General features: G+C 42.6%; 2 protein-coding genes across 12 annotated transcripts; one reads left to right on the top strand and one right to left on the bottom strand.

Annotated features, from left to right (window-relative positions):
- Positions 1-47,812: 47,812 nt before the first annotated feature.
- On the bottom strand, positions 47,813-132,773 carry VRK1 (VRK serine/threonine kinase 1). 11 transcript variants are annotated; one of them, XM_070357925.1, is made up of 14 exons: positions 129,125-129,248; positions 125,892-126,000; positions 98,504-98,668; positions 93,758-93,813; positions 85,705-85,774; positions 84,733-84,820; positions 80,609-80,717; positions 80,397-80,489; positions 77,915-78,047; positions 77,006-77,126; positions 76,650-76,708; positions 72,827-73,005; positions 56,775-56,862; positions 47,813-52,146 (listed from the first exon to the last, which is right to left on the bottom strand). In XM_070357925.1, the coding sequence occupies exons 2-14, from the start codon at positions 125,944-125,946 to the stop codon at positions 52,115-52,117; spliced, it is 1,248 nt and encodes a 415-aa protein (XP_070214026.1). In that variant the 5' UTR covers positions 125,947-126,000; positions 129,125-129,248; the 3' UTR covers positions 47,813-52,114. The 11 variants fall into 11 exon arrangements, with proteins under 11 accessions (XP_070214026.1, XP_070214035.1, XP_070214025.1 ...); XM_070357924.1 differs by lacking the exon at positions 125,892-126,000 and adding an exon at positions 132,684-132,773 and having other exon boundaries at positions 47,814-52,146; positions 56,775-56,865; XM_070357923.1 differs by having other exon boundaries at positions 47,814-52,146; positions 56,775-56,865.
- On the top strand, positions 131,914-132,887 carry LOC138984374 (serine/arginine repetitive matrix protein 1-like). Its single transcript, XM_070358219.1, has 3 exons — positions 131,914-132,006; positions 132,075-132,201; positions 132,340-132,887. Exons 1-3 carry the CDS (start codon positions 131,914-131,916, stop codon positions 132,885-132,887), a joined length of 768 nt encoding a protein of 255 aa, XP_070214320.1.
- The last annotated feature ends 11,292 nt before the right edge of the window (positions 132,888-144,179 follow it).

Here is a 144,179-nt window from a genome sequence, read left to right as displayed (position 1 = left end):
GGCACAGGGACCCAGAAACAAGAAGGATGGAGCAGGGTGGTCAGACGATGTGGTGGTTGCCAGTGGGCCCCATGGGCTTCTATCTTCAAGGTGGGTGTCAGGGGAGATGGAGAGAAAATGACCCCAGGCTCTGGGCATGTGGACAGTACTGGGGAGAGGTTTACCCACCCAGCACACGTCTTCTGAGCCTTTGGTCTCTTCAGGGCCCAGTGCTCATGTTTGGGGCACAATGATAAATAACATTGAGCCCCTGCCAGGTGCATTGTCATAATATAAAGCAATAGGCAATTTAAGCGAAACTTGCAAGGAGCTTAGGACAGAATGATCAGCTCTTCCTGGACGCAGGGAGAGCTTCCTGGGGAGATTCAGCCAGCCTTGAAGGAGGAATTAGCGTGGCTGGAGCACAAGAGAATCATTTCAGCTGGGAGTCAAGATAAGGACTCCAATCCACTCTGTACAGTATGTGAGTGACCCCATAAAACATTTCCCCTTAATTCCTGGAGAGTAAGAAGAAAACAAAAACTGGCTTGGCAACTGCAGTGTTCTCTGCCTCACAATTCTTTATGGCTGGGCCACTCCCACAGCCTCTGTCTGTCTGTCTCCCTGTCCTAACATTCTCACTCACCACTTCCCCACCAGGCCAGAAATCCCTGGGGAAGTGAGGTCAAGAGTCATCAACACCAAAGCTTCCATAGTGGCTCGGAGGTAAAGAATCCACCTGACAAGGCAGGAAAAATGAGTTCAATCCCTGGTCCTAGAAGATCCCACATGCCACAGAGCAACTGAGCCCATTCACACCACAACTAGAGAAAAGCCCAAGCAGCAATGAAGACCCAGCATAACCAAAAAAAAAAAAAATTATTTTATAAAGAAGAGTCATCAGCACTAAGAGAGAAGTAATGGCCGGTGATTGTCAGGACCATGGACAGAGACATGGCTTCCGTCCTGGGCCCCAGGAGGTCATCCTTGATGCCCACTTGGGCTTCTGTAAACTGTCTTCCTTATTCACGGATAGAGGATGTTCAGCATCACTCTCTCCTCTTACGACATTTTGCAACACTATTAGCAAATGAAAGTCAAAGTTGCTCAGTCATGTGTGACTCTTTGTGACCCCATGGACTATAGTCCATGCAATTCTCCAGGCCAGAATACTGGCATGGGTAGCCTTTCCCTTCTCCAGGGGATCTTCCTAACCCAGGGATCGAACCCAGGTTTCCCACATTGCAGAGGTTTCTTCACCAGCTGAGCTATCAGGGAAGCCCCAGGTGCCAAGTTTTGCTGGAATCCATTCAGATTTACAAGACTACACTTGGAGACTTTTTCCAGGTGCCACTTTGATCCAAGTTGGCAGAAGCACTGCAGATTAAAGGGTATTGTGACATGCTCTGCGAGTGTGGGAGTAGGTGAAACCCACAAGATTCTGATCCTGGGATCGAGGGAAGAAGAGGGCAGATGTTTAATTGAAGGCAAGGATCTCGGGGCTCCCCCGGGCATTGAGTCTTAGGGTGACACTATGCATAATCCCCCCATTATGGGACAGAAGCCCAAGGGGCTTTCCTCAGGGGGCTCTGCCCCTTCTTTGCCCCTGGAGAGTCACCTCTCCCACAGGAAGGTAGAAGGGGCTGCAAAGAAAGTCTTGAGCAAGGGCCATGCTTAAGGTTAATTCCTTGGGAGAGTTCGATTTCACTGCTGAAAACTCAGGGTCAGTCTGAGGAAGTGAAGGCATGAGGCGACACCCTGACACACCAAATCCACCGTGCCTGGGTCACAGGGAGGGCCAAGGGAACAGATGAGGACTGAGGGCTGGTTGGGTCTGAGCAGGTCAGCAGGATGGTGGCTCCACCACATCAGATCCCACTTACTGTGCAGTTTCCTGGAATCTACAGGGAATGAGCTTGGGAATCTCTGACCAGATCATAACACACGATTTGGATGCAGAATTAGATCTCTGGAGAGACTTGCAAGTTCGGGAAGAGACAGGAAGGGGGTGAGAGGCTAAAGATGGATCACCGTTATCCTTGTTCACTGGACAGTATCCGAAGGCATGGGCTCTGCGGGGAGGGACAGTACCATCAGTGCCATGAATGGAGAGGAAAGATGGACTTGGGAGGGAGAAACTGGAGGCCTAAGTCCTCCTGGGGTGCTGCTGCACTGCAGGCATAAAGAAATGACAGCTTAAATCAGGACAAAGGCAGCGATGATGGAGAGAGAGGAATGGAATTAAGAAATATGGAGTGGAATTGACAGGACTTGACAACTGATTGCATGGGGGAGAGGGGGGTAAAGATGACTTATTCAAGTCATGGTGTTGATGACTTTGGTGTTTTTAATATAAAATAAAGATAAAACATGCACGATCTTATATTCTTGAATACTTATCTGATTTGAAGAAATGGCCCCCTATCTCTCAGCTCCCAAAGACTTACAATGGCTCAAGACAATATTAATAATGATGTATTTCATAGTATATGAACTTTGCCATCTGCGGTGCAGGCATCAAAAAGTCAATATGAGTAAATTGACAAGCTTGTCAATGAATGAAATTAATTTTCTTTTTCTGCTGCATCACTAAACATAATTTCATGTCATGGTAATATTCAGTGTCCATTATCATGGCCATGCGACGGAAAGACGGCAGAGTTAAAATACGGAAAGGAATGGCTCTATGGTAACATCTGATGCGCTGGGGCACATGAGCTGGCTTAACCAGGCATTTGTTCTGGTGGACACACAGCCCCGAGGATCTTCTCTCAGAATCTGTCACGTTTGCAGCTGAGAGACCTCTACCCCCCAAGCGTGAGAAGATGGATTTTAACACGTTGCCCAGTTTTAACCTAAACCCAAGTGTTCTCCAACAGAACAGATGGTCAGGCCTCAGAGGAGACCATAGAGATCACAAAGTCCAGCCTTTTTATTCAAAAAACAGGAGAAAGAGGCTTGCTAAAGATGGGTGGGACCCCACCCAACCAAGCCAAAACTGGAACCCAGAGCCTCCGGCTCTGGAATGAGCCATAGACAGGGGGCCCTGCTGGGGGTGGGGGGTGGTGATGGGAGGGGGTCCTTAGAGCAGCAGCAGACACAGGTCTTGAGACACAGGCCACTGTTCTCTGGAGAGGCAGGGTCGGTCAAGAATGTGCAGAAAGGTCAGCAGCCCATTCGCTCATGCAGCTGGTGGACAAGCCACCACTGAGCAGTGGCTGTGGGCAAACTCCATTGTCTGCCCAGGGACCCAGCAGAGCATGGCTCCACAGCCCAGGAGGAAGATGCCAAATGGAAAACAGGGTGAGCAGGGCGAGCAGGGCGAAGGCAGCGGGGGAACCTCCCTAAAGGTGCTTCTCCCAGCGTCCAGTCCATTGAGCCATTCTCTCCAAATCAATGAAGAGAAAACAGCCACTGTTTCCTGCTTCTGAGTTCCTGTTACTAAACAGGAGCTTGTTTAGAGCTTACCCAACCTAAAGGGGTGGGTCCCGCTGTCCCCAGTGGGCTCACAGAGGAGCTGAGACTGTCCACGTGGGTCCAGGGTCCACCCCCTGTCTGCTTGAACTTCCGTCTTCAGCCCTGCCTCGCTTAGCCAGTTTTGTTGAGTTCACATCTCTCGGGGCTATGCTCTCCTCCCAACCCTCGACTTCCCAGAATACGAGCTTGCTACAATGCCACGTGTCAGGGTTATCTCCCGAGGTTTTAGGACTCATCAGAACCAACATGAGCTTCAGGACTTGGCAAAAGCCAGCATCATGGCCTCATGATGGGAGGGTCCAGGCTTCACTTAACCAGTGCCCCTGACTGGACCTCACTTCCTTCACCTTTAAAATGGTGAGAATAATTCACACTGCCCACAGCATGGGCTCTTGGGACAAATGAATGGGTGAAAAAGTGTAGTAAAAGTGTCAGCGTACCCATTGCCTTGACCATGGCTGGCTCCCACGTGTGTGCGTGTTAAGTGTCTTCAAGGGCACTCTGTGGGCGTGCTTAGTTGCTCAATCATGTCTGACTCTTTGCAACACCATGGATTATAGCCCACCAGGCTCCTCTGTCCTTGGAGTTTCTTCCAGCAAGATTACCAGAGTGGTTTGCCATGCTCTCCTCCGGGAGCTCTTCCCCGACCCAGGAATCTAAGCTGCGTCTCCTGCATCTCCTGCATTGGCAGGTGGGTTCTTTACCACTGAACCACTTGGGGAGCCCACCAGGCACCATAAGAATCCCCATTCTGAAGAGGGGCACCTGGAGGCTCAGAATGCTTCACTAACTTGTCTGCACTACAGAGAAAAGATAAAATCAGGTCTTGGCAAAGTCAAGACTCAGGTCCAACTTCCCTAGGGAGAAATATCACCTTCCTTGGCTGGGCAAGCATCCTGCATGCCATCCCTGCCGGGGCTGGTGGGAAGAGTCACAGGCCTGCCCCAGGTGCCAGCGGGGGGCTCCCCGGGGGTGTTCAGACAGAACCAAGAGCAGGAGCTGCTGACGAGTAGATGACGTGCCTCATTCCAAACCTGGGATTCTTCTAGCTTCCCACGCCAGACAAAGAGACGCCCTGTGCCGAGCCCCGCCCATGGGCTTTCTCTTCCCTTGTTGAGAGAAGAAATGGCCCCGTGAAAGCAAATAGGCCTTTCTCATTTTCTCTAAATGGTTGGAAGGGTTTTGCTTTTTTGTTTTGCCTTCCGGTTGATGATGCAGATGACAAAGGTGGATTTTCGGAGCAAGTATTTGCGTTGTTTGTGACCACGTCGGCCCAGCGGGAGGCGGGCAGCTGGACAATGGTGCCCCTTCGGGAGAGGGGCTGAGGGCCGTGTTTTCTGCACCACGGTCCTCTTGGGCCGAGCCACTAATTGGAACTTACTGTCCCATTAATGAGTTCTCTCTCCAGAGATTCATATGACCATTTCAACTCTAAAGGCCCTGCCTAATGGACTATTGAACGACAGAGAACCCGCACAGCTTTGTCTCAGAGGCTCCTTATTAAATATACAGCAGTCCCCAATTAACCCCAGGCTTAAAAAAACAGAGTGGCAAAGCGACTCTCAGGCCAGCTCTTGGAAGGAGAGCTAAATTGGTATGAGGTAATTGCTCTGTCTCCCTGGAAAAGGCCAGCATGGCCACCATCTGAGCAGTGGACACCTGGCCCCTCTGTGGCCAGAAATCAATTTTTGTCCTCAAGATCCCGCCTGTCCATTCCGATCATGCGGGCCCTGACTGTGACCCTGGAGGGCCAGGCTCACAGAACCAGAGTCTTCACACAGGTCCCTGGCAACCTGGAGGATGGATCCAGGACAAACATGGAGCCACACAGGAAAGGTCAGCCCTGAGGGATGGCCAAGGAGGAGGCAAATGAATGAGCTCCTCCCGGCTGGGTGGGGATAAGGATTTCTTCTCCAGAGCCTCCTGTCTGACTCTGAGTACAGGCATGGGACTTCCCTGGGGGTCCAGTGATTAAGAATCCATCCTCCAAGGCAGGGGACGCATGTTCGATCCTTGGTCCGGGAACTAGGATCCCACATGTGTGTGCATGGGTGCCTAGTCGTGTCTGACTCTGTGCGACCCTTTGGATGGTAGCCCACCAGGCTCCTCTGCCCATGGGATTCTCCAGGCAAGAACACTGGAGTGGGTTTCCTCCTCCAGGGAATCTTCCCGACCCGGGAATCACACAAGCATCTCCTGCACTGGCAGGCGGATTCCTTACTGCTGAGACATCGGAGGAGCTAAAATCCCACATGCCATGGTGCAACTAAGCCCATGCTCCACAACTGGGGAGAAGCCCACACACCGCAATAAAGAGCCCACACACCGTGACAAAGACCCTGGGTGCCACAGCTAAGACCCGATGAAATATTTTCTTTTAAAAATTCACAAAACCTTGCAGTCTAAAGAAAACGTGTATCTGGTCACAGCCCTTCCCTGCTCACGATCCTTCGACGGCTCCCTATGGCCCTCCACCTAGAACACAAGCTCCACTGGATGTAACACAAGGCCTCAGTCTGCACCTCCAGGCTCACCTCCCACCACAGACCTCCTCAAACTCTATCTCGGGAAATACAAGTCACTGTGGTCCTCTTACGCCCTGGCCCGGTTATGCCTCCATGCCTTGCTAGAGACCTCCCAAGGGCAGAATGGCTCGTATCTGCGCACCAATGAGCAGAAATAGACACGCCTGGGTAAGACCCTGGCCACCCTCCTCCCCAACTCAGTGTGTCCCCAAGCTAGCTGCTTCCTGTCCCGGGCCTCAGTTTCCCCATCTGTGAAATGGGATGATGGTTTACAGGTTTCATGCACAGCTCCTGAGATTTACTGCAATGGCTGATGCTGGTCATCAGTACTTATTGCTCTGCCACCTGACTTTCTGCCATCCTTTAAATACATAGAAAATTTCGTGTTGGATTCAGAGTCCAACCTAACCCTCACTGAGCCCTGTCAGGTACCACTTAGCTCTCATCACTGTCATCACCGTTCTACAGATAAGGAAACAGAGGCCCCAGCATCAGCTGACTCAGCCAGGATCTGTGAACTTACCTGTTGGAACTGGGGTTGGAACCCCATGTGTTGGCTCCAAGGTTGTTAGTACCTCTTTCATCCCCATAACTTGGCAAATCCTCCCCAACTCCCATCCCACCACTTCAAGTGACCCCTGTCCACCCCCAGGGCTTAGTTTCATGTCCGTTCCTCCAGGACTTTGGGCCCACAGCACCTGTTTCTCATTAAGGCATCACCGCTCATCCCCACCAAGCTGTAGATCCAGGTGAGTTAGTGACTGCATGTCCACCACTTTGTCAAGTCCCTGGCACAGCGATGGCATTGGCTCTATGTTGAATGAGTGAATGAATAACAAAGAATGGGTCAGAAAGTGAGCTTATAGCAGTGAACTCCAACCAGGAGCATGGTGGCCAGCCGGCCAGGGAGAGGCTCCTCAGCTCCTGAATGGTCTTTCTGTGCAGGTGTCTGCAACTTCTAAAGACACGATCTCTTTATAACAAATTCAATGCCCCATGTACAGTGGAGATGGTCATAGATAGGTGATCGCAGAGCCTGCAGTATTTAGAAGCAAGGCTCAAGTCCCTTGATATCCAGTCCAGCAGAGGCCGAGGCAGCCAGAGGCCTGACAGTGGTCAGCTCCATGGGCAAGGTCATCCTAGAGCCCATCAGGTCAGTGGATGTGGAGCAGAGACACCCCAATGGCTGGTCCCTCTGATTCCTCCAGCTCCTCCACTACCTCGTGGACTCTGAGCACCAATCCTGGCCTCCTACTGTTCCAGCTTCCTCCTACACGGCCAGGATTCTTAAACACCTGTGTGCTCCTCCCCAGGCCTTCTACCTCTGCCTCGAGGCCGCCTCCCAGAAAGGCCAACCTTCCTCTCTGCTGTGACCAGGCTCCCATTCTGTCTTTGCATTTTCCTGGCATCAGTCACCCACATCTGCACCACTTATCATGACCGTCAGCTCCTCACAGTCCTCAGCCCCTTCACTGCAGAATCCCCGCACAGCACAGGCCCTCAGTAAAGACACAGCTATGATGATTGAATGAGTGCATTTTGCACAGGAGCACACGTTGAGCTGGCATGGCCTGATGCCACTGGACGTTGAATTTCTGTAAATCTCTCGTTTGGTTCCCCGAGCACCAAGCAACCCTCCAGTAATGACCCCACATCTCTGCCCAGGAAGCAAGAACATCTTGGTCATCATCCAAGAATTCCAACCCACTCATTTCTCATCCTCACTGTAAACTAGCACATTGGATTCTGGCTTCCTAAAAACAGAACCAAGTACCGAGTGACTGCCGTGCAGGGAATCTCCATGTTTGTCTGCTACCATCCTGTCTCCCAGGACCAGTACTGAAATGGTTCTCCCTTTGTCTCCTCCCATCCCCTAGGAAGGCAGGCAAGGTGGGAAGAGGAGGAAATTTACACTAACCTCCCATCTCATTCTCATCTCTTAGCGAAAGGAAAGCTGTGTTTACTGGAAAATACTATACAAAAGAAACTCTTCCCACAGGAAAAAAAAAAATGTAATCATCTCTTCAGGGGAAAAAAAATAAATACAGGTCCTTAAAAACCCCAGTCATACTCCACATATGGTCTGTTTAAATGCATTTTATTAAGATTGATAGCATTTAATGATGGCTTAAAGAACTGCTACGTAAACAATACTATTTTAGTGTAAGAGGGATGGAATATTTCTAATTCAAGCCAGTGAAAACTCACTCCTCAGTGATTTAGGGAACTTGAGTACATTGACGCGGCAGCATTCAATTAATGTCAGGCCGTATGGATTTCAATCTGGCTTGAAATATATTTAAACAAATGAAGTAGATACAAATGTTAGCTCTTTGGCCAGCCAGAGCTGAAAAAATCCATTTTCTATCCCATTTATAATAAGAACTAATTTGAATGTCATTTATCTAAAGCACAATGTTTCCTAATTTTTACATGCAACCATTACTTATAGTTTAAGTAATAGTTATATCCGCGGATCTTAGTGCACTTAATTGAAAATGCATGTTATTAAAACGCAAGACTTAATCCTTCAAAAATAAAAGCATGATCCTAAAGAATAATTGAATACTCAGACACAGAGCAAGAGAGAGGGCGGTGGGGGGAGCTTTAGGAAAAAAAAAAAACCTTTAAATACAGCACTTCTCTCTTTTTACGTGGTATTAGAATTATGTCAGGGTGAAATTAGCCACCCTCGACCCGTTATTTCAATTCAGATTACGACTGCCTCTCATCCGGGTGTCAGACTTGGCATCGGAGTCAAATCCGTCTGCCGAGGAGTGACATGTCAAGGGTGACAATGACAAATTGTCACTAAGTGAGGAATAACACGTGACAGGGCATGTGTCCGTAATGAGGCATGTGCGTGCCAGGACGCCTCGGGACGCGCGGGGCTGCGGGCAGAACGCTGGGAGCGCTCCTGGTACTGCGTTCTCATTAGGGCTCCGCGCCTCCTCGGATGGGGGCTTCCATCATTACAATAAATAAATAATAAATAAGCTCCTAAATGAACAACGCATGGACAAAGCTCTTTCTGTTTGTTTGTTTTGTTTTTTTTAAAAAGGAAATCCAAATGTTTGTGATTTTTTTTTTTTTGAGGGCTTAAAATAAAAAGACCTTTCTTTGTGACCTTTTCTTCCACATTCATGATTGGTTTCTTTGTTTCTTCCTTTAACTCCACCAAGATCAAGGAAATCCACACTCCAGAATGAAATGATTCTACCTCTGTGTGTCGGTGCAAATGTTTCTGTGAGCACGTTGAGAGTCCATTTTCCCAAGCAGAGGCCAACACACAGACGTTTCACAGAAGCACCAAAACAGCAGATCTCCTCTTGGTCTCCAGTGCAAATGACTGTCTTTTGACCCCAAGCAAAATGCAAACTGTGAGAGGGAGAGAGGGAGAGAGCAAGCAAGCAGGTAAGAGGTATCATTATGAAAATTAGATCAAGAGGCCGCAAAAATAGGAAGCAGTAAGAAAGGGAGATAGAGTCCCCTATTGTTTCGTTTCTTTTTGTTGTCTCTAATTTCCCATACGATATCTCTGGAACTGTTTGTCCTAATGCACAATGATGTTTATATACCCAAGTCACAGGGATACATAAAGAGGTACTCTTGGGTTTTATTGGGTGATAGATAGAGGAATGAATGGATGGATGGATGGGTAGATTGGAAAATGGGTGAATAGATGGACAGTGAATGGATGGTTAGGTGGATGGACGGATGGGTGGGCACAGAGGTAAGATAGGAAGTGATGAATTCACAGGTATGACTGGGACAGCTCCTTGAGGGAGTCAGATGTCATGTAACAGCATGGCTGTCCAAGGCTGTGAATAACTAGTGAAGGCTCTCAAGTTGGGAGTGACACGGCCAGATCTACGTGGTGGAAAGATCACACTGGCTTCAGTGTATGTAATCAGTGTGGGTGGATGAGAGTGGAGACAGGGTGACCGGGGAGGAGGCTGCAGAAATCTTCCAGGTATGAGATAGTAAACCCTGAGATAAAGTGCTGGAAGAGATCAGAAGTGGACAGATATATGGGGCATTAGAGAGAAATAATCAGCAGAAGCTGGTTAACTGGTTGAATTTACAAAATGGAGATAGAAATTTTAGACTTCTCCAAGGTTTCTGGTAGCACGGTGGAGCCGGTTGCCAACAGCAGCACAGAGAAAGAGCAAGTTGTAGCAACATTTTATAAATGTTGAAATCTCAGCAAAAAACAACCAAAAAAGTGGATTTGGGAGCCTTCAGCACATTAGTGGGAATTGAAGTTGCAAGAGTGGAAGAGATTCCTGTAATCAAAGACTATATTTCTGCAAATTGGAAAGGACCCAAGGGGAGTGACACGTGTACATTTCTGTAGTACACTTTCTCTACATACAGATCTCCATTTTTTTCAGTGGGATCATATTCTGTAATCTGCTTTATCTTTCTCAGCAAAAATATCATAAACATTTTCCTTTATCCTTTTTCTTTAATCCCATTGGCAATGGCTGTTTCAATTCATGTCATGAATAACTGAATATATCCCCTTGTGTTGGGCATTTAGGTTATTTCTCGGTTTTCAAGATTATAAACAGCCTCCTGTAAATTTTGACTCTAATGTATTGATCTTCTTAGCAAAGTTTCCTCAGAGCTCCAGTGTGATTAAAAAAAAAAAGAGGGGTGGGAGAGGAGAGGCATGGAGAGCTGCAGAAAGCCCAGATGCTCTTTATGAGAGTCTAGTGGTGGGAGGTGATTTGGGGATCATACACCATCTGGGCTGCGGGAAAGATGCAGATCCCTCAGGGGTTCTCCGAACAATTTCTGTCTGCATCTATAGCTCCACCAGTTTCAGGGAGCCTCTCCAGGAAACTTCTTGGTCAACCATTCATTTAGAAGTCCCTTACAATAATTCAAAAAGACACAGGCACCCCAGTGTTTATTGCAGCACTCTCTACAATAGCCAAGACATGGAAGCACCCTAAATGTCCACCGACAGAGGAATGGATAAAGAAGATGTGGTGCATACACACAACGGAGTATTACTCAGCCACTGAAAGGGATGAAATTGGGTTATTTGGAGAGACATGAATGGACCTAGAGTCTGTCATATAGAGTGAAGTAAGAAAGAGAAAAACAAATGTTGCATGTTACACTTGATCTTAGCCAAAAGGCCGAGAAGCAATCAAATATTGTATATTAACACATATATGTGGAATCTAGAAAAACAGTACAGATTAGTCTATTTGTAGGGCAGGAACAGAGACACAGACGTAGAGAACAAACGTGTGGACACAGGGTAGAGAAAAGGAGAGTGGGATGAATTGAGAGAGTAGGATTTACATATACACACTTACACGTGTAAAACAGACAGCTAGTGGAAATCTGCTGTATGACCCACGGAGCTCAGCTCAGTGCTCCGTGATGACCTAAAGGGGTAGGATGGGGGGAGGGGGAGGGAGGTGACATGTGTATACTCGTAGCAGATTCATTTCATTGTACAGCAGAAGAGAACACAATACTGTAAATCAACTATGCTGTTGTTGTTCAGTCGCTCAGTCGTATCTGACTCTTTGTGACCCCATGGGCTGCAGCACACCAGGCTTCCATGTCCTTCACTATCTCCCAGAGCTTGCTCATGCCCATGGAGTCGATGACGCCATCCAACCATCTCATCCTCTGTCACCCGCTTCTCCTCCTACCTTCAATCTTTCCCAGCATCAGAATCTTCTCCAATGAGTTGGTTCTTCACATTAGGTGGGAAAAGTATTGGAATTTCAGCTTCAGCATCAGTCCTTCCAATGAATATTTAGGATTGATTTCCTTTAGGATTGACCGGTTGGATCTCCTTGTGGTCCAAGGGAGTCTCAGGAGTCTTCTCCAGCACCACAATCTGAAGGCACCAATTCTTCAATGCTCAGCCTTCTTTATGAAGGCTCAGTCCACTTCAATTGTACTTCAATTTAAAAAGTCACTTATGAAATTCAATACCCAAATATTGGTGCATTGATTCTCACTGTGACTCACGGAAGTCAGCCAAAGTAAACAACCTAACTGCCTCGTGACTGAATGCAACCAAGTTTCCTTTTTGATCATGCAAAATACCCTCATGTCCATCGTGGGTCTGTAGGGGACTCTGCTCCATACAGTGCTTCAGGGACCCAGGCTGACAAAGGCACTACCATCCTGGAGCTTCAGTATCTGGAACATTCTGCCAAGTCAGTCACTACAGTGAAGAGAGAGAGATTAGAGGATCCCGCGTGGGCTTTCCCCAGTGGGAAGATGCACATACTGTGGCTGTTCTCAGTCCCTGGGATAGAAAACTCAGGTGACTATGCCTAACTGCAAGGGGGTTGGGACATGTGGAAAGAGAACTGGACTATCAGAGGCTTTACCACCTCTGCCGCAGCCTACCCTGCTACAACAGACTATGTCACTGTTCCGTGAAACGCCCACTGTATCACAGCAAAAAGGATTTGAGACAGCCTCAGTGTCCTTTACTAGGAAACTGGTCAAATGAATCTTACAATCATCCAGGTTGTCACAGAGCACCAGCTTTGGGTTCCCTGCATCACACATCACACTCCCACTGGCTATCTATTTTACATATGGTAATGTATATGCTTCAATCCTATTCTCTCAAATCATCCCATCTACAAAAAGAATATATATATTTTTTAAATTTTTTTTTTTTTTTTATTAAGCTGTGCCAGGTCTTGGGTGCAGCGCTCGGGATCTTCAATCTTTGTTGCCGCATGTGCGATCTAGTTCTTTGACCAGGGATTGAACCCTGGGCTCCCTGCATTGGGAGCAGAGTCTTAGGCACTGGACCAGCAGGGAAGTCCCCAGAGAATATATTTTAATCAGAAAAAAAAGAAAAGAAAACACGCTTGCATCAGTAGGAAATAATCTCAAAATATATTATGAAGTAAAGAAATGAAAATGAAGAATGGAAGGTATGGAGCCATGCCATTTGGTAGAAGGGGGATATACATACAGCTAACTATAGATGGATAAAGAGTCTGACAAAAAAAAAGCTGGTAACATTGGCTGTCCTTAGGAAGAGGGTGAATGGCTGAGAAACTGGCAGGTCGGACCATGTTCCCGGCTTCCCTTTCCCACCTTTGGAGCATTGAGCCATGTGAATGCATGACCTATTAGCAAGATTTCTAAATCATTTTGTAAAAACCTTTACTGAAATTTGACTTCCAGCCTCCCCTACCCCTGCAAGAACTTGGACACACACACACCCGTGAGCCCAGCCGGTGCTATGAGAAGGTCCAGGCTGCTCTCTCACATCTCTACGGATCTCCTGTGCAGCCACCAGGTCTCAGCTGTGGCCGCCCACAGCACTAAGCAGGCCGCTTTCCTCTGAGCCGACCCCTTCCCATGGTCATCGCTCACCCATCCTGCCCTCTGGCCTCAGAGGCAGGCTGCTGCCTTTTCCATCTGACATCCCTGATTCAAGGCTTTCGGCTGTTTCAAGGCATCAAGGAAGCCTGGGGCGAAACAGAGAGAATAGAGCATCTGCTTCTGGACACGCAGGTCCCTGGGGACCACAGACCCTGCCGGACGCTGCTCCCACCTCCACGCCAGGGGCGCTCAGCCCACACCACGGGAGCACGCCCTGCGCCGCTGCACTTCCAAGCCCAGGAAGCCCAGAGTCGACTCTCCTCCGTGGAACGCCCACCTGTCCAGCCGTCATTTAGTTCCCAAGGTGGGCCTCTCTGCAGGATGACTGACAGCGGAGTCAGCCACTCCCACCGGGGGCGTGGCCTCGCCCTCTGGTCCCAGCAGGTCAAGAGCCCGGGAACCATCTCACAGCTGTGTCTGGCAGGTGTGCAAACGCAGAAAGATTCACCTAGGAGGTTCTCCCCGACGTGGCAAAAGTGTGGCAAGCAGCGTGGGCAGATGCATGACAGACCAGGGCGGCGGGAGAAAGCCTGGGACTCTTGCAGTAGGCTTGCCAAACCCAGCCCTGGCAGGGGTGAGTTTCCCAACGAGAGAGAGGCTCTCGAAGGCTTTGGTCCACCTAATTAATTTCAAGTGTTTGGGGAAATCAGAGGAAATATGCTGAAGACGAATCCCAGAGCTCCCATTGGGCAACTGCTCGCCCTCCTCATTTCCCCCTTAAGTCTAGTTCTGATGCAAATGCATTCCCTGCCAGCCCCTCTCCTCCTCTCAGGGGCCCCCCTTCAGCTCCCCCCACCCACCCTGAGCTCAGTCTCCCTTCCCTGCCAGGAGCATCCCCTGGGGGAGGTCTCCCCTGCCAGACCTCAGACCACAAAAACCGTGGCGGCCTCAGGCTGCCACCTTCCTGCGGGCAACAAGTTAGTCCCTGTGTTTCAGTGGCGTAACCCAGTGGGGGGGAGGGTCTACCTGCCCTGCGTGACTGCGAGGGTCCCAGCTCTGGGGGAGGCAAATCCTGACCACGTGCTGGGCGCCATTCTGGGCACTGGGGAAGGGGCAGTGAATAGGACAAAAGACTCCCTTGTCATGGGGCTGGCAGAGGAGACGCACCACAGTAAACAAGCAAACATGAAGACTGATGAACGTCGAGAACTGTAACAGACTGTGACACACTGAATCTGGAGTCCCTGGGATGGGGGTGAGGGGTCAGCAATGGAGGTGATGAGCCGGTTAGGGCAGTGTGAGCGCAGGCATGTTCCCAGGAGGAGATGACCCGAGGGCAGAGAGAGGGGAGCATGTACACAGACCAAACATGAATGTAAGCTGGAACATTCCAGAAACTGGGGGAAAAACAAAACAAAACACAATGCCTGGGGCAGCCTGAGCCAGGAGACAGGAGCCCAAGAGGCAGAGAGGTGGGGGTGGGGAGGGGGGCTGTGCGGGGATTTTAGCCCAAGGACAGCTGGGTCATGGGAACATGTGTGAGACGCAAGAGCTCAAACTGCACTCGAATTTAAAATTTTCGGTCATCAAAGAGCAGAAAGACAAACCACGGATACCCGCCGTTCACATAAGCAGCCAAGTCAACAAATCAGAACGTATATGAAGAAGGTCTACAAATCAGTAAAAACAAACAAAAAGGGAGGCACCGGGCAGGGACAAGTGAAAGGAAAGACTCTGAACAGAGTTTTCACAGACGGAGAAACACCAAGAGACCACAGGCGGGCACTGAGATGGTCCGCCTGGCAAACAGCTGGGAGGTGCCAACTCGCTGCCCGTGGGTTTCAGTTGTGCAGGGCCCATAGCGAGCACACACTCCATCAGGAATCGACTGGGCTTCCTGGTGGCTCAGCGGTAGAGAATCTGCCTGCAACGCGGGAGACCCAGTTTTGATCCCTGGGTCGGGAAGAGCCCCTGGAGAAGGGAATGGCAACCCACTGCAGTATTTTTGCCTGGGAAACCCCATGGACAGAGGAGCTAGTGGGCTACAGTCCATGGGGTTCCAAAGAGTTGGACATGACCAAGCAACTAACTTGACTTTGACTTTGTGTGGTTGTTTAAGAATAAAATCAGAACATACTTTTTCAATTTGTATTTATTATTTCCTTCAGATGGCTACTGAGACGTTGTTGTTGAGTCACTAATTTGTGTTCTTTCGCAATACCCCCAAAAACATATGTCCAAGTGCTAACTTCCAGAACTTGTGAATGGGCACCTACTTAGGGTTAGGAGTCTTCATGGGACTTCCCTGGTGGTCCAGTGATTAAGACATCGCCTTCCAGTGCAGCGGATGTGGGTTCAGTGCCTGGTTGGGGAGTGAAGATCCCACATGCCTCATAGCCAAAAAACCAAAACATAAAGCAGAAGCAATTTTATAGCAAATTCAATAAAGGCTTTTTTAAAAAAATGGTTCACATAATACTTTTTAAACATTACTAAAAATAAGTTAGGAGCTTTCACAGATGGAATTATGTTGAGAATCTCCATACAAGAGCATCCTGGGGTTAGGGTGGGCACTACTTCCATGACTGGTGTCCTTATAACAGGAAATCATAAGGAGACTGAAGGCCCAGAGAGGCCTGGGGAAGATGGGTGATGTGCAGACAGAGACTGGAGAGGTCCTGCCACAAGCCGAGGATCCCCAGGAGCCCCATTCACTGGAAGAGACGAGGAAGATGATCCCCGATGACACCTTCATTTAGGACTTCTGGCCCCCAGACCCGGTAGGAAACAAAGTCCCATTGTTTTAACCCACCTAGCTGGTAGCCCCAGGAAATGAGGTTCAGTTGACATGGGATCTACCACCAGCCAACAGTGGGGATTGGGCTTTATTCAGAATTCAGGATGGGGCTGGCACATTGTAACTCCCAGCAAACCCACCACCTAGGTCCAGACGTGTTTCGTGTAGCATTAGCAACTCTGGCCTTGGCATGGTGGCCTCCCCATGTGGGCTCACTTTTCCTTCTGCTGCTTCTTCTGCACAGCATTCCTAGGCAGAAGGAGACAAATAGCTGCAGGTGGGGAGCCCTTTGCTGGTTCTCATCCCACATCCACCATTCAGTACTGTGTGGTCATGGATCTGCCGTGTCCCTCCCTGGGCACCTGTTGGCCCATCTGCAGATGGCCTTGCAGAGAAATGAGTCAGCAATTAGACCTTTAAAATCCACCTGCAAAGGACTCTATCACGGGTCTGTTAGCCACAGACCACCCTGAGTTGTCATGTCACCATGGTAATAGCATCTAATCCCTGGGGGGAGGTGAGGTGGTTTCTGCATGTATCCGTCATCTAACGCTGCCATAACAAAGTACCACTCTGGAGCTACCAGCTGGGTGGGTTAAGTGAACTGAGATGCATTGTCTCCCAGCTCTGAAGGCTGGAATTCTGAGATCAAAGTGTCAGCAGTGTTCGTTCCTGCTGAGGAAAAGTGAAAATGAAAGTCGCTCGGTTGTGTCTGGCTCTTTGAGAGCCCGTGGACTATACAGTCCATGGAATTCTCCAGGACAGAATACTGCAGTGGGTAGCCTTTCCCTTCTCCAGAGGATCTTCCCAACCCAGGGACTGAACCCAGGTCTCCCACATTACAGGCAGATTCTTTACCAGCTGAGCCACCAAGGAAGCCTTATGAGGAAGTGAGAGGAAATCTGTTCCTGTGTCTCTCCCAGCTTGGAATCCCCAAGCGTTCTTTGGCTTGTAGACAGTTTTCTCCTGGGTCTTCCCACTGGTCTTCTTCTGTGGGTATCTCCGTGTCCAGATTTCCCCTTTATGTCAGGATGTGAGGACTTCATTTTAACTCAACTGCCTCTATAAATGACTGATTCCAATGAAGGTCACAGTCTGGGATACTGGAGGTTAGGACTTCAACATGTCTTATGAGAGGGACACAATTCAATCTGTAACCTTGGAACAGCAGCAACAACAACAACAAAATGGGTTGATTTAGCTCCTCTTCACATCTAGCCGGCTAGAGGGTGCAGATCCTTCCAGAAGTCAGTCCACCACTTGTCACAGGGGAGGTGGGAAGGGAGAAAAGAGCAATCAAAGGTGGTATTTGTCAGTCATGTGCCTGGCCATGCTCTGGGCTTGAATCCCCAGCTTCATCTTTCACTAACTTGGTGAACACAGGCAGTTTTCCTAAACCTTATAAGCCTCAGTTCCTTCTTCTGCTACATGAGAACCAAAGTCAGGGTCCCCGTCCTGCTGGGTGACTCTGAGAGTCTGTAAGATGTTCTAAGCACCTAGAGCAGGACAGGCACATGGGGTGCCCCAGATGAACCATAACTGTTACTGTTGCTTGTGTCCCCAGTTTCTTGCATCTTGTGGGGGTTCCCTTCGCGCGTGGGGAGTCCGTGTAAGAATTCAGAGAATATATAAATGTAAACCAATACGCTGGCATAATTTTTACAGGCGTAGAAATGACCACTCACCTTCCTCGCTGATGCAAATGACACATGTGCCTGTGGGCTGGAAAGATTGCCAGTTGCCGGCGCGTGTTTCCACCAGGGGCGACTTCCATGGGAGATGGCAGCCCCACGGCTTCTCCCACTGTAGAGACTGGTAAATGTTTTATACTTATTTACAAGGCAGAGCAATTATGTGTAATTATTCCATAATGCAAACACATTATGAATACTTACAGCACCACTTTCCCCTCCTCCTCCTGAGGAATCTGGCTGAACCGTGCGTGAAAGATATTTTGTGTAATTGAAATTTGGAACAGGTGTAAGAAGGGAAAAAGGAGCCTTCTTGATGGAGGTGAAGAGAACTGCAATCAGGTCTCCTGTTAAAAATCAGAAACGAGGGACTTCCCGGCCGTTCAGTGGCTACGACTCTGTGAACCCAATGCAGGGGGCCGGGGTTCGATCCCTGGTCAGGGAACTAGATCCCACATGCCACAACGAAGATCTGGTGTCCCACAACTGAGACCCGGTGCAGCCAAATAAATATCTTTTTAAAAAATTGGAAAGCTAGCCTAGGAAGGACTGGGGAGGGGCTCTGTTATGGAGGAATCCTGCATATGAGAGAGCATCAGACTCAATAGGCAGGGAAATCGAGACCTCAGAGGAAGAGGTCCCAGACACAGCGAGGCCACCCCTGAAAGAATCTTCATTTGATCCCTTGCCCGCCTCCCGCATGGGGGGTCTTGTTCACTGGTGTGTCCTTGTAGCCACAGCACCCCAGAAAGGTCTGGGCACACAGTAGGCACTCAATAAATGCCTGTTAAATAAGCAAGCAAAGCAATGAACACTCTCTGGAGGGAAGCCGAAGGGAGGAGGAATTAGTATTAAATGAGCGCTTACTATGCAGGACAGTCACGTGCTTACGTTCACTCTCACAAACACTCTTGGGTCTGAGGTTTGACCCCAGTGTACAGGGGAGAAGCCTGGGATTCAGAAACACTAAGATCACAGAGGTACCGAGCTACAGAGATCAGAGTCTCGCTCAGGACTGGGCTCTGTCCGCCGCACCCCTGACCTGTCTCCCACATCTAATATCAGCACCCTGATAAAAGAGGCATGCTGTCTGGGTGCCCAGAACATCTTAAGTCCCGCAACTGAACAGCACTTCCAAGATCAAAAGAGCCGTCAGACACAAACGCTGTTTTCAGAAAAGAAAAGGGAATCTGAGTAGCTGGGGGAGGCCGTTCATCAGGGGAGCTCATTTTCCCGACAGCTGCATGGAAACTTGAACTACAGCCTCTCAACCTGAACTTCGACTTGGCCTCATTCTATATCGAGTGGCGACAGTTTGCCATCTGTCCTGGGTCTGGCCTGAAGAGGACCTCAAAGGGCAGATCTCATCTCTTCTTGCTTGGCCTTGACATTCCAATCCGTCTGTTCTTACTTAGGAAACAATACTGGCATTTATGCCCTGACCCCTCACAGATGGCCGGTCAGCCGCCTGCTCCCTCTGTCCCTCCATCTGAGAGAGCTGGGAAGGGACAGTCACTTTCAATCTCGGGTGGAGCCGATAAAAGCCCTCATAGCTGGAATTAGACGGGGCATGACAGACGACTCCCATGCACCTTTGCCCTAAGTGTCAGCTGGAGACGCCCCATGGAGACAACGTGGACTTGGGAATCAGACTGTCATCAGACCCTGGCTTCCTCCATGCTAACTGTGTGAACTTGGACAAGATCATTTACTTCTCTGTTCAGCTGTCTTTAGCTTCAAAGATCGCCCCTTCCCCACTGGATTACTGAAGATTTAATATAATGGGATAATGTCTGTAAATCACCCTGGCTCTGACACGGAAGGAGCTTCTTAAATAGTAGGTATTACTGTTAATAATACCTAGCGAGACAGCGAGTGCATCTTAAGCTAGAGAAGTCTCCAGGAACACAGCTGCAAATCTTTTCCTTTGTTGCACTAAGCTCTTCCCAGGACTCATCCAGAAAGTCAGTTCATCATAGAGCCATGAGAGATCTTAGAAGCAATTTGATCAGCCCACTTTACAGATGAGGACACCAAAGACCAGAGGAAAAGGATGCCAGAGCCACCCAGTGAGACAGTGGCAGAGCCAGGAGTGGAACCCCAGGTCCCCGAGTTCTCCATCTTCACTTCCCCAAGCTCTGTATGCTCTGTATCAGTTACTCTTGCTGCATAACAAATATCTCCCAAATTTAGTGACTTTAAACAACAACCACCTATTCTTATCTGTATTCATTTGCTGGGCTGCCAGAGTCAAATAATACAGACTGAGTGGCTCAAACAACACATCTTTTTTTTCTTCTTCTCATAGTTCAAGTCCAAGATCAAAGTGTCAGCAAGTTTGGTTTCTCCTGAGGCCTCTCTCCTTGGCTTGCAAATGGCCACCTTCTCGCTGGGACCCCTCTTGGCCTTTTCTCTGTGCACCCACATCCCTGGTGTCTCTTCCTCTTCTTAAAGGAGACCAGTCATATTGGAATTAGAGCCTCACCCTTATGAACTCAGTGAACCTTAATTGCCTCTTTAAAGACCTGATCCCCAAACATAGTCACATTCTTAGGTACAGGTTAGGACTACAGCATGTAAATTTGGAGGAGAGAGACATGATTCAGCTCATGGCAACATCTCTCACTGTTTCTGCAGGTTAGGGGGTTCGGAGGCAGTTCTGCTCCCAGTGGGCAGTTCTGCTAACGGTTTCTCCGGCTGTAGCAGTCAGATGGTGGCTGAAATGGAACCACGGGGGCTGGGGCACATGAGGACTCTCCACACAGTCTCAGGGCTCCACCAGGGGTCTCTCCACGAGGACTAGCTTGGGTTTCCCCTGGAGGTGGGATGGCTTACCTGGCAGCACAGGCTCTGACCCAGGTGATCAGCCAATGAGCTGTCAGGCATGCGGTCAGGCAGGGCATCACTTTCGCCCCTTCTGTGGGTCACACGTTACGCGCTGTACCGGGTAGGAGACTGCACACCCAGAATCCATGTACACCCAGAACCTCGACATGTCACTTTATTCGGACACGGGGTCTTTGCGGATGTGATTAGTTAAAATGAGGTCCTAGACTTCCCTGGTGGTCCAGTGGTTAAGAACCTGCCTGCCAATGCAGGGACACTGGTTTGATCCCTGGTCTGAGAAGATCCCAAATGCCATGGAGCAACTAAGTCCACACGCCACACCTACTGAAGCCCATGCACCTAGAGCCCGTGCTCTGCAACAAGAGCGGCCACTGCAGTGAGAAGCCTGTGCACTTCAACCCCACTCGCGGCAACTAGAGAAAGCCTGTGCACTGTGATGAAGACCCAGCACAGCCAAAAATAAATACATTAAAATTTATTTTAAAAAATGAGATCCTACTGGAATAGAGTGGGCCCTCAGTCCAATATGACAGGGTGTCCTAATAAGGAGAGGGGGATTCACATCCAGAGACATGGAGGAGACACAGAGGGGAGGGGGGTGAAGACAGAGGCAGAGACTGGAGGGCTGCAGCCCCGAGAATCACCAAGGATGGCCGGCTGCCACCAGAAACCAGGAAGAGGCAAACAAAGAGTCTCGCCTAGAGCCTTCGGAGGGAGCGTGGCCCAGCCAACACCGAGAGCCCTTGATGCTCCTGAATAAACATCAAGAGAGTAAATTCCTGTTGCTTTATCCAGTTTCGATAATTTGTTACCCAGCCTCAGTGAACCAAGACACAAGCCCACCCAGATTCAAGGGGAAGGGAATTAGACTCCAGCTCTGGAGGGAAGAGGTGAAGGTCTCGAAGAGCACAGGAGATCTTCTTGCAGGGGCCACCTGTCACCAGTGCCATCTGCCCCAGACTCTGAGTCAATTAGACAACTGTGACTTAAGTCACAGGCCTCCAGACCCTCCCGAGCCAATCCTAGCTCTCAAGGGTGGACCACCCCCAGCCTGGGGAGCTCTGGAACCATTAAGATAGTGGTTGGACCTGGGGCCAGAATGAAGGCTGGCTCAGGTGGGCAGAGAAGCTGGGGAGGAATGGCCTCTGGACTAGCATGAAGCAAGTCCCCTTGAAGCCTGAATAGGGATGTTGACAAGGCAATGCCAAGAGTCTGTCTGAGCTTAAGGGAGATCTCATCTTTCCAGGGCCAGCTGGGGCTAAAGCGGAGGACCCTTCTGATTCTGGAGATGCTCTGCTGCTGCTCCTGGCTGCTCTCCTGCTCTCTTACCACCTCACCCTCCACTGGGGCCAGAAGGAACTGCATCGCAGGTTTTTGCATCACAAGTGCCAACCTTGATTCAGAGTGTTAGGGGTCAGGGCTGGGGGCCAGGGAGACCTACATGCTAAGACCAGTGCCCAGAGGTCTCAGCAGGAGATCCTAATCATTCCATCAATCGGGATGCTGTGTGTGTGTGTGTGTGTGTGTGTGTGTGTGTTAGTCACTTAGTCATGTCCAATTCTTTGCAACCCCATGGACTGTAGCCTGCCAGGCTCTTTTGTCCATGGGATTCTCCAGGCAAGAACACTGGAGTGGATTGTCATTTCCTTCTCCAATCGGGATGCTAAGAGCTGCCATAAATCAAAGCTCTACCTCGATCTCAAAGGAAATGTTTCACTGCCTAAAAGTGTCAGACCAGGGGTGGGGCAAACTCCAGGCACACCGTATTCATGAAGGAAACCCTAGTGTACGCAAAAGCAAAGTCACAAGTGATTAATGCCACCAAGTACAATAGAGGTTTATTTCTCTTTATTCTCTTTATTTCTCTTTATTCATGTAAAGCCCAAAGCAGGGTTCTGACCAGCAGGTGCCTCTTCTCCTAGGTGTGATTCAGGGACCCAGGCTCCTTCCATTCTGTGGCTGCTGTATCGCCACATTCAACTGCATCACTTACAGAAATGATAAGCTCAGGGTAGAGGGTTGCTTACTTCCTGTCTCCCCGACAAGAATGCAGGGGCCGTGCGGGCAGAAAGTTGAGTCTGTTTTATGCTCTAACGTATCACCAAATGCCAAGCAGTGCTTGGAACATTGCAGACCCTCAATAAGTCTGTGTTGGATGAATGAATAAAAGGGTTGCTAGGGCAATCAGGGCTGTGTGCCTCCTGATTCACACCAAGCAGGGCAAGGACAGGGGGTTTAAAAACTAATATTCCTCCAGCTATGAAATGCAGACTCCCTTTCCTAGCTTTTGAATCTGACCAGGCCAGTTTAGGAGGCATGCTACCCCAAGACTAGGATCCGCCACCCTCACTGACTTGGCTCTTTTTATCAAGCTTCCCCCTCGTGGTTGCAAGATAGCTGCTATAGCCCCAAGCATTACATCTTCACGCTGTAGTATCCAAAGAAAAAAAGGGAACTCCAGCAAAAAGGAGATCCCCGTAGACACCGCTCTTGTCGGAAAGGAAACTTTTTCTCAGAAGCCTTCCTGAGCAACTCATACTCCAAAATAGGAAGACAAGACTTGCCCTAGCTGTAAGAGAGCTGAGCAAAGGAACTACCAGGATTTTTGAGCCTCCAGCATGGAATGTGAACAAGGGTGAGGGGTAGGCAGCCAGTAATGTTTAGCACACAGCCTCATTCATGACCAGCTCAAGGTGGAGCACTGTAGAGGCTGCAGGGAGGAAGAATCCGAGGAATCCAGGCCACCCTGAGAGAGAGCCAGGATGAGCCACACACAGCTCCTAGTCAACTAACCGGAGCAGAGATGGGTTTCAAGCCCGACTCTCCACAGCCCAGCCAGCATCGTCCCCCAAGCTCCAGGAAACCCCACTCCATGGGGCATGAGCAAGAAGATCCTGGGAACCACCCATGAGCCACCTGGGCGGCTTCCCAGGTGGCTCAGCAGTAAAGAATCTGCCTGCCAATGCTGGAGACCCAGGTTAATCCTTGGGTTGGGAAGATCCCTGGAGGAGGAAATGGCAACCCACTCCAGTATTCTTGCCTGGGAAATCCCAGGACAGAGGAGCCTGGCGGGCTACACAGTCCATGGGGTGGCAAAGAGTCAGACACGACTGAAGCAACTGAGCATGCGTGCACGCAGCTTCAGAGGCGCCCACCTCCCGCAAGAAGGAGCAGCTTCAGAGGTGCCCACCTCCCGTAAGAAGGAGCACAGGATGGAGACAAAGCACTGCACTGCTTTCGATCAGTCCCTGCATTTCTGTCATGGCTCCCCTCACACTGACCAAGGAAGAAACCGGCACAATCACTGTTCACCCACCTCACGATACCCGTGCATCCTCCTGAAGCGGTTTTCCTCCTATTTAATTTCCTCCTCTTTGAGCCACTGTAATATACAGTACAATATATATATTTTCCCGGAAAGAACAGCTATTTTATCAGCATTACCAAACACCTTCAATTTGAACTCAACTTGTAACCACAGCTGAGGACTACTTCACGTTTAGTCACCATTATGTTGGAATGTTATTCATTACTTTTTCCTATTTTCAGCAATATGTTTTCCATCAATGTGTATCTTTTGTGACTTTTTTCTTTTAACACGATTGAATTCTTCTCTACCACACTATTACTTGAGGAGAACACGTGTGCTGAACTCCAGCGTGTCTTTGACTTCTTGGAAAGGAAAAGCAAGATGGAACTGAATTGAGGCTCTTTTCCCTGAGCCTGTCCTCAGCACCTGCGTGACCCCACTTCCTCCACCCTCCACCTGCCAAATGAGAACCGGGCTCCGTGGGGACACGGCAGGGTTGGTCTTCCTGGTTGTCCCAAACTTTGGGGCTCGGTGGGTCATGCAAGCCCACAAGTCTAAGTTGGAGAGGAGGTGGGTGGCCCTGGAGACACCCCCAACAGAGGGGATAGCCCGCTCTGGCCAAGGGAGCAGTTACAAGTGATGACAAGGGGAAGCAGCCTCGGCACATAGGAGATTCAGGCTGGGAGCAGAGCCTCAGAGTCGGTCTCCACAAAGTGGGCTCATCCCCTTGGGCAGGGGGAGGGTCACAGTCTCTCCCGGTCACCGTGTGTGGCCATCTCTAAAAGTCAGGGCTCTCTACCTGGGAGTCTTGGCTGCTCTTCAGAAAAAGCAGAACCCAGCAACAGGGGTTGGGGACCTGACAGTTTGGGAAGGAAGAAAAGCAGGAAATGCCTCCTAACTTCAAGGTCTGTCCAATGCCACCTCTGCCAGGAAGCCTTCCTGATTCCTCCACCTTCATCCCTGTTGCTCCTCGCACAATATTCACTTGGGTTCTGCGTGTTTCTGCCACACCCGAACTTCTCTCACTCATCAGTGGAAGCCCAGAGCCTACTTTCTTCTTTTTTTTTAAGATTTTTTTGATGTCGGCCATTTTTAAAGTCTTTATTGAACTTGATGCAATATGGCTTCTGTTTTATGCTTTGGGTTTGGGGACCCCGAGGCATGTGGGATCTCAGCTCCCTGACTAAGGATTGAATCTGCATCCCCTGCATTAGAAAGCAAAGTCTTAACCACTGAACCACCAGGGAAGTCCTGCAGAGCCTAATTTCTACTCAACACTCAGAAAATACTAGCTGACTTGCTTGATGAGCTCAGGCATGTTCAGGGTGGTATGGCGCAGACAAAGCTGACTTGACTGAGACAGTCAGGGGTGCTGCTGCTGGGTGCAGACACAGGTAAAGCTGAATAGCGCCAGCCTCTGCAGCGAGTCCTCTGAGCTCAGGGTGAGGGCGCTCTCGAAACACAGCTCCTTGAAGAACTGACTTAGAGAAAGGCAAGGCGCATCCAAGGGCCAGGTCGTGGCCAAGTGGTCCTTTGGAAAGGTGAATCCCATCATTTCCGCATCACCTGGAGAGCCTGTAATTAACCAGCTCCTGGCAGGTGTGTTGCCATTTACAAAGAGCTCTGGAGGACGGGAAGAAAAAAATTTTGAAATGCCTAGGCTAGTGTTGGGTTAGTTAGTATCTAGAATGGGCATGCTGCTGCTGCTGCTAAGTCGTTTCAGTTGCGTCCGACTCTTTTTAACCTCATGGACTGCACAGTCCATGGAATTCTCCAGGCTGGAATACTGGAGGGGGTAGCTTTTCCCTTCTCCGGGGGATCTTCCCAACCCAGGGATCGGATCTAGGTTTCCAGTGTTGCAGGCAGATTCTTTACCAACGGAGCTATCAGGGAAGCCCATGAGCTTAAGAGACCACTGATTTCAGAGAGGTTAAAATAATTAAAAACACGCATATAAGAATCCCTGAAACTTGGTAATTTGCGGACTTGGAGGTCATCTGGGACTGATGGAGGAGAGGAGATTGAGATTAGGCAGTGGCTAGAAGCACTGGTCAGGAAACACACCCACGACTGGGTAAATCAAAACAATAACTCTTACTAAACTTATTACGGTGGGTGTCTACGTGGAGGGAAAGATAAAGAGGGGCATGGGGAGAAAGTGGAAGAACTAACTAAGTAATGAGCAATAAAAATGGTGACAAAAGCGAGAAAGGGATCTTGAAAATATTAAAGGTCACCCATTCAGCTCATTTAATCCTCACAACTCTGACAACCTCCAGCTGGTAAAACTGAAGCTCTGCAAGAGTGGGATGGAGACCCAGGTCCAGGAAGGGGAAAACTCTTTATTTATTGAGCACCTATTGTATGCCAGGTGCTTGTTTAGCCTCCTAACAATCTGCTCAGGCAGGCACGATTGTCCACATTCTATAGATGCAGAAACTGAGGCTCAGAGAGAGAAGCTTTCTTGCCTGAGGACACACAGCTCAAAAGGACCAGGCTGAGATTTGAGCGTGGGGATGAGGCTCCACAATTTGCCTGTTTCGCTGGGTGCCCTTTAAAGGCTCAGGCCAGGAGAGAGAGGGAGAAGAAAGTCTGAGGAACTGGAGCCTAAGGCCATGTCTGCAGGAAGTTAAAGGGCTGTGAACCCTGGAAGACAGTGGGAATGGGGAGCTCCAGCCAGTGGAGGAGCCAATCCCCTCTCACACTACGAAACTATAAGCTCAGACGACTTCACCCACAGGGCTCAACATGCGGGAGGAGACGTGTGGCCCAGGATGGCTACGACCACAGGGCAGGCTTGGTAGACAAACCCCTGTGGGTGTCTTTGCTGCATCCACACTCTGCCCAGACCTCCAGGCAAGTTTCAGAGCATCTGAGTCCTGTGCATCCTTCCTTCCAGCTGCCTACAAACACTTCTGTGCCCAGCTTTGGAGGCCGGACAGGAGGCTGATACCCAAGGGACAGTTCGGAAACAATGGGGTTAGTAGTAAATTATGGGCCAGTTGAAACTCAGGAGGGCTTCTTGGAAGAAGTGATCTTTTGAGCTGGTGGGAAGGATGGATGACAGCAGCTCACCAAGAGGCGCGGATAGAGAGTGAACACCAAACCCCCAGGGCTGTGACAGCGCTGTCCTTGCAGGGCCACCCTGTGCACTGAAAAGGTGTGGCCTGTGTTGCCCTGATGAGAGATCTGAGTCCCAGAGAGACATGAGGGCTCACTTGGGTCTGTCTACCTCCAAACCCTGCACCCTTCTTGCAGTATCCCAAAGCCCAGCAGATGTTCAAAGTAACAAAACCACTGGGGCACAGGCGCCCTTCAAAAGGGAAGCAAGCTGGGGTGGGGGGAGACCTCGAACAGCCCCCTGTAATCGGAACTGTAGTCAGCGGGCAGAGAGTAGTCATGAGACAGGTGGGAGGGGGAGGCTTTGTTCAGAATTCTGACAAGTCTACCCTGACACCCCCTACCCCACACGTAACATGCAGCCCCCACCCCCATCCCAGCGTCCTTATCCCAATTCCAGCGGTTGCTGCTCTGTCACTCAGTCGTGTCTGTCTCTTTGTGACCCCATGGACTGCAGCACACCAGGCTTCCCTGTCCTTCACTATCTCCCAGAGCTTGCTCAAACTCACATCCATTAAGTCAGTGATGCCATTGAACCATCTCATCGTCTGCCATCCCCTTCTCCACCTGCCTTCAATCCTTGCCAGCATCAGGGTCTTTGCCAATGAGTTGGCTCTTTGCATCAAAGGGCCAAAGTATTGGAGCTTCAGCTTCCCAGCGGGGAGCGGGGGTAAATCCCAGCTCACACCGTCAAATCACAAGCCAACCAAGCAGCTTCACTGGCCTTTGGCCTTTGTGTCCTTCCCACGTATTAGTTACTTTATGTATTTAGCTGTTCTGTTTCCCTCCCAGGAGACTGCAGCCCACATGAGGGCAGGATCTGCTTTCTTCTCTGCTGCATCCTCTGATCTAGAACAATGTCTGCAAACAGGCAGCCTCAATCAAAGCTTTGTTGAATGGATGAACTCATGTCCGTATTCCACACTGTAGCAGCACTACGGCACCACGGTCCTGAGGTACTGGAGCGGCCACTATCTAGTCTGAGCCAAGTTGGGACATGCTCAGATGTGCAGGAGTGGATAATGGTTAGGAGCCAGGTTGCCAGTGTGTGATTCCTGATCCTACCTCAGGCCAGGTAGTTTTTCTGTAGTTTTGTGGTTTTGTGCAGGTCACTGAATCATACCTCATGTGCAAAGCAGGAATGAAAATAGTACGTCCTTCATGGTGTTTTGTGAGCAGGAAATGAGTTAACACACATCGTGTTCAGAACAGCGCCTGGCACTTATGAAAGGCCCAAGAATTGATGCTTTCAAACTGTGGTGCTGGAGAAGAGCCTTGAGAGTCCCTTGGACTGCAAGATCAAACCAGTCAATCCTAAAGGAAATCGGTCCTGAATATTCTTTGGAAGTACTGATGCTGAAGCTCCAATACTTTGGCCACCTGATGAGAAGAGCCAACTCATTGGAAAAGCCCCTGATGCTGGGAGATTGAGGGCAGGTGGAGAAGCAGATGACAGAGGATGAGGTGGTTGGATGGCATCATCGACTCAATGGACGGAGCAAACCTCGGGAGACAGTGAAGTGCAGGGAAGCCGCGTGTGCTGCAGGCCATGGTATGAGACGTGACGTAGCGACTGAAGAACAGTGGGAGTGTCAGTCGTGTATCTGTTAGTGTTTACTGTGTAATAAGCTACCAAAAGTAGCGACTTAAAATGGCAATCCTTTACTTAAGGCATGATTCTGCCCTTTGGCAATTTCGATGGACGTCGACTATGAGGTTCTTCTGCTCGGCCGGGCTGGACTCGTTGGTGCGTGTGCTGGCAATCAGAGATCACGCTCACATGTTTACAGGGAGACCTGGGTGTGTGTCTCTCTCATCTTCCAGCAGGCCCTCTCAGGCTTTGCTATGTGGAGGCAGGCGTAGTTCCCGAGAGCAGAAAGAGAAAGCAAGCCCCCACGTGGAGGCACTTCCCAAGCCCTGGTTGCCTCATTTTGCTAATATCCTACTCACTAAAATAGAGCCACCCCAGCTTCAAGGAACAGAGAGAGACAGACCATACTTCTTGATGGGAGGGGAAGAATTTGTGGCTGTTTTGCAACTTACTGCTGCCTTTACTTTTTCAGGAAGGCCAGAGGCAGCTAAAGGGAACTCAGAAAGCCTTTGCCAATGGCCAGATTAGCTAGAAGACTGGGAGCCCTCTGGGGTGTGAGGAATGGGAAAATCCACCCATCTCCCCCCGCCCCCTCGTTAACATTACTTCCCTTTTTTTGACATAAAAACCAGTTATTTTGCGAGGTTGATTTCTGCTTTGTCTCAAATGGTCCTTAAACTTCAGGGGTTGGGGTGCTGGCTCAGAGCAGACCCTCTTTCAGGGGGTGGTCCCCCTATGCCTGACGCATCCTTCTGGGGTGGGGGGTGGTGTTCTCATCCTCAGTCCACACCATCCAGGCTGTAAAAGCCGTCTCACTCAACGCCTGCTCAAACAATAATTTGAAATCAACGAATCCTGCTCTAACATCCTCCGCCCCCATGATTACTGAGCCCTAGACACAGGGAAACAGACATTCTCCACTGAGCCCTCGATCCGTGATTACCGTTATTGCATAATTGAGGACATCAGGAGCAACCGAGGGCCTCGAGCTGCCAGGCCCCAGCTCCCGCTCAAATGGCACCCTGAGTTCAGCTGCTGGGAGACGGGAAAATGTTGGGTAATTGAGACTAAAGACTGTTCTGTGCAGCTTTCTAATTTTCTACAGTTAGTTCCTTTTCATTCTGCAGCGGGGTCCTTTTGGTAATTGACTTTCAAAAACTACTTGTTACATATCGCACTTAAGCGGGAGTGTTCATGGCAGGGCTGAGCTACACAACGGGTCTAGAAGTGGATGTCATTAGGGGAGCCAGCTCTGCAGATCTGGGCTACCCCCAACCGTGCCTGCCACATGCAAGTGCTCAAGAAACATGAGCCAAGAGGCACACTCGCACAGTTATCAGTGGACAGAAATCATGGCAAGATCCACGTGGCGACCACAGACAGGATCCCCACATCCTTCCTCTCACATCACAGCATCTGGTAAAAAGCTCAGAAGGACCAGTGATAAATAAGGAAACTGAGATATAAATTTGGATCAGTCCTTCCCCCATGTAGTTTATCACCTACTCTAAGCCAAGCTGGAAATACTGACACGACTAAGGTATGATGTTCACAACCCTGATGGGGACACGGGTCAGGAGAGAGAACAAGAAAACAAATCATAGTAAAGCAGCAGGAACGTCTACACAATAAGGACTGATACAAATGCAAGATGGAGCTGAAAGGAGAGGAACTCTCTGTGGGCACTAAGGAGGTAAAAATCCAGTGGGGTCTTAAAAGGTGAGCAGGAATCAACCTGGTGGAGAGAGGGGTAAGGCACCCCAGTTAAGGCAGCAAAAAAATGTGCTGTCTATTGTAGGGAAAGGAAGAAATTCCCCAGGACCCATGTGCCAAGGGCATGCAGAATGGCCTGACCTCAAGCCCCTGGCCTGGGCAGCACCCACAGTTTTGTGGGCACATGCTATCAGACTGTTTTGCAGATAAGTTGTCCGTTTCTGCTAGCGTGGGCCCTCACGCAAGGCTCCCATGACATCCTCTGGGGAAGCCACATGCACTCCAATCTTGTTTGGAGTCTTGTTTTCAAATTGCCACTGGAGTCCATTTGTAAGCCATATAACAGTTTTGTTTTTATAGCAATATAATGTTTTTGATCCCAAGAGCTATATTCCTCAGCATAACTATCCATTTTGTTGCTAGATTTGGATAACTCCAAAGAATTTGGGACTCTCTCCAAACATTAAATTTAGCCTCAGAGATTGATGATGATCTCTGCACTGTACATTTTCAAAGAAATGGGCAGGGGACCTGGTGCCCAAACGCTGATGACCCTGAGTATCCATCAGTGGCTCTTGTCTTTCATTCAGTGGGATTATTAAGCTGGTCCTGTCCTCATCCCCACCGTGGGAGTTAGCCAATTTATTCAGTCTGGCCTAAACAGGTCACTTTCATTTGCAATTCTTGTGACTCAAGGTCAGTCAGAGGAGCTTAGGACCCCAAGATTTGGATTGGGGTTCAGAAAGCTCTAAGAGGTTCTGCTTACTTTGACAGACAACATACTTACTGAGATACAGACAACACAGGATGTTTGTTATCAAAAGTCTGATGAGTGTTTAAAAGCCACAGTTTGTATGCAGACAATGATGGGAAGAGTAGCAAAGCATTTTCCATTAAAAAAATGTTGACAAAATCTTTTTCGAGGGAACACGAACCCAGATAGATAGATAGATGAACCCAGAGCCCACTTGTAGGCCACTGAGTGAGTCACAAGATTCCCCTCCTGTTGTAAAGCATGGGGGTGCCCCCTGCACCAGGCTGATGTGTGAGCTGCTAGCCTGGAACCCCACCACCACCACCCGGAGGATACTGCTGTTCTAGGATGCCAGCTCTGGCTCTCGGAATTACAGGCTGTGAACTACTGAAACTAAAACCCCAGGACCACAGAGGGTAGCAGACAGAAGGACTGGCATTTCCAGCCTGGGAATTCCAGATTGAGGTCCCTGGGTGGGGGCTATGGTCCCTCCTCGCTCCCGAGGGCAACCGGGTGGGTGGCTGCCCCGCTTTCCCCTGGCGCCGACGAGCAGGGTGACACCGTCATTCACCAGGAAAAGTTCACTTCCCAAAATACCACACGCTGCAGGTAAACGGAAGAAAGGTCAGAATGATGTAGGCGTGCATGTTATAAACCATCTCGTACATAAAAATTGCCTAATTACTGGAAGATGTGGAAGAGCACATATTACTCTGAGCAGCAGACCCTCAGGGCTGTGCAGGAGTGAGGGGGCGCATCTCGGGATGCTGAGAACTTCATGCTTCCTCTAGCTGCAGAAAATGCCAAAATTCTTCATACCCCCATCCCCACCACGTTATTATATATAAAGCAACCTCTGTACCAACAGAAGGGAACATCACGCCTATGCGAATCTTCTGTCTTCATTTCACACTTAAGTGATGTGACCGATCATTGTTTTTGACTCTTTGCTCTTGGGTTTTCATTATGAAGATTCAAAAGGTGTAAATTTCACCCATTAGGTTTGGGAGCACACATCGCATGTTATTTGAATGAATTACATTTTGTTGACTTGTGTCTATTTCAGTCAGATTTCGAAATAAGATGGGTATACATCAGATCAGATCAGTCACTCAGTCGTGTCCGACTCTTTGCGACCCCATGAATCGCAGCACGCCAGGCCTCCCTATCCATCACCAACTCCCAGAGTTCACTCAGACTCACATCCATCGAGTCAGTGATGCCATCCAGCCGTCTCATCCTCTGTCGTCCCCTTCTCCTCCTGCCCACAATCCCTCCCAGCATCAGAGTCTTTTCCAATGAGTCAACTCTTTGCATGAGGTGGCCAAAGTACTGGAGTTTCAACTTTAGCAGCATTCCTTCCAAAGAAATCCCAGGGCTGATCTCCTTCAGAATGGACTGGTTGGATCTCCTTGCAGTCCAAGGGACTCTCAAGAGTCTTCTCCAACACCACACTTCAAAAGCATCAATTCTTCGACGCTCAGCCTTCTTCACAGTCCAACTCTCACATCCATACATGACAACTGGAAAAACCATAGCCTTGACTAGACGAACCTTTGTTGGCAAAGTAATGTCTCTGCTTTTGAATATGCTATCTAGGTTGGTCATAACTTTCCTTCCAAGGAGTAAGCGTCTTTTAATTTCATGGCTGCAGTCACCATCTGTAGTGATTTTGGAGCCCAGAAAAATAAAGTCTGACACTATTTCCACTGTTTCCCCATCTATTTCCCATGAAGTGGTGGGACCGGATGCCATGATCTTCGTATACATGGTATGCCCCAATCTCCTTTTATTTTGCTGGGTACCCAGTCTCTCTGTGGCCCAATTCAGCAAATAGAGGCTCTTTACCATTCAAACACAGTCTCTTCTGCAGCAATACCATTCTGTTTTTTTTAAAAAAACTTCCTAATTCAATTATCCCACCCAAAATCATTTATTAAATGTCTCTTATGTTGTAGACCTTGGGCATTGCTCCCGTATTTCTGTGAACTTTTTGGGAAAAAACCACATAGCAGATATGTAATTATAAAACTAGCTGTTCATAAATGTAAAACAGGGAGCAAATAGGAGATTGATGGGATCTAAGCCAGGATGATGGGATCAGGGAGGGTTTCCTGGAGGAAGTGAAGCCAGACCTTTAAAGAATTAGTAAGAATTAGTTCATTGCAAAAGAGAAGAAAGGGCTTTGGGGGCAGCGAGAGTGTCCTGAGCAAAGACACGGAGGCTGACGGAGCAGCTCATTTGAATAACTGCCAGCCATTTAAGATGCATGACACTGTCAAGAATTGTGAGTGGCAAACCCTTTATTTCCAATTAGTTTTTCTGTGCAGTAAATAGAGCTCCTTCTTGAGTCTTCCTTCTTCTTCCCTTCAGGGTATGATGGTGACATCAGTGTTAAAGTCGATACCATTTTTTCTAGGAAACAGCCACTATTAGAATACAGAAGCCAGGATAACAGAGATTTCTAGCGAGATGGACAGGAGTTGGAAGAAAGAGCAAACAGCGAAGCTTTTGGAAGAACCAGTGAGGGGCTTCTCTGGTGGTCCAATGGTTAGGAGTCTGTCTTCCAATGTGAGGGACACAGGTTCGATCCCTGGTCAGGGAACTGGGATCCCATATGCTCTGGGCAGCTAAGCCTGCATGCTGCAACTAAGACCCTCAGATCAGATCAGATCAGATCAGTTGCTCAGTCGTGTCCGACTCTTTGCGATCCCATGAATCGCAGCACGCCAGGCCTCCCTGTCCATCACCAACTCCCAGAGTTCACTCAGACTCACATCCATCGAGTCAGTGATGCCATCCAGACATCTCAGCCTCTGTCGTCCCCTTCTCCCCTTGCCCCCAATCCCTCCCAGCATCAGAGTCTTTTCTAATGGGTCAACTCTTCGCATGAGGAGGCCAAAGTACTAGAGTTTCAGCTTTAGCATCATTCCTTCCAAAGAAATCCCAGGGCTGATCTCCTTCAGAATGGACTGGTTGGATCTCCTTGCAGTCCAAGGGACTCTCAAGAGTCTTCTCCAACACCACACTTCAAAAGCATCAATTCTTTGGCACTCAGCCTTCTTCACAGTCCAACTCTCACATCCATACATGACCACAGGAAAAATCATAGCCTTGACTAGACGAACCTTTGTTGGCAAATGTCTCTGCTTTTGAATATGCTATCTAGGTTGGTCATAACTTTCCTTCCAAGGAGTAAGCATCTTTTAATTTCATGGCTGCAATCACCATCTGCAGTGACTTTGGAGCCCCCCAAAATAAAGTCTGACACTGTTTCCCCATCTATTTCCCATGAAGTGATGGGACCGGATGCCATGATCTTCGTTTTCTGAGTGTTGAGCTTGAAGCCAACTTTTTCACTCTCCTCTTTCACTTTCATCAAGAGGCTTTTTAGTTCCTCTTCCCTTTCTGCCATAAGGGTGGTGTCATCTGCATTATCTGAGGTTATTGATATGTCTCCTGGCAATCTTGATTCCAGCTTGTGCTTCTTCCAGTCCAGCATTTCTCATGATGTACTCTGCATACAAGTCAAATAAACAGGGTGACAATATACAGCCTTGACGTACTCCTTTTCCTATTTGGAACCAGTCTGTTGTTCCATGTCCAGTTCCAACTGTTGCTTCCTGACCTGCATACAAATTTCTCAAGAGGCAGATCAGGTGTTCTGGTATTCCCATCTCTTTCAGAATTTTCCACAGTTTATTGTGATCCACACAGTCAAAGGCTTTGGCATAGTCAATAAAGCAGAAATAGATGTTTTTCTGGAACTCTCTTGCTTTTTTGATGATCCAGCGGATGTTGGCAATTTGATCTCTGGTTCCTCTGCCTTTTCTAAAACCAGCTTGCACATCAGGAAGTTCACGGTTCACATATTGCTGAAGCCTGGCTTGGAGAATTTTGAGCATTACTTTACTAGCATGTGAGATGAGTGCAATTGTGCAGTAGTTTGAGCATTCTTTGGCATTGCCTTTCTTTGGGATTGGAATGAAAACTGACATTTTCCAGTCCTGTGGCCACTGCTGAGTTTTCCAAATTTGCTGGCATATTGAGTGCAGCACTTTCACAGCATCATCTTTCAGGATTTGGAATAGCTCAACTGGAATTCTATCACCTCCACCAGCTTTGTTCATAGTGATGCTTTCAGTGGCCGACTTGACTTCACATTCCAGGATGTCTGGCTCTAGGTCAGTGGTCACACCATCGTGATTATCTGGGTCGTGAAGATCTTTTTTGTACAGTTCTTCTGTGTATTCTTGCCATCTCTTCTTAATATCTTCTGCTTCTGTTAGGTCCATACCATTTCTGTCCTTTATCGAGCCCATCTTTGCAAAAAATGTTCCTTTGGTATCTCTGATTTTCTTGAAGAGATCTCTAGTCTTTCCCATTCTGTTGTTTTCCTCTATTTCTTTGTATTGATCGCTGAAGAAGGCTTTCTTATCTCCTTCTTGCTATTCTTTGGAACTCTGCATTCAGATGTTTATATCTTTCCTTTTCTCCTTTGCTTTTCACTTCTCTTCTTTTCACAGCTATTTGTAAGGCCTCCCCAGACAGCCATTTTGCTTTTTTGCATTTCTTTTCCATGGGGATTGTCTTGATCTCTGTCTCCTGTACAATGTCACGAACCTCATTCCATAGTTCATCAGGCACTCTATCTATCCTAGATGGCCAAATAATTTTTTTTTTTTAAAGAAGGGCTGATGAAACAATCCAGGGGCCATGGGAAGCAACTCTCTGACCATCACAGGAGAAATGGCAGGTGCTAGTTTCTGCAATTCCATTCCCATTTCCGCATGTGTGAACACACACACCTAAGGGTCATCTGGGGTGACTCTTGGGTCATTTAGGTGAAGGGTTGAATAGATTCATACAATAGATGAAGAGAAGGTCCCTCATGTCAGACAAGGAACAAGACATGGCTCAAAGCTCCTTCCTCTGTAGTTAGCAGGACACACAGTCAGAGTAGATTCTTCTTGGGGAGTCCTGCCCTGGACCAGCTGTCCTCTGTGGACGGGGCACATAGGAGCAGGATAAAATATCTGAGGAAGGAGTTCATGATCTTGATATTTCTAAGACTCTTCAGATAGCTACTTTCCATTAGTGATGTAGCATGGTGTAGTGGTAAAGAATCCACCTGCTGGTGCAGGGGACACAAGAGATGTGGGTTTGATCCCTGAGTCAGGGAGATCCCTTGGAGGAAGAAATGGCAACCCACTCCAGTATTCTTGCCTGGAGAATCCCATGGACAGAGGAGCCTGGCGGCCTGCAGTCCGTGGGGTTGCAAAGAGTTGGACACAACTGAGCGTACACACATATTAATGATGCGCATTGGGCAGCTGATACTTCCTGTCTTTCTAAAGTGGATCTTTCTAAAGGACTAAATTAATTTAAAAACTGAAAGAAAAAAAATGCAGCCAAGAGCCTGAAATGTGAGCTGGACTGGGGCTGTGGTCCCCAGACCTTTACTGAACACACATTCCATTACTGGTTCATCCACCGCTTCATGGTCTGATGTTTGTCAAGCACCTTCTAGATGCCAAGAGTCATGGGAGACGCAAGGGCGAACCAAGAAGTGCTTCCTGCCGGTGAGGAGCAGACAGTGAGAAGACATGACCACGCTGTAGGAAGGGGGCTTGGGAGGGCCGCACCCCCACGCTGTGGAAGCAGAGGGAAGGCAGCCCCCGTCCAAAGACAGGGTGATCCAGGGAAGGGCACACAGGGGAGCACAAAGGTTTGGGCCCCCTCCTCCTGGGGGAGGAGCCGGGGCCTGCCTGTGACCACAGCGTGGTCTAACCTCGCCCTCTGTCTCATCTGGCTTTTCCTTCACTTCCCACGGGTGCTGACATACGACCCTGGGCACCTCTTCCCAAGTCTGCCTCCTGTCACATCAGCAGCTAGAAATCAGCCATGGGGGGACTTTTACCCCAGGGAAACTGTCAAACTATAGATCAAGACTCCTCCCCGCCAGGAAGTGGTTGTTAAAGCAATACCTACATGCATGCCCCACTGTCGGTCTCGACACTCAGCGAGCTTCCTGCCTCAAGACCCTGTCCCTGCTCAGGGTCCCTTTCCTGGAGATCCGGTTAAAGACACCAGGTGACTCAGGTAGGTACACACTAGCCCCACCTTGACACGGGGACTTTGGCCACTTCACCTGATCACAGTGAGCCTTCTGTTTCTCAAATGCTTTCTGGGTTGTGTTACATGGAATGTGGGATGCCCAGGGCATCTGCAAGGTGGTGGAGAGGACACCTCATCCATGCGCAGCCTGGGACCTAAGCCCCAGGGTCCCCATCTAGTAAATGGGGATGTGTCCCTCAGGTTCTTATAAGGAATGGAGACCAGTCCCAGCCCAGTGCATCTCTCTGTATGAGTGAAAGGCTCTCAGACGGTGGTCCCTGAGAACGGGATTCTTTACTCCCCCAGAACCCAGTGGCTCAAAAACATGCCAAGTGATTAGACAGAGTAGACCACAGCAAAGAAAGAAACAGGTAACCAGCCAATCCAAACACAAGACTTTCACTCCCATTTTTTTGTTGCCACCGTAAACAGAAGACAGAGAATTCTAGGAGAAGTATTCAATGGCCACAGAGTTCAAATCAACCAACCACCTCTTTAGGACCGCTCCGCTTTGCTTCCACTGTCAGACTACCGGCTGGTAGGTGGAAAGGTCTGCCTTGGCTTTCGGCATCACGCTCTTGTCGCAGAGAGCGGATTAGATTTACCCTCGCCTATCTGCATCCAGCTACAGTTGAGGGTTAACTGTTACCCCGGAGTGGGCACACAGCTGTAGGTCTCTCCTTGTGGAGCCTAATCAAGAGGATTCCTAGTAACCCAAGATCGGTATCAGGCCTTTCTTGGAAGCAGATGAAAGCCATTTGTCTTTAGCATTCCATCGTGCACCTCACTGATCCCCAAATGATGTGTTCGGGAAGACAGTCTGAGACACTGCTTCCGCATGGCTGTTTGGCAGGGTGCTTTCCCAAGCTCTGTCTCACATCATTTGAAAATTAGCAGCAGGTACAGTTCAGGCGGGGTTTAGCAAGTAGAAACACAGGACACCCAGTTACATGGGTGTAACTTCAAATAAATAATGAATCGTTGTTTTTAGAAAAAGTATGTCCCAGGCAATACTGGGGAGACATTTATACGAAAAAGTTACATGTTCATCTGAAATTCAAAAATAACTAGGTATCCTATATTTGGGGGCTTCCCTGGTAGCTCAGCTGGTAAAGAATCCAACTGCAACGCAGGAGACCTGGGTTCGATCCCTGGGTTAGGAAGATCCCCTGGAGGAGGGCATGGCAACCCACTCCAGTATTCTTGTCTGAAGAATCCCCATGGACAGAGAAGCCTGGCCGGCTGCAGTCCACAGGGGTCACAGAGTCGGACTCAACTCAGTGACAAACACTTTCTTAGCCACCTGGAACGTCTTCTAAGTGATCTCAGCTACTGCCCCGTGACAAGTCCTGCCGCTTTGTCCATCATGTCCATGTTCTTCTGGAAACAGAGGGGAGCTTTGAGTTAAGAACCTCTGCCTTTTCTAAGTTGGTTTATTTCTGGTTTGGTGCTTGATTTCCAAACAGGGGAGAGTACCACATTCTATCTGAAAAGTTGGTGGAGGGTGGGGAGAGGAGAGAGTAGAGGGTAGAGGAGACTGAGAGCCAGAGCTAGAAAGACACAGAGAGACAGGGAGAGATATCTGAAACTGTGTGTAGCACAGGGCTTGCCCTCAGCCAGAGAAAATGCTTGGATTCTCACCTGCATTCCTGGACCAAATAAAATAAAGAGGTGGGGTGGGGGCAGGGGCAGGAGTCTAAAAGCTTCTGCACTTCCATTGACTACATGATCAGTGCTATCATGGCTCACCTTTGGCCACCAAGACTTGCACTCAAGGGAGTTAACGACTGAGGCTGTCCTCGCAGTCTATTGGTAATTATAAAACAAGATTGTCTTCCATAAGCTACAAGGAAACTCAGCTCTCATTACTTAATACTGCTACATCATGATCTGATTCAAGTAACTTGTTATTTCAACCCCTTCCTGCTTAGGAATGAACTCCACTCAAGTTGCTGGCCAAGTATTCCCAGTTCTTCTTCCCCGGGCAGGCTGGGTCGTGGAGTCTCCAAGGACTCATATTGTTCGTTCACAAGACAGATTTTCAGCTCTTTGCCGACACTGACTTTCTCCACCACACTCCCTGAGACCACTTCTGTCCTCTTCTCCAAACGAAATTATCCATTTTTTCCACTGTTTCCTGGTGTAGCATGGTTTCTTAACCATCCTCTATCCTTCCCACCCTCTTTGGAAGCACGTCCCTTCGTCTGGGTCCATGCGAATGGGGCACCAAGATGTGGTCTGTTGGCTGCAGAGCATATCAGTCAAGCAGCCTCTGGCTGGTCACCACCCTTCCACTGACCTGGCCCAGGGGACGGTCAGCAGCTTACGTCTCCTTCCCTTTCCTATGATTTGCTGCTGGGCCATGCCTTCTTCATCCCGCTCTTGGTAAGTAAATGTTAGTCCCTCAGTCGTGTCCGACTCTTTGTGACTCCAGAGGTAGCCCGCCAGGCTCCTCTGTCCATGGGATTCTCCAGGCAAGAATACTGGAGTGGGTTGCCATTTCCTTCTCCAGAGGATCTTCCCAACCCAGGGACTGAACCGAGGTCTCCTGCATCACAGGCAGATTCTTTTCCACTAGTGCCACCCGGGAGGCTGATACTCTTGGGTAACCAAAACTTTTTCCCTGAACATTAATGCTTGGCAGATTAATTTCATTTCCCAGTTTTCCTCAACTTCCAGCCAGTCATTCATTCATTCAGCAAATAGTTATCCCCCGTCAATGATGTGCCAGATGCTGTGCTGAGAACCGAGGCTACAAAGACCAAGACAAGAGGCTCAAGGACTGCTGAGGGAGAAGAACTGATAATCAGAAAGACTGTCCAGACTCTTCTGACTCCTGATATCATCCAAAGTATAAGCTGCTGTTGCTAGTAACTTTTTCATCTGTAGACATGACGTTTTTTGGGGCTCCAAAAAAAAAAAAAAAAGTGTCATGTCTACAGAAAAATGACAGCAAGGAGATCAAACCAATCCATCCTAAAGGAAATCAACCCTGAATTTTCATTAGAAGGACTGATACTGAAGGTGAAGCTCTAGTACTTTGACCACCTGATGCAAAGCGCCAACTCACTGGATAAGACTCTGATGCTGGGAAAGACTTAGGGCAAAATGAGAAGGGGGTGGCAGAGAATGAGATGCTTGGATGGCATGACCAACTTAATTGGTATGAGTTTGCACAAACTCTGAGAGATAGTGAAGGACAGGGAAGCCTGGTGTGCTGCAGTTCATGGGGTCACAAAGTCTGACACGACTGAGCTACTCAACACCAGCATGACACGCAGGTTCTTATGTCTTTACGGAAAAGACAAAGGAAATGTGGGGAGGACTGAGCGTGACAGCAGGACAGTGAGGCCTTGTCTGGGGGAGCTCTGCCCTCCAGCTACGACTCCACCTGACGATACGATGCCCATATTTCTGCACTGTTCCCAGGACCCTTTGTTTTGCTGAAATAAAGTTTCACTCTTTTTATTCCTCATAACTAGTGGCAAAGGAAATACACAAGAGAGGAAGGGAGGAAGGGGGAAGGAAGGAAAAAGGGAAGGGAGAGAGGGAGGGCGGGAGGAAAGAGGAAGGCTTAAAATGAAAAAGATTTACATCAGCATCATGTTTAAATAAATCCAGAATATGATGTGATGATGACATTTGAAGATTTTCCCATTCTGTTATTTTTTCACTTTTTTCAGGGTTACTCAAAAATCACCAACCGTGTTTCAATCATCACATACCAGCATGTCCTGGCTGTCCCCTAGGGTGCAGGAGGTCAGTGCTTGGACAGCTTGGTTCACACGACGTGTAGTCCTGACTCCACTTCTCTTGAGCTTTGAGCATCCCTTAGAGAAATATTTTCCTTTGACATATCAGCATATCACTGCTCGCCCTTTCATCTGCCAACATTTACACAGCACCTGGCAGACAATGGGCACCCTCTGATGTAGCAGCACAGAAGCAGCCCCTGGAGGGCTCCCCTGGGCAGCACAGGACCCCAGGTTTCCCAGGGAGCTGGGGAGAGATGCAGGGCTGGAAAGGAGGCAGCTCACTCGGACCCTAGTCTTCCTTCCCCACTCATTGTGGCCTTAAACATTTAACATTGTCTCTAAAAATGTTTAAGGATAAACTGAAGGAAACCTCCCCAAAACTGGGATGAAAAAAATTTAGAGAAAAAACAAGAAAGAGGTCCAAAAAGTAACTGCTAAGACATAAAACAGAGGAATTGGAAAGAAGGACATAAAGACTAGAATAACACTTCTCAGAACTGAGAAACAAAGTCTCCTCTGGTCAGAAAGGCCGTGGATTCCAAGCCACATCATGTAAGTCTGAGACGGCCTCCGCAGGGGTCACTGCCAGCGTCTACTCCGGGTCCTCTGCGTCCTGTTCTCCCAGAGTGCCTCAGGTGGTCTTTTAAAGGGGTAAGCAGCGCCTACCACTCCTCTCGTGTCTGTGTGTAATGTTCCAAGGACTTTCCATTTCAAGGAGACTAAAACCCAGACTCACTCCTACAGCCCTGCGTGGTGTGGCATCGGCTGAGCTGCCCAACCTCATTTCTGCCAGTCTTTCGTCCACCCCTCCCCCCACTCTATTCCCTGCCCATCAAAAACGCTCGGCTCAGGACCTTCACTCTTCCTTTTGCCTCCAATAGAGAACCCTCCTCTCCAGATTGCTTCCTCCTCCTCCTCACTCCCCAGGTCTCCGCTCTGACATCATCTCATCAAAGGGAGAGGGGTCTTCGCTGACGCTGTCCCACAGACGTCCTCCAAATCCATTTTTCTATGTTCTTCACTGTCCTGTCACTATGTGAAATTATTATAGCTATCTGTGTATTTCTTAGTTTCCCCTACCCGATTATAAGCTCTATTGAGAGTGAAAACCTCATCTGTTTTATTCACACATCATCTCCAGTGTTCTGAACAGTGCCTGGGACAAAGTAAATTCTCAGTAACTGACAAATAATTGATTTCCTAATACAGCAAATGACAAGATGCCTCGCTGAGTCGTGAACTATTATAACAGCAAAGTTAAAGAGAAGATCCTAAGCGTTTCAGAGAGAAAAGGTAACCAATGCATTGGACGTCCCTTTGGCAACATTAAATGCCAGAAGGCAGTGGTGCAAAATTCTACAAAATCTGAACGAAAAGACTTTTCAACCTAGGCTTCTATACCTAGCTAAATATCTACTACATATAAAGACAGATTAAAGATATAGTTTTTCAGACATGAAAAGATTTTTAAAAAATTAATAACAACCTCCCACACGTTTTTAAAGCAGCTTCAGGAGGATTACTAGTGCAAAGTGAGAGTAAGGATCAGAGAGGAACTGTAGAAACCAGAACAGGAGATACACTACAGCGAGTGACATGGAGTTCAGTATTACAACCAGGAGATGCCCTGGGTGCAGAGCTCTGTGGGAACCCAGGGACTAACTGGCATTCAACAGAGCAAGAAGGCAGGCTCCAGCTAATTTTTAGCATATACATGTAATATACTATAGGTTCCCAAATGTTATATGGTATGCTATTTTAAAATTTCTGCCAATCACTTTTTTCCATCATCCTCTCTATACAGTTTTTTTAAAGTATAGTAGACATACAATATTAGTTGTTACAGAAGGTGCTATATAATTACTACTTTTATTCCTACTGATTTTAGTATCATGTACCATTACATGTACTACCTATTCAAAATGAGTATTTCCTAAAGGTTAGTTCAAAATGATGTATGGGTAAGGTAAGTCTAACATATATTGCAGACATCCACTTAAATAGCCCACAAAGGCCATCCATCAACAGCTAGAGGGTCCCCTGAAAAACCACAGGAGGGCTGTTTCTGCCTTCAGTTGCCACAGGAGAAACCATCAAGCCCTGACCTCTAAAGAGTTTGACCTGATTTTCAAAGCCAGTTCTATTTTTATCAAAGGCCAATTAGTTACATACACATTTTTAATAGTATATTAATTAGACAGACTTAAGAGTTGAACCATAAAGGACGCTGAGTGCTGAAGAATGGATGCTTTTGAATTGTGGCACTGGAGAAGACTCTTGAGAATCCCTTGGACAGCAACAAGATCAAACCAGTCAATCCTAAAGGAAGTCAACCCTATTTTGGACGGACTGATGTTGAAGCTGAAGCTCCAGTTCTTTGGCTACCTAATGTGAAGAGCTGACTCATTAGAAAAGACCCTGATGCTGGGAAAGATTAAGGGCAAAAGGAGAAGGGGGCAACAGAGGCTGAAATGGTTGGATGGCATCACCGACTCAACAGACATCAGTTTGCACAAACCCTGTGAGACAGTGAAGGACAGGGGAGCCTGGTGTGCTGCAGTCCATGGGTTGAAGTTGTACATGACTGAGTGACTCAACAATACAATTTGCACATAATCTAACACGGGATAAAATGACCTTGCCCTCTTCTGTCAGATTCTAGCAGAGGACAGAAACCACCAGAGAGGCCCTCCAGCATTTCTGGTCCTCTGCTAAGACAGGTGAAGCTCTTCACCCTTGTCAAGGAGGACCACTCTCTCACTGATGGCAACCCAGTCATCTAGCCAAAGGCTACAGGAGCAAATCCCGATGAAAGATCGTGTGTGAATGTGGACTACTGAACACATGTACAGTTGAAACGTAACTATAATGAAAGCTTGGGTTTCACTAGAATTTGTCTGCCAGGTAGCCTGCGGTAGGGAGGATAGCACCAGCAAAGCTACAGCTTCACAGTTCTGAGACTGAACGCTAATCCAAGGAACAGCCAGACACTGGGGAGTGGAAAATATTCAAACATGCTTACTGCTTTAAAATTTAAGATTAAACTACAATTCCTAATATCTTCTGAATGGGGAAATTAAAAAAGCCACCATTTGGAGTAAAAAAAACACAAATAAACCTGTACGTTTTTGATGGGGATCAACTATTCATTTCAAAACAGGGCATGGGCAAGAGGGGCAGCCAGAGGTGGGGATGAGCTTCGGACGCACTCGTCTGAGTCAGGGCGACAGGACCTATTTGCCGGCTAGTTTTTCCCCACATCTTCATTCCCAGGGTCCCGACAACTCAGAGAGGAAATGTCAACTGAACATGCCCGTGCTAGTCTAATTTCTTTTGACAGCCTGTTTCACAAATTAAAAAAAAATTCTGAAATTAAGGATCTTTGAAAATGGAAAACAGACGAACTGTCCCAGGATGGAGGGAGGGGGCACGCCATGGATAAAGTAAAACTGCGGCAAACCAATTCGCAAAGGGTTGGGGGTGTCAGTGTTAGAAATGGTCTGAATTAAAAAACACGAACAATAGAGACTATCAATTAAGCATGAGGGCTCTGAGCCTATGTGCTGGCTCGTCTACAATTTTTTTTTTTTTTTTTTAATGTCTGGCAGAATGTTTTACAAACTAAAACCCAGCAAGACTACAATTCTACCAGAAGGTGCCTCAGATGGTTTTGCTAATAATTTTGATCAGCTGAAATGGAGAAAAGCATCATTTCAATTATTCACTTTTCAAAACCTGTCAATTTTAAGTTGGAATATTAAATGCCCCTTTTCTTTCTCCACCACCAACCAAATAAAACCAAATCCCAAAAGAACACTCACAGAAAGGAAAAGGGGGTCGACAGTGACATTTTCTAGTATGTTAACATACTAAAAATCTGGATGTTGATTTCTTGCCACTCAGAAGGAAGTGGGAGTCCAGCTTACGTGTAACTTTGAGGGACAGAAAGTTCCTTGAGAGCGAGCGAGCTAGGGAGGAGGCTGGCATTGCTCCTGACGCAGAGATACAAGTGCGAACCACCATATATTGGCTTTTGTTTTAATAGCCTTTTAACCAACTTTGTTAATGGACTGAATGCAATTTAGATATGGAACTTGGCTAAAACGTAGCTTCAATTGGCTATTAAAATTTAAGAGCCAACTAAGATAGCTAATTACAAAAAAAAAAAAAAAAAAGCTCCAGTGATAATGCTAAGCAGAATTAGTAATAGCAAATGACAGTCTGTCTGGTCTTATTCCCATAGGGAAAGCAACTCTTAACTGAAGTCAACCAGAGACTGTGCAGCCAACCTAATTGCATTACTGGGATTATGGCACACCAACCTGGCAGCTTGCTGGGACACAACAGAAAAGGCAGTCTATCCAACCCGAGGCAGAAAGTAACTGACCCTCTTCTCCATACCAGTTACAACAGGTTCCGGGAAATTTTATTTTTATTCGGTTGATGGGGAGGTGGTCTTTCCTGAGGAATCTCCCGGTAAAACCCTGTGAGGAGTGAGAATGAAAGCAGAGAAGACTCCAGAAAGCAGTTCAAAAGGAAAAGAGCCTTCATGACACGGAATGAGATTCTCCTGTTAGATATTTAGGTCTGAAAGAGACAACAATAAATATCTGACAGCTAAAAGTTGAGCTTGGGGCGTGGGGGGTGGGGGGCGCGTGGGGCTGGGGCGGGGGCGGGGACAGTGGTGGTGGTGGTGAATGTTCCACTTCTTTGCTTCATTACAGAACCCTCATTATGGCATCGGGGAAGTGCAGACTAGCTCTCCTGTGAAGATTTATCGTGTGTGGTGGCCACTTTGAATCGGAGGTGCCGGAGTCTTTAACATTCCCTAGTCAAGTGTCTCCCTGCTGCGTCTGTAAATGTCAGTCCAGTTTTTTCACGGCTGTGCGCACAGATTAGAAACAGCAGGAGAGCCGGGGAGTATGACTACAATACCAGTCAGGACACTTGTCTTCGTGACACTGCTCAAGTGATTCTTGGAATGCAGGACCCCGCTGTTTTCTAATATTTACACACAACTGGAGTCATCAAGAGCAGTAAATGCAGTCTAAAGGCAGTCTGCTTCTTTTGTTAGGGACTTTACATTCAAATAGGGACATCAACAATAACACCAGGAAAAAAAACAAAACCAAACACCACAACCACCATTTTAAAAAGTTTCATATTCCACTCCACCTCCAACTCCCCTCCAACTCCCCCCCACCCCCGATTTTGCTGCTAAAAGACCAACCAGGTATTATCGGGACTGTTCCCTTAGCGCAACCCTCTCTTCCGAACATCTTCTGTGAGCATCACACAGTTCATTGGGAACAGCAGGGGTTCTGGATTCTTGACCCTGAATTGTGATTCTGCAGGCTGCAGTTCCTCTGACCTCCACACGAATAGACGGGGCCTTGGAAACCATTTTGATGTAATTTCAGCCACCTTTGCTTGCTGAACACTTTGCATGACATATCAAAGACTTATTTGGGGCCTTGTAGCACCTGGAATAGACTTCTTTTTCAAAAGCATGGTTAGGAGCTTTAAGAAAGGGCGGTGTGTGTGTGTGTGTGCGTGTGTGTGGGGAGCCCACTGTAACTGTGTGTGTATCTTAAGAAATGTCTAAACGATCCTATTTTAAATGATAAATTATAGGGTAAGTTATGTATTTGATCTTAAGTTTTTAAACATCTGCCAAGAATTTCTGGAAGAGAAACCTGAGAGGTGCTTTTCACCTTATGAAACCTACACAGTGTTTGTCAATTATTTCTCAGTGAAACTGGGACAAAAAACAAAACAACTTCCGTGGCTGGTAGAAGGTGATGGAGTGCTTACATATGGACCACACATCACACACTTGGTAACAAGTGCTAAACAGGTAAGGACGTGCATAGCACCCCTCCAGGTAGCCTGACTCATGGGTCAGCACCAAAATATTCTACAAGAGGTAAAAAAACATGAAGATTTAAAAAAAAAAAAAAAAGCTCTTTTTTTTTTTTCCAAGGGCAGTGCGGTGCGGAATCTAAAGTGCCTAGAACATGAATGTCTTCTTAAGGATCTTAAAGGCACAGGTCTCTCCCTTGAAAAGTTCAGGAAATAAACCACTTCTCTCTCGGCCAGGCAATCCAACAGAACAATATGTACTTCCAGTTGTAATCTTCCGAGATATACAGCCCTAGAACGTCACAGTGTTCAGGGTTAGCAGACCCTTCAGTTGCTTCACTATGAATTTTAAGTACATATCCAACCCGTATGAGGAAAGCTTGAGACATCTCTCACATCTGAGAATACCGAGACGGTGCGCCATGAACTTCTGTATTATGATTTTTGTGTTAAGGTTAGAAAAAATGTAAAATGCAGCAATTTTTTAGTTATTAAACAAACTGAGGCCCAAGTGTTATAACGTGCTCATTTACATAACTGCAATCACATCTCTAAATCGTGACCACTTGCTTGTAAGACACCAGAAGCAGAAAAACCTACAGAAACATGGAAAGATTTCAGACTACTGTCCCACCTCCTCCCGGCCCCCACCCAAGGCTGGATTCGAGCCTTTAAAATTCCTTCCTGCCTCTGTACTCCAACCACAAAGATTATCTATTTCCACTGATAACTCAGACCCCTGACAAATGGTGGACCTAACCAAGACAACAAGAGGGTTTTTCTAAAGAGGCTTTTGCAATTCACAAATAAATGTGTACTTTGCTCAATGGAGAAATTTTACAGGTAATTTCATGACAAGTCAAGACTACAGAAATTCAGGACTACTACTCATCAGCTGCAAAATGCTACTGCTATAATAAGAAACAGCTCACCAATATATGAATAACACAGCCTTAGTACAGTGGAAACAATATTTTATTTGTAAAATAACAACCAAGTGGTATGAGTTGCCTAAACCATCTGGGCAACAATATATTACACAGAATCGCTAATACAGTGAGTGTGGCTGTATTTACCTAAAGAACCCCTTTCCAATGTTAATTCTTCAGTGTGTCTTGCATTTTTTATATCTGTAGAGCTTAATGAGTGATGGGTATATAGAATAAACTGTGGAACTTTAGAAGACACATATGCAAAACTTTAACAGTGCAACTAGTACAACTGGAAAAATTACATGAAACAGAAAAATAATACAACCAAAGGATAAGAGTTAGATTGTTGTGGCAGTGGTGAGATCATAAATGAATTTTTTTCTCATTTTGATTTCTGTTAATGTGGTTTGGGCAGTAAATAAGAATTAATAAGTAAAACGGCACTAATTAAATCAGTGTGGTGCTGGCATAAGAACAGACAAGACAGATCAATGAAATTGAACTGACAGTCAGATCCTGGTATAAGAACTTAACATGTAATAAAACAGGCAAAACAGACCAGAGTGGGAAGCGGGTGGGGAAGAGAATTTAACAAATGGTAGTGAAACTACTGGTTAGCTATTTGGAAAAAAATCCATTGTGATCCTTATCTCACGGTATACATAGCAAAATGAAAGTGAAGTCGCTCAGTCGTGTCCGACTCTGCGACCCCATGGACTGTAGCCTACCAGGCTCCTCCATCCATGGGATTTTCCAGGCAAGAATACTGGAGTGGATTGCCATTTCCTTCTCCCAGGGTATACATATACCACACTAAATTTCATATGGATTAAAAATTCTGAAGCATTAAAAAAAAAAAAGCCCTGGTAAACATTTGATATCAGGATGTGAAATATTTTAAAACAGTGGCAGAAATTACGATGAAAAAGATCAATAGATAAAAGCCACAAAAATTAAGTCTTCAAAAAAAAAAAGGGGAAGAGTCAGCAACAAACACGACAAAAGATCATTACTATACAAACAGTGCAAACACACACATTCAAAAAGTAAATAGAGTGATTAGTTTACAAATAAAAAATTGCTCAGGTTCACTAGCAATTAAAAAAAATTACCTTAAAGTGTAAAAATTAGTAGTAAAGTATAAAAAATTAGTATTAGGATGACAAAAATGTTAAGCTGAGCACTGATTTATTGGGTACAGTGTTAACTGGTGTCCTTTTGCAAAGCAAGTTGATAACATGCACCAATAACCTTCCATTTTCATAGTCTTTTACCCAAAAGTTCCCTTTTGAAAATCTAAGGAAATACTTGCAAACCAGCCAGAGTCTGAAATGTGTGTTAGTACTTCAGGGCTTCCCTGGTGGCTCAACTGGGAAAGAATCTGCCTGCAGTGCAGGAGACCCAACTTCAGTTCCTGGGTGGGGAAGATCCCCTGGAGAAGGTAATGGCAACCCACTCCAGTATTCTTGCCAGGAGAATCCCCTGGATAGAGAAGCCTGGTGGGCTACAGTCCGTGGGGTCACAAGAGTCAGACACGACTTAGCAACTAAACCACCACCACCACCACAGAAACACTTGTACATGTGGACAAAGACTTCTGCCCAATTTTATCCAAGAATATTGTTTATAATATCCTAATATTGAAAACAACGTCCAATATGAGGGAAATGGTTATAACAAATTCATAAGAAAAAAGTATTATTGAAGCACAAAAACTATATTTACAAAGTATCTGTAATAACATTAACTATTTAATGTTCACTTTACAAAGCAGAATATAAAGACATGTAAAGTATGATGTTTAAAGATAAAAATGCATAGAAAAGATGTCAAAATATTAACAGCGGGTTGCCTGTGTGTGGTAGTAATATGGCTAGACAGTTTTCTGTATATTCTACATTTTCTACAGTGATCATGTATTACTAATGCACTATGATGATGAGAAGAAAATAGAGCACTAAAAATAGAATTTTAAAGGATAAATAAGCATACCACACACAAATACAATGAGGTGTTTATATTTCCACCAATTATTTACTGCTATGCAACTTAAGCTCTTGATATGCACATTTAAGTTAGAAATTAAAGAAGTAACTGGGGCGGGGGAGGGGGTGGGGCGGGGCTAGGGGGGAGTTGCTGCCCTGGCCTATTAGCGTTTGATTTGTCTTAAAGATCATTATTGAAGAACACCTAGGAGCTACTTTACACCAGGGCTTCGATGGTTATCTAAGATTTATCAGTTGTTTTCTAGAAAATACAGAGCACCTGTAGCTCCTATTGTCTGAAGGCAAGTGCCTGGCACAGGTGTGGGTCCTCAACAGAGCTGCAACCCTTGCTCATCACTAAGGACCAAAGAACACAGAGCGGAAGGCAGGTCACGGTGGGGACAGGAACGTCCCACGTGGACGCTGCATGGTAAAGGGAGAAGGAAGAAAGGCAAACCCACTGGATGCAGGGACTGGAAAGCAACACAAGACTGAAAACAACAAGTATGGAATTGAAAAAGTCAAGGATCAAAAGCCTAACTCCGAATGACAAGGAGGTTATTTGACCACTTTTTAGAAAAATATATGGGGTAAGAAAATTCAGAGAGAGGTAGGGAACAGAAGAACAGCAGAACGAGGGGATGCAGCTGAGGAATCAAACTGGCTACTGCGGCTACTGGGTTTTCATTTCTGCAGCCCTGCCAATAGAGTAACATTCGAGAAAATGCCAGCACTTGTTAAAAACAATATGTGAGGAAATATTTGTTTTCTTAATATTTAACCAACAGGTTTTTGCTATGTTTTTGTGTTTTGAAAAATAAAAAGGCTAAGGCATATACACAAAAACACGCCACACACATTTTATCCTATTTTAAGCGTCAATGTGTTTGAAACAGAACTCGAGAGTCGATTTTAGGTGTTACAAATAAACTTGAGTCCATAGCACTGATGAGTACTAAAATCCAGCAATCTACAGAAAACTGGAGGAGGTTCTGCCCCAAATCTAGTTCTCTATTCTGTAAAGACACAGAGCCCAAGAACTTCAGGAGGCGTTTAAAAGATTAACCTTCAAAAGAAAGTTGCAGATCTGCTTTGCATATTTCAATATCCAACCACCACAGTGATAAATGCTTTGTGTGACAACTAAATACCCACACTGGAGAGCAAAGGGTAAAGTCTGTGTGTTGGTTCGGAGTGGCTCAAACCTGGTACAACCCTGACAATTTCTGGTATGTCTACATCCACCTGTACTATTATTTAGTTAATATTTTCTTCAAATCAACTTGCTTTTTGAAAAAACTCTAATACCTACTTTAGCCTTGTCCTAAGCAAGAGAAATTGCCAGTTTAATGCTATTTATATTCTGAATACATATTAAATAAATGCTTAAATATTTAAATAAAAGACCATCTAAAAACACTGTATAGGTTACAAGTTGTGAGGCATACCACCCTTAGAAAATCCAATCTGATTCCAATTTCTCTAATGAAGCAAATCTTGAAATTGTTTAAATTCCAAGCTTTATTCCTAATGCAACTACAAAAAGTCCTCATTTTAAAATTTCTAATCACTTACACTCTGAAGTGTTTGGTTTTCTGTACAAGTATATGCTATAAAAAATAAAAAACTTGTAAGAAAAATAATCTCCTGTAAATGAACAATAAGTCACATGTATATATTTGACAGTATTTCCTTAAAGGAAGCCAGTCTATAAAATCTTTGATCATGCCACCTTGTGATAACTGTTTTATCATACAGCTTGCACACTTAACTAATTCTCATGTAATCTTTCAAATACATATTTCATTTCTCACGGATATACTTACTATTCTATGTTTTCTTCCATAATCCTTTCCCTTCTTTTTGTACCTCTCATTTCATACAGCAGGTGATTAATAAATGCTTGTGAAACTGAACAAAATCAATACAAACTAAAATCTTATGGTCACAACAAATTGTGTATTTGTATCACGCAAAAAAGGACCTTTATTTTAAGTTGTGTACTTCCTTAAAAGTAAGGCTTTTGTCAGACATTTATACTCTGGAAAACATACAACAATTAAAAAGTGCAAACACACTGTGTGGGACAGCTTAAAGGGTATATAACCTTAAAGTTGGTACATTTTATAAATTAGGCTTTGATAAATTGTATAAAGTATTTATTTAATTTAAAAAAGTCTGCTTTTCAAACACATAGGTACTTCATTGTTACCCCCACTTCCACAAGACTCACATGAAAATAAAACACTTAATACAGAAAAGGAGGAAAAGGTCAACTGGAAAGGAGGAAAGCCAAATGAAAGGAAGAAAAGAAAACCAGTTCACAATATTTACTTCTGCACTCTCTTTCTGGTTTTTGAACCTTGAAGAGAAAACAAAGAGATTTAAATCATTAATCATTACTTTACAAAAGCAAAATAACAGATACATAAGCTTTTCCATATACAGTTACTAATATTCAAAATCTAACTGCGATTTTGTGGAGTAGTCAGTGGAGATGAAATTCAGACACCAATTTATAACTGTTAATACCCTGAAAATCTTAGGAAATTGTGTCATTTTTTTTAGTGTGTCAAAAGACATGCTAACAAAGTCTACCTTCTACTTGGAGGTTATATGAGAATGCATCCACTGGTAAAATATACCCCATTTACACTGGTCATGAACTATTTCTCCCCTAAATTTTTATTGTGCAATTTAAAACATTAACTTCTAATATAAATCATAGCCAACGAGGTAGGTGTTCCTTGGGGGAAAGCACTGAGTTACGCTATTATGAAAAGCCAGGAATTGTGCCTAGAAGCGTTGCTTTTTAAAGCCTGCTCCCTCTACTCTTCAGGCAGGAGAGCAGTGGGCTATTCCGAAATGCTAAGTCTTGTCCACTAGGAATTAAGTAGATCCCAACCAAGTTGCCTTCTAGAAAAGCGTCACATCTGACATTGGCCTACGTGTCTTCGGACAGCTCCTGGGCTGGGAGAAACCAGCGCTTCTTTATCTGGGGCACGCGGATCCGCCTCCCCAAGGAGACTCTGTCCCCCCACACCCCAGGCCACCTCCACCTCGAGCATAGCAGAGGCAGAAGGACGAGCCCGGCCCAATCACAGCCGCCTGTGCTGGCAAGTGGAATGTGCCTTCCAGGCCTCGGGCTTCCTTCCGCCAGGAGAGAGCAGCGGAACCAGGGTGAGGGCAGCGAGGAGCCCGCAAGTGATCAATGAGCGCACTGAACAACAAAGAGATCAATACTTCTTTTCTGAAGTGAACAAAACATCCTTTGAATCTAGGACAAAATATCTACCACACATGTCTAATCACACACAGTTTCTAAAGGCTTTCTGATTATAGGTTTATTTAGGTACTTAATCGGAAGATCAGTGTTTTGTTTTTTTTATTTCTCCAGGTTCTAGTTTCTATTCAGGTGCCATACATTTCAATTCATGCAAACTTTAATCTTATATAAATGCCTTTTTTTCACCACCACTCATAGTGCTCAGCCTAATACTATGGTGGGCTTAAGAGTTTTTCTTCAATTTTTGTGATATGGCCTTCTTTTAAAAATACCCCATAGCAGACTTTTAGGTTTTTACTATAATAACTTTGAAATTAATTTTGCATAGAAAACTGAGACCGCTGTGATTGTCTGAAACTGGCATAAGAGAATAACACAAAATCAAAGTCAAAGGGAATACATCTCCCTTTCAATAAAATCTGAATCTACTACCACGTTACAAAGGACACTAAAGTTAACAGTTATAACTACTTTCTCATTAATGTCCTAATTTGACATTCTACTCTTAGATTAAATACCACACTGCTACTTATCCCCATTCAATCTAGATTTAAAGTTTTCCACTGCAACTAAAAATGCCATCCCCACCTAGAATTTATTATATTCTAAGTATTATGCAACGTAGACACCTTGTTACAGGTATCAATTCAAAATGGCTTCTAATAATCAATTCTGACTGTTTCAAGAAAAAACCTATTTCTCCTCCAATCCCTTTAAAATATATACTCATTTTCTTAATATTTTACTATGGGTAAAAGGCCCAATCATAAGACTAATGTGTAAAATTTAATATTTGAAAACTAAAATATACAAGATTGGGATATTCTTCTATGATGCAGAAGGAAAAAAAAAAAAGTGGGAAATTTCTTTGCAGGGTGCCTTAGAAATATCTCTTCCTTTACTAGACCATAGGTCTTCAAGGGGTAAACATGTCATGCTTTCCTCAAAGAACCCTCAGGAATAGTCCAAAATCCAAGGTACTTCAAAAATACCATCACCAAGAGTAGGCTGTTGAGTACTGTCTATTGTATGAACAGCAGGGACAAAGTACACTAGCCATAAATATCATGGCTATATTAACTAATTTTTAGTGCAATTCTGAAATATTGGCACGGTTTTGAAATGCCAGAATACATGTGGTTTTTTTTTAAAGGTTTATCATTTTGTGGGGGGAAAAAATTACTTGCAGCAAATTACCAAATTTCCTCAATTGGTAAAAATTATGCCTTGCATAAAAATAAAAGGATTAGAGGCCTCTCTTCTTCCTGAAAACCACCCTGTCACCCCCTCTCTTTCTTCAAGAAAACCTACACAATACACATTTTGAAAGCTTTCAGAAAGTGTTCTTACACAATAGACCCCCAGCTAGTCAAAATGAGTTTAGGTGTATCAAGAAAATTATACACATTTTTAAAATGGTCTAAATAGATATTAAAGGGAAGTTGCTCCCATTTTGCTAGGCACAGCATTCTGAAAGATCACACAGTGAGAAAAATCTCTTACCATATTGTAAACCATAAATTGTGTTTGAAAATAAAATTGTTAATGAAGAAACTGACATTTCTAAAGCAGCTGTTAGAGGTAACCATTCTTGAAACATGTTTCTGACACAAAATCTTAAAGCTCTAGAAACACAGAATTCACTGAATCGTATTATGCATTTCTTTAAAAAATTCAAATGTAATAATGTGCCTTCTCCTTCAAGTTACTTTAAATTGATGAATACAAATACATACATTTTCATGAACCCCTGGATGGTTTTTTTCTTTGCAAGAAGCAGTAACATTTTACTATCTCAGGTAAAATTTCTGTCATTTATGAATATTTAGATAGCAAAATACCTTAACCAGCCTTATATTTTAATGGAGAAAAAGAATTACAATGGGAAAATAACAGCATTTAATTAAAGCAATTCAGAGTTTATATGAATAAAAGAGAATCTATTATCTTCATTTTTTTAACATCAAAAAAATCTGGATTGTTAAATTAGTGATGGAGTCTATTCTCTTCTTTTGTCATTAATAAATAAAACAAAGGTACTAATATATTTTCTTACAGTAAAAAACCATCAGTATAAGGATCTTAAATTAAAATTTTAGGCATAAAAAACACTTTTCATAATTATAGTCAAACTGAAAATCAGCACCAAAACAAATATCTCAGATGCTCATTAAGCAAAGTTCAGGGAACAAACGACCCTCAGGCATGAAGGGAGGCAGGAGGCTTCCCCAGGCACAGCTGGGAACTGGCTTCGGTCTACATGGGTATCAACCTTACTATAACAACGTAGGCCCTCTCCTAAACTAAAATTGCATGTTTTAAATGTAAGGGGTTTCTTTAGGTAAAAATATTGTTCGACCATTATAAATACTCCTTAATTTGGCTCCCAGTCACCATCATAGCTGTTGCCACTAGCCTCTGGCTGAGACATACTTCCATGTATTGCTCCCCGGGACTCCTCACTTTCTAATGACAAAATGAACAAGACAGGGGAGGAGGTGCAGGGGAAACAAAAACAGGAGGGAATGGAAGGTGGCAGCAGAAAAGTGAGAGGCACTGTTTCAAAGCCTTTAGCTTCCAGAGTGATGTTATACACTCCCTCTTCAGATGTCCCAAGGATTCTCTTGGGTAAATTCAGATAAACCTAAGGACGAACTATCCATAATATACAATGAAGGAAATGATCGTAAAATCAGGGTGAAGGTGATTCTCTCTCAAAAGTCAATTTTTGCTTTCCAAAAACATGCACCAGTGCTGCTTGTCAAAGGGAAGGAAAAATACAGCACGGGCCTGGTCTACAGGGCACTGACAGTGTGATGAAATTTTTCCCCAAAATTAGCCTTTTCTTTCAGAAATCAGAAACATTTCAGGGCCAACAAACTAATAAATAAAAGGCAGACAGAGAGGAGAGAGATTTGGGTGGGGGGCGGGGGGGGTTGGGGGGTGAATAATGGTACTGTAGCCAGCTCTGAATCTCTCCTCACCGAGGCAAGTAAGCCATCTCTCATGAACCCTGGAACACTCCGCCCATTTTCTAAGCCCCACAGGTGTGCCTACACACCACAGGCTGGCCATTCACTAACCAGACCAAAGTCCAACCTCGTCTTGCCCTTTGCAGGTGCTGCCTTGCTAAGGTCACTTCTGGAAGCCACGCTTGAAGTGTTCTCAGAACCAGTGTAGGAGTCACTGAAGAAATGACTTTATACTTTGCTTCCTGTTTCAAGAGCTTGGAAAAGTGATGATTCGAGGCTTTAATTTCTTGCAGCCCAACTTGTTGACAGAAGAGTAGGCAGACCCTGTGGTAGGCCATGTACTAACCACCTGACCTGACATGCTCCTTCAAGCCCAGAGTTCTGTGGCTAAGTGTGGGAAGTTGGCCAGAGAGCAGCCAGAGAAGTGTGTATTCTGGTCTGCACATCTAACCCTTTCACAACATTCTGTCATGTAAATGCTCTGTGTCTTGGGTTCCATATCTGCAAAAAGAGACCAACTCCTGGTCCCAACTTCAGATTCCTGGAAACATGATGAGAGTATGTAACACAATGCGTGAACAAGAACAACGTGATGGATGGTGTCTAAGACATTCTCTTACTTTTTTAATTACACAATGAGAATGTTACGACCCAAACAGTTAACCCTTAATTCACTGGGAAGAAATGAAATTTGTGTTTATTATATAAGAACCAATAGACCATTCAACTTACGGGTTTGTGTGGCCTCTTCTGTCTGTTTATCCGAGCATTCCATGTCTTCAACACTAGATTCTACGCTTTCCTCAGCTTCTTTCTTTCTCTTCTTACATATAAAAATTAAAAGAAAGAAAAAGAAATGTGGCACGATGGTTGAGTAAATATACAAGCTTACCAGATATTAGCACGAATCTATCTATACAGGATTGAGTGTGTCAAAACATACAGAATACACACAGCTTCAAGGTTGGGAGTCACCTAAGGAAGGGGTCAGGGATGAGAGAAAATCCGGTTAAGAGAAACTCTACCTATATAGTTAGCCTAGCAGTGGGTACATTTGCTATATCCACCTTTTTATGCTTCATATAATTTATCATTGAAAGTCATGTTTTAGCACCCGGACTGACTATACAGAAACCCTTTTTGAAAGCAAAGTGTTTTACAAATTTAACACCACGGCTTGCTCAAGCCAGTGATACTTACTTTTGCCATTTACACAACGTGGGAGGGGTGGTAGTAAATCCATTTAATAGGAAAATATATACCTGGCCCATGCATTGCGTCAATGGTTATACCCTAAGTTGGTTGGAAAATTGCATTCATTAATCAGCAATGGCAAACTTCCAATAAATGGGTTTTTGTTTGTTTTTTTTTAAGTTTAAGAAGGCCATAAACCTTACTGTAAAGGAAGAGTCTTAAAAGTATACAGTGCTCCTAAAATCTCAGAAACAGAATGGATTTTCTAATACTCTCTCAGGCCTTTCCTGTTTTCTATGTACTTTTCTAGTCAAGTGTTATTAATACTTAGGAGCTAATGCCTACATTCTATCACAACCAATTCTTTCCAAATGTTCATATAACTTATTTTTCTTACTTTCTATCACAACTATAGTTTCTAACTAGTTCAATACTGTGTAAAACATTTTAAAATTCTTTTTTTCTTGTTACTTTCTTAATTTTATTTTTTATTGAAATACAGTTAAGTTACAATATTGTGTTAGTTTCAAGTATACAGAAAGTGATTCGGTTATTTTTTTTTAATGGAGGAAAATTACAATGTTGTGGTCTCTGTTGTACATCAACACGAATCAGTCATAATTATATACATTTGTTATTATTTAGTCGCGAAGTTGTGTCTGACTCTTTTGTGACTTCAGGAACTGTAGCCCACAGGCTCCTCTGCCCATGGGATTTTCCAGGCAAGAATACTGGGGTGGGTTGTCATTTCCTTCTCCAATCTCCTTCTACATATATATATATGTGTGTTTGTGTGTGTATATATATATATATATCTCCTCCCTAAAATTCATAACATCTCTCTATGTGGGTATACCTATAGAAGGACATTAGTAATGAACCGAAAACTGTGTATTTTTCATACAGCTTTATCCCATGTAGTCTCAAATTTAAATGCGTTGAAATCCACATCAGAACTCAGAGCTTCTCTCGGCTTCCTAAAGTAAGTTTGTAGCATTTAGGAAATCATCTGATACCTCCCAAATCTCAGAGATTACAGTACATCAGAAGGTCCTTGTTTATATTTTCCTAACAATTAGTTTTAAGTTAAACTTTGTTGAAAAAATAATTTTCCCAGCTTCAGACCGTACTGTGTACAGCTATGAAAGAGTATAAGAATGCCTGCTGACAGGACACGGTTCTTTTTCCTAATGGCAAGCATGGGTTCTGTTCCATAGACAACTACAGGGAAAGCACAACTCTATTCAAATGACATCATCTTAAAACCACCAAGTGGTCAGAACTGGTGTTATCTATATACCACAATTAATCCCACTGTTCCAAAACACGCTGAGGGTGGCTATGGAAAGATGAGAACTCAGACATACACACCATGGTCCTGAAGAAAATGCACTGCAAATATAAAAATAATATCCTGACTAAACCTTATGAAACTTTCAAAGGCATTCATTTAGCAGATTTGTATATGGAGGTATTGCTTCTCAAAAATAGCTGAAGAGTGGCTGTAACTTCATGTAAGTGATGAGAGAAGGGGATAGTGCCTCACATCTTTCTTTTCCAAAGTGTTGCTTCATGATTACCATCTAAACCCTGCTGGGCTGAACAGATTGGTTCGATAATTACATACAATAACTGCAGTGGGCAGGTAACCCTCAGCTGGCACAGGGCAGCTCCCCTGTGAGAACTTCCATATGCAAACTGCACTGATGGAGCGCATTAGGTGCCTCTCTCCTGCCGGTGCACAGGCCTGATTAACGCCAGCCAAGACTCCAAGGTTAGCATGTCAGCAGATTTGTGATGCATTAGGCAGGAATAAACACAGACACTTTTGTTCGTTCGGACCAAAATTAAGGAGGAATACTTCAGTACTACGTTGCTTTCCATACGGGAGAGAATGCATTTTCCAGTTTTAGGACAGCAGATTTTTAACTGCTCATTATAAAGGGAGCTATCCAATACGTTCTACCCAAGAACCCAATGCATTCATCTTGTTTTCAGGCTTATTTAATAAGTAGGAGCTTTCTTTATCCCCATGCAGGTAAATTACAGAGGAATGAAAATCAGACAGTATTCAACCAACAAAAGAAGCACCTGTGTTTGAGCAGGCCGCACCGAGGAAAGCACTGAATCTCCGGAGCCCATGCTCCAGGCGGGCGTCTCTCGCCCGACTCTTCTGACAATGCCTACAGTAAGGATGCAAAGGACCAAAGGTCTACAGACTAAGACCAACGAACAACAACAACCACCTTCCTGTTAAAGAATATCATTTTACAAGGCAATGAGTAAACTTCCTAACCATGTGCTGCCAGCTTCTTTCTCCTGGTATCACCAAATGCTTCACTTTGTTACCTGACGGCATCCTGGGCTTCAGACAGTACATTATTTTGGTTATCTGTGAACAGAAAACAACTTCACAAAGTGTGCTGAGCTCTGACTCTGACATATTCCATATCAGGTCTCACAAGTCTCTTTCTTTACATTTATAAACAAAACCAAAATATTACAGGACATACAAGAGTAATTCATAAGCTTAGGATAAGGCTTTCTTTTAATTCAGCATGGCTAAAATATCTTTTAAAAATTAGGTTTACTTCAAAGGGCATGAGTGCATACATTACACATTATATTTCTGAAGTGCCTAGATATGCTAGGCTACAACTTCTCACCTCTAATTTAAAAACAGGAAGACAAATCAGCTAGATGCATTGAACTGATAACTTACTAACAGTCTAACTGAATGGAGGCCAGTTATAGACTTAAAGCTGTTTTAAGGGAAAAGAGAAGAAAAGTCTTCAGAGACAAAAACCAAGGACCAATTCTTTGCACCCCAACTCAAACATCCAAAGATAACCTCTAAATGCTTTCAGCAGCATCTAAGAGAAGCCAATTAAATTCATGGTTACAGCAAAGGAGACACATGCTCAAGGACTGCTGTTGGGTTTTTCCCCCCTTATTACAAAAGTCATAAATGTTTATTATATGGGACTTCCCTGGTGGTACAGTGGCTAAGAATCCACCTGCCAATGCAGGGGACACAGGTTTGATCCCTGGTTGGGGAAGATCCCACATGCTGCAGAGCAACTAAGCCCCTGTGCCACAACTGCCGAGTCCGTGCTCTAGGGCCCACAGGCCACAACTGCCGAGTCCGTGCTCTAGGGCCCACAGGCCACAACTGCCGAGTCCGTGCTCTAGGGCCCACAGGCCACAACTGCCGAGTCCGTGCTCTAGGGCCCCAGGCCACAACTGCCGAGTCCGTGCTCTAGGGCCCACAGGCCACAACTGCCGAGTCCGTGCTCTAGGGCCCACAGGCCACAACTGCCGAGTCCGTGCTCTAGGGCCCACAGGCCACAACTGCCGAGTCCGTGCTCTAGGGCCCACAGGCCACAACTGCCGAGTCCGTGCTCTAGGGCCCACAGGCCACAACTGCCGAGTCCGTGCTCTAGGGCCCACAGGCCACAACTGCCGAGTCCGTGCTCTAGGGCCCTGAGGCCACAACTGCCGAGTCCGTGCTCTAGGGCCCACAGGCCACAACTGCCGAGTCCGTGCTCTAGGGCCCACAGGCCACAACTGCCGAGTCCGTGCTCTAGGGCCCACAGGCCACAACTGCCGAGTCCGTGCTCTAGGGCCCACAGGCCACAACTGCCGAGTCCGTGCTCTAGGGCCCACAGGCCACAACTGCTGAGTCCGTGCTCTAGGGCCCACAGGCCACAACTGCTGAGTCCGTCCGCTGCAACCACTAAAGCCCGCGTGCCTACAGCCTGTGCTCTGCAACGAGCAGCCATGACCATGAGAAGCCAGTGCATGACAACTACAGATAGCCCTGCTCGCTGCAACTGGAAAAGGTCCATGCACCGCAATGAAGGCACAGTGCAATCAAATATAAACAATTTTTAAAAAATTACTGTTCCCTCTCTTCTGTTCCCTCCCTTCCTCATAGGAAACCATATTTCAAAAAAGTATTTATTATAGAAACTTAGAATGCACCGCTTAAAAAGTTTAAATGTTTGGTACTGCACATGCGTCAAACAAAGAACTGTACACACAAACATGACACTGCAACACACGGTTAATCTTACTGAACTTCTTTGATTAAGGCCACTGAAATCATCAGGCAAATGTCGACACTTACAAATTACTATTATATTCCTTAATAGTAGCCAGAAATAGAGTATTTGTTACTAGTGGTAACTAAAAGGAAAAAGACAGAATGTATCTTCTATGACCCTAAAGAAACCTATGTGCTACACCACAATATTTATAAAACCAGAGGATCTTAGTTAAATTTCACTATCTAGGCAGAAAAAACTGAGGCTGGGACAGAAGAAAAGCTGGGAGAACCCGTTCAGTATTTCAATCTGGTGGGGGTGAGGCCAAGAGGACTCAGAGCTCGTGGTTCTTCTCAGAACTTCCTTCCACAGGACCATACTTCCTCCCACAAGACTTTTCAGAGTGACATGGTGGTTACCAATAGCAGTGCTTTCACTGTAACAGACCCCTTCCTGGAGAGCCAGTGAGCACTTACATTCATGTGTTCCTGGCCAGCCACTGCCCACGCCCTCGTTACCTGCCCTCCCACCCTGGACCCTCCTGGGGGCAAGGGCACCTGCCACTATGCATGTTACACACGCACACATATCTGGGGTCTGCACCTGTTGAGCAAGGAGTCCACTACTACAGTAAAAACAGAGAGCTACGAGGCAAGCCCCTCAAAAACCATGTAAATGGACGAGTGATTATAGAAATGTTTTGAGAAAAAGTAGGAAAAGATCAGACATAACGGAAAAGAGATGAGATGAAAAGATGGGAGGTGGGTTAGGAAATGAGTCAGTGACCTAAGTGAAGGGCAGATGAATTTAAAGAATGGTCTAAATGTTACCATACATCAAAGTGATTTATTATTTTAAATGAGTTTGTGTGATAAAGGTTGTGATAAGAGTAACACATGCTGTAATTTCCTACCACAGTAACCTTGATTCTACTGGAAAAGAGGCAGGAACCCCATCGTGTATTTTCTAAGCACCTACTGCTTCCCTGGTAGCTGACCTGCTAAGAATCCGCCTACAATGCAAGAGATCCCGGTCTGATTCCTGGGTTGGGAAGACCCCCTGGAGAAGGGACAGGTTACCCATTCCAGTACTCTTGGGCTTCCCTGATGGCTCAGATGGTAAAGAATCTGCCTGCAATGTGAGAGACCTGGGTTTGATCTCTGGGTTGGGAAGATCCCCGGGAGGAGGGCATGGCAACCCATTCCAGTATTCTTGCCTAGAGAATCCCCAGACAGAGGAGCCTGCGGGCTGCAGTTCATAGGGTCACAAAGAGTCAGACACAACTAAGCGACTAACACTATCACTGATAAGAAGTCATTCAGAGTTCCATAAATGAGTCCAATGTAATCCCACATATATAGAATTTCACTCTGTGAAGTATTAATTCATTTGTAAAGTGACACAGGCAACACGACATGGTCAAACCCTGATTTTCCTTACATGGCTGACAAAATGTGGAATATCTACGTCCTTCACCAGTTCAAGCTACCACACTCTTATGCCATGAAGAATGAAGCACTGCCTGTAATTAGATGAAAATGGTGCAGCAAAGATCATTGCTAACTCATGAGTGAGCAAATAAAACCAATGCATCTGTAAACTGTCAGAATAAACAAACAAGTGGAAACATTGCAACTAGGTGGCAAGCACACGTGATTGCCTGCTCTATGGGCAACACATTTTTTAGCAAAAATTGCTTTCACCAAGTAGGCATAAACGTCCACTTGCTTATCTGGAGTAAACGTGTGTTACTTCTGAGGACCTAGAAACGAGCTGCTTTAGGCACCTACTGTCACCCACACTCCTAGAAAAATACAGCCACTGAGCAGATAAGGAGCTGAAAAACAAGCTGGATCTGGGCACGTGACCTTCAGGAATACTACATGACTGAGAACTTATTCTCATCAAGTAATAAGGGCAATCAAAGCCTGGCAAGATCTCCCAATATAAGCACTTCGGGAAACAGTAAATCCATCCTCCACAGTGTTGGCAACAATGGCTTTTTGAGACTATCATCACTCACATCACAAGCACCACAAATATGATCAAACTCGTGATCACTGAACAACTGAGAGCTGTATCCAGACATTCACATTCAACAAGCAAATGTCTAAAGACGCACACATGACAGTACTCTCTTCTGTGCTGGAATTAATATGACCTGAGGCTTCCATCACCTGTACCATTAATGTCAAAACTCCAGCAAAGTCACAGTGCTTCAAGGGCAACTTACAGGGAGAGGCAAATGCATAGCTAGTGATGCTTTAATTGTCTTTAATATTTTATATCTAAAACCACTAGGAGATTTTCAAGTGCCTTGAGTTCCTATGAAGGAAAAAACTATATAAATGCATAATAATAATTATTAATGGTTGTATGGCCCTGAACAATTCATCTAACTTCTGATTTTCACTTTCATCATTTGTAAGCAGATATATCTCATATTAGTGCTGTAAAGTATATGCAAAATAACGTAAAAGTACTGACAGACCGCAGAGTACTACATACATGCTCAAAGGAGACCGAAGGCTGATATAACCAGCGCTGAGCACTATCAAGTCCCCTGGGTAAACTTCAAACTAAGAATTAAAAGCACAAGACTCTGAAGCTGTAATGCTGCAAACTAAAGAGGCCAGTATTTATAAAAATACATATTTCAATGAAAACCAAACCCTCTGTATGTACTGGTGGGGAATTAAATGCTCTACAGGCATTCATGAACAAGTTTCTTAAAACTAAACCAGGCTGCATTAGCGTTCCTATTAAAAACAGACTGTCTGACCTCCCCCCACAATGTATCTATGCCACAACATTTCTAATCCTTAAACAACATGGGTGAATGGTGAACGCAGAATCCTCTGGCATCAGAAGTCCTCTGCTTTACATCAACTGCCTAGGTCCCTTAGTATCAATCAACAGCTTGAGGGAAGAAAGTTAACTTCAAACTCATTAATTTAACCATTTTTAATATGAGTGAGTTATGGAGCTCTATTTTGTAACCTTTATTTCACAGCAATTATCATCTTGTTTTTGTTGCAAAATCAACTTTTACCCATTCCCCATCATTTACTCTTCCAAACCATCAACTTGAACACACACACTCACCAAGTCAATGTAAGCAAGTCTTCATTCACATCCGCCCGATATACTTCATCGCATAAACTGAACTTTAATAATATATGATCTTAGTTGAAGGTGTTGAAAGATTCAAATAAAAATTATTTCATTTGAATCTTTATTTTCCTGACATCAAGACACCAGAAAGACTTGAGAAAATGTACTCAGTGAAACAACAGCATTCATGTTGCAGTTAACATTTACTGATTAATTTATCATGTGTTCAGCACTGGTCTAAGTACTTTCTAAATCTCATTTAATCCACACAACAATCTTACGAGCAAGATAGGCAATATTATTATTTCCACGGAAAGATAACTTTTAAAAAACTCATTATTAAAAATAAATTCACACAAATGTTTAATATAATTCCTAAAAACTAGTCATGATATCACAGAAAAATGGAATCTTGGTCTAATACTGTCTTTTGAGATCCAAGTTTTGAACATATCTTATAAGCATATCTGTTTATTATGTCCAAAAATAAATCTCCCTACATACCGTTCAAAGCACTTATATGATGCCAAATTTCCTTTTCTATCTCTTCCAATAAAAATTAAAACACGGCATGTATGAATAACTGTCTATGAATACAAACTGGTCATGAGGCTGATAAGTGCTATTATTTAAAGTCTTTTAGACTTAAATGCCCAATATCTGCTTTGTCTATTTGCAAAAGGAATGCTTTCCACATGGAAGCTAGAATTCTAAGATACTCAAATTTTGGTTGGCAGTGGTTCTCAGCTATGCCTGCACAACATAATCACCTAAAAATCCTGAGGCCTAGGTCTACTCCCATAGCTTTTGGTTTAATTGGTCTAGGGTGTAAGCCAGGCAATGGAATTTTTAAAAAGCTCCCAGGCGATTTTAATATGCAGTCAAAGAGGCCACCCCCTGCCTTTCATTTGCACCAGAATCATCTGAGGCACCTGTGGTATGGTGCCCTCCCAGATCATAGCATGCAATACACAGCTGGAGACCCCACTGTGAAAGAAAACGCAGTCCTCCCCTCAAAAAGAAAACTTATAAAGTAAACTTGAGGCTTAAAAAAAGTTTTTAACGATTAAAGAAATGAGAATTTTTAAAAAAGAAATAACAAGGCAACCAGATAGCTAATAAGCAGAAAAATAATCATTATAGAATTTGTAACTATACTAGAAATTTCAAAAACCACAGACAGAGCTGACAACTAAATGACATGAAGGAAAGGTCTGGGATGATTACAGATGAGGCAAAAGAAACAGACCAAGAATTAAGTAAGCAGTTAGACATGGAAGATGTGTATATTCTCTACATAGTCAGATGCAACCACAAACATCACTGAGGTAAGTGGAAGAATACCTAAATAAATAAAGAGGTATACCATATTCATGGAACAGAAAAGAATATTGTGAAAATATCAGTTTCCCAAAAGTCAATGCAATCAAAATCCCAGAAGTATTTTTGTGGAAATTAGTAAAATTTATAGGTACAAAGGGCCAAAAACAGAAAGAATCTCATAGAAGAACAAAGCTGGAGAACTCAACTATCAAATATTACCACAAAGAAGTAGTTCAAGCAGTGTGGCACTGATACAAACACAGAAGAGCAGGCCGATGGCAGAGAACAGGGCATCTGGAAACACATTCAAGCACGGGTGGCCACCTGAAAACCAGCTTCCTGCTCTAGGGACACCATGATCTTTTCAGTAAATGGTTCAGATCAGCTAGATAACCAGAGGGTAAACAAACACCAATTCACACCATTCACAAAATCAAATTATGTTAAATTACAGACCTAACTGAAAAAGACAAAATAAAATTTCTTGACACAAGAATGATTGTGAACAAAATCTTTCTAGACTAGAATACACAAAGCACTAGCCCTTAACAAACACACACACACCAAAAACCCCTGATTAATTAGGCTTCATTAAAGTTAAGAACTTCTCTTCATCAAAGATGTCATATTAAGAGTGAAAAGAAAAACCAGACTGTATATAAAAAATGTGCAACACATATATTGTGTATATACAAAGTACTTAACTCAGCCAATCAAAGAAAAGCAGACAACTCAGACATACTTTAATGGACCTGAAATGCACTTCACAAAAAAAAGGTTATCAAGACTGATGTGCACATGAAAAGGTGTTCAAAATCAATATTCCCAGGGTATGAAACTAAAACCATCCAGAAATACTAGTGAGCACCTACCGAAGTAGGTAGAATTAACATAATGCAATAAGTAGTGTCAAGAGCAACTGAGACTCTCCTAAGCTGCTGGTCAGAGAGCAGAGCGGACAGAGCCTTGGCAGGATCTGCTGAAGCTATTAAGCATACTACGCCCTGCTAACTCTACTATATACACACCCAACTTGAATTAATTATATGTGTTTCCTAAAAGAATTTATAAGCGTGTTTTTAACAGTGTAATTGCAATCACCGAAAACTGGAAACAGTGCATATATCCATGAACAGCAGAAGAAACAAACGAATCATGATACAGTCATACAGCAGAGTACTGCATGCGTGCTCAGTCACTTCAGTCGTGTCCGACTCCGCGACCCCATCGACCGTGGTCTGCCAGGCGCCTCCGTCCATGGCATTCTCCAGGCAAGGGTTCTGGAGTGGCTTGCCACTGCCTTCTCCATAACAGAGTACTATACAGGAACAAAAACCAAAAAGACTTCTGCTACTTGCAACAGCACAGAAATTCGAAATACAAATGAATCAAAGACTCAAAAGTATACAAAACACACGGTGGTACTGCTAAGTTTTTTAGAACAGCAAAATGAACTCACGATGTTAGAAGTCATACTGTTGGTTATTCTTAATGAAGGGTAATGGCCGAGAGAGGTTTCAATGAATGATCCACATCTTGATTTAGGAGACATTTAAATGCATGTGTTCACTTCTGTGAAGTTCAAATTTCTCACTTATTTGTGCACTGTGCTGCACAGGTAGAGCTTCCCTTGTGGCTCAGCTATAAAAGAATCCACCCGCAATGCGGGAGACAAACCTGGGTTCGATCCCTGAGTTGCAAAGCTCCCCTGAAGAAGGGAAAGGCTACCCACTCCAGTATTCTGGTCTGGAGAATTCCATGGACTGTATAGTCCATGAGGTCACAAAGAGTCAGATACAACTAACTGACTTTCACTGCACAGATATCATAATTTCACTTATTTTAATGGACTTTAAAAAATTAGGGGCAAAAGATACTTGACAAAATCCAAATAAGACAATATTCAAAGTAAAGAAATCAATAATGGGATTTATTGATATAATGGGATTTATTGATTTATTAAGGACAGAAATGGTATGGATCTAAGAGAAGCAAAAGATATTAAGAAGAGGTGGCAAGAATACACAGAAGAACTATACAAAAAAGATCTTAATGACCCAGATAACCATGACAGTGTGATCACTCACCTAGAGCCAGAGAGACATCTTGGAGTGCAGAGTCAAGTGGGCCTTAGGAAACATCACTATGAACAAAGCTAGGGGAGGTGATAGAATTCCAGCTGAGCTATTTCAAATTCTAAAAGATGATGCTGTGAAAGTGCTGCACACAAAATCCCAGCAAATTTGGACAACTCAGCAGGGGCCACAGGACTGGAAAAGGTCAGTTTTCATTTCAATCCCAAAGAAGGGCAATACCAATAAATGTTCAAACTACTGCACAAATGCACTCATTTCACATGCCAGCAAAGTAATGCTCAAAATTCTCCAAGCTAGGCTTCAACAGTACATGAACTGAGAACTTTCAGATGTGAAAGCTAGATTTAGAAAAGGCAGAGGAAACAGAGATCAAACTGCCAACATCCGTTGGATCATCGAAAAAGCAAGAGAATTCCAGCAGAATATCTACTTCTGCTTCACTGACTATGCTAAAGCCTTTGACTGTGTGGATCACAAGAAACTATGGAAAATTCTTAAAGAGATGGGAATACCAGACTACCTGACCTGCCTCCTGAGAAATCTGTATGCAGGTCAAGAAACAACAGTTAGAACTGGACATGGAACAACAGACTGGTTCCAAATCAGGAAAGGAGTACGTCAAGGCTGTATACTGTCACCCTGTTTATTTAACTTATATGCAGAGCACATCATGAGAAATGCTGGACTGGATGAAGCACAAGCTGGAATCAAGACTGCCAGAAGAAATATCAATAACCACAGATACGCAGATGATACCACTCTTATGGCAGAAAGTGAAGAAGAACTAAGGAGCCTCTTGATGAAAATGAAAGAGAAGAGTGAAAAAGTTGGCTTAAAACCCAACATTTAGAAAACTAAGATCATGGCATCCAGTCCCACCACTTCATGGCAAATAGATGGGGAAACAATGCAAACAGTGAAAGACTTTATTTTCTTGGGCTCCCAAATCACGGCAGATGGTGACTGCAGCCATGAAAAGAAAAGACACTTGCTCCTTGGAAGAAAAGCTATCAGAACAAACCTAGACAGCATATTAAAAAGCAGAGACATTACTTTGCTGACAAAGGTCCATCTAGTCAAGGCTATGGTTTTTCCAGTAGTCACGTATGGATGTGAGAGTTGGACTATAAAGAAAGCTAAGCGTGCAAGAATTGATGCTTTTGAACTGTGGTGTTGGAGATGAAATCAGTCAATCCTAAAGGAATCAGTCCTGAATATTCATTGGAAGGACTGATGCTAAAGGTGAAGCTCCAATATTTTGGCCACCTGATGTGAAGAACTGACTCCTTAGAAAAGACCCTGATGCTGGAAAAGACTGAAGACATGAGGAGAAGGGGACAACAGAGGATAAGATGGTTGGATGGCATCACTAATGGACTTGAGTTTGAGCAAGCTCCGGGAGTTGGTGATGGACAGGGAAGTCTGGCGTGCTGCCATCCATGGGGTTGCAAAGAGTTGGACATGACTGAGCGACTGAACTGAATTGAATGGGATTTATAGGGAAAGAAATTCTTAGTAAACACCAAATCCACTTAGATATAGATTTAAAAGCAAACTACCATTAAAAAACAAAGAAATGTATCAACTGCAACAATCTAAACTTATATAATTAATATACAGTTTCTGCTATTCTATCATACAAAAACAGCCAGACAGACCTTCACCAAATTTAGATGGTATATTGGAGCAATCTGATTTCAATTATAGGCTACATGGTATAAATTTAATGATGCTGAGGTGTGATTACATCAAAGAGACAGAAGTTGTCCACCAGAGCAGCTGCAGGCCACTGATGGGAGCTGGAAGACCTTTCTTTGCTCTTGTTCAGTCCTCTGTACCATGTTCCAGGCTGAGCACCAGCAGGAATTTATTTATTATTTATTTAACAATGGTTAATGATTTTTCAGAGGAACTATGGAAAGGTCGACTAGCATCACATAACTTAGAAAAACAAAAAATTGGAAATAGAAAAAAAGGGTACTTGGACATCACTTATAGGGAGCAACAATATATACTGCTTGAAAATAAAAAACTGCAGGCCCATGCTCTAGACCTAGTCAGCAGATCTCCAGGGATGAGACCCAAGAGATTCTAATGAACAGCTCTTTTTGTTGGCTTGGGCAAGCAACTTAATCAAAACCTTATAAAAAAATAGCTAATGGAGGTATTAATGTCTTTTAACTTGCTGAGTTCTTTCCAGTAAATTAAGCTGTTCTTAACCCAGATGGGACAGGGAGAAATTCTTTAAGGACAGAACTACATGTTATTGATCCCTGTAGCCCCGGGGACCTAGCCTAGATCAGGTACATAAATTAGACCTCACACATAATTGCTGAAAGGTGAGTTAAGAGTACACAGTGAATCCAGTAACTGTTGCAGCTATACCTACAGATTCTAAGTGCCAGTTCTAATCAACAGTTGAAATTTTTGGCTGCAGTATTTTTTAAGGGGAAACTAATACTTAGTATCTTTCTACTTCAGCTTTATGTCAAACCAAAATTCTGTGCTTTAAATAATACCCTTAGGTTACCGAGACCAAAAACAGTTACAAGTGGATACATTCATATTTCACTACACTTTCCAAATTTACTGTACCACAATCAAGCATGGCTGTAAAATACTAGATAGAAGCCTTGCTTCATTTTACTGCTGACCAATTCTTATAGGTTTAAAAAAACAAACAACTCTTATCTCTTAGGAATATAAAGAGAAATATACATTGAATTGATTAAACTCATCTCTTTCAGAGATTTGCTGCTGCTGCTGCTAAGTCGCTTCAGTCACGTCCAACTCTGTGCAACCCCATAGATGGCAGCCCACCAGGCTCCTCTGTCCCTGGGATTCTCCAGGCAAGAACACTGGAGTGGGCTGCCACTGCCTTCTCTGTCAGAGATTTGAGTGTCGTAAATACAAAGAATGTACACTTTAAGTTTTTTAAAAAATTATGACAAAGGAAAAGAATAAAGAATAAATATGCAATTATAAGGATTAATACAGCTTCTATGACGAAGCATTATACTCAGCTCTGAAATTCTGAAAACCAGAGCAAAAAAAAAAAGAGGAATTTCAACACATGTTCCTAAAAAAGAGATGGAATATACTAATTTCTCAGAAAAGAAAGCTTTCTCTTGTTGGAAGTCCTCAGACTCAAAAGTTGGATGAAGCTCTGCTTTTATCTGTTTTAGATGTGGTATATTTACAATTTATTTGAAGAAAGTGTTCTGATGCTTAAAAACAAAAACTAACTCTTTCACTTTACAAATAAAAAACAAAAGGCTAACAAAATCAACAATTAATCTACAGTTAAATGCCAAACAAGCAGCTTCAGGATCTTACCTAATCTTAACTTTGATTAATTTCTTTTCAATACAAAAACAGTCTTGTGCCAGTTTTGAGATGGGAAAAAAAAGGGCAGCAAACCAATGAAGGAAACCTAACAGTTCAGCTTTTTATTCATGTTCTTCCCCTAAATGAAGCTTTATACATGTAGGGGATGATCTAACAAGAAATTTCCAGCTTTCTGAACTATCCAAGGACACAAGAGAATTATAAGGTCACAGATGTTAGCTCTGCAGCAGACTGACCTATTCAGCTGTGAAGTCAGCCAACCTGGGGAAACAAAATTTTCTCTAGCATGTAGTTACAAACAACAGTGATTTGCACAGGGAAGGGAGATGGCACTGGACAAGTTCTCAGGACTACAGAGATCTTTATTTTTCAATCAGCAAAATTTTAGAGCAAAACACTACAAAAGCCAGCTATAAATATTAATGCACAAAAATCTGTCCTGAGCAGGATGTGAGCTATATGTTTATACATATATGCAAATTCTAAGTTTACCACCTTCCTGAAGAATTCTACTCAGCCTTCAATTTATCCTCTTCACATAAAACTGGATATGTTTTTCCTCATGGTTGTTGACCACAAAAATGGAATAAGGTACAATTAAGACAAAACTTATGAAAGCAAGAAGATGTATATATAGATGCATATGTATAATTCCAAATTCTGTGATGAAATTATAAAGAAATCTACTATTAGCCAAAAAAGTCAAATTAATGATCCAATTTCAAAATTCCTATCTCCTCTGAAATTAAAAAATTATGAAAAACCTTTAATATGCTGTTTATTCTAAAGGGAGAAAATCTGTTTTTAACTCTTTATCTCATAGTTTGGAATATGAGACTTTCAAAAAGTCTACTGGAATTTTACAGAGTTAATGACAATTAAAAGTCAGTAATGTAAAAACATATTTTTCTTCTAAAAGTAGTCTTCCTTTTTCATATAAAAGCAACACAATTTCAGATTAAAAAAGGAAAAAGTTAACCAGTAATTATTAAAAATAACCAGTAAGATAATGTATACCTTAAAATCTGAATTTTAAAGTGATACCAGGGGTTATGTACAAGTCTGTACAATACTTCTACCATAGGTTTATTATTTAACATTTCTTTCCAAAAAATTAATCTTCTTATATACAGATATACAACTTTATGAAGTGACATTTCTGTAAAGAGCAAAATAATGTTTAAATGGGAAATATACCACACCAACAAATAAGGAAACTTTCAAATGCAATTTTCAAATGATAATTTTTCAAAACCAATTTTCAAATGGCAAATACGTGGGACCACACCAATGAACAAGGAAAAAGTGAAACACAGGATCAACCGAAAGGGGTGACATGGGAGAAAAGGACACACAGAATGTGGACACACAGAATGTGAACTGAGCGCCCCACCCAAATTGCTCTGCCAGATACTAGTATCCCAAGTTAGACTTGTTCAGGGAATTTCTTAACTTGCTACCGGACATAAGAAACACATACTCATTTTTCTAAAACCCTCTATGTATTTTTCCATATCACAAAGGTTTGCTTTTACGTAATGATGATAAATATTTGACTGCAGAGCAATCTGCTATTTTCTTTACTGAGCTACTGATTTACTTGCCTATATTTGTTGCAAACAGTCACAGGAAACCCAAAGGAAAATTCAATAACAAAACTCACTTTTGCCACTGGTTTTGCTTTCAAACTTCCATTCTCCACAACAGTGAGGTCCAGCTTGCCATCATCCTTACTTCCTATAGCTTTCAGTCCTTGCAAAAGAATATCTCGTAACTTTTGATAAAGAGGTTTTTCGACATAATCCAGTAATTTCACTGTTTCCATGTACTTAGCAATTTCATCTAAAAGAATAACACAATTATTTTGTAGTTTTTATAATAAATACAACATATTTACCTCTTCTAAGAAAATGATCCACAATTATAGTAACATTAGAATGCAAATATATAGCTTGTTAAATATGTCTTTCTATCACGTCTTCATTGGAAGTATGCTTCTGAATTCAGGAATTGTCAGATAAGTCAAATAAAAAAATGTATTTTTAGATACAATGCAAAAAACGTCTTTTAATTCTGACAGTAAGAAAGAAGACAAGCAACATTTAAATATATATAAAAACAATTACTAATATAATTTTAAAGCTACTTTTTAAAAGGACCTAAAATAAATGTTATGAAGTAAAATGTGCTTAAGTACAATAAATATCATAGCCAGAATTTTTTTTTTTTTTTTTGCCACAGAAGCCATTAGTTCTAGAGAAGACAGCTGCATTTTTTGGGTAAATGAAAAATAAAACATGAAAATCAGGTTGAAAAAAGAAACACAAGGAAGCCCTGATTGTCCCATAAAAGAGAAAAACCAACTTGTGAATGATAAAAGGTCTACTGGACACTGAGGCAGAACCAAATCCATAAAAAGAAATCTTACTAGTCAAGATCAGCACCTCTCAACACCCATCTAAAAATCCATCTTGGGGTTAATGACTCATACATGTATATGCCCAGTTCAGCCTTTCCACTGACCTCCAGACTTGTATACCCACTGACTTCCACTGACTCATATACTGGCTGCGTAACTGGCATCTCACATGCCAACCAAATCCAAAATCCTGACCAACCCCTAAAACCTGCTCACCCTGCGTTTTTTCTGTCTGAATTATAGAAAATCCCATTCTCCCAGTTCTTCAAATCCTCCTCCCACATTCAATAAATCAAGACATTATGTCAGTGCTACACACGCATTCATTCATTCATTCATTCAAACATTTTAAGTACCTACCACATGTCAAGCATGATTCTAAATACTTAGGTACGTGAGAAAAAAGAAACAAAAATCCTTCCTTTCAACTTTCTTAATCTGATAAAGGGATCTACAGAAAACCAAAAGCAAACGTCACCAAGTGTGATAAAACACTGGACTTCCCTTCTGAGAGAAGAAAACAGCAAGGAAGCCCATCTGTACCGTTTCCATGCTGCCTGAAAGTCCTGCAGTTTTTAGCCAGTGCAGTAAGGCAAGAAAAGAAACAGACAGCACTGAGTGGAATGGAAGATGCAAAACGGTTTATTCACAACATGAGTGCACGTAGAAAAGCCTAAGAAATCTATTAAAAAACTTCTAACCAATATGTAAAGTTAACAAGATCATAGGATATAAAGTATTTAAAAATCTTTCTATACACTAGCAACAAGCATTTAGAAAAATAATAAAAACATACCATATACAATAGTATCAAAAAGCATCAAATACCTACAAACAAATATAATGAAAGATGGGCAAGATTTTTTCCAAATGGAAACTATAAAACACAGGTCAGAGAAACTGACACCAAATTAAATGAAAGCCATAAAGTATCAATTATATAAAGATGCCAATGCTCCCCAATTAGTCCACAGAGTCCCTGCGATTCCACTCAAAATTTCAGCATGTTACAGAGGGAGAGGACATGTGTGGAACTGACAAGGTGATTCTAAAATGTACAAATATACAAAGGATCATGCAAAACAGCAAAGTCAAGTTTAAAGAAGAAAAAGTGCCAGAGGACTTAAACTATCAGAGAAAGCTATAGTAATTAAGACAGTGTGCCCCAAGAACAGAAAAAAAAAAACAACTACTATGAAAGAGCCCAGAAACAGACTCACAGATTCACACATGATTGAACACAAAGGTGCCATCACAGAGCAAGGCTGGTCTTTTCAAGAAAGGCCGCTGTTAACAGTGTGAACTATGCGAGGTGATAGCGGTGCTAAATCATGCTCATCGTTCTCCAGTCTACATGTACCGGCAGATCTCAGACGACACCTCGGGTTAGCTCCAGACCGCCACAATAAAGCAAGTATCACAATAAAGCAAGTCACCTGTTCTGGTTTCCCGGTGCATTGAAAAGTGATGTCTAATACTGTAGTCTATTATGTGTGAAATAACACAATGTCTAAAAAAACGTGCATACCTTAACTAAAAAAACACTTTATTGCTAAAAAGTGCCCACCATTATCTGAGCTTTCAGTGAGTCATAATTGTTTGCAATAATAATATCATTGATCACAAATCACCATAAGAAGTATAATAATAATGAAAAAGCTTAAAATATTGTGGGAGTTACCACAATGTTTGACACAGACAGGAAGTGAGCAAATGCTGTTGGAAAAATCAGCACCAACGGATTTACTCGACATAGGCTGCCACAAACCTTCAATTAGTAGGAAAAGCAACACATCTGCAAAGTGCAATAAAGTGAATCACTATAAAATGAGGTATGCCTACATAGCAAATCATCACATTATAGAATTATATTTGTCAATTATTCCTCAATAAAGTTAAAAAATAAATAAAAACATTTAAAAAATGTTAACAATGGGAATGAATTTCATACATGCAGTATTGAATGAAAGAAAAAGAACGCCACCAGAAACTAGAACGTTAAAAATCCCTGCCCTTGTGAAATTATCTGTTTAGTTCACTCTATGATTCCATTTCCATGTAGTTCAAAGAGAAATCCTTGATGTTGGAAGTTGTGCTAGTGATTCATTAGGCCAGAGGGAAAGGCTGGTGACTGGGAGAAGGCAACAGGGAGCAAATCTGAAAAAGCAGTAACACTCCATTTCCAGATGTGGTTGACAGGTTGCAAATTTAAGGAGCTTAAGCTCACACAGTAGACCTCCCTGGAGACAACTGAGCAAAGGCTTGAAAAGATCTAAATATATCCAGACTGACCACTGCTCACACCTGCACTGCTACTTCCCTTGCTCAGATTATGGCAGGAGGCTTCTAACTAGCTCCTGTTTGTACCTGGCCTTGCCTCCTTAGCAGTCGATCTTCAAGACAGGAGCTGGAGAGACTTCCCTTAAAGACAGACAGTTCACATCCCTCCTTTCCTCCACACTTCATGCACTCTTGCTCAAAGTAAAAGCCAAAGCCCATGATGGCCTAGATGCAGGCATCAGCAGGCACTCAGGTCCTTCCGCATGGACACGTTCCTCCCCAGAGCTCACTCCATCTCCTTCCCACAGCTGCTCAAATGGCACCTCCACAGGAGGACCGTCCCAGGCCACCCTAGTTACAGTAACAACCCACCCATCTCTTCAATTCCATTTCCTGTGTTTGTTGTTTTTGCCACAGTACTAACCATGCAATAAACTGTGCAATTTACTCCTTTACTGTCTACCTTTCCCAACTAGAGCTTCACAAGGACAGGAGTTTTTATTTATTTTGATCCCTAGTGCCTAGGAGAGTCTGAGGCACAAAATAGAACCTCAACTAAGAAAACAGCTGCATTACTGAATGAAATTTGGTTCCTTGACTGAAAGCGCTGAATAACAAGTGAGTAAGGCCCACCTGTGGAAAGGCCAACGCGAGCAGGCCCCAGTGAGACGCTTACACTTAACAATACCGAAGCTCTTACATTAAGCGTTGTTAGTCTATGGACCTCAGGAGCTTTCTCCTCTCAGAAAATAAAATCCTTATGAACACTGAAGAAGTCTTTTCTTACCCGGCTTGTTTTTCTCAGGAAAACACTTGTCCATCAAACTCGCAATATTTTCTCTGTATCTGTTAAAAATTAAAAGAATGAGTCATTGTTTGATGCTTGATGCCATGGAAAGTTATTAATACTTAGTAACAGTAAATAGCACATTAAGCAGCACTGTGCTACATCCTAAATACACTTACGAACATTCTTCTCAAATAAATTCAACAAAAAGAAACCCAAGGAATCTTACTGTTAAACAAGCCCTTTCTTATTTCTACATTAGTGTCCGTTAAAGCAATAGTCCTCGTAAAGAAGTTCTGACCGAACATCTGCCTCATCATTTTGCCCGAAATAATTTACTGTAAGTTTTCCTTTACCTAATTTTGGAATCTCTAACGTAGTTAGGATCTTTCAAATTATCTTCCCACGGCAGATGGCCACTAAGCCACTGGATCATGCAATAACCAAGGATTTCCAAGTCACCGCGTCTTGATGGTGCTGTGAAACAAAAGAAGCAGATTCAGCACAGTGAAATGATGTTTAAGGCAGAATTTCAGGTATATCTAAAGCAATAAGGTAAAAAGAGTCAACCCTATGGTCTTCTTTTTCATCATACAATCTTGACTCCATTTTGAAAAAAAAACACCAAATACTGGGCAGTATCAAAGAACTCATTTACCTCCAACTAATAATTTACTTTATAACCCAAACTGGCAAAACTCTACAGTTTCAAACTGAGACTACTAGTCTACAAAATAAATTATAAAGCAATGACACATTTAACAGTGCCCTTGGAAAATGTGAAGATATTAAAAATGCTGCAAGGTATTAAGAGGCCCAGAGAACAGGGGGTTTTAGCTCCTCCACAGTGTTGGACACAGAAAAAAAAGAAACGATGGCTGAGGAAACAGGCCAGCTGAATGGGTGACAAAGTAAGTCTACTGGTTACAAAGTTGTAGCTGCATAAGAAAACACAAACCTTTATGGAGGAAAGCCCCCAGCATTCCAATTAAGCTAAAGAAAAGCAAAAGAGGCCTCATTGCAGCTGACTGCACTACTTCGCCACCGACCCGTCACGACCTCGGAAGGGTGAGAGGAAGATGGAGAGAACAGAGGTGCCCTGTCCCTCAAATGCAGGAGCTTAAGCTCTCTCTCCTTCCCCCGCCCTATCCTGCCTCTTCAGTTCTGATCCGTCTGCTTATCTACTGGTGCAGGATGAAGAGCCGCGCAGGGGTTCAACGGAAAGCACTGGTGCTGCAGCTCTAGTTCAGGTGCCTCAGACGTACCCACGCCATTGTGCGCGTCGATGCTGGTGAATTCAACTGTGCCATCATGACATCTTTTGGGGTCTTCTTTGTATTCCTTATGAGTCCCTTCTGGGCAGTATCGATAAGCAAGGCCATAGTCTACCAAGTACACCTATAAATGTCCAAGCACCAAGATAAATTAAAGCCTGTAAAGCTCAGAAACAGAATACTGTCACTGGAGGGCAGATTCACCCACAAAGCCACACTATGACACCCCACGTTTGATCCAACACGCGAACAACATCAAGTACTTAATTGTGAAATACCTTTTATTTAAAGAAAAACATGAAATGACCTACGTAGCTACAGTGCAGGTAATACCACCTGACTTCCTTACGCAAGTATGTGCTTTACTTGTAATAATCTTGTCTCCTCAATTTGAGCAAGGATCATAAATCATACACTTTTTCTTATGGCATCGAAAACAAAACTGAACAGAGTAAACCATCAATACTTGTTGCGATACAACTGCCACACGCTGAGTGCAAGTGCTAACTCAGCTGGCACATGGCGTGTTAGCTTTTCCTCTCTTTACTTATAGAATAACCAAGTATCGATTCACTTCATAAAAATATTTTCAAGATTATAATGATGACCTGAAGATCTTTTAGATGAGGCTCTTGGGTACATTTAAATAGTATATGTTAAAGTCAAGTCTTCATAATTAAAACTAAATTTTAATATAATGTATACACATATCTATGGGAATATACATGTACATCTGATTAGCATACAAAGCTAATAAATTTGGCTTTCCTCTGTCCCAGAGCCACATATTACATCTCCAACTCCGGGTAACTGTCTCGCAGATGTATGCATCTGGTCACAGGAGGGAAGTGAAGTAAAAATATGGGTCTGGATTGAGCACATACATCTAATACTAAAAAAATTATCCCATCCAAAGCATATGCCCAAAGGATAGCCAAGCTGCAAAAATATTTCCACCTGAACAAAAGGCAGCATGTTTTAGTCAACTGTAAAAAGAAATTATATTTGTATTTATTACATAAGTCTGGTCTACTTCAATTAACGGAATCCTTACCATTCAGGTTCTTAGCTGTGTATTGTTTGCTTGCTTATTTTTAACCTAAATGCAAATAAAGTAAGCTGCCTGGAAATTCTGTGGCTGCCTTTAGGACTTCTCCATTAGCCTGCTCTAACCAGCAACTTCCTTCTGTGGTACCTACATAGCTCCTTACAGCCACCATAACAGAGAGAGGGAAGGGGAGGACAGGAAAAGAAAGGGGAGCCAAAGGAGAAAGGGAAAGCTAAGCAAGAGGAAGTCAAAGTCAGGCCTAAGACAAAGAAGAAAAAAGTACAGTATACTGACTCAACACACCTAAAGTGCCCAAGTGTCCCTTTCTTATACAAGCTCAAGTTAAGAAGTGAGAATACACATAAAACGGATTAAACACAGAGGCCCAACTATGTGCTGGAGAAGACTTCAACTTCAACTTCAACTAAACCTGTGCTGGAGAAGACTCTTGAGAGTCCCTTGCAGTGCAAGGAGACCCAACCAGTCCATCCTAAAGGACATCAGTCCTGGGTGTTCATTGGAAGGACTGATGCTAAAGCTGAAACTCCAATACTTTGACCACCTCATGTGAAGAGCTGACTCACTAGAAAAGACCCTGATACTGGGAGTGATTGGGGGCAGGAGGAGAAGGGGACGACAGAGGATGAGATGGTTGGATGGCATCACCAACTCTATGGACATGGGTTTGGGTGGACTCCAGGAGCTGGTGATGGACAGGGAGGCCTGGTGTGCTGCGGGTTATGGGGTCGCAAAGAGTCGGACACGACTGAGCGACTGAACTGAACTGAAACCTGACTTTTACCAAAATCATGGAGTCAGCTTCAGGAAAATTATAAACCCCTCTAACTCCAACTAAATTGACCCAAATAAAGGTATAATAACATCAGCCTTTCTATTTTCCTTAAAAAGTAAAAATTATAAAGTGAATGTAATAAGCTTAAAAAAATGCATATTTCAATTCCAAACCCTATACAAATTTAGACAGCTAAGATATTTCTGTAAACCAATTGATTTCAATAATCAACATGTTAAAGACCAAATTTTCCAAGTAACAGAACACTTACATTTGATGGATTTCTTGAACAAAGGAAATAAAAAAAACGACAAAGCAGACAGGCAAACATAATTCATTGGTGCACTATGTAATTTTAAGCTTCCACCCCCAAATAGCTATTTGAAATTCATTTTGTATCACAAGTACTTCTTCTGAATATTATTTAGGGCAAAATAGCCAACTTGATAAAGTGCCAACAAATCGCATCAAAAATGTAGAATGTTAACTAGATAAAAGTGTCAAGAAGAAATATTATTATTACCATATCTACTTCAAAAAGTAAAACTTCTGCATGGGTTCAAAAGTTCACAGCAACTGTATTTGTTTTCAAACAACAGGTTAAACAGTAGAAATTAAAGTTATAAAACTACCTGGTCAGGATTCTTGTAGCTGAGAAGAAGATTTGAGGCCTTGATATCTCCGTGTACATACTCATGCTCATGAATATATTCCAGAATATCCAGCTATGAAAGCATCATATACAATAAATTAATGCAGTACCTGACACCAACCAGCAGAGGACCAAGCGTCAACACAACTAGCCTTTACTGGATTAAAAACGAGAAGAATGTAGCTCACATACAATTCTTAAGCTTAGCTGCAAGACAGTTTTCCGAGAAAGTCTTTTGGCATTTGCTTCATATATTTTCTGAAGGTCACTCCCAAAGCGATCTATTATCATAAATCTGTAACTAAAGACAAACAAGAAAAGTCAATGAACAGAATGTAACTCAGGAAAACCTACTTTGCCATGATTACTCTCCTTTCAAAGTAATTTTTTTCAAGGCAATGTTTAGTAAGAAAGTAAAAAGTGAAAGGAAAGAAAGACATCTGAAATTAGTTCTTCCAATGAAAAATCTCAAGAGCTGCAAGGGCTATACTGGTTTTGCCTTTTATCTTAGGGGCCTCCTGGTCTCAACAAGTTACGTGAGACAGCATTCATTGCAAGGAAAAAACACCCACAGAGAGAAGACAACAGACACTTTACAGTAAAGATAATAAAATAATCTGAGTATGGCTGATATCACTGATTTTTGTCATAGTTAAAGTTAATTTATACTTCTGGATATCAGCTTCCTGTCTGTGACTGTTCTCTATTTTTAAGGGACATTTTAGCAGTATTAACATTCTGTTAAAATCAAGACTGTCAAGAGATGCTGTAACAAAAGCTAAATGCAATAAAACTGCTTAAATGGTATAAAAGAATTGTATACTAAGTACTCGACAGACAAGATTTGGGGAATAGTAAATGTACCAGAAAAACACAGAGATTTTCAGTTTTGCCACAAAACCAACTCTGTCACCTTGGCCAAGTCACATTTCTTGGTTGGGCCCCAATCTGCATAGGTGTCGAACAAGCCAGTAGGGCCTCACGCTTTCTAAGGTCTTTTCCAGCACCCAAACTCCACGACTCAATAACCATACATATGTTTCTGTACGCTGTGCATACAGCATACTTCAGGGCACTGAAAAGCATCACCTAGTCGCAGTGACATGGTTCATCTTTTGCTCTGTGAACCACTTTTATCTTTATAGTTTTCCAAATCCTGAGCTGTCTAGTTAAACCACTCGATAAATCAATAAAAAACCAAGATGTATCAAACACTCAAAATGAAGCTATTTTCTAATGGGAAAAAGATTAATAATCACTGTAACAACAACAGCTGGCATTTACTGAAATAGGAGAATGGCCCTATTCTAAGCACTTTAGATGTATTAATGTCAGTGCATTTAAACCTCCCATCACCCTGATGAGGTAGGCACCCCCAGGAGCCCCATTTTACAGCAGAAGAAAACTAATCATTGGTCATTTGTTCTCTAGGAAGTGGTGAATTCACATTTTTGACCATCACACTAAATATATCAAAATAAATAAACATAAGTAGGACACAAAAATCTTACATATTTTAGGTTTCTAAGATAAAAATACAGTATGACAATTCTATAGGAAAAAGGAAGAGCTAACAGTTAAAAGGCAATATGCCAAATAAAAAATCCAAGATTCTACCTATTCTTGAACTGGAAAAGAATTAGAGATCCTTCTAAACATCTTTTAATAAAAGAATTAACATTTATAGAGGCAAAGTTATTTGTCCAAAGTCATGTAATTAGTCAGTGGCAAAATGTCTTAATTTTTCTAAGACCTTCAGTACCCCGACCTCAAACATAATAAAGAGGGAACACTGATGCTGACCTCCTGATTTCCTCTGTACAATAGGTTTTGAGAGGTTGAGGGAGGAAACCAAGGACTCACGGATGTGTTTGTTTTTACAAATGAGTGATATGATTGTGTAATTATTATAAAATAACATGTAGGTAACGAAAAAATACAGCCTCTGCTGACACTCTGAAAGGGAGCTGAAGCACACGGAGTTTAATTCTATTGGAGATCTATTAACACATCACAGGACGTGGAGCTCTGTCTTTATTCACAGATCACCCCACCACTACTCTCAACAATTCCTCCCTCTTCTCACCATGTCTGAACTACCCACATCAAATGAAGCAAGATTCTGTCTACTGCACAGAAATCTACCACGTTCTTCCACAAAATTATTTCTACCACTGAGCACTAAAAGAAAAGCTACTTCCAAGTAACTTCTCTAAAGTAAAACCACTGGTGTATACTTTCCTAGGGACTTGAATACAACAATGCAAATAATGGGAATCTATAAAGCAGCATAAATGATTTAATAATGAAAGCAGCCAACATTTTTACGAGCCTAACACTGTGCTAAGCACTATATTCACATCACTTCAGATGAGTTACAGGAGGAAGTAAGGATTTCTGGCAGGGGAGGAGGGCGGGAAGGAGTCTTACTTTTTTTTTTTACTTTTGTAAGAACGAAAATGATTATTTCTTAAGAGCTTCAACCTAAAAAGTAAATCATTACCTTACGGGTGATGTACCTTCCCATTCAGAAGATATCTGCAGCCAACTCTACGTCACAAAAGACACGGGCTCAGTGGTAAGGTCACCAGGAGTCAATGGGGGGTCAGCTGTACGTCAAACGTGTCTGTTCCTTGCGTAAGCACCTGCAGTAGCTTCCAGCCACCTACCGCACACAGGCTCCAAACAGCCCTTTCTCCCGTGTCTTCATTACCTGCCTCAGCCTCTTTCTCCAAGTCATTTCCTTCTCTTTCTCCTGTGTGTGCAATCACCCTTTCTTTGTTAAAGACAGATGGCCACGAGGCCACCCCGAAGGCCAGAAGCCTACTCTGCCCGTGTTCAGGTCACTCCCCGCTTGAGATGCTATTCCTTGTCTACAGTGCTTTTCTAAACCAGCAGTTCTTAATATTTAAGGGATTAAAGACCCCCTTGAGAGTAAAGCTAACACGTACACATTCTAACAGCTTTACATTTAATACTCTTTATTATGTGGGTAGGTGTTACTCTGCTTCACAGATGTGGTAACGGAGACAAGGAGTAACGTACCCAGTCACACACATTTTAAGGGGCAAAGCACAGATTTGAAACCAAGTGTCTGTGTCTAGTCTGCTCTATACTATTTCTCTAAAAAATTTCATGAAAACTACAGAAACTTGTCCCAAAAAAACTATAACAAAATACTATCTGGCCATTCCCCGGAGTTGCTGGGCTCCCTGGGTTCCAGGATCAGAACTTCCCAGTGCAGAGCGCTGGCCGCCCACCAGCAGCTCCTCTAATCTCCATCTTGTCCGGCGGAGCCCCGCTCGGGTTCAGGCTCTCTGTCCTCTCCCCTGTCTCATCGCTGTGACCACTCTGCCCTTGCCAGTGGCTGGTTTAAGAATGAGCACTGATAAAACTCCAACAAAGAAAACATGGAGGAATGCCGGGCACAAGACCCCTGGGAATGGTTTCCCTGCCAGGAAACTGAAACTCATGCGAAGCAACCGTATTTTCTGCTGTGGGGGACTGTCTGCATGTGAAGTCTAGAAATGGGCAGTCACCGTGAGACTGCACAATGGAGAATTAACAGAGAACAAAGCCAGATAAAGGAACCGGGGCACCTGATGGTGACTTAAAGAGAGCTGAGTCAGTTTTATCTTTACCTGCAGCTGAGAGCATCCTAACCAGTACATCCCAGTTCCAACCAAAACGACTCTCCGAATCTCAGCTACCAGCACTGCTGAATGACACTCTATTCATTCAATCAAATATTTTTTAAAGTGTCAATTATGCATCAAAAGCATTGGAGGTTTCCTCCAACTCAACTCTGCCAACAATGTCCTCTCCTCTCTGAATTCCTAAGACACACACGAGGCAAAATCCCACAATTTGGCACTTAAACTGGTCTCTGATTGTTTCAAACAACTTTGCTTTTCTCATCAGCTAGACTGAAACCTCATCAAGGCGGGCAGATTATGCTGATGTCTCTAACAGGAAATGCCATGTTGAAGCCCGAGGGCTCCCTTTGACATAAGCAACATGAGGTTTTCTCTTTGCTTATTCATTATTAAGGGGAAAAAACAAAAAACAAAAACACAGGCACTTTTGGCTTTGTGTTCCTACTCGTCAGCTGGGTTCCAGGCAGCTGCTACCACTTGGGACAAGCCCCCCAGATGAGAGAGAACACTGTGCTCATCTCGGCAGGAGACACTCCACACAACCCAGGTGAAGGCTGAGCAGTACTGCAGGTAGGTGCTCAGTACATAACTCTTGACTAATCAAACTGAACAATAAATGCTCAAAATGGGAGGAGAAAAACAAAACACACATGTTTTTACCTTTTTCCATTTTTGTCATGTAGACCAGACCCCCAATACTTAGGGACACCCAGGTACTTCAGTTTATGGGTACGGATCCATTTTTGAACTACAAGTTAAAACACATGCTTGTGATTTCAGTTTTGTTATACATAAGCAGGTTTTTATATCTTCAAGAACAGAATGCGTAAGATTCCACCTTAATTCACAAAAAATAAGTGAACAGTACATAATAACCAATAAATGAAAAGTACTTTACAACTGAAACATTTTTATCAACCTACAAAATTGTGCTATCCTGCCCTAAATGTTGTCTTAAAATGAAAAATCTGCAAAAGACATTTTTTTTTAAAGTCAAACCACAGTACTGCCATTAAGATTAATATCTCCAATTACCTAAGTGTTTACTTGTTTCCACAGAGTCTTACTTTTTGCCTCATTCTAAAGGTCCTCAGCCAGGAAATCAAGCTCGAGGAGAGACAGAGCCTCTAGAAAGATTCCCAAACCCAATACCAGCCTACCAGGAGACTCCCTGGATCTGAGAGGGTATGGGACAGGGGAAGGGGACAGGAGGACAGGCAGGATCGGGGCAGTGGGAAGAGACCTTGCCCTCTCCCTTGGCGGTCTGTTCTAGTTCCTCGTGACGGCAACCCTGCAAGTCATGGTCTCCAGAACTTAGGAAAACACTCAAAAGAAGGTTTGGAGATCCCTGAGCCATTCTCATGGGTTAGGGCTAACTCTCAGTTTTTAACACTATGTCCTAAATCATATATTATTTATTAACTCTGTATTATCAACATAAGTGAAATCTTATCATAGCAAATCCATTAAGAGATCAAAATTCTTTCACACAAATCTCAATAAATACAATCTGTAAAGTAAAAAATAACAAAACCATACTGCTCTCATCTTGGCTTAAAACAAAAAACAAAGTCAGCGGTCACTTTAAAAGCGCACACACACGTGTACTGTATTGGGTACTGTGTTTCTTACTTTGTTCTGGTTTGGCAGCTCGCTGGTAGAACTTTAATTCAGTAAAAAGAGGTCCATTATCACTGGGTTCCTTAAAATAAAAGAGTTCATTAGTACACACAGTAGTTAAAATTACTGAGTAATTTTCAATGAACCTTCAAAAAACACTAATAAATCAATTTTTCTTTTCAAACTCTTTGTGACTCCATGGACTGTTCCCCCAACAGGCTCCTTTGTCCATGGAATTATCCAGACAAGAATACTAGAGTGAGCAGCCATTCCCTTCTTCAGGGGATCTTCCCAACCCAGGAACCGAACCTGGGTTTCCTGCATTGTAGGCAGATTCTTTACCATCTGAGCCACCTAGGAAGCCCTCTTCCAACAGTATGATTTTGATATTTCAGTTTATAAACTATGTTTGAGATTAAGTAAAACGCTTGAATATGTTTCAGATAGTCTCAGAAGAGTCCATAAGTCTTGTATTTCTCAGGGTTCATTTCTACATGTGGTAAACGATACAAAATCAGATATACAGCCTAATCTTTGCAGAAATTTAAGAAAACTTTTTAACCTTATTTTCACCATTATTAAACTGTCTCTTAAGCAAAGATCAGCAACCATGTTAACTGTTTCACCAAGGGGCTACAAGATTATTTCTGAGATTTAACAAAAATTTCAACACCTGATTTAACCCATTAGTGGCAAAATCCCATTCCTTTCCAACTTCTCATCACAGTTATATCCAACACCAAAACTGGCAGGAAACCAATCTTATCACAAAGACAAGTGTTCTGGAACCCCAGAGCAAGCAAGCATGTCCAGGTGACTAGATCCTTTGTCTTCATTCCTATGGTTTTGAAGGAGGGAAGCCTACAATTTATTCCCCACATGATAATTTAAAGTTCAGAAGGAAACGAGGCTCAACAAACACTGTTTTCCACCAATGTTAGTGAACTATAATACTCATTTCTTATTTTAAGGGATATGAACAGTTAAAATTATTTGTAAAGAGGCTTATATTCATAAAAAAGTACTTGAAAAATAAGAAACATCAGCCTGTTGGGAGTTTTGCCTAGCTAAATAAATCTGGGATGGTGGGAAACATAATTTTGTGAACTTTCTAAATAGTAAATTTTGTCTAATAAAACTGATCAGTATTTAATGTTTGATAGTTTATGTTGATATTATCTTAATTATTAACAGTCTAAAAAATTTTGAAAAGTATCAAATTTTCAAATAAGGAGGCTAATATTTCTAAACTAATTTTAGGGCTGTTTTCTTTTGGAGAAGTTCAGGAACAAAGTTATTTCAGTCAGAATGTCTGTGTAACTGGAGTTTCAGGGTCAGTGGAGCATTAGAAGAAGCGGTAAGAGAAGTCTACTACCTTATCAGAGAGAATTTGAAGAAATATGTAGATTTCCACAAATATGCAAATACTTAATATATGTTCACGTTTTCTTTATTCAAGATACTCTCACTGTCAGAGAAGTTAATTTTGCTCCTTAAAGTTTAAACAAAACTAGTATAAATACACAGTTTAGTATCTCAGATTTCCTGTTATTCAGAAGAATAGAAATCCCTAAAGTACTTACAGGAAGATTGATTAGACAATATGCAGAGTCAGGCAGTAGCCACTAAGAGTAAGTATTCCACAGCAAAAGAGCAACATACATAACACTGGGATCAGAACCGGAAAATAAGCTAGCCTTATTTGTTACAGGCAAGCTTTGGAAGAGACTGGTACACACGGGCTGTATACCATGTATTAAGAAGTAGAAACTGACCAGTATACTAAGGTGTGCCAAATCACTAACTTGTGGACTCACAACCGCAAGTTTTGCCATAACCTGTAGTTCTTTTCCTTGCAGCAATGGGAGCTAGACAGACACTTGTGAATGCTTAGAGCCCATGGCTGAGAACAGGCCTGCAGGAGGAGTAACAGATTCAGTGTAAGAAATGGAAATTCAGGAGAGGAATTTTGGGAAGTATCTCCCCAAAGGCTAACTTTTAGAGTAGCTCATAACTCAGGTTTGAAAGGAGTTTCCTAAGACACATTCCTGGCTTATTACCATCTGTATAAAATTCTGATTTATTCAGTTTCAACCTATGTCATATCAACTTTAATTTTCAAGCTTTCCTTCAGGCAATAATTTATTAAACTTATAATAATAAGAATCAACCTATATAAATCAAGCTATTATATTGAAAGTCCCATTACAATAAAGACTCTTTGATCTCATTTCATCCTTTTTTCTAATTCAATAAAATTCCATTATAACAAAATAAAGGACCTACTTCCTTGGCACTGCACTCCAGCCAAAGCTAGCTATTTCTGTTGAAGAAAATACCTTAACTCATAACTAAAAATTTTATTAACATACTTCAAATCTAAAATACTTTGCCAACTCTATAATAGCCAAGATTTAGAAAAGAAATTGGGACTGACATTTTAACTAGAATATCACTAAACGTTTCTTTAAGACTTCTAAGTGTCAAAATGAAGATGACAACAGAAAAAAAATTAAAATGTGATATATTTCAACGGCACCATCTAAAAGCAACTGGCTGCCATTTAAAAATGAAGCTGTATAAAGTTTCTCCTTCCTACCAAAAAATTATGATATATGAATTGAAAATTCAGGTCACTTCTCATAACATCAGTGTAGGAAATTAAACATCAGTCTTCAACTTCTTTCCAGAGAACTTCAGACTACAGATATCTATTAGTACATGCTGGCAACAGACTATAACATAAAGAACTGTTAGAATATAAGATCCCAAAGCCTGACCTCTACCCCAGTTCTGCTACTAGCTCACTGACATGACCACAAAGGGGGACTGAATGAAGTAATCCATTATACAATCTGTTAACAAGGAAACACAAAAGGAGGGACTTCCCTGGTGGTTCAGTGGTTAAGAATCCACCTTGCAGTGCAGGGGACATGGGTTCAATCCCTGGTCAGGGAACTAAGATCCCACATGCTGACAGGCAACTAAGCCCAGGCACCATGACTAGAGAGAAACTTGCCTGCCACACCAAAAGAGCGCGAGTGCCACAACTAAGACTCCATACAAATAAATAAGTATTTTTTTAAAAATACACAAAAAGACGTTTTTCTCCTTGCATTATCCAATTTACCATTTCTCTCTGCACGTTTACTTTCCTGAAATAAAATACAGAGAGTGCCTCTCAGGTCTCCATCACCAGTGCCCTAGCACCATGAGTCCAGGACCACTCCCGTAAGTCAGTAAGGGCGAACCAGACCCGGTCACTGAGGAGGACAGAGACTATACCTGCTGCTGCTGCTGCTGCTGAGTCACTTCAGTCGTGTCCAACTCTGTGCGACCCCACAGATGGCAGCCCACCAGGCTCCCCCATCCCTGGGATTCTCCAGGCAAGAACACTGGAGTGGGTTGCCATTGCCTTCTCCAATGCATGAAAGTGAAAAGTGAAAGTGAAGTCACTCAGTCGTGTCCGACTCTTAGTGACCCCATGGACTGTAGCCCACCAGGCTCCTCCATCCATGGGATTTACCAGGCAAGAGTACTGGAGTGGGGTGCCATCGCCTTCTCTGGAGACTATACCTAGCATATACCTAAACATCTGTCTTAAATGTGTTAGTCGTTACTTCACTTCAAGACCAAATGTAAGAAATGCGTGGATTAGTATTTGGAGCTCTTGTGCACACCCGTTAACACTGCGAGTGCAGTAATCAAATGTTCCAACCAGGCTTCCACACGGAAACCCTACCAGAAGCACAGGGTACCTGGTGCCCCCAGGGAATAAAAGGATACCAGGCAAAGATAAGCACGGGCATGAGCACAGGATCCCACTGAAGACTTCAGAACTACGGTGCTCTAGGCGCCAGACCCCACCAGCGGCTCTCAACCTTGATGTATAACAGAATTTCTTGAGGAGACTTTACTAAAAATACCGATAACCCAGCCCTGCACTTGGAGATTGTAATTATCCTGTGTAACCAGAGCTGAAACCACTGTTTGATTTGATATGGTATTAAATTATTAAGTCTAATTTCACATTAAAAATCAATTTGCCTTTATTTCTTAAATAATTTTTTTCTTTCTCTAAAGATAAAATACCAATTCACTTTAGAAAATCTGGAAATACTATATTTTCTTTCTATATATAGCTATTTTATACAATTACCTGTGTATTATAGTTTTACATCTTGCTTTTTTGGGTAATTAATTACGAAGTTTCCCCCAAAGAATAGGACTTGTTCTTTGAAAAAAATGGTATTTAATAGCTCCTGATGTTTAAAAAGCAAATGTTCATAAACAGTTCTGATCTTAATACTGGAAAGAGGTGATAGTCATTTCACATGTTTGTATTTGATGAATCATTCTGACTTCTACAAAGCTCTATGAGAATAAAAGAACTGCAGATAAGTAATGAACAGAGCTATGGCGCTGCCTATCACAAGACAAATCACAGACAGGCCTACGCTAGAAGGCACAGACAAGAAACAGAAATAGGTGCATCAGGAAGTTACAAGGTGGTAAGCAATTATGGCCAAAAAGTTTTGAAAAGAATAAAACAGGCATTTAAGGGAGGCATAAAGAAAACAAATTTTAAAACAAGGTCCTTAAAATCTAGTTGGGGAGATAAAATTAACACCTAAAAACTAAAACAAGTAGTGCCATGAGAAGGATATCACCAAGTGAAACTGTAAAACAGATGGAAATATACAGAACGGGCCTCCCGCGGTTTAACGGAGTTCAGGAAAGACAGGTATGAGGGAAGACGACCAACAGCAATCACTAAACCAGCTCTTAGAGAGGAAAAAAAAGTCAACATTATTTTGCTTATGGCATTCTTCCAGGATCACAGACAAACCAGGACATTGAAAATGTTACTGAAATATTAAATGCAAGAGAGAAATCAGCTGAATATTGATCATCGCCCTAATTATAAAGGGAAGACGTAATATGGGCGAATGGGAGTGGAACCAAATTAGGAGACAGGAGACAGAGGCCTGAACCAGGGGTGATGAGAAATGGCTTTTAACTTAGAAATGTAATTTGCTACCTTAAGCAGTGAGGATATACTTGTTTCTGCCCAGTTTCTTTCATAATTCTGTAAGCAAAAAAGACACTGACTAACAAATAAAATTCTTAGAACTACTCACAGTGAAGAATATTGTAAGCCTAAAATAAAACATACTTTAAAGAAGCTAAGGTTACACAGAAGAAAAAGAGACATGGTTACACAGCAGCCCCACCTACAAGCCATGGCTCAGGCACTTTCCTCTGAGACCTGGAGATAACCGTGCAGGTAAAGCAGCCGCCTGGTGGTCAGAGGCAACCGTATTTTCTGAACCCCACTATTATGACAAGTTCATAAGGGGACTTGTTTTTTTCCCACAGTGGAAACTATTTGAAGATCCTAAGAAGAAACTCATCTTACCCATAGATTTTAATATTTTAATTTGTCGTATCAAAGACAAATGCAGATAATATTCCATGCAAATTCAATGCAAATGACCCAATTTAATAGTACAAACTTTTGTTCCTCTGACATAGCAGCAAACTAAGTATTTCAAAGGAATTTAATACATGAGAAGGAAGAAAAATCCAAAACGAAAAGGCATAAAGAAAAGTGAAATGGCAGGGGAAACAAACCAACCACACTCACTTTAAAGTTACCCACGTTGCTTCCACCCACGGGCACGACGGAATAGCTGGGATCCAATTAGCCCTCTCACAGTAAACAAATACGAACACTGGACAAAATACAGGAAAATGACTATCCTCAGACATCTGACAAAATAGGCAGTACAGGACTGTGACTTCTAAAGGACCGGAGACAAGCAAATGAGCCCCAAGACAGGACACTTGAGATGCTGTGGGGCCAGAAGGGGAGACCAAGCTCAGTACGCCAAGAAGCCTGACACCGACACCACACAAGGAGATGAGAGATGCTTTCATTGCAGGAATATTAGGAAAAATTAACAACCAATATCCCTCATGAACAAAGATGCAAAAATCCTTAATGAAATATTAGCACATCAATTCCAGCATTATGCAAAAAGCATAATACACCGTAACTAACTGGAGTGTCTGATAAGAATACAAAGTCAGTTTACCATCCAAATATCAATCAATATAAATGCCACATTAACAAAATAAAAGAAGAAAATCCTACGATTCATCTCAAAAGATGCAGAAAAAGTATTCAGAAAATAAACAGGCAAACTGCAAACTATAAGAAAAGATTTACAACACATGTATTTAAGAAAGGACTTGTATGCAGAATAACTCTTACACTGAATTATAAAAAGCAAAACTAGTTATTAACAAAAAGAGGGGGAAGGGCGGTACCAGAAGACCACAAAAGACTGAAGAGGCTCCACAAAGGAAAATATATAAATTGTCAATAATCATAATGCACAAGTGCTCACAACCAGTCAGCAAGTAAATATAAGCTAAAACTATGAAGACACTACTACATTTCTGATATCACAGTCCCAACAAACCAACAACATACCTGACAATTCCAGGTGTTAAAGGGGACACAGAGCAGCTGGAATTCTCACATGGTACTGGTGGCTGTGTAAAATAGTAACAACCACTTTCGAAATCTGGCTAGTACTTTCTTATAAATTTAAATATGTACCTTCCCTATAAACCAGTAATTCTAGGTACTGATCCAAGAAAAACAGTGACCAGAGTATTTATAGAAGGTCTACTTATAAGAGCCCAAAACTGGAAACAATCCAAACGTCTATCAACAGGAAATAGAAAACTAAGTCTAATATAGCCACCGTATAATACTACGACATAAAGACTGACCAAGCAACTGAGATGCCAACAAAATACCCGAGCCTTTAAAACACTATGCTGAGCATAAGTAGTAAGAGGCAAAACAGAATGTACTGCATAAATACCATTTATAGGACATTCTAGAAACAATCCACAGGGAGGAAGGAAACTCAGACAAGTGGTTTCCTCCACGGTGACCAGAAAATGACACCAGAATCTTTTGGGAACGATAGAAATGCTCTGTATTTTAACAGAGGTAGGATTATACAGGCATATGCACTTGTCAAAAAGGATTCAAATTGTTTATTTCATATCTATTTCCTTATAAAAACTATACGTGAATAAAAACTTGGTGAACACAATCAAAAAACAACTCAGATCCAAGAGTTATTAACTCAAACGAGATCAAATATATTCTTTTTTTAAAAAAAAGACAGTAAAATAAATCAATCAAAAAACCTTGAGGTAATTCTAATTCCAGAAATCTGTAGCCTTTAGGGAAAAAAGCAGCGCTGGAGGGACTTTGTGGTAATCTGCCCAAATAAGAGACCCTGTTACTTCTTCTATTTAACAAAAACGTGTTCTTTACACACAATGAAGAATTTTGAGAGGGGAGTTACAAATGCCGGTAAGCAAAAAGATGCATACGCATACACCTTCACTTACTAACAAATAGTAGTTAAAATGCTTGTTAGTGCCAATATATAAATTGACCTGGCTATTCAGAGTATGTCTATGTTAGACAAGATATTGTCTGCCTTTACCCATTACAAACTAATTTCAACGTCAGGGTAGCAAAAAGAAGTTTCAAAGTGACCACAAATAAATAACTGTATTTCCTAAAATGAAAGGGGAAGGAAAGATAACCGGAAATAAAAAGAAAAACTGACCAAGTATAAGTTCAGAAGCAAATGCATGACAAAATACAATAAAGCTCATTAAAGTAGTATCATCTTGTAGGATATAAAGAAGCATCTCATCTACTATGAATATAGCTGAAATAAAACGAAGGAGCTGAGTGTCCCTACCCCACGCCCACAAGCCTCCAGCCTTCACTCCTTTCCCCACAAATACTAGTGCCACTAAATGCAAGAGAGGGGAGAGAGCTTCTGAATTCAAATTATTTAGAACTATAAAGCTATGTTTGGTCTCACTTAATAATTATGAATCATTATTAAAAATGCAGTACCTTATGGTTTAATTAATTCTAGTTATTAAAAAGAATGTTTTACAAAATAAATACAACTAAATCAACAGAAAAGAAAAAAACCAGCTAGAAACATTTCCTTACCACTTTTACAACACAGGGTGCATCGTTGCCCACGGATTTTGAAGAATTCATATCAGCTGTTTGAAAAAGTGACATATATAATATCAGAACAAGAAGTAGCACTATTATAGCCTTTTACTAACCCTTTATTAATATTTAGATCTGTATATCTATAACCTTTTGGTAGAATAAATTTCAGTTCCCAAATATGTGTCTCAGGATATCATTACTGCCTACTTCCATCAATTTTAAGACTTTTTTCCCACAATTTAACATGTCCGAAATTGGAAGTCATCTTACAATTGCTGCTATTTTCAATGTGATCATCAATTAAGTATGGAAAACTGAGTTAAAGATTTCTTTAATTCAAAAGTACTCCTGGTCTTTGATATGCTAATATATGCTCTGAATTCCCAAGAGGATGATAACTAATACAATTTCTTAAATTTAACAAACTAGGGAATCCTTTTAAGAAGTAGCATTAGGTAGGAAGGTAAGAAGAGAGGGAGCTAAAGTTCTAAAAAGCACTCGTTTGGGGTAAAGGTAACTTCTCTAGAACAGTGGCTCAGGATATTGGCACTAGACCTTTGAAATGCCATCCAGAGTAATTTTAATGTGGCTGTCGTATTATTTTGTGCAAATAAGAAGCACAGTTGCCCTAAAATGCTGAATTAGGAAAATAAGGTTTGCCATGCTCATTAAACACATATTTTTTACCAGATAGCTATTACATGCCAGTTTCTAAGAAAGTGATTTAGCAATGAACAGGAGCAAACAATCTCTACTTTTATGATGCTAACATTTCAGTAGTTGGACACAGACAACGATTAAAATATAAAGTATATTTGATGGCAGTAAGTGCAAGAGAAAGAAAAATTAAGCAGGAAAGGAAGGTAGAGAGTTGCAAGTTAGTAAAAGGAAACTCAGTGATAGGGTGTCACTAGAGCAATGGTCTGGAGACAGTGAGGGACGGAGCCATGGAAATAATCTGGGAGAACATTCCAGGCAGTCCAGTGCAAAGGCCTACATGTGCCCGGAGAAGAACAAGTGAGGTGCAAAGTAACAGAGCACAGATCAGAAAAGCAGCAGAGAACAAATACAAAGACAGGCGACCTAAAGCTGTGGCTATGAATGCAACAGCGAGCCACTGGAAGCTGGAGAAGAGAAATGGTAAGCTCAGACTGATTTTCTAAAGAATTCTGCGAGTGGCTTTGTGGAGAACGGAGGGTGGACAGTAAGAGCGAGCAGAGAGTTAGTTAGGCTATCAGAATACGCTGGGTGAGGAATGGTGGCAGCGTGAACCAGAGCAGCAGCACACAAGGCGGTGATAAGTGGTCGGATTGTGGACATATTTTCAAAGAAGAGCCAACAAGATTTGCTGATGAATTAGATGCAGAGGGTAAGGCAGGGTTGAGGGGAGAGGCCAGGATGACTCCAGGTTTTTGGCCTGAGCAACCAGAAAGAGGAAGTTGCTACTTGCTATGACAGAAAACTGCAGGAGGAGCTGGTGTTTTGGGGTATCTTAAGTTTGAGATGCTTATTAAACATCCAAGTTCAGGTGTTAAACAGGCAGCTGACATACAAGTCCTGAGTTCAGAAGAGTGGTCCAAGTTGGATAAAGAAATTTGAGAGTCAACACAGAAATGCTATTCATTCAAAGTCATGAAACTGGAAGGGCCCCTAGGGAATGAGTATAGACAGAGGAAAGAAGAAGTCCTAGGACTGGGCCCTAAGGCATTCTCACATAAGAAGCTGAAGAGATGCGGAGGGACAGGCAAAGGAAACGGAGAAGACACCAATCAGCTGGAAAGCAGCAGTACTGTGAAAAGGCTGTAGCTAAAATACTTCAGACAACAGAAGGAACACCAAGCCATACAAATGGCTAAATGGGCAAAAGAGTAAGTCTGGGCTCCTTAAGGAACACTCCTGCTGGGTGACTACATCACCCAGACGCTGAATTAATAACAGAGCAAAGTTAAATTTTTTAAAATAAGGATTTAATGCACAAAGTGTTAAAATGAGGATAGTATCCCCAAAATACTGCACAATTCAAAGGGGGAAAGGGAAGTTCGATAATTCATTCAAACATATACTGAAAAATATGCCAGATACCAGGAAACAATAAGAAGAGTTGTTTCACTGCCAAGGAGGACATATTTATTTTGGGAAAAACAAAATTTCAGTGCAGTGTGAAACACACTATGAAAGGGTTAACAGAGGAGCATTGTAATCAGATACCACCTGCCCTAAGGTCAGCTTTGGAAAAATAAAGCAAAAGAAACATCACCTACAAAGATCAAGAGGCAAAGGGCAGCATGCTAGTCAAAGATAGATTCCGAGGAAATAAAAGGGATGAAGAAAAAAGTTACATAAGGACCAGACTGCATGGAAGGCCTGGGATGCCATTCTCAAAGTCTGGCACTTCATCCTAAGGTCCCTGGGGGAGCCATCGGAGAAGCATCAAAGAAACAGAGTAGGTCACTCAAGCCACAATGTGAATAACAGGATGCAAGAGGGCAGGGCTGAGCAGAGAAAATTCACTGCTATAGTGAGAATCCAGACAAGACGTGAAAATGACCTGAACCCAGGCAGAACCAGCAAAAGAGAGGGAGAAATGAATGTATCTGAGAAGTCTCATAGCTGAAGCAACAGCACCAGCTGAAATACCAGGAAGATTAGAGTAATAACACTTAAGAATGCTTTCCAGTATCTCGCTTGAGGGGTGTCATTCAATCAGATCATCCTCTCTTGATCCTGACAGAATCACAAGATGGAAGAGGATGATATACATTTTAGACATGCCTGTGGGTCATCCAGAGATCCCTTGTAGGTTACTGACTATGGGCTTGGACTCAAGGGACCAAGTAAGTCCTTGGCTACTAATAAAAGATATGGAAATCAACAAAAAGAGACAACAGAAGCCAAGAGACTCGATGAGATCACTCAAAGAGACTACACAGAAGGCAAAGTGAGCTGAGAGCACCGAGGTAGCTACAAAGATGACTGAGCACGTCAAGAGGTAGGAGGGAGACCACAGGTGAAGGTGTGTATTATGAAAGACAACGGGAGCCGTGTTTATGAGGAGGAAGGTAAACCATATCAAACGCTGCAGGAAGCATCTAAAAAAAAAAGCAGTCTTTTAGCAGAAAACCGTCAGTTAGCAGAAACTGCTGGTGATCTTGAAAATGGCTGTTTTGGGGTCAGTGGGCAGAGAGAGATAAAGTGGAGGCTGCAATACTGAAGCAAACTCCTTTTCCAGATCAATCTAGTTTTTAAAAAGTGAAAGCTTTATTACAGAAATTTGTCAAACCACTGATTATTAAAAATACTATTAGATGGCACTTTCTGATGAGAAATACCAATACAGATAAAACAGGTGGCACACATGCAAAGCAAGTTGCAAATTTGCCAAAAGCAACTTAACTAACACAAAGTGAAGAATTTACTTGCTTTAAGATAAGTTCCCATTCCTAACATAGGAAGTCTTCAGTATACACATTCTGTAGTAGAGCGAGCTTACAGAATTGTCAAAAATACAGACCTGGCTAGCTACAGCTACTAACCTTTCATGACTTAGGAAGGCTTTCAGTTTAAGTCAGATAGTCTAGGTCCCTGGGATGGGTTTGGTTCTGAATAAAACTAAAGGAACAATTTATTTCCCCTAAGACAGGTGCCACTGATCTAGAGACACAGTATTTATAAAATACAGTAAAGTGCTGGTTTTCAAACTATGTTTCATGAACATACCTCTAGAGACTGCAGCTAACCAACTACAACTCATTGGTCCTGGCTGAGTTAGACCCCTCTTGACTAAGAGCAGCTGCTCTTTGATCTATGTCAGCAGTTCTCAAACTTTCCCAGGCATCTACCTGCACCACCTGCAGGGCTTTTTCAGTCACAGGGATATACCTTCTCCCTGTAGCTGCTGATTCGTGGGTCTGGGGTGGGACTCGAGTGTGCACTTCTAACAAGTTTTCACACGATGCTAATCTAGTATTAATAGTAGTATTGTCAGGAAGATGTTGCTTGAAAGAAAAAGAAAGTTTTTAAAAACAAGATTTTATAAACCTCATACAGAAATTTAATAAATAAAGTTTAGAGGAGTAAGAATATATAATAGAAAAGTCAGAGAGAAATATCAAAAGCAATCATTAAATGCACTGTATCAATACTAATATTCTAAGAGAAACAGCTTTAGAAGCAATCAGGTAAGATGTTTTTCAAATGAACAAATTAGCTAACTTATAGTATCTCAGGGTTCCACAATGGGTCCCCTAAAATTTAAATAATGTGCTAATTAAATAGCACATTTCAGACTTAATATGCAATTTTTAGGTCATTCTCTTAAATTCCACCATGATGACTATTAAGGCTGCAGAGAAAGAAAAAGTATCCATACCTATTAAAGATATGAAAAAATCTCCAAATTACACTAAACAAACGGAATGTATCCTAATTGGGTGGAGGTGGGGAAAGAAAGATATGGCTTTTTTTGGGTCTCAAAGGAGATTAACATCATATAGAATATCTATGAAATATAAAGCCTATGCTCACTACGGGCAACACTAGAGATGTTTTATCCTCTATTTCTACTGTGATTAAATCAACCGTCTTCTCCACTCCCACGTCAGAGAGGTATTTTTGCCTAATAATATTATGTTGACGTAGACTATTAGGAGCATCCTGGAAAATCTGCAATTAAGGAAATATTTTGATAACAAACTTGTAAATCTTTGGACTGACAATCAGAAGTAGTAGAATACTTACCAAGATATATACAACCAAAGCCACCTTGGCCAATGGGAGACCCCAGTTTCCATTCCTTTTTGTTCATATCAGTGATTATCTCCCCGGCTGCAAAATGTTCTGCAAGACGTCTCTTTGCAGGGCCCTGTCTTCCAGCCTGAGCTGCTTTTACACGAGGCATTTTCACTATAAAACAAAGCAACACTCAAAATTATAATCCTGGAAAAGTTGACAATGTTTTCACTGAGGAAAGCTTTCTATGCAAAGATGCTATTCAAATTCCTACTTACTCCAAACTTTAAATAAAGGACTCATAAGTGCTCAATTCTATTTATCTCTTAACTTGGAAGAGGAAGCAATAAGCAACATGATCCATGCAATTACTTGCTAGAAAATATTTAAAGTTCCAGTGGTATAAATCATCAATGACTAAAAATGCTATTTAATGCTAACAGTGTATGGGGTGGTATGTAATTTCAAACTCTTAAGAATAACCTATTTTAATCTACTAATTGAAAAATATTTAAAACAAACAGTTTTCAGGATTCTATAGTTCCTTAAAACTATATTATAGATAGAGTAAAGAAAGAGATTGATAAAAGCTGTAAGGTAGTCTGCAACATCTGAAATGGCTATTCAGATAAACGATGTCTGTTAAAATTTGACAATTTACGTAAGTAGTTTTGTTTTGAGCCTGGATATTCTAAACACATACACACCACATTAGACTGGAAAATTTAAGCAAGTATCTACCCACTATCATTCTACATACACAAACTCCATTTATGCAAATGCTCTTTATTAATTTATTGGGAAATTTTTAAATTTAACTTTTCCTGACAGAGTACTGATATATATCTTCATTGTCTATATCCTAAGTTAACAAAAAAACTTCAAAATAAATGAATGTGCTTGTTATTTCTTCGTACCAATCAATTCTCTTAATGTGTCTGTAATCATTAAAAAGAGTTTCCTGAATGGAATTTCAGTGCAACCATAATAGCCCATATTCAAAACACCAAAAAAAGGTGATTTTGACAACTACAGTTAAACAGATTGAGTATAATAACTAAAACACGCAGTACTATCAAATACTAAAAGGAATGCCTTCTAAATTTTATCAACTTTATCCAACCACCAGAGTAATCTCCTATTAATTTCCTTACAGCATTCAAGACAGTCTAAATGATTTAATTAGAGAAGATTCCTGAACTTTAAAAAAAAAAAATGTGAAACTACAAAATGAAAGATCACACCCACATACTAATCAACCCAGGATGATCAGCTCTAACATACAACCTAGTCTGGTAAAATTACTGAAATTAACAATAAAAGAAAATATTCTTTGTGCTTCCAGGCCAAAAAGAAGATATTCTGCAAGGAAAGTAAAATCACATTGTCATCACACTGACAGCAACACTTTATGCCAGGAAAAAAGGGAAGTAACATATTTAAGACTCAAGGAATGAAAATACGAACCAAAGAGTCTGTACTCAATTAAATTTCAAGTCTAAAGACTTCAAAGTGTTATCAACATAGAAATGAGGGAAAGGAGTAAGAATCTACTAGAAAGCAAGTCTCAGATACACCAAATGACTAAAGAAACATCACTGTAAGAACTGACAGTGAGCAGTAAATAGATAATTATTTGCAGAACTGAGTCTCAACAAGGGTTATAAAGGAGATGATAGAGTATATAATAGGTATATGTTCTGACAATGCAGACATAGTACAACTGCAAAAAAACAGGAAAACAAGCTGAAAAAAATCAACTTTCGCTCATATTGTGATGATCCTTGGTTTTGTTAACTAAGGATATTACAGGCAGACATGGAATAATGCAAATGAATAATTATGTGATGTTTTAATTCTACCATTGCTGTGTCCTTAAAAAACAGGATTCAAATATGGAAGGGGATGCAGATGAAAGAAGAGGCAGGATTGTATTTGAAAGTATCGTTTTTAATTCAAAAGGTAATTTTCTCTTTTACAGAAAGAATATATATATAAACACACACAGATATATACCTCTGTATTCCCAAGCCCCATTCACAAAAAGAAAAGCTGAGAAAAAGAAACAACACAGTAGCAAACAAAGAGCATTCCTAGTACACAAACTGTATTCTTGAAATACTATTTCCTGTTAAAACGGCGCCTTGAACAAATTACTGATTTCAGGTCTGGAGCTAGAAATATACAAGATAATCTTGGAAGATCTCGTCATTTCTAGATGTCAAGAACGCTATCAAAAACTACTAGAGTTATGTCAGATATGTCTAGGGAGTCAACCTGGAAGATGCTACCACTAACCAAAGATGATCCAATTTGAGTCAATAAAGATAATAACCATAATGGATTAAAACACACAAAATGGGTAAATCGAAGAGTTTATAACAGTAAGAAAACTTAAGTGGTCACCTCCAGAGGATAGCAAGAAACCACTCAATTTTGAAAACCAGTGAATAAAGGGAAACAATCAAGCATCCATCCTTCCTTTCGTATATGAATTGTACCACTAGGTAACCAAATAGAAGATGAAGAGAAATTTCTCTTTACACAGAAAAATTTCAGCTAGTAAATGAGTAAGAATGGTTTTAGCTTAATCCCACTTCCACCTCCTAATGAATTAACGGATCCAGACATTGAGCACTGATAGACACTAACATCAAAAGGAGAGAACTATTCAGACAGTATATGCTTCCTGATAAAAGAAGACGCCACTAGCCATGAAGAAATCCTGCCAAAAAAGAAATAAACAAACAGAGCCTGAATCTGATTCAGCCTATCAATTCACAGGATATGAAGGGACCAGAAGAATACGATAAACTATGACACGGGAATGCAATCAGCAGAATTCTAACTGCGGGAAGGAAACCCTTATGGTGCGTATGACCTCACTTCTTCAACAGATAAAGGAGGAAAAAAGAGATGGGGGAGAAGAAAACTACATTTTAAAAGACTTCAAAGCATATCTAACAAAATCTGGCAAATCTAAACCACAGTGTTGAGGGATACACATTTGAATGATAAAACTATAAAGAAAAGAAAGCCATTACCAAAAAAGCTGGAGGTGACTTTGGGGAAGCATAAGAAAGTTGGGATTTGGATGGGGTCCATGGTAGGCACATTTTTCTTGACATAAGTGGTGGTTATGATAAAATTCCCTCTGATTCATTATGTCTGTATGTGTGTGCATAATAAGGTTTTCTGAATTGTGACATATTTTATGGTTTTTAAACTTTATTTTACTTTTTTTTAGGATACCTTTTAATTTATTATTTTTTATTTTTTTACTTTACAATATTGTATTGGTTTTGCCATACAAATGACTGTTCCTATAATTAACAATCACCAAGAGATCAAAATTGGAAATCCTTTCATACTCTATGAGCTTGGTCCACTCACACATACACACACACAAAGATTCCAAAGTAAAACCTGTACTTCATTTCCTGTGAACTATTGGTGGCCTTTTGCTTTTTTATTCATGGGCACTCCTTATATATTTTATATGTATTAAAGAAATTAGTTCTTGGCGTTACAACTAATCTTCCCAGTTTATTTGTCTTTTGACATTGTTTATTTTCAGTTTTGGAGTTTTATGTCATCCTTAGAAAGACCTCTCCCAGTAAAATTGTTTGTTTGTTTGTTTGTTTTTTCAAACATCTCCCATGTTTTCCTTTAGTTATCTTATGGTTTCATAAAATTCTTTGCTAATTTTTTTGTCTGTCTACACTTATACTGGTATAAGATATGAGGTGGGAATCCAGCTTTTTTTCCCTTTTAGTCAGTCATCCATACACATTAGGGAGATGCACAAGTATTGGAGAAACCCACTCCAGTGTTCTCGCCTGGAGAATCCCATGGACAGAGGAGCCTGGTGAACTACAGTCCATGGGGTCTCAAGAGTTAGACACGACGTAGCGACTAAACCACCACCATATATATCAAACCAACCCAAGTAAACTAACTATAGAAAACAGTTCATATAACTTGTATAATGTAGGTCCTTTGTATCACCAGTTTCTTTGGAATGGAATGGAATGGAAAGTTGGTTTCTAGTTAGTATTTGAAACTAACCTCATCCTTGGGTTAAAACTTCCCTCATACCTCCAGACTACTCCACATGAATGTGAAGAAATCACTGACATATACTCTGCTGCTCTTACAAAAAGGGGCCACTACAACACAGAATTTTCTTTAGAATAATCCTAACTTAAACTCCTTTCCTCCGGTGGCTTTTTGTGGAAAAAGATACGGCGGTCCCCATCCAGGCAGTCCTACAATCTTAGATGGGCCACAGACAACCAACAGCCATGTCAGTGCTCAGAGCTGGCTTCTGCTGGGTGGAGAGGGTGACAATGACGGTAGATTAATAAATAAGCATCTGGTCAGTAACCTCTTAAAACATTTACTTTTAATTGAAGCCTAATTGCTCTACAATGTTGTGTAGGTCTCTGCCATACATCAGCACGAGTCTGCCACAGATGTGTTCCCTCCTTCTTGAACCTCCCTCCCATCCCACCCCTCTAGGTTGTCATAGAGCCCCAGTTTGAGTTCCCTGAGTCATAGAGCAAATTTCCCCTGGCTATCTATTTTACATATGGAATAACCTATCTTTTAAAATGTGAGGACAAACAAAAGACTTAAACAAATGCAGCTGGTTATGCTCACTTCATAAAAAGACTTTAGAAGTTTGTCTTCTCTTACCACAATATAAAGAGTTTAAACAGCATTTAAATTATCTATTCCTAAAAAGTTTGAAGATCTGCACTGTGAAAGCCTGACAATACCAAGTGCTGGTAAGGATGCGGAGCAAACAGAGTTCTCACGCACGAGCCAATGTTTCAACCACACTGAAGATCTGCTGTGCAGCAGCTGCGACCCGACCCAACAGTTCCTCTCCTGTGCACATGCCCAACAGAGACGGAAACACATCCACCAAACACACGTGAGAGGGCGACAGCAGCTTTACTCAGAGTGGCCAGACACTGGAAACCCACGTGTCTGTCAACAGGAAAACAGATACAATAAAATACATGAACCTCCAGAAACATCACTTTGCCAACAAAAGTCAGTATAGTCAAAACTTTGGTCTTCTCAGTGAGAACTGGATGTGAGAGTTGGACCATAAAGAAGGCTGAGTGCTGAAGAATCGATGCTTTCGAACTGTGGTGCTGGAGAAGACTCGAGAGTCCCCTGAACTGCAAGGAAATCAAACCAGTCAATCCCAAAGGAAAGTGAAAGTCGTTCAGTCGTGTCCAACCTTTGGAGACCCCATAGACTGTAGCCTGCCAGGCTCCTCTGTTCATGGAATTCTCCAGATCAGAATACTGGAGTGGGTAGCCATTTCCTTCTCCAGGGGATCTTCCCAACCCAGGGATCGAACCCAGGTCTCCTGCACTGCAGAAGGATTCTTTACCATCTGAACCACCAGGGAAGCCCAAGAACACTGGAATGGACAGCCTACTGCTTCTCCAGGGGATCTTCCCAACCCAGAAATGAACTGGGGTCTTCTGAATTGCAGGTGGATTCCCTACCAGCTGAGCTACAGGAAAGCCCATATCCTAAAGGAAGTCAACCCTAAATATTCATTGGAAGGACTGATACTGAAGCTAAAGCTTCCAATACTTTAGCCATCTGATGCAGAGAGCCAACTCACTGGAAAAGACTCTAATCCTGGGAAATTTTGATGGTAAAAAGAGAAGCAGGCAGCAGAGGATGAGGTGGTTAGATACCATCAAACTCAATGGAGCTTGATGGAGCAAACTCCGAGAGATAGTGGAAGACGAAGGAGACTGGGGTGCCCATGGGGTCGCAGAGTCGGACATGACTTAGCGACTGAAGACCACCCACCCAAATGGTATGTTGATAGAAGAACCCAGACACAAGACGACACACTCTGTGATTCATCTCATTAATCCGTGATGTGCTAAGTCACTTCAGTCGTGTCCTACTCTTTCGACTCCATGGACTACTGGAACCCAGCAGGTTTCTCTGTCCATGGAACTCTCCAGGCAAGAATACTGGAGTGGGTTGCCATTTCCTTCTCTAGGGGATCTTCCCGATCCAGGGATCGAACTGGCATCTCTTGAGTCTCCTGCACTGGTCAGCAGGTTCTTTATCACTAGCGCCACCTGCGAAGCCCACTCCATAATAACAGAAGTCAAACAGCAGGACCACGGAGTCAGAAGGTTTCTGGGGCTCTGGTCATGTCGCATACCCCAGTCTGGGTAATATCTACATTGTATGCTCATATCATTAAAATTAATCAAGTTATACATATGACTTATTTCATCCTATTTTCAAATTTATGTAAAATTAACAGCTGATTACACAAACCTTAAGTGTTATTAACAGTCAGGATCCAATCAGGAGTTAAAATGCATAAGTAACTTAAAAAACTTATAATAAAAAATTATTAATTTGTAAAAGGTACTACTGACGATTAAAAAGGGTAAGAGAACTCTAAGGAAGAGCAAAGGCAGGGAGCAGGTACAATCTACAAGATCAAAGGAGAGAAGACAGAAAGGAATTCCTCACTGGATGGGCTGTGGCCACAGCCCACTGGGCGGCAGAGCCCTCGAGGGCGCCTGCTGTACACAGGACTCCACCTGCTGGGGTCCTGGTGGAAACAAGATAACTGCTACTGGGATGCGAAACAAAGCCATGGAGGATAAGCATGCTTTGCTCATCCACTCTTTAAAAGGGTGGCAGGGGCGGGGGGCGATGGGGGTGGGGGTGTTGGGGAGACCAAGCACACTGCAACAGCAAGAGAAGCCCCTTCCCCACGCTGCCTAGCAATGTCCCTCCCTCACCCTCTACTGACTAACCTAACGTTGTGCTGGAGAGGAAAAATGCTTACAGGGTCTAGTTCAAGCATCATCAACAGAGCAAAGAAAGATGTTTATGGAATTGAGAGGCAATAAACTGATAACCTGCATAAGTCCCACAAAGGCTGACAAATCTCTGTACATGCACACACACTTGGGTACCAACCACACTGGAACATTTTCACCCAGCAAGTGTCCCTGGGCCCTCTTCTGCTGCCACCCACTCCTGTTCTTCCAGCAAAGGCTACTGGCGGTGCCCTCGGGGTGGGCCACTTCCTTTGGAGAACCTACTCTGCCAGCTCTGCCTGAGACCTGATCAGGCCTCAGACCTGAGGGAGCCCCCTCCTGGCACCACCTGCACCCTGTCTGACCTTTGCTCCGCTTGGTCACTCCTCTTATTCTCTGGTTCAGAGTAAAAGATGTCTCCGAGCTTCAGAGAATATGAAGTCTCAGTCTCCTTGTCCTTTTAAGAGGATTTCTGAAAAGAAGAAAGGAGAAGTACTTAAAATCAGAAGTCTCTGGTCAAAAACTAGTAAATAACATGACCATAAGCATTTGCCTCAGTAAAGAACTTAAAATATTCACTGGAATTAAACAACTGCTTTAGTATATTATAGGTTTCTCTTAACAATGAAATCAATACCTACATTAAGGTTTCTATTAAAAGAATAAACCAGAGGGAACAAACATCCACCAAATTAAATCTTTCTGCATAATTTCTGCCCAGCTGGAGCAAAGCAAATCCAAGTTATGATGCCCAATCCAAGAGAGAGATTTCAAAGAAAAGAAAATTCACTGTCACTAACCATTACATAATCTGACCACTTCTTCTCCCACTGACATTAAATGAAATTCAGATTCAAGTAAAAAGCACATGAAAATGTAAATCAACACCACCCTTTACTGAAATCATTCACTGGTATATTCCATATTAGCATATTCACCAAAACTTAATTGTAAACAGAGTAATTATGGTACTAAAGTTATTAAATACACAAAGCAAGCTTGGGACTATACATATTCAAATAGAATTTCAGTGGCAGATCAACTTTTATATCTGAAACAATACCCTAATTAATAGTCAGCTCTGATAATAAAATGGTCCTCTGTTTTTCAGATAACATTCCAAAAAAAGTTCTGCTATGAATATTAAAAGAAAGTTTTGTGAAAAGATTCTTAAAATTTCAATAGCTATATTTATCACAATATGGTACTGTATTTAGACAACCGGCATTTTCCAAGTCCTGGATTCAAATTTGGAATTTTTTTTTAATCCTCTGTTGAAGAGAGGAAAAAAAAGCTTGAATGAATCCAACAATGCCGCTTACACTCAATGAGCTCTGAATTCATCATATCCAAACTGGGAAATTACAATGCTGTATAAAGCTTGTCACATATTGGATGACTAGCCATACATTTTCCCTAAAATAGGTGTGTACTTGAGTTTCTCTGAGGGGATCATATATTTTTATGAAATTTTGTTTCAAGTCGTAAGTTCTCTGATGCTTTTAAACTGCACAGAGACACGCTGATTCAAGGATAATTTTGAACAACCTGGACTATCCACCAGGCCATTAACATGGCACCAACATAGTGCTACCTCTGCTCTCTGCAGTAGAGAGCACTTTCTCGCCCCCACTCCCCATATACACTTGCTGAAGATATTTTCCATGCACAAAGATCTAGCTCTTCTGCAGTTAGACACAACCTCTCAAGTTTCAGTCCTGTTCTTACTGCTTATTGCATTTGATAAATGTTCCCTGTAAGTTTATGAGCTCCCTAACTACGAGACCTGTCTTACAATATACTGCACTTGGTAAGAATTCAATATATGTGTCAAGTTATACAGCAAAAAGGTTAATATGTTATCTTTTCTCAAGTACCTGACATCTAACTTTATGCTTAATATACATCCAAATGGAGCGGACAGTGCCACTCCTTTGAAAAGCCCAGCAATCGAAATCCACATCAAACCCTATTTAGTCTCCTCAAAACTGTAATTCTCCTTCCTAACTCATAATTCTCAACAGATGACCTCATCTCCTAGCTCAGAGAAAGAAGCCAGAAACTTCAATGGGAGTTCCTCTATCTTTCCAAGACTCAAACCCACAAACCACCTGCATCCACTTCAAGTCCAACTTTCCGTCCATCCTGTCCTCCTCCTCCATCAACACCAGCTCCTTCTTCAGCTGCATCCCACCCCCTCCTACGTCCTGACCAAAACTATTAACCCTTCTCTCAAATATTCAACATCTCCTTCAACTAGAGCCTTCCCATCAGCTTTTAAATATGCTCATGGCATGCCTAGTTAAAAAAAAGAACTTTTTAATTCCCCTCTGCTATCATCAGTACCAACCATCTTAAACTTACCTGTACTTACTAATGTACCCTTTCGCTTCATGTCACCACAACTCACTCCACCTGGACCATGAGTCCAGTCCGACCACTCTCACTCTGGGCACTAAACCCAAGTACCCTTCGAATCACCTCACTCTCCCTGCTCATTCCCCAGCAGCACTCAACACTGCTGTTCACCCTTTCTTTTGCTTTCTCTTGCTTTTCTTGCATTTTGCTTTCATTCTCTTGCTTTTGCTTTCTCAACACAACACTTCCCTGGTTCTCACTCTACTGCTTCCAGCCCTCACAGCCTAGATAATTTGGGAGACACAGCAGTGAGTAACAGCTCATTCTTTCAAGGAATTTGTTCCACTTTTTGAGTATATTTTTCCAGGATTGCACCACTCTAAAAAAGCAGACCATCTATATTTCCACAGTTTACATCACAATACAAATTTTATAAGAATAGATTACATAAAAGAAAAACATGCTGTTAAGTAAAATTAAGGCCTCTGGAGATAAAGTTAAGAGCTTTAAAAGTAAGATGGAGGCATATACAAAAAATATAACTGATTGATGTGACTTCCTTAAGCTAACAGATCTCAAGAGTTCATAGCCTTCAAGCAGTACGTGCAAACCCACGCTCCAAGCAGCACTATTCATCACCACGCAAATGTGGAAGCGACCGAGGTGCCTGTCCATGGGTGGGTGGATATACAGAATGCGGTATAAACATGATGCAGCATCTGCAGCCTCATAAGGAAGGAAATTCTAACCCAGGTTACGATAAGGAGGCACAAAGACCAGTGGTATTATTTCAAACGTTGCTCCTGTAGAAGCTAATTACACAAATCTATCCATTATCACAGCAGTAAATAAAGGTCAACTGTGAATGACGTGAACTCAGAAGGAGAGGAATGGTTTGTTCATTCACTCATTCATTCATGCACTCAGCAAGCACTCACTGATAACCTGCCACATGCCAAGCACTGCTCTAGTTCTCCTCTAGCTCTTCACTGCTCTCCAAGGAACCAGACAAAGGTCCTACCTTTGACACTTACATTCTAGAATAAAGAGAATAAAACCTACCAGAATGGGAAAACTATCTAATATTTTAGAGGATGTACAGGGTGTGTTTGAAGAGAAGAAGAGCATGGTGGCTGGGGGCGGCATGCAGTGTCAACAGAGAGGTCACTGGCAGCCCCCCTGAGAAGGGGAGACCCGAGCAAGGGCAGGAGGGACGTGGGAAAGCTGGCCATGAGCATCTGGGCAGAGGGCTGAGCAGTGCAAAGCCCCAGAGTAAGGAGTGTGCCATGCAAGCAGAGACAGCAAGGGTGTCAAGTGGCTGGTGTGGAGTGGGCAAGGGGAAAGGAGAAGTCAGAGAAGGAACACAGGAGCAACAGATCAAGGGGAGCCCCAGGGGCCACTGCAAAGGCTCTTCTGACTTTAGCAAAAGAACAGGTATTATTGCATCTTGATTCACAATCTTTCAAATCAGTCAGGATGAAAATCATACTCTGATTACTCAAGTCAAGAATTCTCCCACTGACCAATTTCTCACCAAAATTTTTACATTTTTTAAATATTTCTGGCTAATGTGAATTAGTTCATCCTCAAAATTTATTCCGTCTATAAGCTGAACTTGATATAAATCTAAAACCTTAAGTGCTTTAGTCATTAAAGTCACCTCAAGGTAGGATTGGTTTTATAAAGGACTGAAATTCATTTCCCGACAGCACAGACTAGGACCAGACCTTACCCTCCCTTTAACACACACATAGGTCACGTGGTAGCGCTATTACACTCAGTGGCTGCAACTCTGGGACAGGAAATACAAAACTTTACTATGCTATGCCTCCTTTAAAATTTAAAATAAAAATAATACTGAATCCTACAGAATTCTGTACTACAATATACAGTGTCTGCTTCATTAATTCATTTGCTCAACAAATATTTACCTTTGTGCCAGGAACTGCTCTAACAGATGGAAATAAAGCAGTAAACAAATCAGACAAAAATCTTGCCCTCACTGAGCTTATATATTATGTGAGGAGAGAGACAATTTTTTTAAAATTTGAAAATGTGCTATGTCCACTGGTGACAAGTACTGATGGAAAAAATAATAAAGGAGGAATAAGGGGTGGGGTGGGGGAGCTGGGGCTGAAACTGAAATGTAATCTGGTAAAGCCGCACAAGAAAGTGACATTCAAGTAAAGACTGGTGCTTCCCAGGTGTCTTGGTGGTAAAGAATCTGCCTGCAATGCGGGAAACGTGGGTTCAATCCCTGGGTCAGAAAGATCCCCTGGAGAAGGAAATGGCAACCCATTCTGGTATTCTTGCCTGGGAAATCCCACGGACGGAGGAGGCCAGCGGGCTATGGTGCATGGCATCCAAGAGTCAGAGACGACTTAGCAACTACACAACAAGAAAGCAAGGGAAGCCGGCCAGGCGGTGATGAAGACGAAAAGCATCTCGCACTGAGGGAGCCACAAGCACAAAGGCCGAGGGCCAGTGCCTGCCCAGCACAGCAAGGAGGCTGGCGCAGCTGGCAGAGCACGTACTGGCTGACGCCAGACGCCTAAGAGGGCCAGGTGCGGCCATCACGTCCAGGACACAGGCCACTGTGAGGACTAACTCTGAATCTCAGTGAGGTGGGAAATCATGGCAATGTTTGGAGCAGAGGAGTGGTATGCTCTGATTGAGGTTTTCAAAGGACCACTCTGGTAGACGCGTCAAACAGACTTCGGGGGCAAGGCAGAAACCGCTACCAGGAGAGCGTGGCTACTGGAATAACCAACGCCTGCCTTCATGCTACTGACCAGTGAGAATGGCAAGCTTTTAAAAACTGATTTTAAGCCACCCAAGAGAGGGATACAGAATAACAGGAGGTTTTTCCAACCTTTTTTTTTTTTAACTTTATACAAGCTATCCACTCCCAAAAAAACAAGTCTCCAGTGCCAAGTCGAAACAATCAATATTAGTGACAGATGGTCTAGGAAACATGCTAATCATCTCTTACTCTAGATTTTCTAAGCTCTATCTCAGGGCAAGTTAATTCACCAGGAAATGAAACATGTGAACTCATTTATTCCAAAGGCCTTTATAAAACACCTCCAGTATATGCGCTGGGCAATGTGCTGGGGCTACAAATATAAACACAAATAAAATGCAACCTTTGGCTTCAAGAAGCTGCACTTAGCTTCATGCAGAAACACCATCACACAGTTAGGATTTAATATTAGACCATCAGCTTCAAACAAGGATCAATAAAAAGCTCGCCAGGTAAAGAATGTTTCTGAATTCTTCTTAATACATACAAACCATTTATTAAAGAAAGTGAGCAGCTGCAGACATCTACAAGATCAAACTTTATTAGTTTCATGGTGGGAAAGCGCCTCTTCCAGTGATGGAAGCTTGTAAGCCATTAAGAGCTATGAAACTCCTGTGTCCCCTTTTTCACTGAGTGGCAGCAAGTTCAGAAGAAAAGTATAAACTCGATTACGTAACTACCTATTGTGGGAGGCAGTAATTCTCAAATCCTGGCTACACATCATGATTACCGGTAGAACTGTGAAACACTAAGGGCCCTATTTCACAGAGCCCCAGTGCCTTATGTTTGAATCCTGCACAGGCAGCTGTGAAGTGCAATCTGGACCACTGGTCTATATACATCATCCCTCCGTATCGTCTGGGGATTGGTTCCTCCACCCTCTTAGAAAGCAAAACCCACTCAAGTCCCTTACATAGAATGGCACAGTATTTGCATATAGTCTATGTACATCCTCCCATATACTTTAAACCATATCTAGATTATCTATAATAATACAATGCAAATACTATGTAAACAGCTGTTCACATGGCAAATATAAGTTTCACCTTTCGGAATTTTCTGGAAACTTTTTCCAAGTATCTTTGATCCACAGTTAGTTGAATTCACAGTTGACTGAACTTGTGGATGCAGAACCAATGGATATAGAGGTCAACTGTGTTCTGGCGCATCTTCCTTTCCTCATTAAGTCAATCATTTTCAATTAAGGGCTCTATTACATACAACTCTGTTGCATCAGAAAATTTTAATAAAAGCCTCCTTCATTTTAGAAGTTGGGTAAAAAATATAAAGTAGTGAATGAATGCTTCAGAAGGACTCCCCCAGCCCCACCCCACCCAAATCACCTTTTTCCCATCCCACCCCAGGCCAAAACCTTCATTCATATTTCAAACTTATTTGAAATTAAGAAATAATTACATATTTGGTATAAATAGCTTCCTGCCTGTCTACAATAAGTCAAAGAATAAAATCAACTAGAAGATAATCAGTCAATAAGAACTTCATCACCTCTTTTGCTAAATTGTATCAATATTTTGAAAGCAATACATCTACAGACAATTCTCTTACAAATGAGCCAGCTAATCAGAAGTTGATTAATGCATCTGATGAGTATGAAGAAATCATAGGAAAAATAAAATATAGAATCTTGAGTTTATATACCCTTCCCAACAATATACAGGGTCTCTTTCATATATTCACTTCATTTTATCCCCACAAATCCTACAGTTGAGACAGAACTGTGAGGATGACCACAGGAATGAATGCAGAGTTACTACCAATACCATTTACCATAAACTAGTGAGAAGCAGGAAGGTTTCCTCTGACTTCCTGTTAGGGACACCCAATCAATCTCCTGGGAAAAGGCAATGGCACCCCACTCCAGTACTCTTGCCTGGAAGGCTGCAGTCCATGGGGTCGCTGAGGGTCGGACACAACTGAGCGACTTCACTTTTCATTTTCATGTATTGGAGAAGGAAATGGCACCCACTCCAGTGTTATTGCCTGGAGAATCCCAGGGACGGGGAAGCCTGGTGGGCTGCCGTCTATGGGGTCGCACAGAGTCGGACACAACTGAAGTGACTTAGCAGCAGCACCAGTGAGAAGCAGGAAGGTTTCCTCTGACTTCCTGTTAGGGACACCTAATCAATCTCCTGGGCTTCCCTTGTGGCTCAGCTGGTAAAGAATCCATTTGCAAGGCGTGAGACCTGGGTTCGATCCCTGGGTTGGGAAGATCCCCTGGAGAATAGAAAAGCTACCCACTCCAGTATTGTGGCCTGGAAAATTTCATGGACATTATAGTCATGGGGTTTCCAAGAGTTGGACACGACTGAGCGACTTTCAGTTTCACGTTTCAATCAATCTTCCTAGTTTCACTTAAAGAAATGACACCATGCGTGTCAATACAAGTATGAAAACTAATCATGGCTGTTATGAATACCCTCAGCAACACTAACAAGTTAGTTAGTGTTAGTCACTCAGTCATGTCCAGCTCTTTGTGACCCCATGGACTGCAGCCCGCCAGGCTCCTCTGTCCACAGAATTCTCCAGGCAAGAATACTGGAGTGGGTTGCCATGCCCTCTTCCAGGGGATCTTCCCAACTCAGGGACTGAACAAAGGTTTCCAGCATTGCAGGCAGATTCTTCACTATCTGAGTCAAATATAACACAACAAATCATGCAAATTTAGAAGTGAACTCCCATAGATAATGATCCTATCAATTCATAGGTTTATGCCTGAAAAACATTAAGCTAAACTCAAAGAAACATTAAGCTAAACTTAGGACTGTGACACAATCTTTAGAAGCAATTGTCATACTAGTCATGTTTTCACACCTAAGCTGCGAAGAACTAGGTGAAGACTCAAACTTCTAACTTGGAAAAATAAAGTAGATTATCTTCATAGGAGAAAAATTTCCTCCTACTCAGATTTTTTAAACTTGTATTAAAAGTGATTAACATTAGATTTTTGTAAAAAGTTTTAGTACAGTGAATAAAATGTTTAAAATACAGTATCAGATGTACTTTAACTTTTATTTCCTTTAAATGACATCCAAAAGTTCTAAAAGAGGAACACTAACGGCAGAACTAAATTTAACCGAGAATATGCAGTGTGGTGCAGTCTAAAACACAAGCCCCAGACACCTCACGGCCACCACTTCCCCCCAGAAGGAACAATTTCATGTGGTTTCTGCTGTGCACTTCTCCTTCCAACTTCTGATGTAGTGGTTAAAAGATCCAAATAGTTCTCCATGAATCAACTGTGAAGAAGACCCTACAGTAATACCTGGAAAACTCCTTGCTTTGCCCAGACGAAGGCATCAACTCAAAGAAAGGGGCAAGCTTGAAGATGCGGAATTCAAAGGGAGGTAGCACCTAGCTCCTTGATCCATAAGCTCTACAAAAAAGAGCTAAAAGGAATGCTTCTTTATGTAAAGAAAACACTAAAAATTTTCTAAAATTAGAAATTTTGAACTATATTGCTAATTTTTAAAATAACATTTAGCACACTTTGACAGTCTTGTTAAATGACAGATCTCCCATCAGTTCTGCTATTGGGCGGGGGGCGGGGTGGGGGGGTGGTGGCGTGGCGGCAAAATTAACTACCAAACTTTGGGCATGGTAATTCTCCAGGTGTTCACTATTAAATCTCTACAGGATAGCGACTGAACAACATCCTTCCTTGTATATTCTTGCAGCAGGGCTCCAAGGAAGACTATTTCTAAAAGCTCTGAAGGAAATTAAGATGACCAAACAGTCACAGTAAATCAGAATAGGGCTACAGTCATTAAAAAATTCTGCATAAAAACATAATAAACTTTTCAGAATCCCAGAGAAGGGTTTTTCTATGCAACACACAAAATAAAACACACAGGCCTAAAGAAAATTGATAAATTTGACAAAATAAAAACTCTCCACAGATTAAAAACACCATAAACAAATTCAAAAGACAAATGAAAAATATCTACAGAATATGTGACAAAAGACTAATTTTCTCAGCACATATTAAGAATCCTATAGATTATAAGACAAAAACCCAACAGAAAAATGGCAAAGTGACAGAGAGAGGCAAATTCATAGAAAAGGAAATACAAATAACCTTAAGAAAAAAATTAGAGGAATTAGCAAATGCATACAAAGTAAAAAAGTGATCTAATGAACTCCTATGTACACATCACCCAGTTTCAACAATTATTCACATATCACCAGCTGGTGTACCAATTCATAGCCCCTCCCAAGAGTATTTCAAAGTACACCTCAAATATAATACTTCATATGTAAGAAGTATTTACTTCTAACAGGGACCTTCTAAAAATACAGCCACATTAACATTGTCACACCTAACAAAATAACAATTCCTTAATATCACTTAATAAATAAATGTTCAAATATCCCCAAATGTCTCCAAAAAAAAGTCTTCCTATAGTTGATTTTCTAGTCACTATAACTGGCTGATATGTCTCTGAATCTCTTAAGCAGACAAGTACCACCTCCCTTTTTTTTTCTTTCCCTTGTTGGTGCTCCACACTTTGGATTTTGCTGATTATCTTTTAATTGTCAAACTTTACCCCTGTAAATTTTGTTACTGTGATTGCTAAAACTGCTCTATCTCTGGTGTCTGCCTTTCAGCAAGAGACCACCAGAACACACCTAGTCCTGTGAGTTGGAACACACACCCACGGAACAGTGGGGCATCTCAGTAAGAGAACGTTGTAAAGAACTCCCTGGGGGTACAGTGGATAGGAATCAGCCTGCCAATGCAGGAGACATGGGATCGATCCCTGGTCCAGGAAGATGCCACATGCTGAGGGCAACTAAAGCCTGCACGCTGCAATTACTGGAGCCTGTGCTCCGCAATGAAGGGCAGCCTCCGCCCACCACTAGAGGAAAGCCTGTCCGCAGCAACAAAGACCCAGTGCAACCAAAAGTAAACTAATTAATCTAAAAAAAAAAAAAAAAGAATCTATGACAGGATTTGGGTTTTATTTGGGTAAGCCGGGGGAGGGTCTAGGAGGGAAGCTTCCCTGATAGCTCAGTTGGTAAAGAATCCACTGACAGTGGAGGAGACCCCGGTTTGATTCCTGGGTCGAGAAGGTCCCCTGGAGAAGGGAAAGGCTACCCACGCCGGTATTCTGGCTTGGGAGAATTCCACAGACTGTACAGTCCATGGGGTCACAGAGTCAACACAACTGAGTGACTTTCACTTTTCAGGGAAGAAATGGCACCCCACTCCAGTACTCTTGCCTGGAAAATCCCATGGACGGAGGAGCCTGATAGGCTGCAGTCCATGGGGTCGCTAAGAGTTGGACACGACTGAGCGACTTCACTTTCACTTTTCACTTTCATGCATTGGAGAAGGAAATGGCAGCCCACTCCACTGTTCTTGCCTGGAGAATCCCGGGGACAGGGAAGCCTGGTGGGCTGCCGTCTCTGGGGTCGCGAAGAGTCGGACACGACTGAAGTGACTAAGCAGCAGAGTTTCTCTAAACTGGATGCAATTAGAAAGCAGGGGGGTTCTATGTTGGGTATCTCAATAAATCTTATTTGGGAGGAGACAAGAACAAAGTGATAATTGGTAAAGAAGCTGTGGTCACTCATTCTAGCCAAATATTCTGTGGATGGCAGCAACTCCGGCTTTGTTTGTGCTTTGTCTCGTTTTTTGTGCTCTCAGAGAAACCTGGTTTGAGGCGTTCCGTGAGGCTGGCTGCTGAGCTGGAGGACACAGGGCCACCTGTGCCCCAGGCCAGCTCCTGACGCCGGGCCAGTCCTCTCGCTTTTCTTTTGCCCTCGACAATGAAGCCCTTCCAGCTGGCCACCCTGTCCCTCTGACTCGACCCCAAGAGCGCTGGATATTTTTCTGGTCTCACAACCTGGGACAGTACGTCAACAGGGCCAAGAATAAAAAAATATGGATTTCAAGTATAGTTTTTTGTAAAAAAAAAAAAATGCCTCTTTTGCTAACTAACAGAAGCAGTGAGAGAGTAGAGTGCATACTGCAGAGTCATTTGCAAAATGAAAAGTTTTTAGGTGGTAAAATATTTGCTTTAATGACTAAGAATATAAACGTCATAAAAATAGTATAAAACACAAAACAGAAACGTATCCATGTTACTACAAATACACAGCCTACTGTTAAAAGAAGGATGACTTCCAAAGATCAAGAGGACAAAAGTAACAAAATGTAGAACTCGCCAGAAAAAAGCTTTTAGTTGCGGTTGACTAATACAAAACATGACAAAAATTCAGCTGGAAAAACTTGATGTGATAAACTACTGCAGAATATATGATAAAACAGTTAAGAAAATACTGTATAAAAATAGCACGAAGAGACTATCTTCTAGATTCCACTGAAAAACGCTGAAGATTCTAAAGTCAGTTTCTTCTGCAACCTCAGCATCTGGATAATGGCATTTTTGTTACCATTCCTTACTGAGTGGTCCAGATAAACTCAAGTACTCAAAAATCTACATGCAAAAGAAAAGTGAAAGTCTCAGCACTGAGTGGAGTTAAGAGCACCAGACCATACCTCCTTGCACACCTCTCACAATGCCTGTGACACTATCACCATGAGTTGCATATGTGCTGTGCTTGTTTGATGTATTTTATGAGAATATGAAGTCAGGGAGTCTATCTTACCCCAGTATCCCTTGAGTCTAACGTATCACTTGGTGAGAAACCAACAGCTATTTCCTAAAACTAGGCTGAATGAAGTCATGGTCCAGGGCCACCTGCTACGAACTGAGACAAGGCCCAACTTCTCCAGGTCCTTTTCCTTAACTAAAATGGCCTGAGTTAAAGTTTAACCCGGTGCTTCACCTACTGGCTTCTAAGGGAAGAAGCATGGTTCATTTTAGAAGTAGGATGAACTACAAAAGGATCTATTCCAATAACCAGGAGATGTATATTTTCCATTCTAAGGTATTTCACAGTTACATATTTTGCCAATGGAATCTGTTGCCAAGAGAATGCAAAAGGGCTAGAGAACCTTCTTGACCTGCCTGCTCACTTCAGGAAAAATAAATGGTCCCTGAACAAAAGGAAAGAAATATAAAGGAAGAAAAATCGAGGGAAAAATGTTTCTAGTTGCAAATACATCAAGGTGATTCAAGGTGAACATTAGAAGGTTAATGAACTCAATAAGAAAAAGGCAACCAATTTAAAAACACACAAAGGATTTAAATAGACATTTCTCCAAAACAGATAAACAACTGGCCAAGAAGCACACAAAAAGATACTTGACCTCATTAGTCATTAAGAGAAATAAAAATCAAAACTGCAATGAGATACTACTTCCCACATGCTACCACGGATATAAACAAAAAGACAAAAAACCACCAGAACTGGTGAAGATTTGGAGAGACCCGAACCCTCAAACAACTGCTAGTAAAAATGTAAAAAGATGCAGTCAGTTTGGAAAACAGTTTGGCAATTCCTAAAAAGAAGTTAAACAGAGTTTCCACGTCACCCAGCAGTTCCAAGGGTAGTATATACTCAGGAAAAATGAAAACGCGTACACATAAAAAACCTGTGCATAAATGTTCACAGCAGCATTACTCATAATAGTCCACGAGTAGAAACAACTCAAGTGTTCTTCGACGGATGAATGGATAAATGTGACATACCCATACACTGGGATCTTATTGAGCAATAAACAGAAACAAAGCAGATTCTGCTATAACACAGATGAACTTTAAAAACATGCTAGGCCAAAGAAGATGCTCACAAAACACTACATATTGTATGACTTCAATCATGTAAAATTTCAAAACCAGGTAAATTTGTAGAGACAAAAGCAGATTAGTAGTTTCTTAGAGCTCTAGGGGGTGCTTCCCAGGTGGTTCAGTGGTAAAGAATCTGCTTGCCAATGTAGGAGATGCAGGAGACACAGGTTTCACCCCTGGGTTGGGAAGATTCCCTGGAGGAGGAAATGGCAACCCACTCCAGTGCCTAGAAAATCCCATGGACAGAGGAACCTGGTGGATTACAATCAATGAGATCACAAAGAGTCGGACAGGACTCAGCAACCCTGAGCATGCAACACAGGATTCTGGGGAGCATGGGAGACAATGAAGACTGACTGCTAGTTAGTTGGTGGGGGAGTTCTCTTAGGGTTGATGAAAATATTCTAAAATTAGATTATGGTGATGGTTACATCCTGTGGCTATACTAACACTGAACAATACCCTTTGAGTGAGCTATATGATAATTGAACTGTATCTCAATAATGCCTTTTTTTTTTTTCTATCACAGGTGGCATTGGGGATCTTAGTTCCCGACCAGGGATTGAACCCGTACCCCTGCACTGGGAGCGCAGAGTCTTAACCACTGGATTGTGAGGGAAGTCCCAATAAAATTTAAAAAAAAAAAGTTAATGACAGGGAAAATGTGATATCAAGAATGACAAAGGAAGAGGAGTTATGACATTCTGCATAAAGAAACTATACTTTCTGAATGAAGGACAGAAATCACCCCAACACAGGCTACCAAGAACACTGAGGAACCAGCTAAAGGCAGATTTTGCTATGTCACCAGCGTGGTTCCTGACCGCTTCACTGAAGGGCACCAGTACAGTACACAGCTATTTGCAGGAACTGCCACATGGGAGAGAGAATCCACTGAGACCATAACTCATTTGATCACGAATGACTTCTGCTGATCCCTGAAACTCTACATTGTTATCTGTGGTTCTTAGGAGTTCAAGTAGGAAACCGAAGGAAAGGTCAAAGGAAATGAAAAGCTATGTCTATGTGAAGGACGTTCACCTGAAACTGGTGTCCTGAACCACAGCTTACCAACACAGGGCGGCGAGCTCCTGGCAAGGGACAGACTACAGCAAGATCAAGAGAACACGTGCAGGGCGAGGACCTGACACCGTGATGAAGAAAGTTGTCTTTCACCAGTAGCTTAGATGAAAAACTAGATGGCAGGCTCACCACAGCTGGCGATCACATTAAGCTGGGGGAGATCAGGGACACATTAGGTCCCGGAAACCAGATTCATGCAGATTCTTACAAGCCTAAATAAAACTGCACACTGGGCAGAATGATTCAACAAACCAGAGCCAGAAGGAAGACCAGAAACATTTCATTTAGGCCCTTCATACTGCAGCTGAAGCTGAGGCCAGACAGTTTTAATAATGTGCCCAAGTTCAGAAGGTGTGTTAAAGGTAGATGAAGGCTGAGAATCCAAGAATGCTAACTCTCAGGCTGGGGCTCACCTGACCCAGGGCTACCTGCTACCAGCTGTGGAGATAAGCAAACGGGGAGAAAAGGAAACTTGGCCCTCACCTCACCACACACCAAAAAATCAGTTCCTGGAGACTGAGACCTAAATGTGAAAGGTCAAAGGATAAAACTGCTTGAAGATAACACAAGAAAACATCTTCAAAACCACAGAGTAGCAAAACTTTGTGAACAAGACACAGAAAACACTAGTCAAAAAGGAAAAGACCTGTAAACGGAAATTGATTAAAATTTAGAATTTCAGTTCATCTAAAGACACAAGAGTGAAATGGCAAGCCACAGGATGGAAAGAGATTTTTACAATTCATATTTTCAACAAAGACTTCATATCCAGAATACATAAAAACCCCAACATTTCAATAAGGAAAAAAAAAAAGACAAGACTATTTATTTAAAATGGGCAAATGACACTTGAATTGGAGAAGGCAATGGCAACCCACTCCAGTCTTCTCGCCTGGAGAATCCCAGGGATGGGGGAGCCTGGTGGGCTGCCGTCGATGGGGTCGCACAGAGTGGGACACGACTGACGTGACTTAGCAGCAGCAGACACTTGAATAGGCACTTTATAAAACAAGATATTTAAAAGCCTAATAGCAAATGAAAAGGTGCTCAAGTCACCAGTTAACAAAAAAATGTCAATTAAACCACACTGAGATCTTCAACACAACCACAGAATTGTTTAAAAAAAAGAAAAATGTAATGTTTAACCGATAGTACCAAGCGCAGGTGAAGCTGAAGAGCAATGGGAACTGTGTTTTCTGGTAGAGGCATGAACTGGTACACACTGTGGAAAACCGGCAGTACCTATCAAAGCTAAAGATACACACACACCGGGACTAGCAATTCTCCTCTTAGTATACGCAACTAAAATGAATACAAACGTGAACCAGAGATAGAACAAGAATGACTTCAGCAGCGTTATTCAAAACTTCTCCAAAGTAGAAACTATTCCAATATCCATCTACAATTACAACAGAATGGATAAATTAGTCTACAATTTATGGTGCTTTTTAAAAATTGTCACAGAACTTTTGACACACCTTTCTTAAGATGTGAGGTCTAAGTTCCTTCCCCTTGAATCCAGGCAGACCTGTGTCCATTTCAACCAGTAGAGTACAGTGGAAGTGACGCTGTGTGACCTCAGGATGAGTCACTCTCAGCAAGCTTCCAGTGGGACCCAGTCCACATGCTTGAAGAGCCAAAGGCCCCGTGGAGGACCTGGAGCCAGGGCACAGCCACCTTCAGAGCAACCACTATACCAGTGACCACCTCTCCGTCTCAAAGGAAATCTCTGCTTCTGGATACAGACGATGACTTTCCTCTGGTTAAAGACCATCATCGGCCCCGTTACACCCTTTCCAGCAGCAATACCTGAACACTATCCAAACGATCTACTCAAAAGTTGCAAAGAAGCAAAGCAAGTTTCAAGTAGAAGTCTTTGCCTCCATTCTAACTGTTTTAGATATACCACTGGAAAAACAAATAGCCTCTTTCAAAAAAAAAACAAAATGTAAGTGCTCCAGTCAACAATCCCAGATGGTCCTGGTCTTCATGACATCCCAGCCAAAGCACCATACATGTGAGTAAGGGAACCCTGAAACAACAGGGCAAGCTGTCCTAACCAAATTCCAAATCCATGAGCATAGTAACATGGTTGCTGTTTAACTCCCACTAAGTTTGGTGTTAGGTAGTAGTCAATAACCAAAAAACTCATGTATTACACAATAACAGTTAACCAGAATTAGAGAGTACTACCAACACACACAACATACTATATGCAGCATGAATGAATCTCAGATGTGCGTGTGCTCACTCAGTCATGTCCAACTCTGTGACTATAGCCCACCAGGCTCCTCTGTCCATGGGATTTTTCATGCTAGAATACTGGAGTGGGTTGCCATGCCCTCCTCCAAGGGATCCCAACCCAGGGATCGAACCCAGGTCTCCCACACTGAAGGCAGATTCTTTACCGTCTAAGCCACCAGGGAGTGTATGAAGGTAAAATAAAGAGTAACTCTAGGTGTTCAGGCATAACTGACTAGGTAATACCATTAACTGAAGAGTTAAACCATGGGGCAAATAAAGACAGGAGCAGAAAGCAGGGACGATGTCCTGTTCATTTGGTATTCAAGGATCTACCCCAGTATTTAACACACAGTCTCTCCAGCTTCCAAGATAAACTCATTTTCACCCTACTTTTTTTGGCCCACCCCTTCCTGGTCTGTCGCCTCCTTTGTGTCCAGCTGCCTCTTAACATCAGGATTCCCAGGTTTCCACCTCCAGTTCCCCTTTCAGACACATGCACATGGACACACGCATGCACACAAACACACACCTCTCCCCCATATTTTCACTCTCAGCTGACAGCGTCATTAGCACCTACTTGCTCTTTTACGCTAAAACTTCAGAGTTGACCAAGAATTTGGATTGCAGTTAGCTAAATTAAAAAAACAAAAAATTAACAGGATAAGCAGAAGTTATCATGCTTAAACACCAAAACTAATGCATAAAAACAGGCTAAAGAAGACATGGCTTAAATACATCTAAGGGTTTTACTCAACTCTAGGTTCAACATATCATGTGGTCATTAAGAGGATACAGCTGATAATAAAGGATACAGCTGAAAGCATGTAGATGATGAAAGGTAATCTTTCCTATCCTAATACAAAAGTGTTGTATCTAAAGTAAGGGATGCAACTCAATTTTTTTTTTTAATTTATCAAGCCCTGCATGGAGTACTGCATTCAATTTTAAGCACTACCATTTAAAAAAATAAAAATAAATTAAATCAAAGGAAAGTCACTAATGTGGTGAAATGACATGAAATCAAGACTTGTAAGAAACAGTTAATGAACTAGATGATGTTTCAACTCAAAAAGACTGAGAAGACTTGATGACCATTTTCAAGTATTTGAAAGACCATAATATGAAACAGGAATTGAGCTTGTCCTACATGTCTCCAAAAGACAGAACTGAGTAGGAAAAACAAAGACTTCCACTCAACCTAAGAAAGTACCTACTAACAGTCAATACTTCATTAAGAACAGCAGAGAGCAGTGGTTCTCAAACAGGGACAATTCTGTGCCCCCTGGCCGGGGATGATGAACACCCAACAATTCAGAGAACCCCCCAACACAGCAAAGGACAACTCATCTAAAATGTCACCAATTCCATGACTGAATAACCCTTTTCTAAAGGTAGTGAGCTCCCTGTTGTTGGAGGCATTCCATTATAGACTAAACAATGTGATGATATCCAATACATGACTTTCAAGAATGGTATTAATAGGAAATGAGTGGAAAAAAGATTTCCCTGTTTCAGTAACTCTCCAGAGAAAAATGCCCTCAGGTATATTACAGCAATGATGATGATGATACACGCTTATTGAACACATACAGGGGACCAGTCATTACACCAAGCAATTCACTGTACATGTTTCACAGGCCATTCTCACAACCACCCTATGTAACAGCTATTATTTCATCTTGATGTGATGGTAAAATTAGCTTACCCTGATGTCACACAGCCATCAGTCTGTGAACTCCGGTCTACCTGACTCCAATCAATTATGTACATCACTGTCCAAACCATAAATACCTATGGCTTCAGAGCTTCTTTACACGAGAAAAAAAATGCAACAGTATATATTCTAGAAGTATTGGGACCATGTCTGAACAGTTTTGTACTCACTGCAAACCAAGTTGGCTAGGAAAAAAAGAAAAGGATTATTTGAAGTAGTCCTGGGATGAAGGAGAGGACAATTATCCTGATTGTCCCCAATTGCCTACTTCTGTAAGTGCCAAGAAGCTCTTACATACCCATGGAATCTCAGTCAGAGGCTGAGATTAATGATGACATCCCTTTATCCATAGGCGTGAACGCTCAGGATGGACAGACGTTTGAACATCCCCGACTGGGAATCCTGCCCTTAACAAATACACTAGATGCAGATACATGGTTTCTTGGCTGCCTCTACCCACGCCCATCTGTCAGGATGGCAGTGTGCCTGCTCACATGTTGGTCAAACTGTCACTAGGGCATAGGTGCCAAGCAATGATAGTTTTAAATGGGCAGCTTGCATAGCACTGTAAGAGCTTGCTCTTCCGCAGAAAAAAAAAAATTCCGTTTTAATACTGAAGGGTTGCGATCATGAGTGAAATAGTCTTGGTCAATCTAAACATTTCAGTGGGAAAAAGATCTAGACTTGTAGAAAAGAATCAGACCAAGAAAATTAAATCAAAGAGAAAAACTGCTCTGAAGGCAAATAAGTGATCGCAGGAAAGCTTCTCACACTGCCAATCTTTCATTAATACATGTCACGGTAATCTCTTATGCAGTAAAATCCTTTGCTCAACAAGTCATCACTGATGTTTTATAAAAATGGGATGATACGCTTTTCCATGTTCTAAATTAAAAAGTAGAAATGCATGGATATTTAGCAGTTTGATGTTACAAAAGTTCTATTTGTTGAGAAGCTATTTTTTTTAAATGACAGAAGTCTAATCTACATCTAAGATAATCTTTTAAAACGCACAAGAGAAGGCAGAAACCAAACGAGATTCCCAAAGGTGAACAGAAAAAGAAATATAATTTGTTCAGGGAAAGAAATCAAGAACAGGAAGTGGTTGTTAAGAAAACAGAAACTGAGTATTTCTGGTCACAAATTAATAAATTAGGACTCGGGGGCTGTCACCCGTCACATCCCCAACTATAAGAAAAATGTTCCTAGACTACGTCTAGGCTTCCTAATCCCTCTCTAAAGACCCTTCCATTACTGGCAGGAAGCATCTAATGTTCTCACTGCCTGGAAAGTCCTTCCTCAGACTAAAACCCTCATCTTGCCATCTGAGCTGTCTGTCCTTGCTCAGTCCTCGGTGACTCTGAAGAACAGCTGGTCATCACCACTCTCGGTGTAGTTCTTCAAATACAAGTATCAGGACGTTCTGATTAAATAACCCGAGTCTGCTCTTAGCCGTGATAAATAAAAGAGATTCCATTAACTTTTTCTCATTGGACCAATTCATCAACTCTTTTATGTTTTCATCATTTCAGTTGCTCATCTCTTGGACTCCTTTTAGGCCTGATAAGAACTGTCACCAAAGTCAACAATGAGCCAACACACACAACTTACTAAAGGAAGCGTTGATGTGAAGGAGTTAGAAGGTCCAGCGGAGTTCTCAGGAGCCATCACTAGGGAGAAAAGTCTGAAAAAGTGGCCAAAGTCTAAAATCTACCAAAACCCTTCTAAGAAATACAAAGGACTTAGTTATAAAGTAACAACACTGTCAGGGTCATGGCTGTATCCTCTTCTTCCTACTAACCTAGCACTGCCATCTGAGTGCTTGCTTAGTAACTCAGTCATGTCCAACTCTTTGTGACACCATGGACTGTAGCCCGCCAGGCTCCTCTGTCCATGGGATTCTGCAGGCAAGAATACTGAAGTGGGTTGCCATGCCCTCCTCCAGGGGATCTTCCCAACCCAGGAATTGAACCCGCGTCTCTTATGTCTCCTGCACTGGCAGGCAGGTTCTTTACCACTAGCACCACCTGGGAAGCCCCATCACTGCCATACATACCCCTAAAAAAAGTCTCTCGAAGACTATTTCCACCATATCCTTCTTCCTGCTCCAGAACCTACAGTACCTTCTAGCAGTCAATAAACTGATTAAAAACTGGCCAGCAGTTTCCTAGACACATGAATGAATTATCCTCCCCCAATGTCCCTCCCTCTCCTTCACTTCCATGACACCCCAAAACAGCCAGTTCTTATTTTCTCTAGGACCTAAATTTGCTCATGCTATTCTCTAAAATGTTTTCCCACTTCCTCTCAAATCTATACATATTTTTTTCAAGACTCAAGCCATGAGCCTTTATACCTTCAGACATCTGTATTAATTTCCATACTTAATTGCTTATTCATTTTGTTTGCAGTTTACAGCCAACTGATTTTTGATAAAGATTTAAAAAAAAAAAAAAAAGACTCAATGGAGAAAGCATAGTCTTCTCAACAAATGGTTCTGGAACAAGCAGACACCCATACACAAAAGGAAAAGAAAAGAAAAAGACCTAAAAGTCATACTCCGTGCACAAATTAACCCAAAATGGATTCATTGATCTAAACGTAAGACATAAAATTGTTAAGCACTTCGAAGAAAACTTGGAACATCTACCTGACCTATGGTTCGGTAGAGTTCTGAGACATGCATGACACCAAAAACGATCCATACATTGGTAAGTTGGACTTCATGAAAATTAAAACCTTCTGTGCTGCAGAAGACACTGTAAGAGAATGAAAAGACAAGCCACAGACTGAGAGAATACATTTACAAATCACGTATCTGGCAAAGGACTTGTATTCAGAATATATAAAGAATGCTCTAAATTCAACAGTAAGAAAGCAAATTAGAAAACGGGAAAATGATTTGAACAAAGTAAGATATGACTATGTGGGAAAGAAAAAATATTTCCTCTACCATTCTAGGTTCTTTTGCTACTGCATCAATTAAACTGGCCTAAGACAAATTAACAGGAGAAAAACAAATTTAATTGTACCTCCACAAAAATATGGGCCCCAAGGGCAGGGCAGGCCGTGGAGGCTTATTTGCCATCCTGAGCAGAGGAAGGGGACAGGGGGCGGGGACTTCAAAGAGGAGGAAGGTAACTCAGACATGTGATCAGATGTTTGTTATTAGATGCCACACAGTTAGGCCTTTCAGTTAAAAGTTATCTCTGGTAACAGCTCTCTCTGAACCAGGCTCCTTATCTAAACTAACTTGTCAGTTGAAGTGAAGTGAAGTCGCTCAGTCGTGCCCGACTCTTTGTGACCCCATGGACTGTAGCCTACAGGCTCCTCCGTCCATGGGATTTTCTAGGCATGAATACTGGAGTGGGGTGCCATTTCCTTCTCCAAATCTGTCAGTTGAGGGGGCAGTAAAAAGCTCCGGAATCTTATGGGTCTTCACTCTCTTTGGCTTAAAGTAATCCACTTGCCATAATGATATATTTTGTGGAGGCTTGTTCTGAACCACTTCAAAGGACAAGCGTATGGAAAGATGTTGAACATCATTAGCCATTAGGAAAATGCAAATTAAAGCCATTCTGAAGTACCAATACACACCTATTAAAATGGCTAACATAAAAAATACTGCTAACACCAAATGCTGGTAAAAATGTGGAGAAATTGATCACTCATATAGTGATGACAGGACTGTAAGATGGTACAGCTCTGGGAAAGCCTGCAGTTTCTTAGTGAATAAAGTCTATACTTACTCCTACAACCCAACATCATGGAGCATAATAGTGATCAAAATTAGGAAACTCACTGATACAGTGTTAGTAACAAAAGTACTTATTCAAACTTCAGTTTTTACCGTGTGTGTGTGTGTGTGTGTGTGTGTGTATACACCTTGTGACATTTCATCGTATGTAAAGATAATTAAAACCATCACAATAACCAAGCCACAGAACTGTTCAATCACCCCCAAAGAAACTCCCTCAGGCTACCCCGCTATAGTAACATCATACTCCCAACCCTCACTGTGGCAAAACTGAGCTCTTCTCCACTACTGTAACTATATGGTTTCGGGAACGTTATACAAAGGAATGTTAATCACACAACCTTTTTACTCAGTACTGTGCCCCTAAACTCCATCCAAACTGTTGCTCGTGTCAGTAGTTTGCTCCTTTTTGTTATGATTTTGTTTCGTTTGCTCCTTTTCGTGTTCCATTATATGGCTAAACCTCATTTTATTTGACCATTTACCCACTGAAGGATGCATCGGCTGTCTCTGAGTTTTGGCTTTTATAAACGAAGCCACTAGAACATTTACATACAGGTCTTCATGTGAACATAAGCTTTTATTTTCTGAGGATAAATGCCCAGGGGTGTAACTGCTGGATCATGTGCGTGGTGTATGTTCAACTTTTTAAGAAACTGTCAAACTAAATCCCAGAGTGGCTGCACCATTTCACATGGGCTGCAACATGTGAAGTAATGCATTTGAAAGTCACAATTTCTACAATATTTTCTATGCTATGCTAAGTCACTTCAGTCATGTCCGACTCTGTGGGACCCCAAAGACGGCAGCCCACCAGGCTCCCCCGTCCCTGGGATTCTCCAGGCAAGACCACTGGAGTGGGCTGCCATTTCCTTCTCCAATGCATGAAAGTGAAAAGTGAAAGTGAAGTTGCTCAGTCCTGTCCGACTCTTAGCAACCCCATGGACTGCAGCCCACCAGGCTCCTCCATCCATGGGATTTTCCAAGCAAGAGTACTGGAGTGGGGTGCCATATAAAACCAGTAAGCAAGCCTCTTAAATGTTATAACCTGGCCTTGGGTTTTTTTTAATGCATTTCTAGAACTTTTTCCCTGATTCCCAAAAAAGACTTTTTTCCTTACTACCTCTAAAAAAGAATGCATAATTAGATATAATCTGTATGGTGATAGCTCTGCTACCATGTTAAATAGTAAATTTCAGTAACAAGTGGAACAAAAGCAACAATTCCAGCAGAAACAGCAAAAGTTTGTTCCTGACAGTCTATGAAGACTGAAGGCTTAATGGCACTTTCTAACACGCCATGTGATCACAATGCATTTATACACAGCATTATCACACAATGGCATTTGTTCGGCTGTTATTAATACTTCGTAAGACAATTTGAGGAAAGCAATTAATCTGAAATAAAGCTGTAGTTATCTTAGCTCTAGGATTTCTAACTTCATGACTTTTTTAAAACTTTTGGATCTAACTGACAGAGATAATGGAGCCTCTCTGGGATTCCTGAACAAGGAGCTAGCACTAAGACTATCTGCCCCAAACGTGAACAGCAGCAAGACCGGCGGTCTGCAAAGAGAGAGAAATGCACAGAGGGAAACTACAAAGCCATGAAAAGTAAAAGATGGTGCTGCCCTTTGCCCACTGGCTTTCCAGTTCTCATTCAGACTGGGTACTAAGCTCTGTTAAGACAACTGTGTCCAGAACATTCCCAAATCTCAAATTAACAACCCTGCAACTTAATTACATGACTTCCATCTAGTGTATCTTCCCATTTAATACATACAGCTTCCTGATCAACACTTCAGTCTATGTGTAGGTTTAATATTCACCCTAAACATTGGCAGTGCGGACAGCATCTCATTTTCAAATCGGAGATGGTTCCTTTCTCTTGGGTCAAAGACCCATGGAGAGACAGGACTAACTGCAAAGAATCATGGAAATCCATGTACCTCCATGAAGACTAAACAAACAATACAATTCAAACCAAGCTGACAAAGACACTGTGGCTAATAAAATTCTTGATAAATTTACCAATGAATGTTACTAGAAGTAGTTTCCTGTCATTAGTATTTATCAGTGAATATTAAAAATCAAACTCCAATTACAGGGGAAGGGCAGATTTCATACCTATCCACACTCTAGAGAGCTTTTCTTTCTTCAAGTGTTGTCCACATGTCATCCAGAAAAGAAGAGTAGAATGTGCTTGAGTTTGAGTTCAAAGATTTAAGATGACATTGGGAGAGATGGAGCACTGCAAGAAATTAGTTCAAAACAACAACCGTGGAATGTTAGGTACTTAAATATCACTCAGAAGCTAAGGGGGCAAGATATTAAAGGGCATGCCCTTCTTTACATCTTTTTTTTTTAATTAATTTATTTTCATTGGAGGCTAATTACAATACTGTGGTGGTTTTCGCCATGCATCAACATGAATCTTCACATCTTTGTAAAGGCAAGTAAGAACATGTTCACAGGAATCTGGGTCAAAAGGGCCAAATGTATCACAGAGTGTGAGCACATCTAGGTCACACCACCCAGCTAATGCTGTAGCAGACTCCATCACTTTTCCGTATCATCCTTACACCTTGATTAAAAATTTCCTGTTTTCTACATTTTACCACGAACAGTATAGTTTTTCGAATGTGCCATACACACTTGACTTCTCGTGTGCTGGGTGCTAGATAACCAAAGGTCAAAACAATGACCTCTATTAGCTTAAAAGAAAAGTTGCTTCGACAAGACCCTCCAATCGCAAGAACAGATTCTGCCCCCGGCACAGCTCCTGACATACAGCAGGCACAGGACGTCTGGTGAATAAACAAGTCCATCTCTGCTCACTCTGAAAAATAAACTCCGCAAACGTGCAAAATGTACTACCAGTCTGAAAAATATTCTCCAGGCCTATTCGGTAACCCATCCATTACGAAGAACAATTTCCATGAGAGCCTCAGTCACACACACAGAGGCAGCACTTAATTTCCATTAGGTTCAATGTCTGATCTATGAAGACACTAACATTTGCATAAATTCAGGAATCATCCTTCATTTTGATATAAGGTAAATTTTCAAGCTTTGCCTCATTTCCAGTAAGTTTTATTTACCAAATAAAAATACTTTCAAAGTTTTATTTTTTAAACCAAAATTCTATTCATAGCACATCATATCTTATTAGGGATGGCTTTAAGGAAAAATATGTATATAGTTGTCAAAATAAAAATCGTATTTTTCTTCCCAAGACATCTGGGACCCTCACTTACATTATTTATTATTATTTCACATTAGTTCTCAAAAAAAAAAAAAAAAAAAAAAAAGCCTGGCCTAATTAAGAAATTTAATTTTAGGGTCTGTCAACATTTTCAATGCACTACTATTAATTTTAAAATATACAACTTGCACCCTGGAATAAAACTTAACGTAAGCTTTCCACATAACCATCTCCTGGGCACTTACTAACTTATTATATGCCAGGTTCTACAAATGTTACATTCCTTCATTTTCTCATTTAACAAATATCCTCCCACAATTCTTGCTGTGCTTAACGTAAGCCATTACACTCTAAATCTGGTTATTTGCACTAGACTGTTGTTGCTGTTTAGTCGCTAAGTCGCGTCTGACTCTGTGACCCCGTGGACTGTAGCCCGCCAAGCTCCTCTGTCTACGGGATTTCCCAGGCAAGCACACTGGAGTGGGTTGTCATTTCCTTCTTCAGGGGATGTTCCCGACCCTGGGATCAAATCTGTGCCTACTTGGCAGGAGGATTCTCTACCCACCTGGAAGCCCTTTTGCATTAGATACTAGTATAATAAATGGACAGTAATGCTTAACACAACCAGTCCATTCTCAAGGAGATCAGCCCTGGGATTTCTGTGGAAGGAATGATGCTAAAGCTGAAACTCCAGTACTTTGGCCACCTCATGCGAAGAGCTGACTCACTGGAAGACTCTGATGCTGGGAAGGATTGGGGGCAGGAGGAGAAGGGGATGACAGAGGATGAGATGGCTGGATGGCATCACTGACTCGATGGACAGGAGTGTGAGTGAACTCCGGGAGTTGGTGATGGACAGGGAGGCCTGGCGTGCTTCGATTCATGGGGTCACAAAGAGTCGGACACGACTGAGCGACTGAACTGAACTCTTAACACAAGTTTACCGTCACTAGATTCAAGCTGGGTTACTATTATCCCAGAATCTGATGAACAATGTTGACATGACACAGCACCTGTAGCAGCTTCAGCAGAGAAGTTTGTGTTAAGTGACTACTGAATTCCCTTCTACAGACAGCTGATGAACATCATCTTATCTTGGAGGAGAAAATGGCAACCCAACCCACTCCAGTATTCTCCCTGGGAAATCCCACGGACAGAAGGGCCTGGGGAGCTACAGGCTGTGGGGGTCACAAAGAGTCGGACACAACTGAGGGACAACATACATAAACAACAACATAAAGAACCCCTGCTGCCCTCTGAGACTTCTTTAAAACTGGAGATTAAATTCTTCCCCAAAAGTATCACACTCCACATGTCAAGAAAAGTAAGGTGCCTTTATTCTGAACTCTTCAAAATAAATGCTGCCCTATTTATTTTTAACTCTTGCAAAGTTCAGACTCCACAGATGGGTAACTGCAGTTAAAATAGAAAGAAATGAAAAAACAGTAATTAATGAGGCTCTTCAACAGTTCCTTAAACGCACCACCCTCCCAACAGCAAAACTGGTTATTTCCAGGTTGTTCCAAGAAAAGGAGATTGCGAAGGGAGAGGAAGAGTCAACAACAAGCAAAAAAAAAAAAAAAAAGGCGGGGGTGGGGGGGAGTGAAAAATGGGTGGCCTCAACAGGAACGTCGTGTCTGCGTCCCCTTCCTCCCTCCCTCTCTCAACCCAGAGACTCTGATGCTTTTTGTCTAATTTAAATAAATGACCTATGAGTTTTGACACCGGAGCCAAAAATTATTCGAAAAAGGAAAAACTACTTGCTGTCCTTGAACATGGCTACATCAGCAAAGGGTGCCAACCCGTAGCTACGGAGGGGCAACAAAAAACCGTCAGAAGGATGCTAAAATCCCTTGTAAAACTCTCCTACAGAGCTTCACAGCCTTGAACCTTGCGGTCAAGTGCAAGCAAGCTCTTACCCGGCCTCAGCCCGACACCGACTGGTTAGAAACGCCTGGAACGCTACCCTCTGGGGAGAAGGCTCCTTCGCCCATCTCAGGTCTCAGGACCAACGTCACCTCCTGAGATGCTCTCCGTCACCCCTACCACTCCGGCCCACCGTCGCCTATCCTATTACTAGGGAGCTTTTCGGCATCTGCAAATGGTACTATTTGCTTCTACTCCGATTCCCCTGCAGAGTATGAGCTCCGAGAGGGAGGAAAGACCCCGGCGGTCCAGGCTGGCCTTACAAGGGCCATCTCCCAGACACGGCGCGAGTCTGACCGGCCTACGTGCCGTCCAGAACGGGAAGCTGAGCCTCGGGCACCCCCCCCGGCCGGTGCAGGAAACCCAGGGCCGCAGCGGGACCTGAGGGAGCCCCGGCGGGAGAGGACGCCGGCGCCGCGCCGACCGCCGCCCTCGACACCGCCCGAGGGCACGGCCGCCCGGCCGCCCCACGCTAGCCCAGCTCCCCGGCCGCCCCCTCCACAGTCCCCGTTCGGCGCCGGCGCCCTCGGACCGCTTAGCGCGCGGCCGCCCTACCCCAAGCCGCAGACCGTCGCCTTCTGCCCAGTACGAACTTCCCGCCGCTTTCGCCGACTCGCAACTCCGCGGCGGCGCCAGCCCCGTCACACCCTGCAGTATGGGGCCTTCCCATTGGCTCAGGCGAGAGGGAGAGGCGGAGCGAGCGGGAACGCGCGGGATGGGCGGAGCCCGCGCTGGCTCCCGCCGGCCCCCGAGGAATGACGGGAGCCGCGGGCCGGCCCTCGCACTGCGTGCTGGGAAATGGAGTCTTTCACTGGCAAAGCGAGATCGTGTTGGCTCGGCCCCAGTGGGCCTCTGGGAAATGCGGTCTACAGTCTCTTGAATCCGTTCTTATGGTCAGATGCTGTATCCGTCAAAGCCCTAGGAACCGAAATAAATATCGCCCGTGTTCGCAGTAGCTTGATTTACTAAATAATGTGTTGAAAAGAGTTGGATGTAAAATATTCCCGTTTGGCCAAGTGGTGCTTCCATTTTCGCACCTTCTCGTCCACACCTGCATGCTTGTCACACAGCGGCTTGGTTCAGTATATTAGGGCCTGGCTCTGGAAGCAAACAGCTCGCGATCAAATCCCGGCTCCTCCACTCTCTAACTTTGTGAACTAAATGACTTAACCCCTATGAGTCTCAATATCTTGTTTTTGTCAGGATTAAATGAGATATCCTAGAGACAGTGCTTTGTCTGTAGTAGATGCTCAATAAAGAGCAGAGTATTATTCTCGCCACTCATAGCCACGCGTCTAAATCCTGTCTGTCAAAGCCTATATCCATGCCTACCTAATCTGTGTATTCCATCCGTAATTATCTTACGCCATAGTTTGCTTTGTAATTCTAATCAGTTGTCTAAGCCTTCGGTAATCCATATCCATGAGACAGTAACCTTATTTAGGGCAGCGGTGCTATTCTAGGTCAATGTCCCCAAAGTCATAGGCGGAGGGAGATTTACAGTGAAGCTAATGAGGCTTAAGCACATATCTCATCCAAAGCCTTCTGTTAACCATTTTAGTGGGTTTTTGTTTTGGGGGTTTTTTTTGTTTTTGGTTTTGTTTTTTTTTGCCAAGGTAAGATATTTTTGTATGATTTTCTTTAAGCAGACCCCCAAAATTGTGTGAACTTCGGACCTCACAGAACCTGGAATCCCTATCCACTGGACAGTGCAGTATTTTGCCTGTCCAGGTGCATTTGCCCCTCCAGATACCCTCCAATGCTCCAGATGCTCCTCCAGCCTGCCCTCTGCCCCCTGAGCTGTCCAAGCCACTACCAGGTTCCTGGGCTCCAGGCTCCTGGAGGATTTGGCTGGTACGGAACCCCACAGAGGAGTGGAAGGAAAGAGAGCTGTTGCTGAAAGTAAGTATTCCCCTCAATCCTGGTTGGCAAGGTCCCCTGCAGTCGGCTGGGCCCTCAGCTGAAGGCCACTGCTGCCTGGCCCTCCTCTCCAGCTTGCAGTGACAGCCCCCTCCCTCTGTGCCTCAGACCTGCAGCTGATAACCCCAGGACCACTGCTGCGCCAAGGTTACTGCTCCATCCCCATGGTTCCCACCCTCACACTTTTGCCAGTAGTCTCATTGCAAATAAACCCTCTGCAGACAAAACTCTGTTTTAAATGTGTCGTCTGCTTCTTGTGGAGACTCTGATGGAAACACATGCACAAGGCGAGCACTCAGTGAATACTTGTCAGCGAAGAGGTCTCAAGATTCACACATCTCACGGGTGTGGAATTCCCCAGCAAGAATCTGTGGCCAAAATCCACTGAGAGAAAGATAGTCTACATATGGACACACACATATGCACACACACACGTACACATGCGCAGACACACATATACACATATATACACATATGTGCACACACACATAGACACATATATACATACACATGTATACACACATACACATATTCACACACATATACACACACACATACACACTAAGGAGTCTTGGAACAGGATTTATATGTCACACCATCACCATGTTCCCCTAACCTCACCATACATGTGCAAAGGGTCCCTCCTTTCACACCGGGTTGAAAACTGGCTGGCCTTGAAACACACTTAAATCAACAGGGCCTGGAATATTCCAAGGTGATAATGGAAGGTATTTATTCTGCAGCTCATGACTCCTTCACCCTCACTCAGATGACTTGCTGTTAAACAAAGCTTAGATCCAACCGCGCACCAAGGCAACTGACAACATCTTCGACACCACCCACAGGTGCTGAGATGTCCTACCGGTGCATGGCAGGACATCAGTCCACACTGCTATCACAGAGACTGTGTGTCTGACTGTGTGTCTACTGTAGGTACAGTTACAGCCCTGGGACACAGGGGCCCTCAAAGGATGTTTATGCATTGATACCTTGGTATCAAGATCAGGGTTCTGCAGAAGATGACCCATGAGGACTTGATGGATCTGGGCTTTAGGATTTAAGAATTGAACTTGAGAGGAAAAGTTCATGAGTATAGTCCTGCCATATATTCAAAAATATGTATATCATCCAAACAAATGTTTGTTGTTGTTCAGTCACTAAGTCGTATCTGACTCTTTGCAACTCCATGGACTGCTCACGTCGGTGATGCCATCCAACCATGTTATCCTCTGTCATGCTAAAATCATCCCCTCCTGCCCTCAATCTTTCCCAGCATCAGAATTTTTTCCAGTGAGTCAGCTCTTCACACCAGGTGTGACCAGGAGTTAGACAAACCTCTGGGAACTCTGGGGTTTCCAATTTAATGATTGTTTACTGAGGTCTTACTATGTATTAGGCACTGCACTTTTTCACATGCACTATCTCTGTTCTTAAAGAGGAAAAAAAAAAAAAAAAGCTTTACGTGATTCCAGGCCGCCTGAATCTACTTCCAGCTTCCAAATTTTTTTTTTTTCCTTTTACTGCCCCTTTATGCATAGCCTCAGTACATGAGGATACTTTCTAGAAGGAAATAATTTCAATGCTGTGATAGAGATTTATGGAAGATGCTGGCTTTTAGTTGGGTAAAGAGATTCTTGGACAATGGATCATGGTAGATAAAGCAAGGTGAGTCATGAGCGGGTTCGGCCTGATGAATATATTTTTTTCCTCCTGCCTGGCAAGAGCAGACCAGCTGAAAATCTATGCATGGAATCTGTGTTGATTTGCCGCATAGTCAGGCTCTGGAGTGCCCTCCTTTATTTCCAGGCACTCTCCAACCCTGGTGACATGAGTATAAAGACACAGACGGGAACAGTAACACAGGGAACTTCGGGAAAGGGAGAGAAGATTGGTAGTAGCTAGATCATAACAGAAGCTCAGTCTGTGAAGTTCAAACAAGCATGACTGTCATTAGCAAGCAACACTGCCCTGGCAGGCTTCAGCAGATACTGGACCTGACAATGAGTCAGTTTATGAGTACTTGCCCTTGTTGTTTCCATCTATAGAATGGGCACAAGCATCCTGGACCAACCAGTTCTGCACCTCCCAAGGCCAATGAGAGGTAGACGAGGTTGTGTCTGAGAAGGGCTTTGATCTTCATGAAACAAAGCTGCTAGGGTGTCCTTGCTCAGTGTAGGCATCCTAACAACAACCCAAGAGATTATTACCTCCTGGGGTGAGGGGAAAGGGAGAGGAATGAGGAACAGAATATGTTCAGAAGTCTTCAGAGTGCCCCGGCCAGGTTCCTACTCCTCCATCCCCTTCTGATCTCATCCCGGGGGTCCAGAGCCCCTATTTCCATTTTAGCAAGGACTTTTGAGGATAAAGTTAGCACTTTTACCATGTGCCAACCACTTGATACAGTGGTTGATACAATCTACAGTATCCTTACAGATTTATAATCCAGACATATATAGACATGATTACAAATTCTAGTAACAATGATTTTTATGAGTATTTATTATATGCTGGGAAAACTATCTCATGTAACTCTGAGAGGTAAGTAATATAATCCCCAGTGTCCAGATGAGGATACAAAATCCCAGAGAAATGAAATGATTTGCTCAAGGTTGCACTGCTAGTGGCGGCCAGTAGGGCTGGCTGACTCTAAATCCATCTTGGTATCAGTCATACCTGCTGACTCTTAGAAAATGTAATGAGATAATACGGTGACTCTTAGACTCCGTGCACCGAGAATGCAGGAAGAACGCACTGTTCTGCCAGACCTCATAGTCAAGGTAACACTGACCTAGTTACTCAGCTGGACTAATCTAGCAACTCTCACAATAGAAGAGATAGGTTCTTTCAGATTTAATGATACAATAATCAATGATTACAGGCTTCCTTAGTGGCTCAGTGGGAAAGAACCTGTCTGCCAATGCAGGAGCCACGGTTCAATCCCTGAGTCAGGAAGATCCCCTGGAGAAGGAAATGGCAACCCACTCCAGTATTCTTGCCTGGAGAATCCCATGGACAGAGGAGCCTGGCGGGCTACAGTCCATGGAGTTGCAAAGAGTCAGACATGACTGAGCGACTAACACACTGAGGTCAGAAGTGGATGAAAGAGGCTTTAAAGTCCTAGGAAACTGTTTCCTTCACCTTTCCTTCATCCTGATAATGATGACATTGATGATGATAATGATAATGATGATGGCTGCATCCATTTACTAAATTTTAAGCACTTTGCAGGAATTGTGTAATAATCTACAAACATTTCAAAAAATCTTCACAATAACCCCTGAAGTTTGATATTATCCCTCCCCCGACTACAGAGATAAAGAAATTAAAGCTCAGAGAAGGTAACTGACTCAAGGTCACACAGCTAGTGAGTGATCATTTGGACTTTAAGCCAAGGTTTAGACTGATCCAGAAGACCAAACATTTAATTGCTCTCCATGCAGTGCACAGACCATTCATCATTTCGTGTGTTTGTATCTCCTGAGCGGGTTTTAAAGGTGCCATAGTTATTTGTCTTCCCCAAGATTTGAGAAATTAATGGTACAGAAAAATTTAATGTGTGAGCCTCTGAGAGTGACTGAAATGTTTCACACTCTGCTGGTGAAACTCCCTGAGCTGGGGGTGATGTGAATGGTCAGCGGATGGGTTGCTTTCTGTCCACTTGTTGGGAGGAGTGGCAGATATGGTACTGACACTCACACACATTTCTACTGCCTTCTACTGTCATTTCCTGCTGCAGAGGCTGCAAATCTAAAAGCTGTGTTTCCCAGGCATCCTAGTGCTTAGGATTCTGGATGTAAATTAGGTTCCTCCCATGAGATTCCTCAAGGAAGATTTGGAGGCAAAGTGAAGTGTCAGTACAGTCATGGAGTCTTGGGATTTTTCTGCAGCGATGTTCCAGTGCCCTGTGTATAATGCTATGTGTGTCAGAAGGCAGCTGTGCTGGTGGAAGTAGGAGCTTCCTGGTTGATGGGTGGTGGGTACAATTGTGAGTGCATTCTAAAGAATTTAACCTTGCCTAAAGACAGCTCTGGCCTTTGTCCTCAGCAAGGTGATCTCCAAGACTTTGGAATGTCAGTTAGGAGTCTCTATGTTTGCTTGGGGGCCTTGGATCACCAGACTGTCCCACAATATGACTTGGTGTGGTGGCTGGCCATGCTAGAAGGATCAATAATGCAATCTACGTGGATTCTTTGGGTCATATGGTATCAGTCAACCTCTGGAGGAACTGGAGACTGAGCTCAGCACATGGACAATGAATCACACATTTGTGATGGAGCCCTGGTAAAAGCCCTGGACACCGAGACGTAGGTGACTTGTTGGTAACACTCCATGTGCATGGTCACACGTTGATGTTGAGAAGGTAGAACTGTCCTAACTCCATAGGGAGAGGAGCTCCACATTCAGAAATCTCTTGGGCTCTGCTTTTGCCCTTACAATTTTAATCTGCATCCTTGGCCCACAATAAAATGTATCCATGAGTACAGCAGCTTCTGGTGAGTTCCATGAGTTCTTCTAGAAAATTATCAAAACTAAGGGTGGTTTGGACTATAGGACGTTTCACCCCAAAAGAATGAATTTCACCTTTTTCTCAAGGGCACACAGATCATTCTCCAGGATAGATCACATCCTGGGTCATAAATCTAGCCTTGGTAAATTTAAAAAAATTGAAATCATTTCAAGCATCTTTTCTGATCACAATGCAGTGAGATTAGGTGTCAACTACAAGCAAAAACTTCTAAAAATACAAACATATGGAGGCTAAACAACATGCTTCTGAATAACCAACAAATCACAGAATAAATCAAAAAGGAAATCAAAATATGCATAGGAACAAATGAAAATGAAAACACAACAACCCAAAACCTATGGGATTCAGTAAAAGCAGTGCTAAGGGGAAGGTTCATAGCAATGCAAGCTTACCTCAAGAAACAAGAGAAAAATCAAATAAATAACCTAACTTTACATCTAAAGCAACTAGAAAAAGAAGAAATGAAGACTCCCAGGGCTAGTAGAAGGAAACAAATCATAAAAATAAAGCAGAAATATATGAAAAAGAAATAAAGGAGACTACAGCAAAAATCAACAAAACTAAAAGCTGATTCTTTGAGAAGGTAAATAAAATAGGCAAATCATTAGCCAGACTCATCAAGAAAAAAAGGGAGAAGATTCAAATCAATAAAATTAGAAAGGAAAATGGAGAAATCACAACAGACAACACAGAAATACAAAGGATCATAAGAGACTACTATCAGCAACTATATGCCAATAAAATGGACAACTTGGAAGAAATGGACAAATTCTTAGAAAAGTATAACCTTCCAAAACTGAACCAGGAAGAAATAGAAAATCTTAACAGACCCATCACAAGTACAGAAATCAAAACTGTAATCAAAAATCTTCCAACAAACAAATGCCCAGGACCAGTTGGCTTCACAGGTGAATTCTACCAAAAATTTAGAGAAGAGCTAATACCCATCCTACTCAAATTCTTCCAGAAAATTGCAGAGGAAGGTAAACTCCCAAACTCATTCTATGAGGCCACCATCACCCTAATACCAAACCAGACAAATATGCCACAAAACAAGAAAACTACAGGCCAATATCACTGATGAACATAGATGCAAAAATCCTCAACAAAATTCTAGCAAACAGAATCCAACAACATATTGAAAAGATCATACATCATGATCAAGTGAGCTTTATCCCAGGGATGCAAGGATTCCTAAATATTGACAAATCAATCAATGCAATACAACCACATTAACAAATTGAAAGATAAAAACCATATGATTATATCAACAGATGCAGAGAAAGCCTTTGACAAAATTCAACATCCATTTATCATAAAAACTCTCCAGAAAGCAGGCATAGAAGGAACATACCTCAACATAATAAAAGCCATATATGATAAACCCACAGCAAACATTATCCTCAATGGTGAAAAATTGAAAGCATTTCCCCTAAAGTCAAGAACAAGACAAGGGTGCCCACTCTCACCACTACTATTCAACATAGTTTTTAAATTTTTAGCCATAGCAATCATAGAAGAAAAAGAAATACAGATTGGAAAAGAAGTGAAACTCTCACTCTTTGCAGATGACATGATCTTGTACATAGAAAACCCTAAAGACACCACCAGAAAATTACTAGAGCTAATCAATGAATATAGTAAAGTTGCAGCATATAAAATTAATACACATAAATCCCTTGCATTTCTATACACTAACAATGAGAAGACAGAAAGAGAAATTAAGGAAACAATCACATTCATCATTGACTTTCTTCATCTACCTAAAGAAACAAAAGACCTATATATAGAAAACTATAAAATACTGATGAAAGAAATCAAGATGACAGAAATAGATGGAGAAATATACCATGTTCATGGATTGGAAGAATCAATATAGTGAAAATAACTATACTACCCAAAGCACTCTACAGAGTCAATGTAATCCATATCAAGCTACCAACAGTATTTTTCACAGAACTAGAATGAATAACTTCACAATTTGTATGGAAATACAAAAAACTTTGACTAGCAAAAGTAATCTTGAGAAAGAAGAGTGGAACTGGAGGAATCAACCTGCCTGAAGTCAGGCAGGTTGATTCCTCCAGTTCCAGTCATCAAGACAGTATGGTACTGACACAAAGACAGAAGTGTAGATCAATGGAACAAATAGAAAGCCCAGAAATAAATCCATGCACCTATGGACATGTTATCTCTGAGAAAGGAAGCAAAAATATACAATGAAGAAAAGAACAATCTATTTAACAAGTGGTGCTGGGAAAACTGGTCAACCACTTGTAAAAGTATAAAACTAGAACACTTTCTAACACTATACACAAAAATAAACTCAAAATGGCTTAAAGATCTGAATGTAAGACCAGAAACTATAAAACTCCTAGAGGAAAACAGGCAAAACGCTCTCTGACATAAATCACAGCAAGATCCTCCATGACCCACCTCCCAGAGTAACTGAAACAAAAGCAAAAATAAAAAAATGGGACCTAAGTAAACTTAAAAGTTTTTACTCAACAAATAAAACTATAAGTAAGATGAAAAGCCTTCAGAATGGGAGAAAATAATAGTAAATGAAAGAACTGACAAAGAATTAATCTGAAAAATATACAAGCAGCTTATGCAGCTCAATATCAGAAAAATAAATGACCCAATCAAAAAATGGGCCAAAGAACTAAATAGACATTTCTCCAAAGAAGGCAAACAGATGGCTAACAAACACATGAAAAGATGCTCAACATCACTCATTATCAGAGAAATGCAAATCAAAACCACAATGAGGTACCATCTCACGAAAGTCAGAATGGCTGCTATCCAAAAGTCTACAAACAATAAATGCTGGAGAGTGTGGAGAAAAGGGAACCCTCCACACTGTTGGTGGGAATGCAAACTAGTACAGCCACTATGGAGAACAGTGTGGAGAATCCTTAAAAAACTAGAAAGAGAACTGCCATACGACCCAGCAATCCCATTTCTGGGCATACACACCAAGGAAACCAGAATTGAAAGAAACACATGTACCCCAGTGTTCATCTCAACACTGTTTATAATAGCCAGGACATGAAAGCAACCTAGATGTCCATCAGCAGATGAATAGATAAGAAAGCTGTGGTACCTATACACAATGGAATATTACTCAGCTATTTAAAAAAACATTTGAAATAGTCCTAATGAGGTGGATGAAACTGGAGCCTTTTATACAGAGTGAAGTAAGTCAAAAAGAAAAACACCAATACAGTATATTAATGCATATATATGGAATTTAGAAAAATGGTAACGACGACCCTGTTCACAAGGCAGCAAAAGAGACACAGATATAAAGAACAGACTTTTGGACTCTGTGGAAGAAGGCAAGGGTGGGATAATTAGAGAGAATAGCATTGAAACATGTATATTATCATATGTGAAATAGATCACCAGTCCAAGTTCAATGCATGAAACAGGGCACTCAAAGCCGGTGCACTGGGACAACCCAGAGGGAGGGGATGGGGAGGGAGGAGGGAGGGGGTTCAGGATGGGGGACACATGTACACCCATGGCTGATTCATGTCAATGCATGGCAAAACCCACCACAATATTGTAAAGTAATTACCCTCCAATTAAAATAAATTAATTAATTTAAAGAAAAACTCTCCCCAAACTTGCAATTGCTGTTGGAATTGAGAGTGGTGGGCTGTGTTCTGTGCAAGTGACTAGAACTCCGGCAGAGTTCCTGAACTCTCTAGTTCCCATGGCCGCCTCCTCATTCTTCCTCTTTTTTGATTGTAGCAGAGCTAGTGGCTTCCCAGGTAAAGCAGTTCTGTCGTGCTTTCACTAGCGTCCGCTAGTCTAGCCCTTCAGCAATTTTATGAGTACCTAACTCCCTATATTAAATCCCTCTGTGTTTAAAATACCTGGAATGGTCATTGCACCCTGCATTAAACTTCAGCTATTGTGGGAGAGCAACAGTTAGAACTGGACATGGAACAACACACTGGTTCCAAATAGGAAAAGGAGTATGTCAAGGCTGTGTATTGTCACCCTGCTTATTTAACTTCTATGCAGAGTACATCATGAGAAATACTGGGCTAGAAGAAACACAAGCTGGAATCAAGATTGCCAGGAGAAATATCAATAACCTCAGATATGCAGATGACACCACCCTTATGGCAGAAAGTGAAGAGGAACTAAAAAGCCTCTTGATGAAAGTGAAAGTGGAGAGTGAAAAAGTTGGCTTAAAGCTCAACATTCAGAAAACTAAGATCATGGCATCTGGTCCCATCACTTCATGGGAACTAGATGGGGAAACAGTGGAAACAATCTCAGACTTTATTTTGGGGGGCTCCAAAATCACTGCAGATGGTGACTGCAGCCATGAAATTAAAAGACGCTTACTCCTTGGAAGGAAAGTTATGACCAACCTAGATAGCATATTGAAAAGCAGAGACATTACTTTGCCAACAAAGGTCCGTCTAGTCAAGGCTATGGTTTTTCCAGTGGTCATGTATGGATGTGAGAGTTGGACTGTGAAGAAAGCTGAGCACCAAAGAATTGATGCTTTTGAACTGTGGTGTTGGAGAAGACTCTTGAGAGTCCCTTGGACTGCAAGGAGATCCAACCAGTCCATTCTGAAGGAGGTCAGCCCTGGGATTTCTTTGGAAGGAATGATGCTAAAGCTGAAACTCTAGTACTTTGGCCACCTCATGAAAAGAGTTGACTCATTGGAAAAGACTCTGATGCTGGGAGGGATTGGGGGCAGGAGGAGAAGGGGATGATAGAGGATGAGATGGCTGGATGGCATCACTGACTTGATGGACGTGAGTCTGAGTGAACTCCAGGAGTTGGTGATGGACAGGGAGGCCTGGCATGCTGCGATTCATGGGGTTGCAAAGAGTCGGACACGACTGAGCAACTGAACTGAACTGAACTGAATGTGGGAGAGGAACTGACCCTAATAAATGACATCTTGTATCAATTCTAACAAGAAAGCTTTTCACATTTTAAAATGTGAAAAGTCTTTAAAATCAGAGTGTGTCCTATAACTGATCGATGCCATTGTAACTGGTGTTGGTTTTATTTTTTCCTTATTAGTAGCACATGAAATAATGGGTTATTTTACAACTGATGGAGCCTTGTGTGTGTTAGTCACTTGGTCGCATCTGACTCTTTGCAACCCTGTGGACCACAGTTTGCAAGGCTCCTCTGTCCATGGAATTCTCCAGGCAAAGATACTCGAGTGGGTTGCCATTCTCTTCTCCAGAGGATCTTCCCAACCCTCGGACTGAACCTTGGTCTTCTGCATTGTGGGAAGATTCTTTACCATCTGAGCCACCAGGGAACCTTAGAATTTATTAAATTCTAGGGTACTTGGTGTCTGCTTCCTCAGAACTTTGCTGCAGATCATCTCTCCTCTTTGTTTCACTCCCCACGTTGCACATTGGATCTGACACTCCCGAACTCTCTCAGTGATGTGGCGCTTTCCTCCTTTCTCCCACCCCATGCTTTTTGAAAGTGAAGGCAAACATCCTTAAAGAAAGGAGGAAGCAGTGTGGTAATGTGATAGGAGTGTAGGTTTTATGAAGGAAACAGATTCTGGGACTTCTTTCTACATTTAATTGCTGCATCACCTTGGA

This window comes from Bos mutus, chromosome 21, assembly GCF_027580195.1.
Source record: "Bos mutus isolate GX-2022 chromosome 21, NWIPB_WYAK_1.1, whole genome shotgun sequence".
Taxonomy (NCBI): Eukaryota; Metazoa; Chordata; class Mammalia; order Artiodactyla; family Bovidae; genus Bos; species Bos mutus.
The sequence above is the reverse complement of the archived record's forward strand: the minus strand, read 5'-3'. Positions and strand labels throughout refer to the sequence as shown.

Excerpts from the sequence above, each read along its gene's own strand:
- VRK1 (XM_070357923.1), bottom strand. The coding sequence starts at position 125,946 with ATGGATCGTTTTTGGTGTCATGCATGTCTCAGAACTCTACCGAACCAT. Across the intron at positions 93,814-98,503 it reads CTTTGGTTGTATATATCTTG|CTGATATGAATTCTTCAAAA; the intron begins GTAAGTATTCTA and ends TTTTTCAAACAG. Across the intron at positions 80,718-84,732 it reads CATGACAAAAATGGAAAAAG|TTACAGATTTATGATAATAG; the intron begins GTAAAAACATGT and ends GTTTGTCTTTAG.
- LOC138984374 (XM_070358219.1), top strand. The coding sequence starts at position 131,914 with ATGAGTTTTGACACCGGAGCCAAAAATTATTCGAAAAAGGAAAAACTA. Across the intron at positions 132,007-132,074 it reads TCAGCAAAGGGTGCCAACCC|AGCTTCACAGCCTTGAACCT; the intron begins GTAGCTACGGAG and ends ACTCTCCTACAG. Across the intron at positions 132,202-132,339 it reads GGCTCCTTCGCCCATCTCAG|AGTATGAGCTCCGAGAGGGA; the intron begins GTCTCAGGACCA and ends ATTCCCCTGCAG.